Raw genomic sequence first — 144,179 nt, forward strand, 5'->3', positions numbered from 1 at the left:
CTGTCAAACTCTACCGAGCTCATTTCGGCTGTGGTTGTAACACAATGGGGATGCACATTTTAGTTGATGATACATGAATTGGGGGGGGTATGTGGTTGCTGCTATCTGTGCCTGTATTCCCTATCGACTATGTGTGTTATTACCTGAGGGTTGCAGAGATGAAGATAAAGAACACTTACGAAAAATGCAATGATATTCTATGTCAGGTTAATGTACGTTCGTCGATTGGGGTCTTGATTGGTGTCGGTTGATTGGAGTCTTCTTCTTTGTGCTTTTGCTCATAAATCGTGAGTAAAGCATACAACGTCCATGGATTTACAAAAAATGTTGGGCTAGCGTGATTTTAAAGTTCCTAGGGAAACTGGGGTACCCATGGCATTGTCCATCAAAATCTTGTTTATCAGGTCGTCTGCTCTTCTTCTTTCCATCTTTCCGTTGTCGGCCCCTTGGCTCATCAAATCCTTCGTCTACGTGGGTCTTTGTACCTCGGAGGAAAACATAGAAATGGGTGAAAGACGGACCGTATACTCATTACATCATTACGTCATGGTTTCTAGCATTGGGTCATAAATCAAATCCAGGTTAATTACAGTTTCCTCACTCCTCAAGCTCATCACTTTTGTACTTTGTTTGCACCTTATTAAAGCCTGCCCGCATCTAAATATCAATCCAAACGATATAACGACACCCAAAATACATAGGAGAAACTTTCCAACATCCATTATGACTCCTTGAGCCCAGTCTCCTAAACCGGAGAACCAATTTCGCGGGTTCAACCATGACACCCAACCAGTCAGCTCATTACCTACAGCAGCAAGGGTGAGATTGTGTTTTCGACGAAATTCCCACTTTAATTGCAGAATATCGTCCATCTTTTGGTCTATGACCTCTACCGGATCCTCGGTGCTATTTGTGATATACGTGCAACACTTTATGCCGTACTGTGTTGCCAATGTAACACAATATCCGCCTGTTACTGCTGTAAGATAATTAAGAACCATCCTATGCTGAACTAGTTCTGTTTTGTAAGCTTGAAGTTCCCTTCCAGTGTATCTAAACGTGTCATCATACATTTCAGTGATATTATCTAACAAATTGGCGAGTGCGGAAATGTATCTATAATTCATCACACCTCGAGCGGTGCGAGTGAAATCTAACGCTACCAGAACCTGAATCCCGGTGGATTCATGGATAAGATCAGAGGCCGGATGCTCTAACCTTTCTGACAGTTGTCTTTTAACAAGGTGCTCGTAGTGAGTGTGAGTATAAGGAGTTTGGGCACCACGGTGTATGTCCTTCATTTTGTCATGTGTAACAGTCATTACTTCAGGCAATACTTTTCCAATATAACACAATCCTTCAGAGTTTGGGGCAAGCCACTTGTACGCCTTTCTCCCGCATATGAAATATGCATCATCGGGGAGAACATAAGGGACGGAGAAGGACATGACCATGTTACAAACCTTCCAGGTGAAATCTCCTGACCCTAATTCTTCCATCTGTCTAATGCACGTATCAGTTTGTACGATATGTGCACAGTATCCTGGTGATACCTCTCCAACTTTAGTAATCCTATTTCCTAAGGTATATCGATACCGGAATGATTTTCCTCTACTGGCTATGTGGCGTACGAGTTCTGTATCTGTAGGCATTCTATCTGCTCTGTGTGAAAAGGTCATGGTAAGGTTGCTCCATGACACTTCCCAATTTCCCGGTTTTCTGGGATTGGAGATGTTAAAACATATGAGGGACCTATCCACATGGTATTGGTGGAGCTTCAAACTAGGAGGGCTGGAGATGTTAAACCTCCGGTCCACCGGTCTCCCACCACTTAGCTCAAGTACCTCCCCTAACGTTAAAGGAAATGGTACTAGCCCTGATTTACTGTGACCCTGAGGTACTTGAGAGCATACCCAACAATCTGTTTGGTTTAACACGTTACCCACTAAGGAGTGATAGTCACTCAATGGATGCCGGTCCATATGGATATTAAAACTAGATTGGCATTTCTTTATGCATCCATCTTCAACCAGATTATCACAGAGCCTACAGATACAATTTTCCTCAGCTAACAATCCATCACAATTTCTTCTATCGGATCGTTTTCTGATACTCGCCTTTGCTTGTTGGCTTGGTTGATCTTGGAAAACTACGCCTCCATCATCATAATCGGAACCCATTCCAGAACCTCTTTCGACCTCTATGGTACTCTCGCCGGAACAGACTGCTCTGGTCAACATCATGGTTAACATCAAAATCCGGATCACAGTCTCTTGGGGCAAGTCCATCTTTGAGGAGGAAATAGAGAAGAATGAGAAGGGGGAAAAAGAAATTTTAAAGGAGAGGGGATGGGAAGTGGAGAAAACAATAAAAGGGAGAGGGGAGTCGACAGCTGCTTTCGGTCTTCAAGGCTCAGGTGCCGCCTCAGTCCTCCTGGAACAGACACTCTAGTGATACAACCTCTACCGTCTGTTCCTTATCACGGGACTTCTCTGGATCAGCAACCTTCTTGCAGTGGGATGAATGGACCCAAGTCTCTCTCTCAGCAACCTTCAATGCTGTGGTGCTAGTCAATAAGACCTGGTATGGTCCTTCCCATCTATCAATAAGACAACCTGAGCGTAGAAAATTTCGTATCATTACATAATCCCCAGGTTCAATGTCATGACAATTACTATCTGGTAAATCAGGAATCACCAACTTCAGATTATCATTTTGATTCCTCAACTGCTTACTCATATTAATTAAGTACTTTACAGTTACTTCATTGTTACATTTCAAATCATCCTGAGGGTTAATCATGACATGCGGTTGTCGACCAAACAGAATTTCAAAAGGAGACAGATTAAGAGGGGACCTGGGAGTGGTTCTGATACTATACAAAACAATGGGTAAAGCTTCTGGCCACGTCAATCCTGTCTCTGCCATTACTTTACTCAATTTATTTTTAATAGTGCTGTTCACTCTTTCGACCTTCGCGCTCGCCTGTGGACGGTACGGAGTGTGCAGCTTACTATCAATTCCCATCAACTTACACATTCCTTGAAAGACATCACCTGTAAAATGGGTACCCCTATCACTTTCAATGATTCTAGGGATACCATATCTACATACAAATTCCTGCACAATTTTCTTAGCTGTAAACATAGCGGTATTTGTAGCTGTTGGAAAAGCTTCGACCCAATTCGAGAAAACATCTATACAAACAAGTACATATTTCAAATTTCTACATGGGGGTAATTGAATGAAGTCAATTTGTATTACTTGGAAAGGGCCGCCGGCAGGTGGGATATGGGATGGTTCTGTTGGTATTGCTTTTCCAATATTCTTTCTCAGACAGGTAAGGCATGACATTGCTCTTTTACTAGCATGAGAGGAGAATCCTGGGGCGCACCAGTATGCTCTTACCAATTTGCACATCCCCTCCTTGCCTAGATGAGTCAGCCCGTGAGCTGCTTCAGCCAGACACGGAAGGTATGCCCTGGGGGCCACTGGTTTACCATGTCCATCCGTCCAGAGCCCTGAGGACTCCTGGCCATATCCCTTTGCCTTCCAGACTGCCTTCTCCTGAGTGGAACACAAATTCTGCATTTCACACAACTTTTGTGTGTTGATGGTATTAAATACCATCAGTTGTGTGGTGTCTGTCCGTATGGGGGTAGCAGCTGCAAGCTTTGCAGCTTCGTCTGCTCGGCTGTTACCAAGGGATACTGGGTCTTGACTATATGTATGTGCTTTACATTTGATAACAGCCACTCTGTCGGGTTCCTGTATCGCTGTTAGAAGCCTTTTTATGTGAGCTGCATGCGCTATCGGTGTACCAGCTGCCGTCATGAAATTTCTGAGACGCCATAGCGCTCCGAAATCATGGACTACCCCGAACGCGTATCTAGAATCGGTGTAGATATTGGCAGACTTACCCTTAGCCAATTCACATGCTCTGGTTAGGGCGACCAGTTCAGCAACCTGGGCTGAGTGAGGTGGGCCTAGCGGTTCCGCTTCTATGGTGTCTTGGTCATCTACGACTGCGTATCCAGTACACAAGTCTCCCGAGTCTGACTGTCTGTGACAACTACCGTCCGTGTAGAACGTGAGTTCTGCATCTTCTAGTGGATTGTCACTGATGTCAGGCCTTGCGGTAAAATTTTGGGTCAAATATTCCATACAATCATGTGTATCTTCCTTTGCATTAAATCCTCCTTCCCCATCACTCTCACCTCCCACCCTTTGTGCCTGTCCAGGCACACCTGGGAGAAATGTTGCAGGGTTTAATGCGCTGCATCTCCTTATGGTGATGTTTACTGGGGCCATTAATGCCAATTCCCATCTCGTAAACCTTGCTGATGAGACATGTCTGGTTTGGGCAGAATTCAATAAGGCCGATACCGCATGTGGTGTATGGATTGTGAGGTTGTGGCCTAGCACGACATCTTCGCTTTTCGTCACTAGCAATGCTATCGCTGCAACGCTACGCAAGCATGTGGGGAGGGATCGCGCTACCGTGTCTAGCTGAGCGCTGTAGTATGCAATTGGCCTGCTGGCATCACCGTGTTTTTGTGTTAGTACACCTGCTGCGCACCCAGCACTTTCTGTTCCGTATAGTTCAAAGGGTTTCCCATAGTCTGGCATACCTAGTGCTGGTGCCTGCGTTAGGCACTGTTTGAGTCTCTCAAATGCTGTTTCAGATTCGTCTGTATGCGAAATCCGATCAGGTTTGTTTGAAGAGACCATTTCCTGCAAAGGTAGCGCCAATATGGAAAACCCTGGGATCCAATTACGGCAATACCCACACATTCCTAAAAACGTCCTGATCTGTTGCTGGGTTTGTGGCAGTGTCATGTCTCTAATGGCTTGGATTCTATCAGCGGTCAGGTGTCTCAGTCCTTGTGTTAGACAGTGTCCCAAGTATTTTACCTTAGCTTGGCATAATTGCAACTTGTCTTTGGAGACCTTGTGACCTGTGTCTGAAAGATGAAACAGGAGCTGTTTCGTATCCTTCAGGGATGCCTCCAATGAATCAGAACACAGTAGTAGATCATCCACGTACTGTATCAACACTGATCCACTTTCCGGTTGGAAAGACTGTAAACAATCATGCAAAGCCTGAGAAAATATACTTGGACTATCTATGAAACCTTGGGGTAACCGAGTCCACGTGTATTGGACTCCTCTGTATGTGAATGCAAACAAATATTGGCTGTCAGGGTGCAGAGGTACCGAAAAGAAAGCGGAGCAGAGGTCAATAACAGTGAAAAATTTGGCAGTGGGAGGAATTTGCATTAGGATGACAGCTGGATTAGGCACTACGGGGAACTGACTCTCAACTATTTTGTTAATCCCCCTTAGATCCTGCACTAGCCTGTAACCCCTCCCCCCACTCTTTTTAACAGGGAAGATGGGACTATTTGCTGTGCTGGACGTTCTTACTAGAATGCCCTGTTGTAGCAAGCGCTCTATTACCGGGAAAACTCCTAACTCCACCTCTGGCTTCAGAGGATACTGTGGGATTTTTGGAGCTATCCTACCATCTTTTACTTGTACTACTACTGGGGCTACATTTGCCATTAATCCAGTGTCCTGTCCATCTTTTGTCCAAAGCGACTCTGGTATCTGAGATGTCATCTCTTCTACTTGGGATGGATTCCTATTTGTCATAATGGAATGTGACATTAATTTTGATGGGGAGTCTAACATGTCTCGTACTTCCTGAGCGTGATTCTCAGGGATGTCCAAGAATACACCTTCAGGAGTACAATAAATGACGCAACCCATTTTACATAGTAAGTCTCTTCCCAGGAGATTAGTTGGTGCAGATGCAGCCAGCAAAAAGGAATGCTTGGTATGCAAAGGCCCTATTGTAATCTCGGCTGGTTTGCTAACAGGGTAGTGCTGGACTACTCCTGTTACTCCTATGGCTGGAACTGTCCTACCAGTGGTTCTCATGCCCACTGTCGAATTGATCACTGACTTGGCCGCCCCTGTGTCTACAAGAAAGTTTAAAGTTTTACCGGCTACATTGATTGCAATCTCTGGTTCGCTTCCAAGACTGGCAATCAATTTAACTGGTTGCAGATTACAGGTATGGCCACACCCCTATTGGGTATGCTGACCTCCCTGAATCCCGCTGGCAGCAACTACTTGTGAGGGAGTTAGCTGGGAACTACCAGAGGCATGCCAGTCTCTGTTTGGGGGATATCTTTTTGTTTCCCCTGTATGTGGCTCAAAACTCCGCCTCTGTGGACCCTGCTCCCAATGTCGTGTGTGGTGTTGTTGTCTAGGGGGTTGAAAAGATCTTTGTACATTTCTTACTCTACAGTCTCGTGCAAAATGTCCTGGTTTGTTACAAGAAAAACATGTTATTACACTTGCCTTACCCACAGGATTCGGTGGTACATACGCAGGCTGCCTTGTGGTCAGCGCCTGTATACTTACGGACATCAACTTATCACTTTGCGACTCCCTGTGCCTAGTGATATTTCTGTCGTGATCAATAGCAGCCTCTCTCAAGGTGGACACTGACAGACCTCGCCAACATGGCTGCGTGGTCTGTACCCTAGCTTTTAATGTTTCTTTCAAACCATCCATCAGTACAGATACTGCTACTTCTCGATGGTTTGGGTTGGTCTTAATGTCTTCTATACCAGTGTACTTTGCCATTTCTAATAGTGCCCGGTGAAAATATTCTATTGCCGTTTCGGACTCCTTTTGCTTAATGGAAAATATTTTATTCCATTTAACAACGGCTGGGAAATACTCTTTTAGCTGTAAATTTATCCTTTTTACATTATCCTTATTGTACACGTCTGTAAGCGGTACATCTTTATCCAATGCACAATCAGCTAAAAACTGAGTTGCATCAACATTGGAAGGTAAACAAGCTCTTAGCAGTATCTGCCAATCCTTGTTGTTGGGTTCTACCGTGTTACCTAAATCCCTGATGTATTTTTGGCTAGCAACTAAATCCTTCCTGGGGTCAGGAAATTCGGACACTATTGTTCTTAATTCCATTCTGGAAAATGGAGTGTACATGGCAATGTTCCTTATGGGAGTGGCTCCAGACACATCTGTTTTTCCATTGGGAACTGCTATTACCCTTACAGGAGCAATTCTAACAGCCTCTTCCTGTGTAGATTCTACAGCTTGTTGTGGTACAATTGTTTCAGTGTAGTGCATGGTGCCGTACTTACCCGTTGACACGACCTCACCTATCCCTCCGCTAGGGGCTTTCACTAATCTCGTGGGTGTCGCTGTGCCTACTGTGGTCTCTGCTATGGTGGCTGCAAGAGAGAGAGCTGAAATTGTTGCTGAATCGTCTTCTTGATCACACTCCTGAGGAAGGTTCAAAACAGGGTACATCTTGCACGGGTTAATACTTGCATGAGTTATTTGGTTAACATCATTAACATTTACAGTGTTACTAAGAGTTTGTGTTTTACAACCCAGTGCGTTTCTCTCCGCAATCAACTTCTCTCCTGCAATGTATGGTGGAGGAGGAGCTGTGGCAATCAACTTCCTGACTGCCCCAGATCCCGCCGCCAGAGCCAAACCTCTCTGTATCTCACCTTCCTGGTGCCATAACTGTAAATAATCATGATGCTGAATTCGTCTCTTTGCTGATTTTACGAGACATATCCTCCTCCTTAAATTTTGTAACACCTCTGGACTGAAGCTACCTATTCTTGGGAACTTGTCCCTGTCTTGTACAGTCATTCTCTCCCATTCATCACATAAAGATTCGGTGTGAATTCCATATTTTTCACACATTACATATCGTGCCGACCCAACTGGTCGGTTCACAGAATCAACCTGAACCAGGGTTGATCGCCCCCTACCTGAGCAACTGGCCCCCATAGTCTGTAGGTGTTGCTTAGTCCTCCTTGGATTTTCTGTATCAAGGTTTTCAGCAAGCCTTTACAGACAACCAAATTACTCCACAGTAGGCCGGCGGTGGCGGTTTACCGAGTACCCCACTCACTCGCCCACCTCGACCAATACGACCTGTAAACACCGTTATGATGCCAGCGTACTCGATACAGGGCCCCTATGGAACCTTCAGTTTACTGGAACATATGAGGGTTACCCGCAGGACACTTACTCTTTCCAGTAAAGTTGGGGTTGTTAGATAGTTCCTGAGTGACCAGCGAACTTCCCTTCCAAAAATAAAAAATTACACAAATCACGTCAGAATGTACAAATAGCGTTTGTGACCACTTTACTCTAATGGTATTTAGGTCAGATTACTAACTACTGCACACAATTACGTGTGGTCCAATCGTTCGGTACACGAGCACTACTTGTCATGTACTGAAAGATCAATGGAATCGATGTTTCCGGCCGCGATTCCTTCAGCAAGAGCTTATGGCCTATATGGGTTCTGCACCAACACCCCAGGCGTTGTGCCACTGGACTTTTATAGCGGACCTTTTACCTTACGACCTCCTGGTCTTGTTCCTTATGACCTCCTGGTCTTGTTACCTTATGGTCCGCTATACTCTAATGCTCAAATATTATTTAACCAGAGATGCCTCCCTGGCCACCGTATATGTCACTTACACGTATGTTCCTTGACGAGTACCCGACTTTCCTTTTGGTTCCACCTTAAAGTTATATAAACTTTTGTATACAAAACACACTCACTCAACACATGTACACTTTGTTTCTATATCTATTTCTGCGCAGAAATTGTCTTCAGGCCAAAAGTGTTACCAATTAGGAGCAGGATCTGTTAAACTAAATTTCAGATTTTCCAAAAAAATAGATTTGCGTTATTTACCGCGTCGCGTTATCTACCGCTGTGCGTTACTTATCGCTTTTGCGCTAATTATCGCTTTGCGCTAATTATCGCTTTTCGCTAATTATCGCTTTTCGTGACTTGGGCTACGTGGGCGTAACCAGACGCTACGTTGCGTAATGAACGCTGCGTGCGTCTGCCTTTTGGATTGCGTGCGCTAGTCTTTGTTAGCGACACGTGTACGCAATGCAAAGGATCCACCGTAACACAATATATTTATTTATCAATGTAGATGATCCCTGATCATCTACCGCAATCCACACTGACTGCCTTGTATCTCAGACAAACCGTGTGTTTGTTCTATACTTTAACTATTACCTCTACTTTTAAATAACAGCAAATCTCTTTTTTAGCACTTTCTATCAACTATAAAAAAAAAATTGGCAAACAGGAATAGTGATATACGAAATTTGAAAAAGAAATGCAGATAAATGTATGCGTACGCAAGACAAAAGAAAAATAAACAGTTTTAAAAGACACAAGCGTTTTGTTCTTACTTCCGGTTACCGGGTTCCTTCAGCACTCTTTGTCTAAGCGAAGCAGACGCTTATCCCGTCAGCAACTGCGAGACAACCTCCCACCCTTTTGCTGGGGGATAACGTCTGCTGATCTACCTAGTGCAGATGTGAAAAGGACCGGACGAGCCCGCAATTGACAATGCTAAATTCCTTGTCGTATAAACAACCCTTATGAAGCTAAGAACACTGTACGCTGTTTATTTAAGAAATACCGTAATGATACGCTATTTGCGTAACGATCGCTCAGCCGTAGGCGAGACGCTCAAGCGTCACGTTCGCTCACGGCCCAGTGATCACAGGACACGTTATTGGTTATGTCTAGGGGAAAGATTCGCTGTAACGTAGCATACGCTAGAGACCACGAGGAGGTCACCAGCGGTGCAGACGCTCACAACACTATACCTTTATGTTAAACCTTATACCGACGAAACACACAGAATACCTTAATGTGAATACAGGGTGTAAATGCAACCTTGTGTAACCTGACTATCTACAAAAGCTATTTGAGCGTCACCGACGCTCAAGTGAACACTTAACACTATAGTAAATACACAGATACTGGTTTAGGTTTCCAAGGCCTATTAACTGTATTATATCTAGAATACTTGTAAAAGGGGATAACAGTACATATGATACACTACAATATAACAGAGACTTCCTAACCACAGAACTAAACAATAAATACAAAAAGACAATACTACACTGACCTAAATGCAATACGATACAATACTATAATACTATAAGGTATTTAAGAGAAAAAGAGGAGAGAGAGAGAGATAGAGAGAGAGAGATTGGCTCGCAGAAAGACAATGATTATGGAGAGAACTTACGCACAAAGGGTATGATCGCCAGCGCCTCGATATCCAGCTCCCGATTATCAGCAGATAACCGTTGATGAGAGAGTGAGAGCTGGATGTGGTCGGCCTGCCTATTTATGCTCCACACACAATGCAATCTCCTGGTCCTACAATCCCATTGTCCATTGGCCGAAGGAATTCGGCCCTGCATCATAACAAAAGGTCATAGGGTGATTCATACAGGTGGGCTGTGACGATTTCCAACAGCTCAGGTGGGTGGGAAACTGGGTTTCCCGCCGCATACCTGAGTATGTGCAAATCATAGAAATGGACATAAACTTCTTATGTCCATAACTATTCGCACGAGCGATTAATACGCTCCAAACCAACACCGGAATATTGCTAATCAAATACTCTTCCGATGGGTACCAAACACTGCTGTATGATTCCTGTTAAACCCTTCGTACGATGCAAAGAGGGATTCCTCAGCTCTGGGACATTATACTTTAACCAAACTTACAGAAACTATCAAAGGGATCATGATCTATAAACTACATTAATTGTGAACATTTGTAACTAATGAGTCGCACGCTACGATCACATAAACTCTACCGTAAATGCGCATACTGCGCGTGCGAGTGCATGCTATTGCGGGTATGCGCTTCCACGGGAGAGCGTACGCATGCGCAGCACGGACCAGTGTGCGGTGCAAATATGGCAACGTGCATTGAGACATTTTTCTGACTTTGACAGTCCTCTCTCAGGTCTCCAGCTGCCTCTCTGCCATCTCCTCCTGGATGTCTGAGCGCTCTCTGAAGCTCAACATGGACAAAACTGAACTCATTATCTTTCCCCCAGCCAGAGCAACACCCCCTACAAATATCTCTATCACTGTTTCAACACTATCATCTCCCCCATTCCCCAACTCTGCTGCCTGGGAGTCACTCTTGACTCCTCCCTCTCCTTTGCACCCTACATCCAAGCTCTGGCACAATCTTGTCGGTTCCAGCTACGCAACATTGCTCGCATCAGGCCATTTCTCTCCCAGAGTGCAACTAAACTTATCATCCACTCACTGGCCATCTCACGACTTGACTACTGCAATGTTCTCCTCACTGGCCTCACTTGCTCCCACCTCGCTCCCCTCCAATCTGTCCTCAACTCTGCAGCTAGGCTCATCTTCCTCTCCTGCCGCTCCACTTCTGCCACTCCCCTTCACCAAAATCTACACTGGCTCCCATTCCCCTACAGAATCCTCTTCAAACTCCTCACCCTCACATACATGGCCATCTCTAATTCCACTGCTCCCTACATCTCCAACCTCCTCTCCCTTCATACTCCCTCCCGCCCACTACGGTCGGCTGATGACCGGCACCTCTCCTCCTGCTTGCTTGCACCTCATGTCATCTGTCTGTCGCCCCTCCCCACTAGATTGTTAGCTCTTCAGAGCAGGCCCCTCTTTCCTCTTGTTGTCTAAGCCATCTTCTCGACACATTTCACTCAGCGACCATCTTTACCCGCTTTTTCTCCTACTGGTAAAGGCTCATCTCTATCTATGGCCGCCAGCCCCAAGTAGTACAATGATTACTCCCTCACTACTTACATATAAGCTGTATTATGTTTTGAGAATTGTGGTGCTCTTTGTTACCTGCACTCCATTTTTGGTATTTATTTACTGTTATGCTAAGTTTTGTCTCCCTGTACTGTCCGTTGTACGGCGCTGCCAAACACTTGTGGCGCCCTATAAATAAAATGTAATAATAATAGAAATAATAATAATAATAATATTAATAATAATAATAATAATAATAATAATAATAATAATAATATTTTGTTGCATTATATACTGAATATATATATTTTTATAATTTCCTAACGTGGCCACTGGGTGGTGCTGTTACATTGTTCTGCACATAACGGTTGTCCATTTTAGATACACGTAGAAATACTGTAGATGTGTCCTCTTTCAACATGCATATAAGCATATCTGTATATATTACTACAAGTCATTGATTAATAAATAATAACTACAGGGTGAGGCAAAAACACCGCCCAGATTTTAAAGGTTAACAAAAAAAGTCCCGGTACACGCTGCTCAATGTTTCTTGCTGTTGCTCTAGCCGAGATCGTGATGGGTGTGTATCATTGGGTCGACCGGTATTCGGCCGGCAGTCAATAGGTCAACCCCATATGGCCGACATTCAAGTGGTCGACGGGGTCAAATGGTCGACAGGGTCAATAGGTCAATGTGTAGGGATGGCCATCAGTGAGTTACCCCAATTAGTGTACAGCCCTACACTCGCCACGCTTCGGGCGAGGTGCCTCGCTCCGTTACCGCTGCGCACGCACAGCTTACTACTCCCAGTCGTAGTCCACGTGGATGGTAAAGGATGAAAAGGTTGAAAAAAATTATAAAAATAAAAAAAATTTGTGTCAACCCTTGTCATGTGACCATTTTAAGCTGTCAACCTTTTGCTGCGGTTAGGGATAGTCTGGGGATAAGGTAGGATTAGGCTGCAGTTAGGGTTAGGCTGCGGTTAAGGTGAGGCTGTGGTTAGCGTAGGGTTAGGCCACAGTTAGGGATAGGCTGGGGTTAGGGATAGGCCGCAGTTAGGGTTAGGTCACAGTTAGGGATAGGCTGGGGTTAGGGATAGGCCGCAGTTAGGGATAGGCAGCAGCTAGGGATAGGCTGAGGTTAGGCTGCAGTTAGGGATAGGCTGGGGTTAGGGATAGGCCGCTGTGAGGGATAGGCTGGGGTTAGGGATAGGCCGCAGTGAGGGATAGGCTGGGGTTAGAGATAGGCCGCAGTTAGGGATAGGCTTGGGGTTAGGGATAGGCCGCAGTTAGGGATAGGCTTGGGTTAGCGATAGGCCGCAGTTAGGGATAGGCTGGGGTTAGCGATAGGCCACAGTTAGCGATAGGCCGCAGTTAGGGATAGTCTGGGGTTAGCGATAGGCCACAGTTAGGGATAGGCCGCAGTTAGGGTTAGGCCGCAGTTAGGGATAGGCCGCAGTTAGGGATAGGCTGGGGTTAGGGATAGGCCGCAGTTAGGGTTAGGTCGCAGTTAGGGATAGGCTGGGGTTAGAGATAGGCCGCAGTTAGGGCTAGGCCGCAGTTAGGGATAGGCTGGGGTTAGGGATAAGCTGGGGTTAGGGATAGTCTGCAGTTAGGGATAGGCTGGGGTTAGGGATAGGCTGCAGTTAGGGTTAGGCCGAAGTTAGGGATAGGCCGGGGTTAGGCCGCAGTTAGGGATAGGCTGGGGTTAGGGTTAGGCCGCAGTGAGGGATAGGCTGGGGTTAGAGATAGGCCGCAGTTAGGGTTAGGTCACAGTTAGGGATAGGCTGGGGTTAGGGATAGGCCGCAGTGAGGGATAGGCTGGGGTTAGGGATAGGCCGCAGTTAGGGATAGGCTGGGGTTAGAGATAGGCCGCAGTTAGGGTTAGGTCACAGTTAGGGATAGGCTGGGGTTAGGGATAGGCCGCAGTTAGGGATAGGCTGGGGTTAGAGATAGGCCGCAGTTAGGGTTAGGTTACAGTTAGGGATAGGCTGGGGTTAGGGATAGGCCGCAGTTAGGGATAGGCTGGGGTTAGAGATAGGCCGCAATTAGGGTTAGGTCACAGTTAGGGATAGGCTGGGGTTAGAGATAGGCCACAGTTAGGGTTAGGCTGCAGATAGAGATAGGCTGGGGTTAGGGTGAGGCCGCCGTTAGGGATAAGCCGCAGTTGAGGTTAGGCCGCATTTAGGGATAGGCTGAGGTTAGGTAATGGGCCGCAGTTAGGGCTAGGCTGCCGTTAGGGATAGGCTGGGGTTAGGGACAGGCTGCAGTTAGGGATAGGCTGCAGTTAGAGATAGGCCGCAGTTAGGGTTAGGCCGCAGTTAGGGATAGGCTGGGGTTAGGGATAAGCTGGGGTTAGGGATAGTCTGCAGTTAGGGATAGGCTGGGGTTAGGGATAGGCTGCAGTTAGGGTTAGGCCGAAGTTAGGGATAGGCTGGGGTTAGGCCGCAGTTAGGGATAGGCTGGGGTTAGGGATAGGCCGCAGTGAGGGATAGGCTGGGGTTAGAGATAGGTCGCAGTTAGGGTTAGGTCACAGTTAGGGATAGGCTGGGGTTAGGGATAGGCCGCAGTGAGGGATAGGCTGGGGTTAGGGATAGGCCGCAGTTAGGGTTAGGTCGCAGTTAGGGATAGGCTGGGGTTAGAGATAGGCCGCAGTTAGGGCTAGGCCGCAGTTAGGGATAGGCTAGGGTTAGGGATAGGCTGGGGTTAGGGATAGTCTGCAGTTAGGGATAGGCTGGGGTTATGGATAGGCTGCAGTTAGGGTTAGGCCGCAGTTAGGGATAGGCTGGGGTTAGGGATAGGCCGGGGTTAGGGATAGGCCGCAGTTAGGTATAGGCTGGGGTTAGGGATAGGCCGCAGTTAGGGTTAGGCCGTAGATACGGATAGGCTGGGTTAGAGATAGGCTGGGGTTAGGGATAGGCTGCAGTTAGGGTTAGGCCGCAGTTAGGGATAGGCTGGGGTTAGGGATAGGTACTCTAAGGGAGAAAACAGGCCTCTGCTATATATGTGGAAAGCGCAGGGTCACTCTGTAGGGTTACACATTCTTGGTAACAGTCACCACAGCCAGGACATAGAACGGCTCATGCTTCATTTCTGGCCATTTCCCTAATTCCCCGGTGCAACTGTTACTGCCGACCAGCGGTCATCGATGAACGGCGATCTGTTGGGGAATCAGGGAAATTCTTGAAGATAAACTTCCCTGATTTGCCCGTCCGGAACGTTTTCGGTTGGGATCAGGGAATCGAGATTTTTAAATTTATTGATTATTCCCAATTCAAAGGCCCGGACGTTGGGGCTTAGGGAAATTGCGACAACCAATCACAGATGTATGGGGGCCCTTACTGTCCAGTAGGGCTTTCTATATAAACCATTGCCGAGCCCTTTACTCTGTCGCTACTAGGCCGGCCCGGGGCAGGAGGAATAACAGGCGGAATCCTGGGAAACAGTGTCTGGATGTGATCCTGCAGCCGAGGAGACTCATTGCCAATACATATATTCCCGGCAGCATTATAGAAAATCCATATCCCTACCCCCAGGATCACTCTGTTATTATTTCATGTAAAAAATGTATCATTATTAATCAATTTAAACATGACTGGAAACACCAATTAGAGTAATGAGATACTGAAGGAAGCCGCTGAATTCATCTTCATTTACAGCGATCATTCACATGTGTATGATGAATGGCTCGGGAGCATCTGCATTAAATGTTAATGATTTTGCCATTTTGCAATTATGGGTCTGATTTTTTTCTCACGATTTAACGCCTTATGGTTCTGCTTTCCCATTTGTTCCTGAAGGGGCTTATTCCCAGTGGGGATCTCCCTCGCTCCATAACTCAGGGCACCTACTGCTCCCGCTGTCGCTAATGATCATGGGATAGGAATATACATCATCTAAAGGTCATGTTATTCATTTCTAGGACGCAATGTCAGGAATATCAGCACAGGGTCTCAGTTACTTACCTCCGTCCCTGGACACAAGGCGGTCCTTCTCTGGCACGGGTTACTTGGGGGTGGGGGGGGGGGGGATAGGTTTAGGCGCCATCCGGGAGGTAAGGGTTAGGCGGTGCAGGGAAGTCTTTTCGTATAGGCATAATGGGCAGTTGCCCAAGGGCCCCAGGAGTATAAGGGTCCTAGGCGATAGCTGAGGGTACACTTTTCCAGGGGTACCAGATTTTTTTTAAATCGGCCCTGGGGAACCGGAGATATCCGACTTCAAAGCAGTGGTCCCCATCCCAGCCTGTTAATTGCTCTTCCCAGCCAGGTATCTCGGGTTCTATTTGACAAAGGGGTGTATTTATTAAGCCTTAGACGGAGATAAAGTACTAGCCAATCAGCTCCCAATTGTCATGTTTCAAACACAGCCTGTGACATGGCAGTTAGGAGCTGATTGGCTGGTACTTTATCTCCGTCCACTTTATCTCCGCCCAAGGCTTAGTAAATACACCCCTTAGAGATTTTCTAAGGTTATACTGCAAAAGCTGGGAATCTCCCCTTTTGGTGGACACTGGCAGCTTGTCTCTACTATGCCCAGAACCAGAGATATCAGCCTTCCAGAAGCTGCTCCCTGCTCCAGCTCCACACGCCTGGTATGCAGTTTTATATTTTCGTAGGTGGATTGCTCTGGCTCCTGAACTCTGGTCCCCAGGTCCCCAGAACCTCCTGAAAGGTGTCTCCAGTACCTCCTGAAAGGTGTCTCCAGTACCTCCTGACAAGTGGGACTCTATATTTTTTATCCCATTGAATGCTAAGAAATCTATTTCCCGGAACTGGAGATATCTGCAGCCAAGTAAGCTGCCCTCCCACCAGAAAATGATGAATATTGAGCCCACTCCACTATCCACCCCTCCACTACTTATTAAACACCCCTACCACCCTGGAAGTCATGTACCGGGGCCCCTTCATCCAGCCCAATGCCCCCGTCTACAGTTTAGTGTCCTCCCTCCCGCCCCATCTGTGCAGTAAAGGAGTAATTCACAGAAATTGCTGCTCCAGGTCCTACATGCTGAGCAGAAGATAGAACACCCTCTACCGCCCGCAGGACATCAAAGCTGCAGCTGATTGCACCCCCCACCCCTACCGCTGGAGGCAGTGTCGGACTGGGGCATAAAGGGCCCACAGGGCAAATGCAGTGGTAGGGGCCCATACTTAGGGGTGTGGCCATTGATAAATATAGTCCATGCATGATAATGTACCAGATTAATAACAGCTATGCAATGTAAAAAGTGCACCATAGTTCTGTGCATTAACATATGTATAATTGAAGTGCACAATCTAGAACCTGATCCCCAGAGGAGGGGTCGGGCCCTCAGCAATGGGGCCCACCAGGGGTTTCCCCAGAACCCCGGTGGGCCAGTCCAACCCTGGCTGGAGGATGAGTAGGGGCCCCAGTGTATTGCTTTGCCCAGGGGCCTACACTGCTAAGACAGCCCTGAGTGGGGTAGGGGAGGTTGGGCTGCAGAGAGGGGGGGGGGGGGGGGGGGTAGGCACCAACAGGGGGAGGTTATGGTTAGGAACTAAGGGGGAGGGGGGGGGGTTAGGGTTAGGCTGCATGGAGGGAAGGTTAGGGTTAGGCACCACCGGGGAAAGGTTAGGGTTAAACACTAAAGGGGAAAGTTAGAGTTGGGCTGCAGGAAGAAAGGGTTATGCAGCACCAGGGGGAGGTTAGGGTTAGGCACTAAAGGGGTGGTTAGGGTTAGGCTTCGGGAAAGGTAGTTTAGGGTTATGCACCACCAGGGGGAGGTTAGGGTTAGGCACTAAAGGGGTGGTTAGGGTTAGGCTTCGGGGAAGGTAGTTTAGGGTTATGCACCACCAGGGGGAGGTTAGGGTTAGGCACTAAGGGGGAGGTTAGGGTTGGGCTGCAGGAAGGGAGGGTTAGGGTTATGCACCACCGGGGGAGGTTAGGCACTAGGGTGAGGGTTAGGCTGCAGGGAAGGGGGGTTAGGGTTAGGCACCACTGGGGGGGTTGGGATTAGGCACCACTGGGGGGAGGTTAGTGTTAGGCTGCGGGGAGGGGGGTTCGGGGGGAGGGGAAAACATACTTTCCTCGCCCCTGTGGGGATTTAAAAGATCGGGATGCCGGCATCGGTATTGGGACCACCAGCATCCCGTCCGCTGGTCACACACACTGAACCCGCACACACGTCGTTCTGCACACAGGTATATATATATATAGGTATCGGTTAGGTTCGGCACTCAGAAGGGTATAGAAGATTACTTGCTGCGGTGCCTTCTGTGATCTAAAGCAAGATCCAATGTACAGAAGCAGGAATCAGCGGCACTCAGCAGGCTAGGTATTGGTTTAAACAACCTTTAATTCGGTCCTACGCCGTTTCGGGGACGACACCCCGTCTTCAGGGACAAATCATACACAAGTGCAACAACACAAACAAACCATATATACCCTTCCTAATGAACACTCAGTACAGGGATTCAACTCACCTGTCCGGGCGCCGGCGGAGCCGTCACGTGCTGCTGCGAGCTGTCACCGTCGCGGGGTACTGACGTCACTGTAGTGCGTCGGTCAGGAGGCCAATCACGGGCATATGAATCCCGTTGCTAGGTAACCCCTGACAGGCGGTATCGCGGATGACGTTTCCCTTCGCTATGTGCTATACTCACAGTGCACAGACGTCCGTCGGAAGCACCCACAAGGAGCCAATCTCTGTTCAGCATGTCCCGGTTACTAGGCAACCCCTATAAAAAGAAAACAACAACAATAACACTGTCAAAAACTAAAAAAACAATAACCTTATAAAATGCCCAGTGAACTAGACATGACTAACAAACACCAAACAGTAAAAAGTTAAAAAACACAGATTGGGATAACGATAACCAGCAATGATTTCCTACCCTTATGTTAAACATATATTGGCTAAATACCAATTTAATGCATGTCCGTAAACATACCTACTGTCATAAACAACCTTTAAGGGGCAATCTTAATACTAGGTAGTATAGAGCAAATGACTGTTGGGCCTTTTATCAACTTGGTATGGCTAACTAAAGAAAACATTGGAGGCCCAGGGACTCATTCAAGCCCCGTGGGGACAACGTGTTAAGCGTAAAGATCCATCTACTTTCACGTTGTAGAAGGATCTTGTTGCGGTCCCCTCCCCGGTGAGATGAAGGGACGTGATCAATAATTATAGCATGCATACTGGCTACCGAATGTCTTGCCTGTATGCAGTGTCGGGCCACCGGTTGTTCGCTAGACCCCTTCTCCAATGCTAATTTGATGGCACTGCGATGCAGTGCCATCCTCTCTCGGAACTGCCTCTGGGTCTTGCCCACATAGGCGAGTCCACAGGGGCACTTCAGCATGTAGATTACATGGGTGGTGGTACATGTTACTCGATGTTGTATTTTAAATTTCTTCCCTGTCTGCGGGTGACTGAACGTAGTGCCCATCATGAGTGTATTACACGTTGAGCAACCTAAACATCGGTAACAGCCAACTTTAGGGCGTAAGAAGTGCGATTGCACCGATTTGGTTAAAGGAAAAATGTCTAACTTTACCACTCGATCAGCTATGCTTTTCCCCCTTGTATAACTGGGGAGTAACCTGGTACCTGTTAGAGCTGGCAGTGAACGATCTGAGTTGACTATCGGCCACAACTTCTTAGCTCGTTTAGTTATAGTTGCAGTGGCTGTAGTATACTGATTAACCCACGGGATCCTTGGGGTCTGTTGCGTCACATCTAATGTAGATTTGCTGTTCAATAAAGATTCTCTCGAATGGCTCAAGGCCTTGGATTTATTTAATAAGAGATCTGCCCGTGGATAGCCACGTGCTTCAAACTTAGTGACTATCTGATCCATGGTCTCAATGGTCTGTTGTGGGTCTGAGATAATTCTCCTGGCCCGCAGTAATTGGGAATATGGCAAACCCTTTTGTGTGGGAAGTGGATGAAAACTATCATGATGTAATACCGAATTCCTATCCGTGGGTTTAGCATATAAATTTGTCCGTATAGAGCCATCAACAATAGAGATGGCCACATCAAGAAAATGCACCTGTCGTTCGGAGATCTGATACGTAAATTTAACTGGACTTCCCGTGGCGTTATGTTCCTCCAATAAACTAATCAAGGTCTGTACTGGACCTGACCAAAAAATCAAAAGGTCATCTATGTATCTCTGATAGAGACACATAGATGACCCTGTGATGGAACCGAACAATTGTGATTCTATAAGGTACATGTAAGCATTAGCGTACGATGGGGCCACGGGGGACCCCATCGCACATCCCGCTAGCTGCAGGTATATCCGGCCATTAAAGGAAAAATAATTCCGTGTTAATACAAGGGTTAACAGTTGTAAGAATACCTCTATTGTGGGACCTGTGTACAAGGGATTATCTGTAATCAAAGATCGTACCGCCTCCACACCTGCTAAATCTGGTATGCAGGTGTAGAGACTGGTAACGTCAGCACTACATAAAGTCAGCTTACCAGATGGAACAGTTAACTTCTGTAAAAGTAATAGTAATGCTGTAGTATCCTTCAAGTATGAAGAAACTGCTTGAATACAAGGGTTTAGAATTAGATATGCATCTAAAAAAATAGAGACTGGGTGATATAAAGAATTTCTCGCCGACACAATGGGTCGGCCCGGGGGTTTCATTAAAGACTTATGGACTTTAGGCACTGTATAAAATAAAGGTACAGTCGGATAATCCACTGTCATAGCTTGCACCTGATCAGCGGTCAAAGTACCCGCTGTTACACACTGTGACAGTAGAGTGTCTAATTCCCTCTTGTATTGTCCAGTAGGGTCAAATGTCAATGCTACATAGATGACCTTTTGATTTTTTTGGTCAGGTCCAGTACAGACCTTGATTAGTTTATTGGAGGAACATAACGCCACGGGAAGTCCAGTTAAATTTACGTATCAGATCTCCGAACAACAGGTGCATTTTCTTGATGTGGCCATCTCTATTGTTGATGGCTCTATACGGACAAATTTATATGCTAAACCCACGGATAGGAATTCGGTATTACATCATGATAGTTTTCATCCACTTCCCACACAAAAGGGTTTGCCATATTCCCAATTACTGCGGGCCAGGAGAATTATCTCCGACCCACAACAGACCATTGAGACCATGGATCAGATAGTCACTAAGTTTGAAGCACGTGGCTATCCACGGGCAGATCTCTTATTAAATAAATCCAAGGCCTTGAGCCATTCGAGAGAATCTTTATTGAACAGCAAATCTACATTAGATGTGACGCAACAGACCCCAAGGATCCCGTGGGTTAATCAGTATACTACAGCCACTGCAACTATAACTAAACGAGCTAAGAAGTTGTGGCCGATAGTCAACTCAGATCGTTCACTGCCAGCTCTAACAGGTACCAGGTTACTCCCCAGTTATACAAGGGGGAAAAGCATAGCTGATCGAGTGGTAAAGTTAGACATTTTTCCTTTAACCAAATCGGTGCAATCGCACTTCTTACGCCCTAAAGTTGGCTGTTACCGATGTTTAGGTTGCTCAACGTGTAATACACTCATGATGGGCACTACGTTCAGTCACCCGCAGACAGGGAAGAAATTTAAAATACAACATCGAGTAACATGTACCACCACCCATGTAATCTACATGCTGAAGTGCCCCTGTGGACTCGCCTATGTGGGCAAGACCCAGAGGCAGTTCCGAGAGAGGATGGCACTGCATCGCAGTGCCATCAAATTAGCATTGGAGAAGGGGTCTAGCGAACAACCGGTGGCCTGACACTGCATACAGGCAAGACATTCGGTAGCCAGTATGCGTGCTATAATTATTGATCACGTCCCTTCATCTCACCGGGGAGGGGACCGCAACAAGATCCTTCTACAACGTGAAAGTAGATGGATCTTTACGCTTAACACGTTGTCCCCACGGGGCTTGAATGAGTCCCTGGGCCTCCAATGTTTTCTTTAGTTAGCCATACCAAGTTGATAAAAGGCCCAACAGTCATTTGCTCTATACTACCTAGTATTAAGATTGCCCCTTAAAGGTTGTTTATGACAGTAGGTATGTTTACGGACATGCATTAAATTGGTATTTAGCCAATATATGTTTAACATAAGGGTAGGAAATCATTGCTGGTTATCGTTATCCCAATCTGTGTTTTTTAACTTTTTACTGTTTGGTGTTTGTTAGTCATGTCTAGTTCACTGGGCATTTTATAAGGTTATTGTTTTTTTTAGTTTTTGACAGTGTTATTGTTGTTGTTTTCTTTTTATAGGGGTTGCCTAGTAACCGGGACATGCTGAACAGAGATTGGCTCCTTGTAGGTGCTTCCGACGGACGTCAGTGCACTGTGAGTATAGCACATAGCGAAGGGAAACGTAATCCGCGATACCGCCTGTCAGGGGTTACCTAGCAACGGGATTCATATGCCCGTGATTGGCCTCCTGACCGACGCACTACAGTGACGTCAGTACCCCGCGACGGTCACAGCTCGCAGCAGCACGTGACGGCTCCGCCGGCGCCCGGACAGGTGAGTTGAATCCCTGTACTGAGTGTTCATTAGGAAGGGTATATATGGTTTGTTTGTGTTGTTGCACTTGTGTATGATTTGACCCTGAAGACGGGGTGTCGTCCCCGAAACGGCGTAGGACCGAATTAAAGGTTGTTTAAACCAATACCTAGCCTGCTGAGTGCCGCTGATTCCTGCTTCTGTATATATATATATATATATATATATATATATATATATATATATATATATTTGGATAGCAGAAATAGGTTCTGCCATTTGGATCTCCTAGATAAGATGATGTGGATCAGCCATAGGGTCAGATTCAATAAGCTATGAGGTTCCAAAAGGCAGGGAAATGACCAGGTGGTTTATCCGGGCAGGAAAGCCTTGCTTGTTATTGCTTGCGTCCCTTAGAGGTGTGAGCGAAGGACGAGAGAAGCTTTCATACGGTAATTAATTACCCGGTATGTGCGCAGCCCCAGATCGCGTAAGATTGCAATTTCATTGAATCTGCCCAATAGACAAAGGGAACAGTGCCTCTAGTGGCCACATTATGACACCACATTTCACAATTCTTACCTGGTCAGTTAACAAGCTGTAAAAGAATATGGATTTTTAAAATACATAATTTCCAAGTACAATTGATATTTGGCATGTGTCCTGGAGAAGGACGTGCTTACAAAAGGGAATAATAGGCAAATATACTAATGATTGGTTTTGCCTTTAAAAAATCCACTGCTTTAAATCCCGCTGATCAGGTGTGACAATGCAAGGTCCGTGCACTATGGACCTGTGCAATCGCTATTTGGGGAGGTTGAGCCATTGGAGGAGGATGGCTCAGGATCCTCTTTCACATTGTCCATAGAGGGCAAGTAGGGATCAGCCAGTGTAGCTGCTTGCTGTGCTGGGATGAAGGAGTTCATTGATAATAGGAGAGAGAGCAGAGGAGGGACAGACCTTACGAGAAAAGTGATAATGAGCTGAACATCTGTAGAGTGCCAGTTGGAAGTGGCTTGCAGAGGCTGCAAGGGTCGGCCCCACCATCTATCTGTGGTGAATGTAATCATGTCCTAAACTTGTGCACTTTCCAAGACAACATAAAAAGCAATATTTCAATACATTTGCCTTTGTACTTTTAACAACTGCATTGTATTGAATTTAATTTAATTAGTACCTTTCCCTATAAGCATTACAGTAAATTGGAACAACTGAGAGGAAAAGATCTTCAGAGAGTGATGCAGATAATCCCTCCAGCATTTTGATAAACAGAGTATGTCGACAGAGCGTTGACATCCACCTCAGCTTTTCCGAACAGGCAGCCAATGGCGGACGTATTGCTCAGTTAGGTGCCGACACCTAATTACTTCAGTGCCTAATCAAGCACTACAGTGGAGATGGAGGCAGACACTTATTAATGCATGAACCCTATCTGCCGCCTGGGGATTCTCACTAAGAAGTGAGATATTGTGCCAAGCGACATCTGCAATTTTATCAAATAGACGGAAGAGACTGCTGGGCTTTTTCTCCTCACTAATTAAATATTAAGTCAATATGTTGCTTTGCTATTACTACAATACAGGAGCATACGTCAATAGTCTGCTAAAATTAAATTATATTCAGCATTTTTTTTTTCTCGTAATGGAGAAGCGGCAAAATATTGAAGAGACTGTGGTATAATAGCTGAATGTGGCGTGACCGTCCGTTGTTCCCCTTGTCACATGTTATTACCCCGCCCTCCCAACATTGTCACATGACACACATCGGGCCAGATTCATGTTTTTTTGTTACTGCGCACCAAACATCTTATAAACTCGTGTGGCGCATGCGTTCCAGTGCGTACGTATGAAGACGCTGTTGCGACTGACACGCACGGTATCAGTAATGTCTTGGGAAAGTGCAGGCCGTTCCTGGGCGGTGACAGGGAGGTGGATTAGTGAATGCACCAAGATGGTGGGTCACGGATGTTGCACCACCAACAGAGGCAGCCCTGTGAATGCTGTGTAGCTGAGCAACTGTGGCAGATTCACAGTCAGGCGCCTCTCAGCTGTATCACCACTCATGGCGGAGTATGGGTAACTGGGCGGGAGTGGGGCATTCGTGCTTAGGATAGACGTGCCACGGGCATTGCTAGTGATGGCTGGCCTGGTGCATACCTATGCATTACGCTGCAACGGCGAGGAACGGTGGTTCGTTTCTTCCCCATGCAGGACAACACGCTCGCACCATGCCCTCGCTGAACTAAGCCCACATGCCAGTGCCCAGTGGCCACTCAGCTACGCTCCTTCAGGTGCAAGTTAGGCGCATCTGAGCTTACACTGACGCTGAAACTCCCGTACTGGCCTGTGCCCACCTCCTCAGCAGGCACCTTTGCTAAATATCATCAAATCCGTCCACTAAACGGGCTTATGTGCATCTATGAGTCAGCCTCCATGTTAATGCACAGCGGAACCTTAGCGGGGTTTATCGCCGGTAGCAACCTCTCTGATGGATACGATTGAGCAATTCCGTCTAATTAATATTCAAATGCAGCAGGAGGCGTCTGTAGGAGGTGCCTGATAGGGTCCAGTTACCTGAACCCAGACCGAAAGTTAATGTCAGAGCGTCTGGTCACAGTACATAGATTATTTTGGTTCTCGAACAGCCAGATAAAATCTCCCACATTCTCTAATCCAGTTCCCAGCAGCAGCCACAGACATGTCTTGGTGACAATACCCTGCTTATTACGGAGACGGTCTTTGTTGTGTTCAGGTCTCCAGGAAGCAGCACTCCTTCCAGGCCCTGCTGCTGCTGCTGCCACCATTGCTGTGACGACCAGCTTGTTGACACAAGCAGATTGCCCAGGTAGCTGCACCCATCCCTGTTCCTGAACTGATCAAGCTGCTGCACAAAAGGGAGGAGGACTCGCAGCCAGGGAGGTAAATATTGATATATAAATCATTGCTGTGTCTCGTCCAACAGATTAGTGATATTGTACCACGAGAGCGGCTGCTGACTGGGAAGCTGTAATTGGGCCGCATGTCAGCTTTTGGGCTGCAATTACCATCGTTTCCCATTGAAGCCGCGCAGATTGCAGTATTTTCGTTCATTTCGGCTCTATTGCCAATCTCAGGGGTGACGCGAGTTATTATGCCTGTGTATCTCCAGCAATAAGTATATACTGCAGCTATTGGTGTCAGGTATACGGCTCTCAGGAGCCAAATAAGGCCAGTAAGATGGCAAACATAACTGGCTTGTTAAGGAATATTGAGCTTTTTATTTATTTATGTATAAGTCGGTCTCGCCGCATGAAAAAAAGTCACCGGTGTCTTATTAATCTTCCCTTCCTTCTTATCTTTTTCTTAACCCTTTACACCTGATGGAGACTTGGGTGGTCATTCCGAGTTGATCGCTAGCTGCATTTGTTCGCTGTGCTGCGATGAGGCAAAAAAATTGCACTTCTGCGCATGCTTATGCGGCGCAATGCGCACGCGCGACGTACTATTACAACAAACAATGTAGTTTCACACAAGGTCTAGCGAAGCTTTTCAATCGCACTGGTGGCTGCAGAGTGATTGACAGGAAGTGGGCGTTTCTGGGTGTCAACTGACCATTTTCAGGGAGTGTTCGGAAAAACGCAGGCGTGGCTGGGCAAACGCAGGGCGTGTTTGTGACGTCAAAACAGGAACTGAACAGTCTGAAGTCATCACAAGCGCTGAGTAGGTATTGAGCTACTCTGAAACTGCACAAAAAAAACTTTGCCGCCGCTCTGCGATCCTTTCGTTCGCACTTCTGTTAAGCTAAAATACATTCCCAGAGGGCGGTGGCATAGCGTTTGTACGGCTGCTAAAAACTGCTAGCGAGCGAACAACTCGGAATGACCGCCTTAGGGTATCAAAACTTCTAACGTGGACTGTCGTAGCTGTTGCCCATAGCAACCAACCAAATTCGAGTACAGTCTATAAAATGATAGAATCTGATTGTTCTCTTTAGGAGGTTTTATATAAGTCAACTGTGATGTTGCTCATAGCAACCAATCAGATTCTACTTAACATTTCTCTAGCTGCTTCTAGAAAATAATAGATAGAATCTGATTGGTTGCTATAGGCAACATCACCAGTTCTAAAAAAAAAACAACCAACGTTAGTAAATTTACCTCAGAGAGTGTTGGGGGGCCTGGTAGCTTACATGAGTGGCAGACAGGACAGGCTGCTCTGATATGTTTAAAACACAATCAGACTGGCAGGTCCCTCTGCCTCTCGGAAGCAAGACCACGCTGTATAGTGTGCGGTATAAGGAAGCACAGCACTGAGGAGGGAAAGGGGGGAGCACCCTGATTGCCCCCCCACTGGTACCACTACGGCAATAAAGGCGACTGGGAACGGCTATGATATAACCAGGTGTGGAGGCATTGATAGTGTTGATGTATATGGGGTGCACTGCTGAGGAACTAATAGTGTAATCACTTGTGATGGCACTAGTGAATTGATAATCAGGGATGGCGCTACCACTAGACGGTGTTGCTGGTGCGGCTTGACATGGGCGTCACTTATTCAACATTGCAGCGCTACCTGTTCTGTTGCAATACTTGCTCTGTTATGGGTATCTAGGGATGGTGAAAGCAGATGAAAATTACAGAAAAAATGCTTTATTCTGTCAAGAAATATATATTAACATTTTTTGTGGGGGGAGAGGGGTGTAACGTTTTTAATAATTATTGATGTTTTGGAACTAAAACCCCAAATCTGGCCAGTTGCCCCTCACCTCTCTAGGCCAGTATCACCTGCTCTGATAAATTCCATCAATACATTATTTATTTATCGCTGTTAATCTAAGTGGTAAAAGTCATTTTAAAAAAACCCAATCATTGGTATCTCAGCAAATGACGCATAAAAGTCTTTATCCCAGTGAGAGCAAAATCTCCCAGCTCAAAATCAATACAGTGACCCCCCCCCAGCTCAAACTCAATACAGTGCCCCCCAGCTCAAACTCCATACACTGCCCCCAAGCTCAAACACAATACAGTGCCCCCCAGCTCAAACGCAGTACAGTGCCCCCCAGCTCAAACTCCATACACTGCCCCCCAGCTCAAACTCCATACAGTGCTCCCCCAGTTCAAACTCAATACAGTGACCCCCCAGCTCAAACTCAATACAGTGCCCCCCAGCTCAAACTCCATACAATGCCCCCAGCTCAAACTCAATACAATTCCCCCCAGCCCAAACACAATACAGTACCTCCCAGCTCAAATGCAATACAGTGCCCCCCCAGCTCAAACGCAATACAGTGCCCCCCAGCTCAAACTAAATACAGTGCCCCCCAGCTTAACCGCAATACAGTGCCTAATTCTGAAACTCAATACAGTGCCTCCCCAGCTCAAACTCAATACAGTGTCCCCCCAGCTCAAACTCAATACAGTGCCCCCCCAGCTCAAACTCAATACAGAGCCCCAGCTCAAACTCAATACAGTGCCCCCCCCCAGCTTAACCTCAATACAGTGCCCTCCAGCTCAAACTCAAAACAGTGCCCCCCATCTTAATCTCAATACAGTGCCCCCCAACTTAACTTCATTACAGTGCCCCCTAGCTTAAACTCAATACAGTGTCTTCTAGCTCAAACTCAGCACACTGCTCCTCAACTCAACCGTAATACAGTGCCCTCAGCTCAAACTCAATACACTGCCCCCCAGCTCAAATGCAATACGGTGTCCCCCAGCTCAAACTCAGTACAGTGCCCCCCCAGATCAAACTCAGCACAGTGCCCCCCAGATCAAACTCAATACAGTGCCCCCCAGCTCAAACTCAATACAGTATCTTCCAGGTCAAACTCAATACAGTGCCTCCCAGCTAAACCGCAATACAGTGCCCCCAGCTCAAGCTCAATACAGTGCCACCCAGCTCAAACTCAATACAGTGCCCCCCAGCTCAAACTCAATACAGTGCCCCCCAGCTCAAACTCAATACAGTGTCTTCCAGACCAAAGTTAATACAGTGCTCCCCAGCTAAACCGCAAAACAGTGCCCCCGGCTCAAGCTCAATACAGTGCCACCCAGCTCAAACTCAATTCAGTGCCCCCCAGGTCAAACTCAATACAGTGCCCCCCAGCTCAAACTCAATACAGTGTCCCCCAGCTCAAACGCAATATAGTGCCCCCCCAGCTCAAACTCAATACAGTGGCCTCAGCTCAAACTCAATACAGTGTCCCCCAGCTGAAACTCAATACACTGTCTCCCAGCTCAAGCGCAATACAGTGGCCCCCCAGCTCAAATGCAATAGTGTCCCCCAGCTCAAACGCAATACAGTACACCCCAGCTCAAACTCAATACAATGCCTCCCAACTTAAACGCAATGCAGTGGCCCTCAGGTACAACTTGGTACCAGGCTCACAAAGAAACTACGTCTAGTTAATTTGTATTTCTGCCACATTGAAATAAAAATTACATTTGCTTAAATCAAGATTAACTTTTTTTTAATCATAACATTGATTTGTTTGATTCACTCCCACTGTATGAAGTTATGTGAAGTTCTCCATTTTCTCCCGCAGAGGGCAACGGCAGACTCAGGAATGTACTCTCCGCAGGTCAGATACTCAGCAGTTACCAAAGACACGGGAGATTTCCCAGAGGTAAAACACTTTCTATAATTATATCTTACAATATATATTTTTCATTACGAAATGTAAATCAAATTTGTAGCTAATATCTTTTTACATTTTTTTTAAATCGCTGGTGTATTTGAGGATTGTGTGAGGAAACCAGAGAATCATGAGGAAACCCACACAAACATGGGGATAACATAAAAACTCCACACAGAGAGATCCCAGGTTGGAATTGAACCCATGATGCTGTGAGGTAGCACTGCTACCACTGTGCGACCATGCTAGGAATGGCCATCGACCCACAATGGTTTGCAACCACCAATGGTCTATGGCTAATGGCAAGTGGCACCCCATACTGAAGAAACATCAGCGGTCCCAGTACAATGGCCGATGTCTGCGCATACACAGCACTCAGCCATCAATGGCTAGAACATCGGTGGTTTCTACCAATGATTTAAACCCATGGACCATCGATGGTACAGCCTGCAATTGCCATTACTATACCATGCAGTGTCTCCATACAGACAGGGCACTTTTTACCCAAGTTGGGTTTGTTGGTGGCCCTGGTTCCACCACTCAAAAACACATGCAAAGGTCCATTTTTATAGGTGGCGTACTTCCTCTAGAAATCGTTACGCCAATGGCAAGATCTCTCCGTTGACAGCAGTGGAAATAGTTATACGATAAAAAATAAAATAAAATATACAAATCTGCTGGGTTCAGAGTGATGCATCACACAGTAAAAGAAGTATTTTTCATTTAACCAGTGGGAAACGCTCTGCCGCAGGGATGTGTTTATCACAACAGCAATACCACCCCTTTGTAATCAGCCGTATTTCAGGATAATGGCCCCAGAGCCATTAGGCCTCTACTGTGCCGGCAACGCTCATGACCACAATTATCTAAATGCTCCTTGAAACGCAGGTGATGTTACGCTCGTCGCACAAAGCCTCAGCTGCTCCATTTAAGATCATTTTTGTTCTCTAAGGACCGATGATGCGAACAAATGAGAAGTAGGTCGGGTGAGAGGAGGTGGGTGGCAAGTTTCGCAGAAAGTATACAAAAATAGTTCCCAGCGGGATTAACATAGACAAGGTTAAAGCGCAGCGAGTAAACTCATTATGTCCTACTATTCTCACACACATTAAGCTTCTGGAAAGCACATATCATCTTAACGTGTCTCCGAGAACACAGTGTTCTGGTCTATTTCCGTGTCTTGCACAAGCCTCGGGTGAGATGCATTTCAGTGTGACCAGAATTGGCCATTGGCAGTGGTAACAAATGAATCTAGCCATTAGTTCTGCAGGTGAGGCGTCAAGGGCTATTTATCTCCGTCCTAAAACTCTAATTAGGCAAGTCAGTGATAGAAGGCAATCTTACAGCTCACCTACTTTGTGCTGCAGTAACTATCTGTGCTTCACAGCCTGAATTATGGGGAATTACACCTTTCATTTGAAGACCTGATGAAAAGGCTTCAAAACAGGTCTTCAAATTTGCAGCATATTCCCAGTGACCTAAAAAGTCTTAGGACAGGATTCTGTAGTCTATCTGCCATTTTTTTTAAACACGTAACTTACTAACCGCCCCCCAAAAGTCACCTAAACAATTGTAGATTTTTTTAAAACTTACTTTAGTCTAAAACACGTTTTTTTAAAAATATATTTTTAAATATTTTTGTGAAAAAGATGTATCTAGTCCCCCCTTCCACTGGTGACAGTGGTGGTTCTAAGGCAGCAAAGCAGGGCTGTTGCCCAGGGCACAGCCACAGTCACCCTGTTGGCATCATCTAATTAGATGGTGCTCACCACTCTCGCCCACCGCTATCAGCTGCTACTAGTGGGTGCTGCACTGCCACCTAAAGCAGTTACTACAGTGACGTGTCAGGAACTGCTGTGGCCGGTAGTACCCACTTCGTCCACGTGAGAGACAGACAGGAGCCATGGACCCACTGCCTCTATCACACCTGAAGTGTCTGGAGCGCCGCGCAGCCACCGATAGTAAAACAGACATAGTGGAACACCTCCATCACACTAGGGAGGACAGAAGAACAAGTAGGATCAGTTAGGGATAGTTCCATCACTCAGCAATCTGTTTGTTTCAGTGTGCCCCTGGTTCCTGTGCCATCTGTGGGGTAAATTTACTAAGAATCGTATTTTCCCGTTTGAGGTCAAAGTTCAATCACGAATGACATCGAAAGTGTAAATATGCAACTTTTTGAATTGATTACGACTAATTTACTAAGCTGCCGTATTCTGCATTTTCGGGTTTTCCGATGTCGATGTCATTCGTTTTTTTAGGCAGTGTTTTACGTGAGTGACTTGTAAAACACTGCCGACTTTAATACAATGAATCTCGGCCGGATCTGAGAGATCCATGCAGGGCTTCATTGTTCACCTTGTAAAAAAAAAAAAAAAATGTTTAAACTTAAAAAAAAAATTGCGTGGGGTCCCCCCTCCTAAGCCAAACCAGCCTCGGGCTCTTTGAGCCGGTCCTGGTTGCAAAAATATGGGTAAAAAATTGACAGGGGTTCCCCCATATTTAAACAACCAGCACCGGGCTCTGCGCCTTGTCCTGGTTCCAAAAATACGGGGGACAAAAAGCGTAGGGGTCCCCCGTATTTTTGAAACCAGCACCGGGCTCCACTAGCTGGACAGATAATGCCACAGCCGGGGGTCACTTTTATACAGTGCCTTGCGGCCGTGGCATCAAATATCCAACTAGTCACCCCTGGCCGGGGTACCCTGGGGGAGTGGGGACCCCTTCAATCAAGGGGTCCCCCCCCCAGCCACCCAAGGGCCAGGGGTGAAGCCAGAGGCTGTCCCCCCCATCCAATAGGCTGCGGATGGGGGGCTGATAGCCTTTGTTGAAAGCAATGAATAATGTTTTTAGTAGCAGTACTACAAGTCCCAGCAAGCTTCCCCCGCAAGCTGGTACTTGGAGAACCACAAGTACCAGCATGCGGCGGAAAACCGGGCCCGCTGGTACCTGTAGTACTACTACTAAAAAAATACCCCAATAAAGACATTACACACACACCTTGAAAGTATAACTTTAATGCATACATACACACCACCATATACACATACTTACTAGAGATGAGCGGGTTCGGTTTCTCTGAAACCGAACCCGCACGAACTTCATGTTTTTTTCACGGGTCCGAGCAGACTCGGATCCTCCCGCCTTGCTCGGTTAACCCGAGCGCGCCCGAACGTCATCATGACGCTGTCGGATTCTCGCGAGACTCGGATTCTATATAAGGAGCCGCGCGTCGCCGCCATTTTCACACGTGCATTGAGATTGATAGGGAGAGGACGTGGCTGGCGTCCTCTCCATTAGAAATTAGATTAGAAGAGAGAGAGAGATTGTGCAGAGTCAGACAGAGTTTACCACAGTGACCAGTGCAGTTGTTGTTAGTTAACTTTTATTTATTTTAATATATATCCGTTCTCTGCTATATCCGTTCTCTGCCTGAAAAAAAACGATACACAGCAGCAGCCAGTCACACAGTGTGACTCAGTCTGTGTGCACTCAGCTCAGCCCAGTGTGCTGCACATCAATGTATAAAAGGCAAAGCTTATAATAATTGTGGGGGAGACTGGGGAGCACTGCAGGTTGTTATAGCAGGAGCCCCCAGGAGTACATAATATTATATTAATTTAAAATTAAACAGTGCACACTTTTGTTGCAGGAGTGCCACTGCCAGTGTGACTAGTGGTGACCACAGTGCCTGACCACCAGTATAGTAGTATATTCATTGTTGTATGTATTGTATACTATCTCTTTATCAACCAGTCTATATTAGCAGCAGACACAGTACAGTGCGGTAGTTCACGGCTGTGGCTACCTCTGTGTCGGCAGTCGGAACTCGGCAGGCAGTCCGTCCATCCATAATTGTATTACAATATATACCACCTAACCGTGGTATTTTTTTTTCTTTCTTTATACCGTCATAGTGTCATACTAGTTGTTACGAGTATACTACTATCTCTTTATCAACCAGTGTACAGTGCGGTAGTTCACGGCTGTGGCTACCTCTGTGTCGGCAGTCGGCAGGCAGTCCGTCCATCCATAATTGTATTATTATTATAATATATACCACCTAACCGTGGTTTTTTTTCCATTCTTTATACCGTCGTCATAGTGTCATACTAGTTGTTACGAGTATACTACTATCTCTTTATCAACCAGTGTACAGTGCGGTAGTTCACGGCTGTGGCTACCTCTGTGTCGGCAGTCGGCAGGCAGTCCGTCCATCCATAATTGTATTATTATTATAATATATACCACCTAACCGTGGTTTTTTTATACCACCTAACCGTGGCAGTCCGTCCATAATTGTATACTAGTAAACTATCCAATCCATCCATCTCCATTGTTTACCTGAGGTGCCTTTTAGTTCTGCCTATAAAATATGGAGAACAAAAAAGTTGAGGTTCCAAAATTAGGGAAAGATCAAGATCCACTTCCACCTCGTGCTGAAGCTGCTGCCACTAGTCATGGCCGAGACGATGAAATGCCAGCAACGTCGTCTGCCAAGGCCGATGCCCAATGTCATAGTACAGAGCATGTCAAATCCAAAACACCAAATATCAGAAAAAAAAGGACTCCAAAACCTAAAATAAAATTGTCGGAGGAGAAGCGTAAACTTGCCAATATGCCATTTACCACACGGAGTGGCAAGGAACGGCTGAGGCCCTGGCCTATGTTCATGGCTAGTGGTTCAGCTTCACATGAGGATGGAAGCACTCAGCCTCTCGCTAGAAAACTGAAAAGACTCAAGCTGGCAAAAGCACCGCAAAGAACTGTGCGTTCTTTGAAATCCCAAATCCACAAGGAGAGTCCAATTGTGTCGTTTGCGATGCCTGACCTTCCCAACACTGGACGTGAAGAGCATGCGCCTTCCACTATTTGCACGCCCCCTGCAAGTGCTGGAAGGAGCACCCGCAGTCCAGTTCCTGATAGTCAGATTGAAGATGTCAGTGTTGAAGTACACCAGGATGAGGAGGATATGGGTGTTGCTGGCGCTGGGGAGGAAATTGACCAGGAGGATTCTGATGGTGAGGTGGTTTGTTTAAGTCAGGCACCCGGGGAGACACCTGTTGTCCGTGGGAGGAATATGGCCGTTGACATGCCAGGTGAAAATACCAAAAAAATCAGCTCTTCGGTGTGGAGGTATTTCACCAGAAATGCGGACAACAGGTGTCAAGCCGTGTGTTCCCTTTGTCAAGCTGTAATAAGTAGGGGTAAGGACGTTAACCACCTCGGAACATCCTCCCTTATACGTCACCTGCAGCGCATTCATAATAAGTCAGTGACAAGTTCAAAAACTTTGGGTGACAGCGGAAGCAGTCCACTGACCAGTAAATCCCTTCCTCTTGTAACCAAGCTCACGCAAACCACCCCACCAACTCCCTCAGTGTCAATTTCCTCCTTCCCCAGGAATGCCAATAGTCCTGCAGGCCATGTCACTGGCAAGTCTGACGAGTCCTTTCCTGCCTGGGATTCCTCCGATGCATCCTTGCGTGTAACGCCTACTGCTGCTGGCGCTGCTGTTGTTGCCGCTGGGAGTCGATGGTCATCCCAGAGGGGAAGTCGTAAGCCCACTTGTACTACTTCCAGTAAGCAATTGACTGTTCAACAGTCCTTTGCGAGGAAGATGAAATATCACAGCAGTCATCCTACTGCAAAGCGGATAACTGAGTCCTTGACAACTATGTTGGTGTTAGACGTGCGTCCGGTATCCGCCGTTAGTTCACAGGGAACTAGACAATTTATTGAGGCAGTGTGCCCCCGTTACCAAATACCATCTAGGTTCCACTTCTCTAGGCAGGCGATACCGAGAATGTACACGGACGTCAGAAAAAGACTCACCAGTGTCCTAAAAAATGCAGTTGTACCCAATGTCCACTTAACCACGGACATGTGGACAAGTGGAGCAGGGCAGGGTCAGGACTATATGACTGTGACAGCCCACTGGGTAGATGTATGGACTCCCGCCGCAAGAACAGCAGCGGCGGCACCAGTAGCAGCATCTCGCAAACGCCAACTCTTTCCTAGGCAGGCTACGCTTTGTATCACCGCTTTCCAGAATACGCACACAGCTGAAAACCTCTTACGGCAACTGAGGAAGATCATCGCGGAATGGCTTACCCCAATTGGACTCTCCTGTGGATTTGTGGCATCGGACAACGCCAGCAATATTGTGTGTGCATTAAATATGGGCAAATTCCAGCACGTCCCATGTTTTGCACATACCTTGAATTTGGTGGTGCAGAATTTTTTAAAAAACGACAGGGGCGTGCAAGAGATGCTGTCGGTGGCCAGAAAAATTGCGGGACACTTTCGGCGTACAGGCACCACGTACAGAAGACTGGAGCACCACCAAAAACTACTGAACCTGCCCTGCCATCATCTGAAGCAAGAAGTGGTAACGAGGTGGAATTCAACCCTCTATATGCTTCAGAGGTTGGAGGAGCAGCAAAAGGCCATTCAAGCCTATACAATTGAGCACGATATAGGAGATGGAATGCACCTGTCTCAAGTGCAGTGGAGAATGATTTCAACGTTGTGCAAGGTTCTGATGCCCTTTGAACTTGCCACACGTGAAGTCAGTTCAGACACTGCCAGCCTGAGTCAGGTCATTCCCCTCATCAGGCTTTTGCAGAAGAAGCTGGAGGCATTGAAGAAGGAGCTAACACGGAGCGATTCCGCTAGGCATGTGGGACTTGTGGATGCAGCCCTTAATTCGCTTAACAAGGATTCACGGGTGGTCAATCTGTTGAAATCAGAGCACTACATTTTGGCCACCGTGCTCGATCCTAGATTTAAAGCCTACCTTGGATCTCTCTTTCCGGCAGACACAGGTCTGCTGGGGTTGAAAGACCTGCTGGTGACAAAATTGTCAAGTCAAGCGGAACGCGACCTGTCAACATCTCCTCCTTCACATTCTCCCGCAACTGGGGGTGCGAGGAAAAGGCTCAGAATTCCGAGCCCACCCGCTGGCGGTGATGCAGGGCAGTCTGGAGCGACTGCTGATGCTGACATCTGGTCCGGACTGAAGGACCTGACAACGATTACGGACATGTCGTCTACTGTCACTGCATATGATTCTCTCAACATTGATAGAATGGTGGAGGATTATATGAGTGACCGCATCCAAGTAGGCACGTCACACAGTCCGTACTTATACTGGCAGGAAAAAGAGGCAATTTGGAGGCCCTTGCACAAACTGGCTTTATTCTACCTAAGTTGCCCTCCCACAAGTGTGTACTCCGAAAGAGTGTTTAGTGCCGCCGCTCACCTTGTCAGCAATCGGCGTACGAGGTTACATCCAGAAAATGTGGAGAAGATGATGTTCATTAAAATGAATTATAATCAATTCCTCCGCGGAGACATTGACCAGCAGCAATTGCCTCCACAAAGTACACAGGGAGCTGAGATGGTGGATTCCAGTGGGGACGAATTGATAATCTGTGAGGAGGGGGATGTACACGGTGATATATCGGAGGGTGAAGATGAGGTGGACATCTTGCCTCTGTAGAGCCAGTTTGTGCAAGGAGAGATTAATTGCTTCTTTTTTGGGGGGGGGTCCAAACCAACCCGTCATATCAGTCACAGTCGTGTGGCAGACCCTGTCACTGAAATGATGGGTTGGTTAAAGTGTGCATGTCCTGTTTTGTTTATACAACATAAGGGTGGGTGGGAGGGCCCAAGGATAATTCCATCTTGCACCTCTTTTTTCTTTTCTTTTTCTTTGCATCATGTGCTGATTGGGGAGGGTTTTTTGGAAGGGACATCCTGCGTGACACTGCAGTGCCACTCCTAGATGGGCCAGGTGTTTGTGTCGGCCACTAGGGTCGCTAATCTTACTCACACAGCTACCTCATTGCGCCTCTTTTTTTCTTTGCGTCATGTGCTGTTTGGGGAGGGTTTTTTGGAAGGGACATCCTGCGTGACACTGCAGTGCCACTCCTAGATGTGCCCGGTGTTTGTGTCGGCCACTAGGGTCGCTAATCTTACTCACACAGTCAGCTACCTCATTGCGCCTCTTTTTTTCTTTGCGTCATGTGCTGTTTGGGGAGGGTTTTTTGGAAGGGCCATCCTGCGTGACACTGCAGTGCCACTCCTAGATGGGCCCGGTGTTTGTGTCGGCCACTAGGGTCGCTAATCTTACTCACACAGCTACCTCATTGCGCCTCTTTTTTTCTTTGCGTCATGTGCTGTTTGGGGAGGGTTTTTTGGAAGGGCCATCCTGCGTGACACTGCAGTGCCACTCCTAGATGGGCCCGGTGTTTGTGTCGGCCACTAGGGTCGCTAATCTTACTCACACAGCTACCTCATTGCGCCTCTTTTTTTCTTTGCGTCATGTGCTGTTTGGGGAGGGTTTTTTGGAAGGGACATCCTGCGTGACACTGCAGTGCCACTCCTAGATGGGCCCGGTGTTTGTGTCGGCCACTAGGGTCGCTTATCTTACTCACACAGCGACCTCGGTGCAAATTTTAGGACTAAAAATAATATTGTGAGGTGTGATGTGTTCAGAATAGGCTGAAAATGAGTGTAAATTATGTTTTTTGAGGTTAATAATACTTTGGGATCAAAATTACCCCCAAATTCTATGATTTAAGCTGTTTTTTAGGGTTTTTTGAAAAAAACACCCGAATCCAAAACACACCCGAATCCGACAAAAATAATTCGGTGAGGTTTTGCCAAAACGCGTTCGAACCCAAAACACGGCCGCGGAACCGAACCCAAAACCAAAACACAAAACCCGAAAAATTTCAGGCGCTCATCTCTAATACTTACCTTATGTTCACACGAGGGTCGGTCCTCTTCTCCAGTAGAATCCATGGTGTACCTGTTGAAAAAATCCTACTCACCAAATCCAGTGTAGAGGGCTCCTCGGATAATCCATTTGTAATCCACGTACTTGTAAAAATAAAAAAACGGGACACCCGACCACGAACTGAAAGGGGACCCATGTTTTCACATGGGACCCCTTTCCCCGAATGCCAGAAACCCCCTCTGACTGATGTCTAAGTGGGTTTCTTCAGCCAATCAGGGAGTGCCACGTTGTGGCACCCTCCTGATCGGCTGTGTGCTCCTGTACTGTCTGACAGGCGGCACACGGCAGTGTTACAATGTAGCGCCTATGCGCTCCATTGTAACCAATGGTGGGAACTTTGTGGTCAGCGGTGAGGTCACTTTCGGACCCCACGCATTTTTTTTTTAAAAATTATAACATTTCCCACCCCTTCCCACTGAAAAACATGCACGGATCTCATGGATCCGTGCATGCCTATACAAACACGGGATAAAAAAGCAGGTCTGTTTTTTGTTAGCACTTTTTCACGATTTGTATTTTAGCACGGCAGTGTTTGGCTATTGTCGGCAGTGTTTGTGTTTTGCACTTTTTAGTAAATGACCGATTTCTACCAAATTGCAGGCGTATTTGACCGATGGTGTATTGATTCGTGATTTTTTCCTAGGACTTCCAAAATATTACGAATGCCCTCATCACTGCCGTGATTTTTGCTTAGTAAATTACCGAGATGACACTTTGAAGAAAAAACGGCATCTCGGTCAAAATCGGGACCTTAGTAAATATACCCCTGTGTGTGCATAAATGGCTCTACTGTGGTGTAACATATATAAGGGTCTCTACTGTGGCGTAACATGTATAAGGGGCTCTACTGTGGTGTAACATGTATAAGGGGCTCTACTGTGGTGTAACATGTATAAGGGGCTCTACTGTGGCGTAACATATATAAGGGGCTCTACTGTGGTGTAACATGTATAAGGGGCTCTACTGTGGCGTAACATGTATAAGTGGCTCTAATGTGGTGTAATGTGTATAAGGGGCTCTACTGTGGTGTAACATGTATAAGGGGTTCTACTGTGGTGTAATGTGTATAAATGGCTTTACTGTGGTGTAACATATATAAGGGGCTCTACTGTGGTGTAACATGTATAAGGGGCTCTACTGTGGTGTAATATACATAAGGGGCTCTACAGTGATGTAACATGTATAAGGGGCTCTACTGTGGTGTAACATGTATAAGGGGTTCTACTGTGGTGTAATGTGTATAAATGGCTCTACTGTGGTGTAACATATATAAGGGTCTCTACTGTGGCGTAACATGTATAAGCGGCTCTATTGTGGTGTAATGTGTATAAGGGGCTCTACTGTGGTGTAACATGTATAAGGGGTTCTACTGTGGTGTAATGTGTATAAATGGCTTTACTGTGGTGTAACATACATAAGAGGCTCTACTGTGGTGTAACATGTATAAGGGGCTCTACTGTGGTGTAATGTGTGTAAGGGGCTCTACTGTGTTGTAACGTGCATAAGGGGCTCTACCATGGCATAATGTGTAAAAGGGGCTCTTCTGTGGCGTTACATGTATAAAGAGCTCTACTGTGTGACATAACGTGTGTAAAGGGCTCTACTTCAGTGGCGTCACAAGGGGGGTTCAGGGGGGAGGGGGTGCAAATCGCATCCGGGTGTCACCTGCCGAGGGGTGACGCTAAAATGCCAGCTCCTGCTCAGTGACAAGAGCCGGGTACTGCACTGTAACATTATGTGCAGCACCGGGCTCCTGCCACAATGTAGTAGCTGGCAATACAGCCTACCATGTCACTTTGGGCAGCCCGCACCTCCCGGACCCTTGGCATGACAAAAGTGGCGGTTGGGCACCACGCCGCGCCCATTGAGACCGCGCCCCCTTTTTGCCAATGCGCGCCTTTGGCGCAATTACTAGCTCCTGCTGACGGCTGGTGTCATAGAGGCTAGTGATGCCTCAACTGTGTGGCATATCGTGTATAAGGGCTCCTACCTACTGTGTGGTATTATGTGAATAACAGACACTACTGTGTGGTATTATGTGAATAACAGACACTACTGTGTGGTATTATGTGAATAACAGACACTACTGTGTGGTGTTATGTGAATAACAGACACTACTGTGTGGTGTTATGTGAATAACAGACACTACTGTGTGGTGTTATGTGAATAAAAGACACTACTGTGTGGTGTTATGTGAATAAAAGACACTACTGACAATGCTAAATTCCTTTGTCGTATAACCAACCCTTATGAAGCTAAGAACACTGTACGCTGTTTACTTAAGAAGTACCGTAATGGTACGCTATCTGCGTAGCGATCGCTCAGCCGTAGGCGAGACGCTCAAGCGTCACGTTCGCTCGCGGCCCAGTGATCACAGGACACGTTATTGGTTAAGTCTAGGGGAAAGATTCGCTGTTACGTAGTGTACGCTAGAGACCACGAGGAGGTCACCAGCGATGCAGACGCTTACAACACTTTACCTTGATATTAAACCTTATACCAATGAAACACACAGAATACCTTAATGTGAGTACAGGGTGTAAATGCAACCTTGTGTAACCTGACTACCTACAAAGCTGTTTGAGCGTCACCGACGCTCAAATGAACACTTAACACTATAGTAAATACACAAATACTGATTTAGGGTTCCAAAGCCTATTATCTGTATTATATCTAGTATACTTGTAAAAGAGTAACACAGTACAAATGATACACTACAATATAACAAAGACTTCCTAACCAAACACCTAACTAAGGGATAAACTACAATACTATCCTGGTCTAACACAATACAATACAATACTATCAAGTTTAGTCTAGGGGAGATATGAGAGAAAAGAGAAAATAGAGAGAGAGAGAGATAGACACAGAGAGAGAGAGAGGAATTGGCTCACAGAAAGACAATGATTACGGAGAGAACTTACGCACAAAGGGTATGATCGCCAGCGCCTCGATATCCAGCTCCCGATTATCAGCAGATAACCGTTGATGAGAGAGTGAGAGCTGGATGTGGTCGGTCTGCCTATTTATGCCCCACACACAATGCAATCTCCTAGTCCCTACAATCCTACAGTTTATTGGACACAGGAATTCGGCCCTGTACTGTAACCAAAGGTCATAGGTTGATTCATACAGGTGGGCTGTGCTGATTTCCAACAGCTCAGGTGGGTGGGGAACTGGGTTTCCCGCCGCATACCTGAGTATGTGCAAATCATAGAAATGGACATAAACTTCTTATGTCCATAACTATTCGCACGAGCGATTAATACGCTCCAAACCAACACCGGAATATTGCTAATTAAATACTCTTCCGATGGGTATCAAACACTGCTGTATGACTCCTGTTAGACCCTTCGTGCAATACAAAGAGGGATTCCTCCGCTCAGGGACATTCTATCTAAACCAAACTTACAGAAACTATTGAGGGGAACATGATCTATGAAATACATTAATTGTGAATATTTGTAACGAATGAGTCGCACGCTACGATCACATAAACTCTACCGTAAATGCGCATACTGCGCGTGCGAGTGCACGCTATTGCGGGTATGCGCTTCCACGGGAGAGCGTACGCATGCGCAGCACGGACCAGTGTGCGGTGCAAATATGGCAGTGTGCATTAAGACATTTTTCTGACTTCGACAGTCCACCCTTTGGCAGTCAATAATAACTGCCACAAAACATTTAAGGAGAAAAATGTAAGTCAGGGGTTAATTGATTTCCATGGTTGGGTAGGGGAGGAGAGAGGAGAAGGTGTGAAGAGGGTATGACCTAGTGAGAAAGTAGAAGCATGTGTGTATGAGTCCATGTTTGGGGGGGTCATGTATCATCGTGCCGTACGTGTGGTAAATCAAGCTTCGAGGTATTGCGAAGTATACATTTGAATTCCTTCTTATCCCGTACTAAGGGTCTGTGGATGGGCTGTCAAACTCTACCGAGCTCATTTCGGCTGTGGTTGCAACAAAATGGGGATGCACATTTTAGTTGATGATACATGAATGGGGGAGGTATGTGGTTGCTGATATCTGTGCCTGTATTCCCTATCGACTATGTGTGTCATTACCTGAGGGTTGTAGAGATGAAGATAAAGAACACTTATGGAAAATGCAATGATGTTCTATGTCAGGGAAATGTACATTCGTCGATTGAGGTCTTGATTGGTGTCATTTGCTTGGAGTCTTCTTCTTTGTGCTTTTGCTCATAAATCGTGAGTAAAGCAATCAACGTCCATGGATTTACAAAAAAATGTTGGGCTAGCGTGATTTTAAAGTTCCTAGGGAAACTGGGGTACCCATGGCATTGTCCATCAAAATCTTGTATATCAGGTCGTCTGCTCTTCCTCTTTCCATCTTTCCGTTGTCGGCCCCTTGGCTCATCAAATCCTTCGTCTACGTGGGTCTTTGTACCTCGGAGGAAAACATAGAAATGGGTGAAAGACGGACCGTATACTCATTACATCATTACGTCATGGTTTCTAGCATTGGGTCATAAATCAAATCCAGGTTAATTACAGTTTCCTCACTCCTCAAGCTCATCACTTTCGTACTTTGTTTACACTTCGTCAAAGCCTGCCCGCATCTAAATATCAATCCAATCGATATAACGACACCCAAGATACACAGTAGAAACTTTCCAACATCCATTATGACTCCTTGAGCCCACTCTCCCAAACCGGAGAACCAATTTCGCGGGTTCAACCATGACACCCAACCAGTCAGCTCATTACCTACAGCAACAAGGGTGAGATTGTGTTTTCGACGAAATTCCCATTTTAATTGCAGAATATCATCCATCTTTTGGTCTATGACCTCTACCGGATCCTCGGTACTATTTGTGATGTACGTGCAACACTTTATGCCGTACTGTGTTGCCAATGTAACACAATATCCGCCTGTTACTGCTGTAAGGTAATTAAGAACCATCCTATGCTGAACTAGTTCCGTTTTGTAAGCTTGGAGTTCTCTTCCGGTGTATCTAAACGTGTCATCATACATTTCAGTGATATTATCTAACAAATTGGCGAGTGCGGAAATGTATTTATAATTCATCACTCCTCGAGCGGTACGAGTGAAATCTAACGCTACCAGAACCTGAATCCCGGTGGATTCATGGATAAGATCAGAGGCCGGATGCTCTAACCTTTCTGACAGGTGTCTTTTAACTCGGTGTTCGTAGTGAGTGTGAGTATAAGGAGCTTGGGCACCACGGTGTATGTCTTTCATTTTGTCATGTGTTACAGTCATCACTTCAGGCAATACTCTTCCAATATAACACAATCCTTCAGAGTTTGGGGCAAGCCACTTGTACGCCTTTCTCCCGCATATGAAATATGCATCATCGGGGAGAACATAAGGGACGGAGAAGGACATGACCATGTTACAAACCTTCCAGGTGAAATCTCCTGACCCTAATTCTTCCATCTGTCTAATGCACGTATCAGTTTGTACGATATGTGCACAGTATCCTGGTGATACCTCTCCAACTTTAGTAATCCTATTTCCTAAGGTATATCGATACCGAAAAGATTTTCCTCTACTGGCTATGTGGCGTACGAGCTCTGTATCTGTAGGCATTCTATCTGCTCTGTGTGAAAAGGTCATGGTAAGGTTGCTCCATGACACTTCCCAATTTCCCGGTTTTCTAGGATTGGAGATGTTAAAACATATGAGGGACCTATCCACATGGTATTGGTGGAGCTTCAAACTAGGAGGGCTGGAGATGTTAAACCTCCGGTCCACCGGTCTCCCACCACTTAGCTCAAGTACCTCCCCTAACGTTAAAGGAAATGGTACTAGCCCTGATTTGCTGTGACCCTGAGGTACTTGAGAGCATACCCAACAATCGGTCTTGTTTAATACGTTACCCACTAGAGAGTGATAGTCACTCAATGGATGCCGGTCCATATGGATATTAAAACTAGATTGGCATTTCTTTATGCATCCATCTTCAACCAGATTATCACAAAGCCTACAGATACAATTTTCTTCAGCTAACAATCCATCACAATTTCTTCTATCGGATCGTTTTCTGATACTCGCCTTTGCTTGTTGGATTGGTTGATCTTGGAAAACTACACCTCCATCATCATAATCGGAACCCATTCCAGAACCTCTCTCGACCTCTATGGTACTCTCGCCGGAACAGACTGCTCTGGTCAACATCATGGTCAACATCAAAATCCGGATTACAGTCTCTTGGGGCAAGTCCATCTTTGAGGAGGAAATGGAGAAGAATGAGAAAGGGGAAAAAGAAATATCAAGGGAGAAGGGATGGGAAGTGGAGAAAAACAATAAAAGGGAGTGGGGAGTCGACAGCTGCTTTCGATCTTCAAGGCTCAGGTGCCGCCTCAGTCCTCCTGAAACAGACACTCCAGTGATACAACCTCTACCGTCTGTTCCTTATCACGGGACTTCTCTGGGTCAGCAACCTTTTTGCAGTGGGATGAATGGACCCAAGTCTCTCTCTCAGCAACCTTCAATGCTGTGGTGCTAGTCAATAAGACCTGGTATGGTCCTTCCCATCTATCAATAAGACAACCTGAGCGTAGAAAATTTCGTATCATTACATAATCCCCAGGTTCAATGTCATGACAATTACTATCTGGTAAATCAGGAATCACCAACTTCAGATTATCATTTTGACTCCTCAACTGCTTACTCATGTTAATTAAGTACTTTACAGTTACTTCATTGTTACATTTCAAATCATCCTGAGGGTTAATCATGACGTGCGGTTGTCGACCAAACAGAATTTCAAAAGGAGACAGATTAAGAGGGGACCTGGGAGTGGTTCTGATGCTATACAAAACAATGGGTAAAGCTTCTGGCCACGTCAAACCTGTCTCTGCCATTACTTTACTCAATTTATTTTTAATAGTGCTGTTCACTCTTTCGACCTTCGCGCTCGCCTGTGGACGGTACGGAGTGTGCAGCTTACTATCAATACCCATCAACTTACACATTCCTTGGAAGACATCACCTGTAAAATGGGTACCCCTATCACTTTCAATGATTCTAGGGATACCATATCTACATACAAATTCCTGCACAATTTTCTTAGCTGTAAACATAGCAGTGTTTGTAGCTGCTGGAAAAGCTTCGACCCAATTCGAGAAAACATCTATACAAACAAGTACATACTTCAAATTTCTACATGGGGGTAATTGGATGAAGTCAATTTGTATTACTTGGAAAGGGCCGCCGGCAGGTGGGATATGGGAGGGTTCTGTAGGTATTGCCTTTCCAATATTCTTTCTCAGACAGGTAAGGCATGACATTGCTCTTTTACTAGCATGGGAGGAGAATCCTGGGGCACACCAGTATGCTCTTACCAATTTGCACATCCCCTCCTTGCCTAGATGAGTCAGCCCGTGAGCTGCTTCAGCCAGACATGGAAGGTATGCCCTGGGGGCCACTGGTTTACCATGTCCATCCGTCCAGAGCCCTGAGGACTCCTGGCCATATCCCTTTGCCTTCCAGACTGCTCTCTCCTGAGTGGAACACAAATTCTGCATCTCACACAACTTCTGTGTGTTGATGGTATTGAATACCATCAACTGTGTGGCGTCTGTCTGTATGGGGGTAGCAGCTGCAAGCTTTGCGGCTTCGTCTGCTCGGCTGTTACCAAGGGATACTGGGTCTTGGCTATATGTATGTGCTTTACATTTGATAACAGCCACTCTGTCGGGTTCCTGTATCGCTGTTAGAAGCCTTTTTATATACGCTGCATGCGCTATCGGTGTGCCAGCTGCCGTCATGAAATTTCTGAGCCGCCATAGGGCTCCGAAATCATGGACTACTCCGAACGCGTATCTAGAATCGGTGTAGATATTGGCAGACTTTCCCTTAGCCAATTCACATGCTCTGGTTAGGGCGACCAGTTCAGCAACCTGGGCTGAGTGAGGTGGGCCTAGCGGTTCCGCTTCTATGGTGTCTTGGTCATCTACGACTGCGTATCCAGTACACAAGTCTCCCGAGTCTGACTGTCTGTGACAACTACCGTCCGTGTAGAACGTGAGTTCTGCATCTTCTAGTGGATTGTCACTGATGTCAGGCCTTGCGGTAAAATTTTGGGTCAAATATTCCATACAATCATGTGTATCTTCCTTTGCATTAAATCCTCCTTCCCCATCACTCTCACCTCCCACCCTTTGTGCCTGTCCAGGCACACCTGGGAGAAATGTTGCAGGGTTTAATGCACTGCATCTCCTTATGGTGATGTTTACGGGGGCCATTAATGCCAATTCCCATCTCGTAAACCTGGCTGATGAGACGTGTCTGGTTTGGGCAGAATTCAATAAGGCAGATACTGCATGTGGCGTATGGATTGTGAGGTTGTGGCCTAGCACGACATCTTCGCTTTTCGTCACTAGCAATGCTATCGCCGCAACACTACGCAAGCATGTGGGGAGGGATCGCGCTACCGTGTCTAGCTGCGCGCTGTAGTATGCAATTGGCCTGCTGGCATCACCGTGTTTTTTGTGTTAGTACACCTGCTGCGCACCCAGCACTTTCTGTTCCGTATAGTTCAAAGGGTTTCCCATAGTCTGGCATACCTAGTGCTGGTGCCTGCGTTAGGCATTGCTTGAGTCTTTCAAATGCTGTTTCGGATTCGTCTGTATGCGAAATCCGATCAGGTTTGTTTGAAGAGACCATTTCCTGCAAAGGTAACGCCAATATGGAAAACCCTGGGATCCAATTACGGCAATACCCACACATTCCTAAAAACGTCCTTATCTGTTGCTGGGTTTGTGGCAGTGTCATGTCTCTAATGGCTTGGATTCTATCAGCGGTCAGGTGTCTCAGTCCTTGTGTTAGACAGTGTCCCAAATATTTTACCTTAGTCTGGCATAATTGCAACTTGTCTTTGGAAACCTTGTGACCTGTGTCTGAAAGGTGAAACAGGAGCTGTTTCGTATCTTTCAGGGAAGCTTCCAGTGAATCTGAACACAGCAGTAAATCATCCACATACTGTATCAATACTGATCCACTCTCTGGTTGAAAAGACTGTAAACAATCATGCAAAGCCTGAGAAAATATACTTGGACTATCTATGAAACCTTGGGGTAATCGAGTCCACGTGTATTGGACTCCTCTGTATGTGAATGCAAACAAATATTGGCTGTCAGGGTGCAGAGGTACCGAAAAGAAAGCGGAGCAGAGGTCAATAACAGTGAAAAATTTGGCAGTGGGAGGAATTTGCATTAGGATGACAGCTGGATTAGGCACTACGGGGAACTGACTCTCGACTATTTTGTTAATCCCCCTTAGATCCTGCACTAGCCTGTAACCCCTCCCCCCACTCTTTTTAACAGGGAAGATGGGACTATTTGCTGTGCTGGACGTTCTTACTAGAATGCCCTGTTGTAGCAAGCGCTCTATTACGGGAAAAACTCCTAACTCCACCTCTGGCTTCAGAGGATACTGTGGGATTTTTTGGAGCTATCCTACCATCTTTTACTTGTACTACTACTGGAGCTACGTTTGCCATTAATCCAGTGTCCTGTCCATCTTTTGTCCAAAGTGACTCTGGTATCTGAGATGTCATCTCTTCTACCTGGGATGGGTTCCTATTTGTTATAACGGTGTGTGACATTAATTTTGATGGGGAGTCTAACATGTCTCGTACTTCCTGAGCGTGATTCTCAGGGATGTCCAAGAATACACCTTCAGGAGTACAATAGATGACGCAACCCATTTTACATAGTAAGTCTCTTCCCAGGAGATTGGTTGGTGCCGATGCAGCCAGCAAAAAGGAATGCTTGGTGTGCAAAGGCCCTATTGTAATCTCGGCTGGTTTGCTAACAGGGTAGTGCTGGACTACTCCTGTTACTCCCATGGCTGGAATTGTCCTACCAGTGGTTCTCATGCCCACTGTCGAATTTATCACTGACTTGGCCGCCCCTGTGTCTACAAGAAAGTTTAAAGTTTTACCAGCCACATTGATTGCAATCTCTGGTTCACTTCCAAGACTAGCAATCAATTTAACTGGTTGCAGATTACAGGTATGGCCACACCCCTATTGGGTATGCTGACCTCCCTGAATCCCATTGGCAGCAACTATTTGTGAGGGGGTTAGCTGGGAACTACCAGAGGCATGCCAATCTCTGTTCGGGGGATATCTTTTTGTTTCCCCTGTATGTGGCTCAAAACTCCGCCTCTGTGGACCCTGCTCCCAATGTCGTGTGTTGTGTTGTTGTCTAGGGGGTTGAAAAGATCTTTGTACATTTCTTACTCTACAGTCTCGTGCAAAGTGTCCTGGTTTGTTACAAGAAAAACATGTTATTATACTTGCCTTACCCACAGGATTCGGTGGTACATACGCAGGCTGCCTTGTGGTCAGCGCCTGTATACTTACTGACATCAACTTATCACTTTGCGACTCCCTGTGCCTAGTGATGTTTTTGTCATGATCAACAGCAGCCTCTCTCAATGTGGACACTGACAGACCTCGCCAGCATGGCTGCGTGGTCTGAACCCTAGTCTTTAATGTTTCTTTCAAACCATCCATCAGTACAGACACTGCTACTTCCCGATGGTTTGGGTTGGTCTTTATGTCCTCTATACCAGTGTACTTTGCTATTTCTGTTAGTGCCCGGTGGAAATATTCTGCTGCCGTTTCGGACTCTTTTTGCTTAATGGAAAATATTTTATTCCATTTAACAACGGCTGGGAAATACTCCTTTAGTTGTAAATTTATCCTTTTTACATTATCCTTATTGTATACGTCTGTAAGCGGTACATCTTTATCCAATTGACAGTCAGCTAAAAACTGAGTTGCGTCGACATTGGAAGGTAAACAAGCTCTTAGCAGTACCTGCCAATCCTTGTTGTTGGGCTCTACAGTGTTACCTAAATCCCTGATGTATTTTTGGCTAGCAACTAAGTCTTTCCTGGGGTCAGGAAATTCGGACACTATTGCTCTTATTTCCATTCTGGAAAATGGGGCGTACATGGCAATGTTCCTTAGGGGAGTGGCTCCAGACACATCTGTTTTTCCATTGGGAACTGCTATTACCCTTACAGGAGCAATTCTAACAGCATCTTCCTGTGTAGATTCTACAACTTGTGGTACAATGGTTTCAGTGTAGTGCATGGTGCCGTACTTACCCGTTGACACGACCTCACCTATCCCTCCGCTAGGGGCTTTCACTAATCTCGTGGGTGTCGCTGTGCCTACTGTGGTCTCTGATATGGTGGCCGCAAGAGAGAGAGCTGAAATTGTTGCCGAATCGTCTTCTTGTTCACACTCCTGAGGAAGGTTCAAAACAGGGTACAACTTGCACGGGTTAATACTTGCATGAGTTATTCGGTTAACATCATTTACATTTACAGGGTTACTAAGAGTTTGTGTTTTACAACCCAGTGCGTTTCTCTCCGCAATCAACCTCTCTCCTGCAATGTATGGTGGAGGAGGAGCTGTGGCAATCAGCTTCCTGACCGCCCCAGTTCCCGCCGCCAGAGCCAAACCTCTCTGTATCTCACCTTCCTGGTGCCATAACTGCAAGTAATCATGATGCTGAATTCGTCTCTTTGATGATTTTACGAGACATATCCTCCTCCTTAAATTTTGTAACACATCTGGACTGAAGCTACCTATTCTTGGGAACTTGTCCCTGTCTTGTACAGTCATTCTCTCCCATTCATCACATAAAACCTCTGTGTGACTACCGTATTTTTCACACATAATGTATCTTGCCGACCCGACTGGTCGGTTCTCCGAATCAACCTGAACCTGGGTTGATCGCCCCCTACCTGAGCAACTGGCCCCCATCGTCTGTAGGTGTTGCTTAGTCCTCCTTGGATTTTCTGTATCAAGGTTTTCAGCAAGCCTTTACAGACAACCAAATTACTCCACAGTAGGCCGGCGGTGGCGGTTTACCGAGTACCCCACTCACTCGCCCACCTCGACCAATACGACCTGATCACACCGATATGGTGCTGGCGTACTCGATACAGGGCCCCTATGGAACCTTCAGTTTACTGGAACATATGAGGGTTACCCGCAGGACACTTACTCTTTCCAGTAAAGTTGGGGTTGTTAGATAGTTCCTGAGTGACCAGCGAACTTCCCTTCCAAAAATAAAAAATTACACAAATCACGTCAGAATGTACAAGTAGCGTTTGTGACCACTTTTCTCTAATGGTATGAGGTCAGATTACTAACTACTGCACACAATTACGTGCGGTCCAATCGTTCAGTACGCGAGCACTATTTGTCATGTACTGAAAGATTAATGGAATCGATGTTTCCGGCTGCGATTCCTTCAACCAGAGCTTGTATGGCCTATATGGGTTCTGCACCAACACCCCAGGCGTTGTGCCACTGGACTTTTATAGCGGACCTTTTTACCTTATGACCTCCTGGTCTTGTTACCTTATGGTCCGCTATACTCTAATGCTCAAATATTATTTAACCAGGGATGCCTCCCTAGCCACCGTATATGTCACTTACACGTATGTCCCTTTACGAGTACCCGACTTTCCTTTTGGTTCCACCTTTAAAATTGTATAAACTTTTGTATACAAAACACACTCACTCAACACATGTACACTTTTGTTTCTATATCTATTTCTGCGCAGAAATTGTCTTCAGGCCAAGTGTGTTACCAATTAGGAGCAGGATCTTGTTAAACTAAATTTCAGATTTTCCAAAAATAGATTTGCGTTATTTACCGCTTCGCGTTATTTATCGCTGTGCGTTAATTATCGCTTTGCGCTAAAATCCAACTTTATCACAACTTGAGCTACGTGGGCGTAACCAGACGCTACGTTGCGTAATGTACGCTGCGTGCGTCTGCCTTTTGGATTGCGTACGCTAGTCTTTGTTAGCGACACGTGTACGCAATGCAAAGGATCCACCGTAACACAATATATATTTTATCAATGTAGATGATCCCTGATCATCTACCGCAATCCACACTGCACACTGGCTGCCTCGTCTCTCGGACAAGCCGTGTGTTGTTCTATACTTTAACTATTACCTCTATTATTAAATAACAGCAAATCTCCTTTTAGCCCTTTCTATCAACTATAAAAATGTGGCAAACAGGAATAGTGATATACGAAAAATGAAATACACAAGTGAAAAGAAATGCAGGTATATATGCGTGCGTATGCAAGACAAAAGAAAAAAATAAACAGTTTTAAAAAGACACAAGCGTTTTGTTCTTACTTCCGGTTACCGGGTTCCTTCAGCACTCTTTACCTAAGCGAAGCAGACGCTTATCCCGTCAGCAACTGCGAGACAACCTCCCACCCTTTTGCTGGGGGATAAAGTCTGCTGATCTACCTAGTGCAGATGTGAAAAGGACCGGGCGAGCCCGCAATTGACAATGCTAAATTCCTTTGTCGTATAACCAACCCTTATGAAGCTAAGAACACTGTACGCTGTTTACTTAAGAAGTACCGTAATGGTACGCTATCTGCGTAGCGATCGCTCAGCCGTAGGCGAGACGCTCAAGCGTCACGTTCGCTCGCGGCCCAGTGATCACAGGACACGTTATTGGTTAAGTCTAGGGGAAAGATTCGCTGTTACGTAGTGTACGCTAGAGACCACGAGGAGGTCACCAGCGATGCAGACGCTTACAACACTTTACCTTGATATTAAACCTTATACCAATGAAACACACAGAATACCTTAATGTGAGTACAGGGTGTAAATGCAACCTTGTGTAACCTGACTACCTACAAAGCTGTTTGAGCGTCACCGACGCTCAAATGAACACTTAACACTATAGTAAATACACAAATACTGATTTAGGGTTCCAAAGCCTATTATCTGTATTATATCTAGTATACTTGTAAAAGAGTAACACAGTACAAATGATACACTACAATATAACAAAGACTTCCTAACCAAACACCTAACTAAGGGATAAACTACAATACTATCCTGGTCTAACACAATACAATACAATACTATCAAGTTTAGTCTAGGGGAGATATGAGAGAAAAGAGAAAATAGAGAGAGAGAGAGATAGACACAGAGAGAGAGAGAGGAATTGGCTCACAGAAAGACAATGATTACGGAGAGAACTTACGCACAAAGGGTATGATCGCCAGCGCCTCGATATCCAGCTCCCGATTATCAGCAGATAACCGTTGATGAGAGAGTGAGAGCTGGATGTGGTCGGTCTGCCTATTTATGCCCCACACACAATGCAATCTCCTAGTCCCTACAATCCTACAGTTTATTGGACACAGGAATTCGGCCCTGTACTGTAACCAAAGGTCATAGGTTGATTCATACAGGTGGGCTGTGCTGATTTCCAACAGCTCAGGTGGGTGGGGAACTGGGTTTCCCGCCGCATACCTGAGTATGTGCAAATCATAGAAATGGACATAAACTTCTTATGTCCATAACTATTCGCACGAGCGATTAATACGCTCCAAACCAACACCGGAATATTGCTAATTAAATACTCTTCCGATGGGTATCAAACACTGCTGTATGACTCCTGTTAGACCCTTCGTGCAATACAAAGAGGGATTCCTCCGCTCAGGGACATTCTATCTAAACCAAACTTACAGAAACTATTGAGGGGAACATGATCTATGAAATACATTAATTGTGAATATTTGTAACGAATGAGTCGCACGCTACGATCACATAAACTCTACCGTAAATGCGCATACTGCGCGTGCGAGTGCACGCTATTGCGGGTATGCGCTTCCACGGGAGAGCGTACGCATGCGCAGCACGGACCAGTGTGCGGTGCAAATATGGCAGTGTGCATTAAGACATTTTTCTGACTTCGACACTACTGTGTGGTATTATGTGAATAACAGACACTACTGTGTGGTATTATGTGAATAACAGACACTACTGTGTGGTATTATGTGAATAACAGACACTACTGTGTGGTATTATGTGAATAACAGACACTACTGTGTGGTATTATGTGAATAACAGACACTACTGTGTGGTATTATGTGAATAACAGACACTACTGTGTGGTATTATGTGAATAACAGACACTACTGTGTGGTGTTATGTGAATAACAGACACTACTGTGTGGTGTAGTGTGACTAACAGACACTATTGTGCTGTGTAGTGTGAATTGGTATTATTCTGTGACCGTGTCCCTTCCCAATGAAGCCATTTCTATATTTTTTTGGCATGAGCCTTTGGCGTGCACTGTCCCTATTTTTAATACTGGGAGGGGGGTGGGGTATGTATGGTGACGGGGCGCCAAAAGAAACTTTTGACCTGAGCTTCACAAGGTCTAGAACCGTCCCTGACTGGTATCCACAGGTCCTCATTGCAATATTACACCCAGCCCGCCACTGGCAATATATGACAATAAATGCCACAGTGGCGTTGCTTCTCACCCAAGTGTTAAATACATCCCCAATAATATTACTCTCAACTCAGGGCCATCTTACCAGCATAGTAGGCCCTGGCCAAGCAATGCACTAAGGCCCCTACACACCCATTCACGGGAACCAATAGAAAACAATTATTTTATCTGCTATGGTACCCCCTAATGCATCCAGGTGATGCTTAATATTTGTGGGTAGCCCCTGAAAATGGCTGTTACCTGGGTCATCCCGCAAATATTTTATGCCCTTTAATACGTTAAGCATCTCTTGATGACATGCTGGGATTTGTAGTCCAACAATGACGGGAAAAGCACAAGTTGCTTAGTTTTTTCAAGGAGATCCTTAATTGGACCTTTTTTTGGAAATATCCTGTGTAATCTCCTGTACAGGTCTCTGTCCCTGTGCGGCTGAATTCCTCTGTACAGTACGATGCGGTTGCAGGGTGTTGTGTCCGCGCTGGCGAGTGCTGAGTACATTGATAAATATGATGCTATGACTCTTCTGGTGTTACATGTTGCTGTGATTTCAGAGACACCACGCAGGACACTTTGAACATGTCGCTCATATGAAAGTGTTTGACAACAAGTCCCCGACATTCCGGATTCCAGCCAAGATCTGCATTGTGAAACCGGTCGCTGAAGACGCAGATTCCTCAGGTAATGAAACACCTCTCCGCAACGTTCTGTGCTGGTCAGGGAGTGCGGGAGTCCAGTACATCCAAAATGGCTTCGTTTTGTGACAAGTGGCCTTAACAGCTCTTTGCTGCTTCACATTATGGCCTAATGTTACTTTCCCATATTCTCCTAAGATACCACTACAAACACTACTGGGATTCCTATAGATCAGCCGAGGACAGCACCACACTGTCATCACATTGGCGGTCAGAATTTCACAGAAAATAAGTGACTAAAATTGTGGGAGCCTAGGATTGTGCGAAGGTTTGACAAACTGTTTAGCTTTGACATTTCACCCCATGCATACACTAGGTGTATAAGGAGCATACATACACTAGGGGGTAAATTTACTAAGACGGGAGTTCTATTTAAGAATTTGATGTTGCCCATAGCAACCAATCAGAATCTACTTCTCATTTATCTAGCACCTTCTAGAAGATAATACCTGGAATCTGATTGGTTGCTATGGGCAACATCCCATCTTAAATAGAACTCCCATCTTAGTAAATTTACCCCATGGTGTATAAGGAGTCAGGACATATCTATAGATTCATCAGTTCACACTATGCCACATTGTAATGCCCCAGTTCATATTATGCCAAATTGCAATATCCCCAGTTCACATAATTCTACATTACATTGCCCCTTGTTACATTATGCCATACTTTACATTATGCCACAATGTAGTGCCCTCAGTTCACATTATGCCACATTGCAGTGCCCCCAGTTCACAGTATGCTATATTACAGTGCACCCAGTTCACATTATGCCACATTGCAGTTCATATGATGTCACACAGTTCCCAAAGTTCATATTGTGCTACCTTGTAGTGCCCCCAGTTTACATTATGCCATAGTGCCCTCCTAAGCTTCCAGGCCTCATGGCAAAAGCACCCACTGCACCCACCATAGTTACGACCATGCTTGACTGTTTACCTTCCTGTCAGGTAGGTCTTCCATACCACCCCTTCCTACTCCTTAGAGTAATACCCCTTTCCACCAAGAACCCAGGTCTGAACTGGGTAACTGAGCATGGTTTCAATTTATGTCACAGCGGCTTGAAACCCCAGTCACACTGCAGGCTGGATCCGGGTTATTGCCCAGTCTTCCCTCTGCTGGCACGTGGAGATGACATCATCTCCATAGCCCAGGTCACACCGTTCACATGGCAGGCTACTAGGGTCAGTGTCTGGTTCAACCATAGAAGCTACCAGGGTCGTATCCCTGGGTTACGCTACCTGGGTAATTTTGATCTGGCCCTTTCCCACCAAAACTCGACCCGGGTTATAAGTTTGGTGGAAAAGGGGTGTTAATCAACTACTGGATAGTGAACAGTTTTATAAGTGATGGGGCCCAGCTACACCCAGATACGAGTGAATACAGAGGCATATTCATCTTGAACAGCAATAAAATAGTCGACAGGACGGTATCCGGTCTTTAGGTCAACACTCATTAGGTCGACCACTATTGGTCGACATGCATTAGGACAACATAGTCACTGGGTCGACGTGGTCACTAGGTCAACATGGCGAAGGCCGACACATGAAAAGGTTGACATGAGTTTTTCACTTTTTTTGAACTTTTTGAACTTTTTCATACTTTACGTTCCACGTTGGCTACGATTGGGAACGGTAACCTGTGCTGAGAGCAGCAGCATGAGGCACCTTGCCCGAAGCATGCGAGGGGACACGGTGCACTAATTGGGGTTCCTGGTCACTTTACGAAGAAAACGACACCAAAAAAAGTTAAAAAACTCATGTAGACCTATTTCAGGCGTCGACCTAGTCACTGTCGACCAACAGTGGTCGACCTAGTTACTGTCGACACAATGATCCACACCCGAACGGACAGCCAGTCTGAGCTTTTAGTTCCATCTGCTGTGCAGTAGGTGACTAACCGAAACTGTGTCCGAGGAGAGATGGAAAATCTGGGGAAGTGCAGTGTAAATAATAAGATTTTACTCACCGGTAAATCTATTTCTCGTAGTCCGTAGTGGATGCTGGGAACTCCGTAAGGACCATAGGGAATAGCGGCTCCGCAGGAGACTGGGCACAGCTAAGAAAGATTTAGGACTACCTGGTGTGCACTGGCTCCTCCCACTATGACCCTCCTCCAGACCTCAGTTAGGATACTGTGCCCGGAAGAGCTGACACAATAAGGAAGGATTTTGAATCCCGGGTAAGACTCATACCAGCCACACCAATCACACCGTATAACTCGTGATATGATACCCAGTTAACAGTATGAACATAACAGAGCCTCTCAACAGATGGCTCATACAATAACCCTTTAGTTAAGCAATAACTATATACAAGTATTGCAGACAGTCCGCACTTGGGACGGGCGCCCAGCATCCAGTACGGACTACGAGAAATAGATTTACCGGTGAGTAAAATCTTATTTTCACTGACGTCCTAGTGGATGCTGGGGACTCCGTAAGGACCATGGGGATTATACCAAAGCTCCCAAACGGGCGGGAGAGTGTGGATGACTCTGCAGCACCGAATGAGAGAACTCAAGGTCCTCCTCAGCCAGGGTATCAAATTTGTAGAATTTTGCAAACGTGTTTGCCCCTGACCAAGTAGCAGCTCGGCAAAGTTGTAAAGCCGAGACCCCTCGGGCAGCCGCCCAAGAAGAGCCCACTTTCCTTGTGGAATGGGCTTTTACAGATTTAGGGTGCGGCAGTCCAGCCGCAGAATGTGCAAGTTGAATCGTGCTACAGATCCAGCGAGCAATAGTCTGCTTAGAAGCAGGAGCACCCAGCTTGTTGGGTGCATACAGGATAAATAGCGAGTCAGTCTTCCTGACTCCAGCTGTCCTGGAAACATATACTTTTCAGGGCCCTGACTACGTCCAGTAACTTGGAATTCTCCAAGTCCCAAGTAGCCGCAGGCACCACAATAGGTTGGTTCACATGAAAAACTGATACCACCTTAGGAAGGAATTGGGAACGAGTCCTCAATTTCGCCTTTCCCATATAAAATACAGATAAGGGCTTTTGTCAATTCTGATACACGCCTGGCCGACGCCAAGGCCCACAGAATGACCACTTTCCACGTGAGGTATTATAGCTCTACGGATTTAAGTGGCTCAACCCAATGCGACTTCAGGAAATCCAACACCACGTTGAGATCCCAGGGTGCCACTGGAGGCACAAACGGGGGCTGACTATGCAGCCCCCCCTTAACAAAAGTCTGAACTTCAGGCAGTGAAGCCAGTTCCATTTTGGAAGAAAATCGATAGAGCCGAAATCTGGACCTTAATGGAACCCAATTGTAGGCCCATAGTCACCTCTGACTGTAGGAAGTGCAGAAATCGACCTAGCTGAAATTTCTCCTTTGGGGCCTTCCTGGCCTCACAGTACGCAACATATTTCCGCCATATGCGGTGATAAGGGTTAGCGTTCACTTCTTTCCTAGCTTTAAATAGCGTAGGGATAACTTCCCCCGGAATTCCCTTTTCCTTCAGGATCCGGCGTTCAACCGCCATGCCGTCCAACGCAGCCGCGATACGTCTTGGAACAGACAGGCCCCCTGCTGCAGCAGGTCCTGTCTGAGCGGCAGAGGCCATGGGTCCTCTGATATAATTTCTTGGAGTTCTGGTTACCAAGCTCTTCTTGGCCCACCCGGAACAATGAGTATAGGCCCTCATTCCGAGTTGTTCGCTCGGTATTTTTCATCGCATCGCAGTGAAAATCCGCTTAGTACGCATGCGCAATGTTCGCACTGCGACTGCACCAAGTAACTTTACTATGAAGAAAGTAATTTTACTCACGGCTTTTTCTTCGCTCCGGCGATCGTAATGTGATTGACAGGAAATGGGTGTTACTGGGCGGAAACACGGCGTTTCAGGGGCGTGTGGCTGAAAACGCTACCGTTTCCGGAAAAAACGCAGGAGTGGCCGGAGAAACGGTGGGAGTGCCTGGGCGAACGCTGGGTGTGTTTGTGACGTCAACCAGGAACGACAAGCACTGAACTGATCGCACAGGCAGAGTAAGTCTGAAGCTACTCTGAAACTGCTAAGTAGTTAGTAATCGCAATATTGCGAATACATCGGTCGCAATTTTAAGAAGCTAAGATACACTCCCAGTAGGCGGCGGCTTAGCGTGTGTAACTCTGCTAAATTCGCCTTGCGACCGATCAACTCGGAATGAGGGCCATAGTTCTTACTCCTCTCCTTCTTATTATTCTCATTACCCTGGGTAAGAGAGGCAGAGAAGGGAACACATACACCGACTGGTACACCCACGGTGTTACCAGAGCGTCCACAGCTATCGCCTGAGGGTCCTTGACCTGGCGCAATATCTTTGTAACTTTTAGTTGAGGCGGGACGCCATCATGTCCACCTGTGGCCTTTCCCAACGGTGTACAATCATTTGGAAGACTTCTGGCTGAAGTCCCCACTCTCCCGGGTGGAGGTCGTGTCTTCTGAGAAAGTCTGCTTCTCAGTTGTCCACTCTGGGAATGAACACTGCTGACAGTGCTAACACATGATTTTCCGCCCATCGGAGAATCCTTGTGGCTTCTGCCATCGCCATCCTGCTTCTTGTGCCGCCCTGTCGTTTACATGAGCGACCGCCGTGATGTTGTCTGACTGGATCAGCACCGGCCGGTGTTGAAGCAGGGGTCTAGCCTGACTTAGGGCATTGTAAATGGCCCTTAGTTCCAGAATATTTATGTGTAGGGAAGTCTCCTGACTTTTCCATAGCCTTGGAAGTTTCTTCCCTGTGTGACTGCCCCCCAGCCTCGAAGGCTGGCATCCGTGGTCACCAGGACCCAGTCCTGTATGCCGAATCTGCGGCCCCCTAGAAGATGAGCACTCTGCAGCAACCACAACAGCGACACCCTGGCCCTTGGAGACAGGGTTATCCGCCGATGCATCTGAAGATGCGACCCGGACCACATGTCCAACAGATCCCACTGGAAAATCCTTGTATGGGACCTGGCGAATGGAATTTCTTCGCAAGAAGCTACCATCCTTCCCAGGGCTCGCGTGCATTGATGCACCGACACCTGTATACGTATTAGGAGGTCTCTGTCTAGAGACGACAACTCCTTGGACTTCTCCTCCGGGAGAAACCCTTTTTATCCTGTTCTGTGTCCAGAACCATACTCAGGAACAGTAGACGCGTTGTAGGAACCAGCTGCGACTTTGGAATATTCAGAATCCAGCCGTGCTGTTGTAGCACTTCCCGAGATAGTGCTACTCCGCCGAACAACTGCTCCCTGGACCTCGCCTTTATAAGGAGATCGTCCAAGTACGGGATAATTATTTCGGCCATTACCTTGGTAAATACCTCGGTGCCGGGGACAGACCAACGGCAACGTCTGGAATTGGTAATGACAATCCTGTACCACAATTTTGAGGTACCCCTGGTGAAGAGGGTAAATAGGGACATGCAGGTAAGCATCCTTGATGTCCAGTGATACCATGAAATTCTCCAGGCTTGCAATAATCGCCCTGAGCGGTTCCATTTCGAACTTGAACCTTCATATATAAGTGTTCAAGGCTTTCAATTTTAGAATGGGTCTCACCGAACCGTCTGGTTTCGGTACCACAACATTTTGGAATAGTAACCCCTTTTTTCTTCCCAGCTGTTGCTGTGGATACGAGGTCCCAGAGACCATCCCCAAACAATTCCTCACCCTTATAAGGCAGAATCTCCATGTGCCTTTTATAGGCAGCATCATCTGTCCACTGCCGGGTTTCTAATACCCTCCTGGCAGAATGGACATTGCATTAATTCTGGATGCCAGCCGGCAAATATCCCTCTGTGCATCCTTTATATATAAGACGACGTCTTTAATATGCTCTATGTTAGCAAACTATTATCCCTGTCTTAGAGTATTAATATTATCTGACAGGGTATCAGACCACGCTGCAGCAGCACTATTTATGCTGAGGCAATTGCAGGTCTCAGTATATAACCTGAGTGTGTATATACAGACTTCAGGATAGCCTCCTGCTTTTTATCAGCAGGCTCCTTCAAGGTGGCCGTATCCTAAGACGGCAGTGCCACCTTTTTTGACAAACGTGTGAGCGCCTTATCCACCCTAAGGGATATCTCCCAACGTGACCTATCCTCTGGCGGGAAAGGGTACGCCATCAGTAACTTTTTAGAAATTACCAGTTTCTTATTGGGGGAACCGACGCTACTTTACACACTTCATTCATTCATCTGATGGGGGAACAAAACACTGGCTGCTTTTTCTCCCCAAAAATAAAACCCCTTTTATGTGGTACTTGGGTTTATGTCAGAAATGCGTAACACATTTTTCATTGCCGAGATCATGTAACGGATGTTCCTAGTGGATTGTGTATATGTCTCAACCTCGTCGACACTGGAGTCAGACTCCGTGTCGACATCTGTGTCTGCCATCTGAGGTAACGGGCGCTTTTTTGAGCCCCTGATGGCCTTTGAGACGCCTGGGCAGGCGCGAGCTGAGAAGCCGGCTGTCCCACAGCTGTTTTACGTCATCCAGCCTTGTAAGGAGTTGACATTGTCGGTTAATACATTCCACCTATCCATCCACTCTGGTGTCGGCCCCACAGGGGACGACATCCCATTTATCGGCCTCTGCTCCACCTCCACGTAACCTTCCTCATCCCACATGTCGACACAGCCGTACCGACACCCAGCACACACACAGGGAATGCTCTGACTGAGGACAAGACCCCACAAAGTCCTTTGGGGAGACAGAGAGAGAGTATGCCAGCACACACCAGAGCGCTATATAATGCAGGGATTAACACTATAACCATACTTGCCGATATTCTGGCTGCTCTCTGCGGGCCACTCCCCCGTTTCTCCAGACACTCCCGTGTTTTATGATGGCACGCCTGCGTTTTTCCGCACACTCCCAGAAAACGGCCAGTTTCCGCCCAGAAACACCCACTTCCTGTCAATCACACTCCGATCACTTCAACGATGAATAATCTTTGTTCGGACGTGAGTAAATCTACCATGCGCATGCGCATTTTTGCCTTAATCGCTCCATTGCGAAAATCGTCAACGAGCGAACAATTCGGAATGACCCCCTTAATGCGGACCAAGAGAAGGCCTCACGCCAAGCGACAGATCACTTGTGGCCAAATACGCACTGATGGTAAGGGTTTCTGACTGGCTGAGCTAAAATGTTATTAGTTGCTATAGGCAATACAGTACCTACACAATGCAAGTGAAAGTCCTCGTTCCTCAGTGACATCGCCTTAGCAGGGTGGCAATGTGCAATGTGCTGGCCCCGCCCACCATGCATGAGGGGGCTACAGGCTCTGGGATGTAGATCACTGCCTGCCCACCCCCCACCACGGGACATTGCGACCCGCGGGTGGGGCAGCGGAACAGTCCCAGAAAAACAGGACTGTCCTGACAAAATCGGGACAGTTGGGAGGTATGGGGTGCCGCGACATGCCCCCTATAAGCCACATACAAGTCTCAGGGAACAGTGAATGGGAGGGCCCTGCGTGATGGCCCCGCCCTCACTTCCCTAGTTATGGCCCTGCTCAGTGATATCACTAATTCTTGGTGCGTTGTTAGGCTGCGTTCTAATAAATATCGACTCAACCCACAAACTGGCCACCTCCAGTCATCTAAATTATGGGTGAACGTTAGACTGTCCCTCCCTCCTCTACACCGTCTGACAGGAATAGTAGAGGTGGCGGCCTGTTCCTGCTTTAAATGTAGGGACGTATTGTATACAGTCACTACGGGAGAGGGGGGGTCGCTCTGTTCCTCTTCTTAGCAAGTGTCAGTACACACACGTGACTGGAATAGCAAAGCAGGAACGGCGACATTGATCTGCGAGCGCAGCTTTGTGTAAACGTAGAACAATACGAAATAAAGAATGTTTTATTGTCAACAGACGATTAGAGGGAAAAAAAATAAAAACAGAATAATGTGTCTGTGTGCCGCTGCCGGAGACGAGACGAGCGGGATGGATCGCAGTCGTTTATCACAGCCGCTCTCACGTGGGAGTGGGGTTAATCACTCAAGATCAGAGGACTTGTTGCAGACACACAATTAAACAGGGCGTAAACGCGGCTCTTATTCTAGCTGGGGTGTTATATAGATATTACAGTACATCGCATCAAAATTCCACTTCTGTTTGTCCACAGGATTTATGATTGGCTGGTTTTGCCTATCAATTGATCATAAATAATTCTTACAGGACCACCAACCCGTGGCACCCCTGCAAGTGCCCTGAGGCACCCCGGGGTGCCACGGCCTCCAGTTGGGTAAGAAGTGACCTACACAAAAGTCATTAGAAGTTAACGGATTGGGACCTCTGTGACATGATTATTGAGGCCTGACGTCACTATGTCACGGAGTGGGTGTGGCCATGCGCTCTTGGGCGTGTACAGCATTGAAAAGTGGCGGGTGCGTGCTGATATGCAACAGTGAATGGGTATAGCCCCAAATGCCTTGCAATGGGGACAATTCAATTCCCATTATGATAGCAGGATAGAGCCCTAAAATAGGGACTGTGGCATTGCATAGTTGGTGTAAGCAGTTAGTATTATTGCCTTACGGCGCTGAGGTCTTGGGTTCGATTCCAACCAAGGACCTCTTTGCATGGAGTTTGTATGTTCTCTCTGTGTTTTCAAAAAATTGTGTCTGAGCATGTGGAAGGAAATATAGGGGGTCATTCCGAGTTGATCGCTAGCTGCCGTTGTTCGCAGCACAGCAATCAGGCTAAAAATCGGCACTTCTCCGCATGCGTATGTGGCTCAATGCGCACGCGCGACGTACTTTCACAAAAGCCGATGCAGTTTCACACAAGGTCTAGCGACGCTTTTCAGTCGCACTGCTGGCCACAGAGTGATTGACAGGAAGTGGGTGTTTCTGGGCGGAAACTGACCGTTTTCGGGGAGTGTGTGTAAAAACGCAGGCGTTTCAGATACAAACGCAGGAGTGGCTGGGGAAACATAGGCGTGGCTGGACGAACGCAGGGCGTGTTTGTGACGTCAAAACAGGAACTAAACAGTCTGAAGTGATCGCTAGCTAGGAGTAAGTCTCGAGCTGCTCAGAAACTGCACAATCTTTGTTTGTAGCCGCTCTGCGATCCTTTCGTTCGCACTTCTGCTAAGCTAAGATACACTCCCAGAGGGCGGCGGCTTAGCGTTTGCACTGCTGCTAAAAGCAGCTAGCGAGCGAACAACTCGGAATGAGGGCCATAGAGTGTAAGCTTCACTGGGGCAGAGACTGATGTGCATGACTAAATATTCTCAGCAATCCGCCACAGAATAGGTGTGTGCTATAGAAATAACTGTTAATTAATAGGGACATTTTGGAGTACACATTAAATCATCCCTCTAAGTGTCATGACTGGGGGGCACATTCCATATTTAAGGGGTCTTCCTTTCCCCCAATCAATAACTTTAGGGTCTGGAAGCCGGGAGGGGGTGGTCTGGGGTGTTTACTGGACATACTGTGTGTATGGGGTATTTTAAGGGTATTTGGGGGGATGGGGTGGCCTAGAGCTTTGGGGTTGCTAGTCTTTCCTAAATGTTGGCAAATCTAGGTGATGTGTGGTGTATTTGTTTTGATTTTCATTAGGGCCATTGGTGCATTATAAGACATGCTGCACCCTCTGGTGTAAGTACTGATACTATGTCACCCCAGAATTCCGTAACCTATATAAATGAACATGGTCTGCAACTTTGTGACATCTAAAATCCTAATGACTTTGCAAGAAACATACATAATTAGTAACACACAATGCATCACTATATATAAATGATGAAATATAATAAGGATATTGGGGAGATTTGGCAAACCTTAAATATTGGCGAGAGTTATCAAACCTTTTAGAAGAGGATTAGTGGAGATGTTGCCAATAGCAACCAATCAAACTCTAGCAATCATTTCTCTGGTAGTGGTACTTTCTATAAAATGATAACTAGAATCTGGTTGCTAGGAGCAACGCCACTGGTCCTCTTTGGAAGGTTTGATAAATCTCGTTTACCGTCCTATCGGCTTTGTCGGGCATTGGTGCCACTTGCGCATTTTGTTCCTTTAGTTTCATCTTTGCGGCAAAGTTGAGTTGTTGTCAGACTCGGATGACTTTGACGTTTCGGCGTCCCCCCTATAATGCATTATTGCTTTACTTTCCCTAGTTGAAACCCTTACTTCCAACACCACCCTGGCATAGCTGATTAACTCAAGCAATTAGGAACAAGATTTAACAAATGATCTTGGCCTCAAATAATTGTCACCGCACGGCGGCATTGACTCACTACGCTATAAGGAGCGGGGTTAATTGGGAGACAGTAATTAAATAATAGTTGGAATTTTTTTGTGAACAAAAAATAATTAGGAAACAACATGATATTTTATTCTTGTGTTCCAAATCCACCATCTTCGAGTCTTCCACAGCGGGGAGATTTGCCGCGACTTAAGATGCTATTATTGGTCTATCTGACCTGCCCGTATTTTCTGTGGAACATAATTAACAGTTTTTGTCTCTGGAAGACAGAGGTGACGCTGCGTACCCGCTGTATGCAGGAGCCAAATTATTCCTGTGTCGGTTATTAGAGGAAATAATTAGGTATGAGGGAAGCACCGGGGCACAGGAAAGGGCTCTGTACAGTCTCTGTACTGTCATTTGTTTGCCAATAGTAACTTATTAAATGAAACATCTGCTTTTTAAAATAAATGATTTCATTAAATCCGATATTCCCCAAGATACATATTTGTCCAAACCATGTAGCGGCTTTGTGACTTTATTCAGAAAGGATGCAGTTTGTTTGCCGGCAGTCGGAATCCCGCCAATCAGGATACGGACGCTGGAATCCCGACTGCTGACAATACTGACAGCCGGAATGCTGGCTCACAGGGGCTATTCCCACTCGTGGGTGTCCACGAGCCCGCAAGGGTACTCTTTAAGCTCGCTACGCTGCCGGCATACTGACGGCCGGGTTGCCGTTGTCTGTATACTGACGGCCGACATCCCAACCGTCGGCAAATGATACTGAACCCATTCAGAAGGTACTGAGTTGACTGGCCGCTGGGGACGTAATCTTGCTTAGTGTGCGCTGGGTAACAGATATCTCTTTTGTAGCCTTGGACCTGACTTTTCCTGCCCCATAATTCATTCTATTACCTTTTCTGCAGTTGTAGCTGTTTATGGGTCCAGGGGTTTCCCGAGCAGAGGCGGCTCCAGGGGAGCCACGCCAACTGCTACCCCAAACGCAGCCTGCTGGGACTCACCGGCAGTTGGAGCGTTTACCCAAATTTTAATTTTGGACTACGCCGCAGCCCCACCTCTAGAGCCGCCGCTGGACAGTTTCTGCCTGTGCTATGCCCCCACTTCCTATACACTTTAGCTGGCACCATCTGTCCAGTGTCAGAAAGATGGCTCTGCACAGAAGCAGCAAAGACTCTATGGGGCAGATGTATTAACCTGGAGACGGCATAAGGAAGGGATACAGCAGTGATAAGTGTAAGGTGATAAACGCATCTGTCAGTTTGCATATTGGAGTTGATTTGCGTTATCACCTTGCACTTATCACTGGTTTATCCCTTCCTTATGCCTTCTCCAGGTTAATACATCTGCCAATGAGTTCTATGTTTCTGAATGACATCACCAGAACAGATATATAGGGGGCCACTGCATGATGATGTGTGGGGGATGGGGGTGGTGGTGGTGGGGGGGGGGGGGCATTGCACATGGTACCCCCAACCCCTAAAATGCCCCTGCACTGCGACACAATATTCATCACACCGCAGACTCTCAATTCATCTAGAACTCAGGTAACGATTAAATGCAGAAAAAAGGAAATTGCAGGTGTACGCTCTAAGTGCTAAGAATACAGATAATCTAAACAATTATGATAGACTCTACAATTATCATGGAATTCTTAGCATGTTTGGCCAAAAATGCATGCCCACCTCCCACGTCACGGTGTCCTCATCAGGTGGGTCCCAAACATCCCTAATACTGACACATTATGTAAGTAAACTGTAAAATACAGCCAACGGCCATTATGACTCTTAGGGGTCAATTTATCAATCCATTCTCAGCAACAGCCTGATGCAGCAGATGTCGCAGAAATCTCCTGCAAAAGGCTAAGGGGGAGATGTATGAAGCAGCGAAGAGAGTGGAGAAGTAGCAACAAATCAGCTTTGAGGAAGTATTTGTCAAGTACATTCTGTAAAGTAATAGGTAGGTGCTGATCGGTTGCTATGGGCAACTACTCCACTGGGAGTTATCGGTTATCGCTACCACTGTCCCTGTGAGTTATGCTTAGTACATAGCGGCGGTAATCATGGAAAAAATTATTATTCCCGCTGCAATGCGCACTGAGATTGCAGCACTATCTCCATTTTTAATACATATGCTTTACCAGGCATGTCCAAACTGCGGCCCTCCAGCTGTTGTGAAACAACATATCCCAGCATGCCCTGACACAGTTTTGCTGTCAGAGAATGCTAAAGCTGTGTCAGGGCATGCTGGGATGTGTAGTTTCTCAACAGCTGGAGGGCCGCAGTTTGGACATGCCAGCTTTATACAGATTGTGTGTCACATTCAGCAATCTGGCGCAATAGACACAGAGCTGTAGTGAGGCGAGTCTAGCAGACATCCTTGTCCAGAAGAGAATGTAGCCGCTGTTCCGTTATAAGACGTCACCACCGGGACGGGGAACAGAACGTACAACTTCTAGTCTTGTAACGATGAGAGCATCTGTGTAACTCACATACACAATGGCCCTCATTCCGAGTCGTTCGCTCGGTAATTTTCATCGCATCGCAGTGAAATTCCGCTTAGTACGCATGCGCAATAATCGCACTGCGACTGCGCCAAGTAATTTTACCATGAAGATAGTATTTTTACTCACGGCTTTTTCTTCGCTCCGGCGAACGTAGTGTGATTGACAGGAAATGGGTGTTACTGGGCGGAAACACTGCGTTTTAGGGGCGTGTGGATAAAAACGCTACCGTTTCCGGAAAAAACGCAGGAGTGGCCGGAGAAACGGGGGAGTGTCTGGGCGAACGCTGGGTGTGTTTATGACGTCAAATCAGGAACGACAAGCACTGAACTGATCGCAGATACCGAGTAAGTCTGAAGCTACTCTGAAACTGCTAAGTAGTTTGTAATCGCAATATTGCGAATACATCGGTCGCAAATTTAAGAAGCTAAGATACACTCCCAGTAGGCGTAGGCTTAGCGTGAGCAACCCTGCTAAATTCGCCTTGCGAGCGATCAACTCGGAATGACGGCCAATTATGGGTGAAATTGCATGTAAAAATATCCTTAATTCAAGGCTACAATAGAAGATCATTAACTTAGCAACTAGGTCGTGACTTAAAAGCCTCTCGCTGCGCATTTCTGCCCAATCTCGCCAGCCCGTTTACTATGTAACCTTCCAAGCAGGATGTGATTCATTAATGTGAATGTTCTTTTTTTTCTGCGTTTGGCCTCATCTGTAATTATCGCCTCCCCTGCAGTTAATTTCTTCATCTTTGATTCAGGGCTCGGAGGTAGGAAAATCAACGCGTCGGACCCAGCGTCAGAGGTGAGTAATCCTCATAATGTGACTTAATATCTCAGGAACAATGCAGATTAATTGTACCCTGTGCAGGGTTCCGTGCGTTAAAATTTAACTGCTGATGAGGAAAGAAAGCAAACTAGAACCAGCAGGAAATACGTTAATATTTCAAGAGTAAAAACTTAAAGAACTCTCCTCTGATCCTAATTAATAAAGTAACTGCCAGCGCCGCCCGCACACCTAAATAACTGGTTAGGCTCCTAGGCCGTATCCCAGATGCTTTTTCTCACTGGCGCCTCCCTAGTGGTCAGTCCTACTGCTTGAGGCGGATGCAGAACTTAGAATTTTAGGCCTAATTCTGAGTTGATTGCAGCAGCAAATTTGTTAGCAGTTGGGCAAAACCATGTGCACTGCAGGGGGGGGCAGATGTAACATGTGCAGAGAGAGTTAGATTTGGGTGGGGTGTGTTCAAACTGAAATCTAAATTGCAGTGTAAAAATTAAGCAGCCAGTATTTACCCTGCACAGAAACACTATAACCCCCCAAATCTAACTCTCTCTGCACATGTTACATCTGCCCCACCTACAGTGCACATGGTTTTGCCCAATTGCTAACAAACTTGCTGCTGCGATCAACTCAGAATTACCCCCCACATCCCTCTGAGAGAACATTGGGCCAGTGCTTCTCAGCTCCAGTCCTCAGGGACCCTAACATGACATGTTTTCCATACTCCGTGCTTCAGTACTGGTGTGCTCTTTACTGGCAGCCAGACACATTATAAAAGATCCAGAGATAGGACTACGTTGCTTCACTTGTGATTCTGAGTGGAGATACAGAAAACATGCGCTGTCCGAGTGTCCCGAGGACCAGCTGTGAACCTAAATAAATGGGGTTTCAGACTCCAGACCTCCCGCAGGTTTTGTAATTGGGAAGAAAGCGTTCTACTATATAACTTAGGGTCACTCAGTCAGGATGGAGTTCTTACTTAAGAAAGTGTGTTCAGAATAAAACGTATCTTATGTCAATTAAATGCAGCAGGTTCTGTCAAAGGTGGTTTTAAATTTGTCTATGTGTCATACAGCATACCAGCCGGTCATGTATGGATAGCGGCAGTACGCAGGATAATGTAGGGTCACCCCGGAGGTGTGTACTACACGTCCGTGGCAAGATGGCGTCGTACCTGAGCAGAACACATGCCGGCGGCCATCTTGGTAAAATACTGTTGCTTCAGTAAGGGAGCGTCATGGAGGAAAAGCAAGAGCGCACTCGCTATAACAGTTATAGGCATCTGGACGCACTGGGACCCCTGATTGTGACGGATGTTTTGCATCCAGTATAAGTGCGGGTGCTAGTCCTTGTACTAATGGTGGCAGCTGTGGAGGGTGTCACTCAGACGTGGCATGACTTAGACGTGGCATTCTGACGCACACATACTCGCATACACAGGCATTAGCATATCCTAGTGACCAGGCTGCCTGAAAAATCAGGTACATTATGTGTATGGTGAGGTGACTGAGCAAACGTTACACTACCAGGGATGCCAGCCGATGTGGCACCAGCTCTGTAGTTTGCTTTGTGAGAGTCAGAATGACGTTGCTGTATACGTGGTATATGTGGTGCAGCGTCATGGAGTGTGGTGCAGCGTCATGGAGTGTGGTGCAGCGTCGTGGAGTGTGGTGCAGGGTCATGGAGTGTGGAGTGTGGTGCAGGGTCATGGAGTGTGGAGTGTGGTGCAGCGTCATGGAGTGTGGAGTGTGGTGCAGCGTCATGGAGTGTGGTGCAGCGTCATGGAGTGTGGAGTGTGGTGCAACGTCATGGAGTGTGGTGCAGTGTCATGGAGTGTGGAGTGTGGTGCAGCGTCATGGAATGTGGAGTGTGGTGCAGCGTCATGGAGTGTGGTGCAGTGTCATGGAGTGTGGTGCAGCGTCATGGAGTGTGGAGTGTGGTGCAGTGTCATGGAGTGTGGAGCAGTATCATGGAGTGTGGAGTGTGGTGCAGGGTCATGGAGTGTGGAGTGTGGTGCAGTGTCATGGAGTGTGGAGCGTGGTGCAGCGTCATGGAGTGTGGTGCAGTGTCATGGAGTGTGGTGCAGTGTCATGGAGTATGGAGTGTGGCGCAGCGTCATGGAATGTGGAGTGTGGTGCAGCGTCATGGAGTGTGGTGCAGTGTCATGGAGTGTGGTGCAGTGTCATGGAGTGTGGAGTGTGGTGCAGCGTCATGGAGTGTGGAGTGTGGTGCAGTGTCATGGAGTGTGGAGCAGTATCATGGAGTGTGGAGTGTGGTGCAGGGTCATGGAGTGTGGAGAGTGGTGCAGTGTCATGGAGTGTGGAGCGTGGTGCGGTGTCATGGAGTGTGGTGCAGTGTCATGGAGTGTGGTGCAGCATCATGGAATGTGGAGTGTGGTGCAGCGTCATGGAGTGTGGAGTGTGGTGCAGTGTCATGGAGTGTGGTGCAGTGTCATGGAGTGTGGTGCAGCGTCATGGAATGTGGAGTGTGGTGCAGCGTCATGGAGTGTGGTGCAATGTCATGGAGTGTGGTGCAGTGTCATGGAGTGTGGAGTGTGGTGCAGCGTCATGGAATGTGGAGTGTGGTGCAGCGTCATGGAATGTGGAGTGTGGTGCAGCGTCATGGAGTGTGGAGTGTGGTGCAGTGTCATGGAGTGTGGTGCAGTGTCATGGAGTGTGGTGCAGCGTCATGGAATGTGGAGTGTGGTGCAGCGTCATGGAGTGTGGTGCAGTGTCATGGAGTGTGGTGCAGTGTCATGGAGTGTGGAGTGTGGTGCAGCGTCATGGAATGTGGAGTGTGGTGCAGCGTCATGGAGTGTGGAGCATGGTGCAGTGTCATGGAGTGTGGTGCAGTGTCATGGAGTGTGGAGTGTGGTGCAGCGTCATGGAATGTGGAGTGTGGTGCAGCGTCATGGAGTGTGGTGCAGCGTCATGGAGTGTGGTGCAGTATCATGGAGTGTGGTGCAGTATCATGGAGTGTGGAGTGTGGTGCAGCGTCATGGAGTGTGGAGTGTGGTGCAGCGTCATGGAGTGTGGTGCAGTGTCATGGAGTGTGGAGTGTGGTGCAGCGTCATGGAGTGTGGAGTGTGGTGCAGCGTCGTGGAGTGTTGTGCAGTGTCATGGAGTGTGGAGCAGTATCATGGAGTGTGCAGTGTGATGCAGCGTCATGGAGTGTGGAGTGTGGTGCAGCGTCATGGAGTGTGGAGTGTGGTGCAGCGTCATGGAATGTGGAGTGTGGTGCAGCGTCATGGAGTGTGGAGCATGGTGCAGTGTCATGGAGTGTGGTGCAGTGTCATGGAGTGTGGAGTGTGGTGCAGCGTCATGGAATGTGGAGTGTGGTGCAGCGTCATGGAGTGTGGTGCAGCGTCATGGAGTGTGGTGCAGTATCATGGAGTGTGGTGCAGTATCATTGAGTGTGGTGCAGTATCATGGAGTGTGGTGCAGCGTCATGGAGTGTGGAGTGTGGTGCAGCGTCATGGAGTGTGGTGCAGTGTCATGGAGTGTGGAGTGTGGTGCAGCGTCATGGAGTGTGGAGTAGCGTCGTGGAGTGTGGTGCAGTGTCATGGAGTGTGGAGCAGTATCATGGAGTGTGCAGTGTGATGCAGCGTCATGGAGTGTGGAGTGTGGTGCAGCGTCATAGAGTGTGGAGTGTGGTGCAGTGTCATGGAGTGTGGAGTGTGGTGCAGCGTCATGGAGTGTGGTGCAGTGTCATGGAGTGTGGTGCAGCGTCATGGAGTGTGGAGTGTGGTGCAGCGTCATGGAGTGTGGAGTGTGGTGCAGTGTCATGGAGTGTGGAGCAGTATCATGGAGTGTGCAGTGTGATGCAGCGTCATGGAGTGTGGAGTATGGTGCAGTGTCATGTAGTGTGGAGTGTGGTGCAGCGTCATGGAGTGTGGAGTGTGGTGCAGTGTCATGGAGTGTGGAGCAGTATCATGGAGTGTGCAGTGTGATGCAGCGTCATGGAGTGTGGAGTGTGGTGCAGCGTCATGGAATGTGGAGTGTGGTGCAGCGTCATGGAGTGTGGAGTGTGGTGCAGTGTCATGGAGTGTGGTGCAGTGTCATGGAGTGTGGTGCAGCGTCATGGAATGTGGAGTGTGGTGCAGCGTCATGGAGTGTGGTGCAGCGTCATGGAGTGTGGTGCAGTGTCATGGAGTGTGGAGTGTGGTGCAGCGTCATGGAATGTGGAGTGTGGTGCAGCGTCATGGAATGTGGAGTGTGGTGCAGCGTCATGGAGTGTGGAGCATGGTGCAGTGTCATGTAGTGTGGTGCAGTGTCATGGAGTGTGGAGTGTGGTGCAGCGTCATGGAATGTGGAGTGTGGTGCAGCGTCATGGAGTGTGGTGCAGCGTCATGGAGTGTGGTGCAGTATCATGGAGTGTGGTGCAGTATCATGGAGTGTGGTGCAGTATCATGGAGTGTGGAGTGTGGTGCAGCATCATGGAGTGTGGAGTGTGGTGCAGCGTCATGGAGTGTGGTGCAGTGTCATGGAGTGTGGAGTGTGGTGCAGCGTCATGGAGTGTGGAGTGTGGTGCAGCGTCGTGGAGTGTGGTGCAGTGTCATGGAGTGTGGAGCAGTATCATGGAGTGTGCAGTGTGATGCAGCGTCATGGAGTGTGGAGTGTGGTGCAGCGTCATAGAGTGTGGAGTGTGGTACAGTGTCTTGGAGTGTGTAGTGTGGTGCAGCGTCATGGAGTGTGGAGTGTGGTGCAGTGTCATGGAGTGTGGAGTGTGGTGCAGCGTCATGGAGTGTGGAGTGTGGTGCAGTGTCATGGAGTGTGGAGCAGTATCATGGAGTGTGCAGTGTGATGCAGCGTCATGGAGTGTGGAGTGTGGTGCAGTGTCATGTAGTGTGGAGTGTGGTGCAGCGTCATGGAGTGTGGAGTGTGGTGCAGTGTCATGGAGTGTGGAGCAGTATCATGGAGTGTGCAATGTGATGCAGCATCGTGGAGTGTGGTGCAGCGTCATGGAATGTGGAGTGTGGTGCAGCGTCATGGAATGTGGAGTGTGGTGCAGCGTCATGGAGTGTGGAGCAGTGTCATGGAGTGTGGTGCAGTGTCATGGAGTGTGGAGTGTGGTGCAGCGTCATGGAATGTGGAGTGTGGTGCAGCGTCATGGAGTGTGGTGCAGTGTCATGGAGTGTGGTGCAGTGTCATGGAGTGTGGAGTGTGGTGCAGCGTCATGGAATGTGGAGTGTGGTGCAGTGTCATGGAATGTGGAGTGTGGTGCAGCGTCATGGAGTGTGGAGCATGGTGCAGTGTCATGGAGTGTGGTGCAGTGTCATGGAGTGTGGAGTGTGGTGCAGCGTCATGGAATGTGGAGTGTGGTGCAGCGTCATGGAGTGTGGTGCAGCGTCATGGAGTGTGGTACAGTATCATGGAGTGTGGTGCAGTATCATGGAGTGTGGAGTGTGGTGCAGCGTCATGGAGTGTGGAGTGTGGTGCAGCGTCATGGAGTGTGGTGCAGTGTCATGGAGTGTGGTGCAGCGTCATGGAGTGTGGAGTGTGGTGCAGCGTCGTGGAGTGTGGTGCAGTGTCATGGAGTGTGGAGCAGTATCATGGAGTGTGCAGTGTGATGCAGCGTCATGGAGTGTGGAGTGTGGTGCAGCATCATAGAGTGTGGAGTGTGGTGCAGTGTCATGGAGTGTGGAGTGTGGTGCAGCGTCATGGAGTGTGGAGTGTGGTGCAGTGTCATGGAGTGTGGAGTGTGGTGCAGCGTCATGGAGTGTGGAGTGTGGTGCAGTGTCATGGAGTGTGGAGCAGTATCATGGAGTGTGCAGTGTGATGCAGCGTCATGGAGTGTGGAGTGTGGTGCAGTGTCATGTAGTGTGGAGTGTGGTGCAGCGTCATGGAGTGTGGAGTGTGGTGCAGTGTCATGGAGTGTGGAGCAGTATCATGGAGTGTGCAGTGTGATGCAGCGTCATGGAGTGTGGAGTGTGGTGCAGTGTCATGTAGTGTGGTGCAGTATCATGGAATGTGGAGTTTGGTGCAGTGTCGTCATGGAGTGTGGTGCAGCGTTGTGGAGTGTGGTGCAGTGTCATGGAGTGTGGTGCAGTGTCATGGAGTGTGGTGCAGCGTTGTGGAGTGTGGTGCAGTGTCATGGAGTGTGGTGCAGCGTCATGGAGTGTGGTGCAGTGTCATGGAGTGTGGTGCAGTGTCATGGAGTGTGGTGCAGTGACATGGGCCAGCACTACTCAGACAGCCCTAAAGCAGGTTTTATTTTCAGCACTTACTTAAACATCATATACATACAGTATACAGAGGTTGAATTACAGAGAATTGCATGTACTATAGAGAACAAGGGAAGTGGCACTGTGCAGTCTATGCTACATGCATAAAAGGAATAGGTACTTAGAATTACTTCCACTGTACAGAAAATGGGAAGTAGTTCTGTGCAGTTGATAATACATGCAGAAAAAGAATACATACTGAGAATTACCCCCACTATATAGAACAAGGGAAGTGTTACTGTGCAGTTGATAATATATATTTATTTATTAACAGTTTCTTATATAGCGCAGCAAATTCCGTTGCGCTTTACAGTTGGAAATAACAGTGATATAACAAAACTGGGTAATAACAAACAGTCATAGAGGTAGGAGGGCCCTGCTCGCAAGCTTACAATATACAGAAAAATAATAAATACTGAGAATTACTCTCACTATACAGAGCAAGGGAAGTGTTACTGTGCAGTTGGTAGTATATACAGAAAAAGAATAGATACTGAGAATTACTCTCACTATACAGAAGGGAAGTGCTACTATGTAGTTGATGCTACATGCAGAAAAAGAATATATACCGAGAATTATATACACTATACAGAAAATGCGAAGTTGTACTGTGCAGTTGATGCTACATGCAGAAAAAGCCTTCAGTACCTGAGACTATCCCTGTAAACCAGAGACTGTTGGAGACTATCTGTGTTAGTGATACCAGAGACTTCCGGGGACTGTGTGTGTTAGTGATAATAGAGACTGTTGGAGACCATGGCCCTCATTCCGAGTTGTTCGCTCGCTAGCTGCTTTTAGCAGCTTTGCACATGCTAAGCCGCCGCCTACTGGGAGTGAATCTTAGCTTAGCAGAATTGCGAACGAAAGATTCGCAGAATTGCGAAAAGAAACTTCTTTGCAGTTTCTGAGTAGCTCGAGACTTACTCTGCCACTGCGATCAGTTCAGTCAGTTTCGTTCCTGGTTTGACGTCACAAACACACCCAGCGTTTGGCCAGACACTCCCCCGTTTCTCCAGCCACTCCCGCGTTTTTCCCAGAAACGGCAGCGTTTTTTCGCACACACCCATAAAACGGTCAGTTTCCGCCCAGAAACACCCACTTCCTGTCAATCTCACTTCGATCACCAGAACGAAGAAATTTCTTCGTTAAGCCGTGAGTAAAGTACCAAACTTTTTTGCAAATTTACTTGGCGCAGACGCACTGCGAACATTGCGCATGCGCAGTTTGCGACTAATCGCTCCGTTGCAAAGAAAACTAACGAGCGAACAACTCGGAATGAGGGCCTATGTGTGTTAGTGATACCAGAGACTTCCGGGGACTGTGTGTGTTAGTGATACCAGAGACTGTTGGAGACTGTGTGTGTTAGTGATACCAGAGACTGTTGGAGACTATCTGTGTTAGTGATACCAGAGACTGTTGGAGACTATCTGTGTTAGTGATACCAGAGACTTCCGGGGACTGTGTGTGTTAGTGATACCAGAGGCTGTTGGAGACTGTGTGTGTTAGTGATACCAGAGACTGTTGGAGACTGTGTGTGTTAGTGATACCAGAGACTGTTGGAGACTGTGTGTTAGTGATACCAGAGACTGTTGGAGACTATCTGTGTTAGTGATACCAGAGACTTCCGGGGACTGTGTGTGTTAGTGATACCAGAGACTGTTGGGGACTATCTGTGTTAGTGATACCAGAGACTGTTGGGGACTGTGTGTGTTAGTGATACCAGAGACTGTTGGGGACTGTGTGTGTTGATGATACCAGAGACTTCCGGGGACTGTGTGTGTTAGTGATACCAGAGACTGTTGGAGACTGTGTGTGTTAGTGATACCAGAGACTGTTGGAGACTGTGTGTGTTAGTGATACCAGAGACTGTTGGGGACTGTGTGTGTTAGTGATACCAGAGACTGTTGGGGACTGTGTGTGTTAGTGATACCAGAGACTGTTGGAGACTATCTGTGTTAGTGATACCAGAGACTGTTGGAGACTGTGTGTGTTAGTGATACCAGAGACTGTTGGGGACTGTGTGTGTTAGTGATACCAGAGACTTCCGGGGACTGTGTGTGTTAGTGATACCAGAGACTGTTGGGGACTGTGTGTGTTAGTGATACCAGAGACTGTTGGGGACTGTGTATGTTAGTGATACCAGAGACTGTTGGGGACTGTGTGTGTTAGTGATACCAGAGACTTCCGGGGACTGTGTGTGTTAGTGATACCAGAGACTGTTGGGGACTGTGTGTGTTAGTGATACCAGAGACTGTTGGGGACTGTGTATGTTAGTGATACCAGAGACTGTTGGAGACTGTGTGTGTTAGTGATACCAGAGACTGTTGGGGACTGTCTGTGTTAGTGATACCAGAGACTGTTGGGGACTGTGTGTTAGTGATACCAGATACTTCCGGGGACTGTGTGTGTTAGTGATACCAGAGACTGTTGGGGACTGTCTGTGTTAGTGATACCAGAGACTGTTGGGGACTGTGTGTGTTAGTGATACCAGAGACTTCCGGGGACTGTGTGTTAGTGATACCAGAGACTGTTGGGGACTGTCTGTGTTAGTGATACCAGAGACTGTTGGGGACTGTGTGTGTTAGTGATACCAGAGACTGTTGGGGACTGTGTATGTTAGTGATACCAGAGACTGTTGGAGACTGTGTGTGTTAGTGATACCAGAGACTGTTGGGGACTGTCTGTGTTAGTGATACCAGAGACTGTTGGGGACTGTGTGTTAGTGATACCAGATACTTCCGGGGACTGTGTGTGTTAGTGATACCAGAGACTGTTGGGGACTGTCTGTGTTAGTGATACCAGAGACTGTTGGGGACTGTGTGTGTTAGTGATACCAGAGACTTCCGGGGACTGTGTGTTAGTGATACCAGAGACTGTTGGGGACTGTCTGTGTTAGTGATACCAGAGACTGTTGGGGACTGTGTGTGTTAGTGATACCAGAGACTTCCGAGGACTGTGTGTTAGTGATACCAGAGACTGTTGGGGACTGTGTGTGTTAGTGATACCAGAGACTCCCGGGGACTGTGTGTGTTAGTGATACCAGAGACTGTTGGGGACTGTGTGTGTTAGTGATACCAGAGACTTCCGGGGACTGTGTGTGTTAGTGATACCAGAGACTGTTGGGGACTGTGTGTTAGTGATACCAGAGACTGTTGGGGACTGTGTGTGTTAGTGATACCAGAGACTCCCGGGGACTGTGTGTTAGTGATACCAGAGACTGTTGGAGACTATCTGTGTTAGTGATACCAGAGACTTCCGGGGACTGTGTGTGATAGTGATACCAGAGACTGTTGGGGACTATCTGTGTTAGTGACACTGGGGTCACAGGCATCTGTCAACATCCTCTGTGCGGGTATTTAGAGATGTTTTCTGATTGCTCCTCCCCAGAAGGAAGACAATTGCTCCAAGCTACTGAAACAAGTGAAAGTAGATTTGCACCTGAGCGACAGTGAGGATGACAGTGGACGTGAGTCGTCTCCAGGTTCCAGGTACGTTAGCTGTCTGTCAGCCACTGCAGCACTATTCCCTGTATACAGCTCAGCTCAGACAAACCTGCAGCCTCCAGATGGAACATGTTATTACTGAGGAGCTTTTATCCCCCCGTAGAAGGTTATCTGTTGCTGCAGTCGCATCTGTGACTTGCTGCCGCTACAAAACCAGTCCCTGGTACATCCGTGCGCCCGAAAGTACAAGGATTGAGATGCTGCGTGTCTTATCGGCTGCACCATCCAAACTTACACCTGTCCTAAGGCAAGTGCAGGTTCTCCCTCTGAGTATCACCTCCTGTGCGAGTGGGTCAGCGCCTTTGTACGCAGCTGCTTTCAGCGACACGTCTGTGACTCTCCCATAAGACGCAACACCCCCGTCACCTCCCAGTCACCGCCCAGGAACGCCCCCTTACATTTCTGCCTCCACACGTCCAGCTCTCTTCTGTACATGGAAATCGGGAGGCAGACCCGCTGCGACTCAGGCGCATACGAAACACCGGCATAGCATGTGACTCAGAATCAGACCGTAAGACGCAGATATTGTCCTACTAAAATGAGTGAGTGTCGTAATGAATGCTCCCCCTCCCCCCCCCCCATTACTTTCCAAATGGAGAGTTTTCTTTTTAAATCACTAGAATGACTGCTGAGTCTGTCTCCCCCCGTATAATGTCACTGACATAGTTAAGGGGCCTCCAGCAAAGGAGTGAACGGAGACTAACGTAAATGTAATGATGTATATACCTAGCACTCTGCACGATATACATGGCATGTCTTGCGTGAAGTCGGTCTGTACATGTCCAGAACAGTGGGTGTCATTCCGACCCGATCGCTCGCCGCAGTTTGTCGCAGTGCAGCGATCGGGTCGGAAATGCGCATGTGATGGCGCCGCAGTGCACCGGCGCATGGCAGCTTTAGTTACCTCTGAGACAGAGGCAGTTGCTAGGCGGGAAGGGGCAGAACGGCGGCGTTAAGCCGCCGTTTAGGAGGAGCGGTTCGGCCAACGCAGGCGTGGCCGGACCGTTGGGGGGCGGTCCACGGTGGCTGCATGACGTCTCACGCAGCCGCTGCGGCCAGCAAGAGCGACGAGCAACTCCCGGCCAGCCGCAGAAGCTGCGCTGGCCGGGAGTTACTCCTCAAATACAAAGGCATCGCCCCTGCGCAATGCTTTTGTATTTGTGCGGGGGGGCCGGCACTGACATGCAGGGCGGACTAGCCCTGTGCTGGGCGTCCCCCCGCATATCTGAGTTAACGATCATAGCTGTGCTAAATTTAGCACAGCTACGATCAACTCGGAATGACCCCCAGTGCACAAACACACAGGGCCCCCCCAACGCTAGTCTGTAGCTGCTCACAAGCATCCAGGGGTGCGGCCGGGTACAAGCCACGTGTCCTCAGAGCATTTGGCAGGCAAGGACATTTACTGCACGGCCAGGTTACGGTCTCAGACTCGGCCAGGCCTGTATACACCACCAACAGTGTTAACCACAAAAGCCGCAGTCTGTTAGGGGACAGATAAGACCGTCCGGCTGCAGCCGCCTTATTAACCGTCTCCTTGTATATTCATCACATTCATTATAACCCGAGCCATCCGTCCCCCCCATCTCGTCCTGTTACTATAATAGACATTTATCTCTGTACTAGTAAAAATGACTTTTAAACATATTTATGATAACTTGGTTAATACAAATTATTCTTGCGCAATTCTTTAACAAGAGAACATATGAATGCAGATAAGGGCGTGCAAGGATCACGTAGATCCAGCTGCGGCAGAATTCTCGTTTCACCTTGGGGTCAAATATTAGATTGTTTCTGACAACGCCATAATTATATTCTAATCAGCCTGTGATACGATGTGTCCCTGCGTGGCGCCCGGCTGTATACAGTGGCTGATCTGCCTATAACCTCTCGCCTCACTGTCCCCGATATCTGATTACTTTCTAGCGTTAAGAAGAGAATGAAGAGCAGGGGGAAGAAAGAGGAAAAGCGGAAGGAGGTGCAGCCTCGGACGCGTCCCGAGAGAGGGGAGGACGCCGAATGGGTTAAGGCCAAAGGAAAAGTACGTTGCAGATCATTTCTAATGAGCTTTATTACCATAAAAGTAATAAAGACTACTTTAGGGATTTGCAGTTCTGCCGCATGTTATTATAGAGTGTTATTCGCGTGGGGCTTGTAACATATAAATTGTTATCATTATTTTGGTCATGCATACATACATACATACATACATACATACATACATACATGGCTGAGAGATAATTGACCAGCAGCTCCATACTATTATTGAAATTAAGGATCCCCTAATAGGTCGTTAATGTCTGTTAGGTCTCCTTAATACTAAAAGGTTATTCTCTAGGAGAAGTAATGGTCCCGGGCGCCTCGTTAGGTAGCGTTGCAACATTGCCTGGAACTGGAGAGACCCAGCAGATGGAGAGGCACAAAGGAGATGATAAGTGATAACACATTAGTCGCTGTTCTCTAGACTCCGCTACACCCAGCGCGAGGTCAGAAGCGCCTGAACCTGAGGCTTGTCAGTAACGCGTTCGGTTTCATCAGATCAGCTCACTGCATCCTCTGCTGAACCTATTTCTCTAATATATTATATGCAGGTATATGCAAGTATATAAAGGGCTGATTGTGGCTCGTGCGCAATTTTATACACGGCCGCATCCAGTTATTTATGTATACGAGGCTTGCGCTGCGGGCTGCTTATGCATCATTGCAATTGTATGCTCAATTGGAGGTGTTCACTGCGGAAAGGGGGTGTTAGGGTTAGGGGGCCATTGGGCACATGGGGGGTAAGTCAGACCTGATCGTAGCAGCAGTTTTGTTAGCAGTTGGGCAAAACCGTGTGCACTGCAGGTGGGGCAGATATAACATGTGCAGAGAGAGTTAGATTTGGGTGGGTTATTTTGTTTCTGTGCAGGGTAATTAGTTACTGGCTGCTTTATTTTTACACTGCAATTTAGATTTCAGTTTGAACACACCACACCCAAATCTCTCTCTCTCTGCACATGTTACATCTGCCCCCCCCCCTCACTGCACATTGGGGGTGATTCCGAGTTGTTCGCTCGTTGCCGATTTTCGCTATACTGCGATTATCCGCTAACTGCGCATGCGCTTAGTTATTTTACACAAAAGTTAGGTATTTTACTCACGGCATTACGAAGCCTTTTCATTGCTGTGGTGATCGTAGTGTGATTGACAGGAAGTGGGTGTTTCTGGGCGGAAACTGGACGTTTTATGGGAGTGTGCGGAAAAACGCAGGCGTTCGAGTTCCAAAACGCTGGAGTGGCTGGAGAAACGGGGGAGTGGCTGGGCGAACGCTGGGTGTGTTTGTGACGTCAAACCAGGAACGAAAAGGACTGAGCTGGTCGCACTGGATGAGTAAGTCTGGAGCTACTCAGAAACTGCGGGGTAATTGTTACGAGAAAATGAGCGAAGCTTTCGTTCGCAATTCTGCTATGCTAAGATACACTCCCAGTAGGTGGCGGCTTAGCGTGTGCAATGCTGCTAAAAGCAGCTAGCGCTCGTTATTTTTCTTCACATCGTTGCGATTAGTCGCAAACTGCGCATGCGCAATGTTCGCAGTGCGCCTGCGCCAAGTAAATTTGCTAAAAAGTTTGGTATTTATTTTACTCATGGCTTAACGCAGAAATTTCTTCGTTCTGGTGATCGTAGTGTGATTGACAGGAAGTGGGTGTTTCTGGGCGGAACCTGGCCGTTTTATGGGAGTGTGCGAAAAAACGCAGCCGTTTCTGGGAAAAACGCGGGAGTGGCTGGAGAAACGGGGGAGTGGCTGGGCGAACGCTGGGTGTGTTTGTGACGTCAAACCAGGAACGACAAGCACTGAACTGATCGCAGTAGCAGAGTAAGTCTGGAGCTACTCAGAAACTGCAAAGAAATTTCTATTCGCAATTCTGCTAATCTTTCGTTCGCAGTTCTGCTAAGCTAAGATACACTCCCAGTAGGCGGCGGCTTAGCGTGTGCAATGCTGCTAAAAGCAGCTAGCGAGCGAACAACTCGGAATGAGGGCCATGGTTTTGCCCAACTGCTAACAAATTTGCTGCTACTATCAAGTCTGAATTACCCCCATTGTTGTGCACACACAAATTTGCATTACCCGTATGTACCTAATAAAGTGGTCACTGTATGTTTGACACACACACACACACACACACACACACACACACACACACACACACACACACACACACACACATTACAAAAAAATTGATACATACAAGTATGTTGTTTGCAGGCATATGTATAAGTGTTTTATTTAAAAACAACACTCTACACAATGAATGTTGGCTTTTAGTCTAGTTTCCCCTCTCCTGATCTTCATCATCACCCTCTTCCACCCCATCACCATCCTCCTTCATCATTATCCTCATATCTCATCAGCCGCATTCTCTTATCCTCATATCTCATCAGCCGCATTCCGCTCTTATCCTCATCTCTCATCAGCCGCATTCCGCTATTTAACCCCTTCATCACCCGCTATCCTTATCCACTCACCATTTCATTATTTCCAATTTCATCATTATCCCTCACGTCTCTGTATTATCCTGCTTTACAATGTTCTTCCCCCTTCCCTCCCACCACCCCATATAGACTAATCATTCAGGTAACACCAGAGTTCTAATTATAGAATGCGCTCTGTGAATGGGTAGAGCGAGCTGTATAATGACTGCGCTCGATCACCTAACACCTTAGCAGGCATTATTGAAGGTTTCAGTAAGAAATTACTTAGGGTAGATGCTCCGAATAGATAACAGCTACTTAAGATTCTTTAACATCTTGTCGTTAAGTAAGCTGTCTCTAAAGACAGGGATTGCTTGTTAATGGGAAGAAAGCATTTGCAATGCACATAATAGTACACTAGGTGGCAGTGTTTTATAGACGCATAGGGGTATATTTACTAAGGTCCCGATTTTGACCGAGATGCCGTTTTTTCTTCAAAGTGTCATCTCGGGAATTTACTAAACTCAAATCTCGGCAGTGATAAGGGCATTCGTATTTTTTTTGAAGATCAACAAAAAAAATACGAATGAATACACCATCGGTCAAAACGCGGCTGTTTAAGTATGAATTTTGGGCATTTACTAAGAAGTGCAAAGCAAAAAAAAAAAAAACACTGCCGTGAAAAAATACAACTCGTAAAAAAGTGCTAAAAAAAAACAGACCTGCTTTTTTGAGCCGTGATTGGATAGGCATGCACGGATCCATGAGATCCGTGCATGTATATCAGTGGGAAGGGGTGGGAAAGTGTTAATTTTTTGTAAAAAAATTGCGTGGGGTCCCCCCTCCTAAGCATAACCAGCCTCGGGCTCTTTGAGCCGATCCTGGTTGCAGAAATATGGGAAAAAAAATGACAGGGGTTCCCCCATATTTAAGCAACCAGCATCGGGCTCTGCGCCTGGTCCTGGTTCCAAAAATACGGGGGACAAAAAGCGTAGGGGTCCCCCGTATTTTTAAAACCAGCACCGGGCTCCACTAGCTGGACAGATAATGCCACAGCCGGGGGTCACTTTTATACAGTGCCCTGCGGCCGTGGCATCAAATATCCAACTAGTCACCCCTGGCCGGGGTACCCTGGGGGAGTGGGGACCCCTTCAATCAAGGGGTCCCCCCCCCAGCCACCCAAGGGCCAGGGGTGAAGCCCGAGGCTGTCCCCCCCATCCAATGGGCTGCGGATGGGGGGCTGATAGCCTTTTTGTAAAAGTGTAAGATATTGTTTTTAGTAGCAGTACTACAAGGCCCAGCAAGCCTCCCCCGCATGCTGGTACTTGGAGAACCACAAGTACCAGCATGCGGCGGAAAAACGGGCCCGCTGGTACCTGTAGTACTACTACTAAAAAAAATACCCAAAAAAAGACAATACACACACACCTTGAAAGTAAAGTTTTATTACATGCATCCACACAAACATACATACATACTTACCTTATGTTCACACGCAGGTCGGTCCTCTTGTCCAGTAGAATCCATGGGGTACCTGTTGAATAAATTATACTCACCAGATCCAGGGTACCAGGCTCCTCGGATAATCCTTTTGTAATCCACGTACTTGATTAAAAAAATAAAACGGAGACCCGAGCCACGCACTGAAAGGGGACCCATGTTTTCACATGGGTCCCCTTTCCCCGAATGCCAGAAACCCACTCTGACTGATGTCTAAGTGGGTTTCTTCAGCCAATCAGGGAGCGCCACGTTGTGGCACCCTCCTGATCGGCTGTGTGCTCCTGTACTGACTGACAGGCGGCACACGGCAGTGTTACAATGTAGCGCCTATGCGCTCCATTGTAACCAATGGTGGGAACTTTAAGGTCAGCGGTGAGGTCACTTTCGGTCAACCGCTGACCTGAAAGTTCCCACCATTGGTTACAATGGAGCGCATAGGCGCTACATTGTAACACTGCCGTGTGTCGCCTGTCAGACAGTACAGGAGCACACAGCCGATCAGGAGGGTGCCACAACGTGGCGCTCCCTGATTGGCTGAGGAAACCCACTTAGACATCAGTCAGAGTGGGTTTCTGGCATTCGGGGAAAGGGGGCCCATGTGAAAACATGGGTCCCCTTTCAGTTCGTGGTCGGGTATCCGTTTTTTTATTTTTTCAAGTACGTGGATTACAAAAGGAGTTCCCGAGGAGCCGAAAACACTGGATTATGTGAGTATAATTTTTTCTACAGGTACACCATGGATTCTACTGGAGAAGAGGACCGACCCTCGTGTGAACATAAGGTAAGTATGTGTATATGGAGGTGTGGATGGATGTATTAAAGTTATACTTTCAAGGTGTGTGTGTGTTGTCTTTATTGGGGTATTTTTTTAGTAGTAGTACTGCAGGTACCAGCGGGCCCGTTTTTCCGCCGCATGCTGGTACTTGTGGTTCTCCAAGTACCAGCTTGCGGGGGAGGCTTGCTGGGCCTTGTAGTACTGCTACTAAAAACAATATCAATCACTTTTCACAAAGGCTATCAGCCCCCCATCCGCAGCCTATTGGATGGGGGGGACAGCCTCGGGCTTCACCCCTGGCCCTTGGGTGGCTGGGGGGGGGGACGACTCCTTGATTGAAGGGGTCCCCACTCCCCCAGGGTACCCCGGCCAGGGGTGACTAGTTGGATATTTGATGCCACGGCCGCAAGGCACTGTATAAAAGTGACCCCCGGCTGTGGCATTATCTGTCCAGCTAGTGGAGCCCGGTGCTGGTTTCAAAAATACGGGGGACCCCTACTCTTTTTGTCCCCCGTATTTTTGGAACCAGGACCAGGCGCAGAGCCCGATGCTGGTTGCTTAAATATGGGGGAACCCCTGTCCATTTTTCCCCCATATTTCTGCAACCAGGATCGGCTCAAAGAGCCCGAAACTGGTTTGCCTTAGGAGGGGGGACCCCACGCAATTTTTTTTTTACATTTAAACTTTATTTTTTTGTTTAACAAAGTGCACAATGAAGCCCAGCACGGATCTCTCAGATCCAGCCGAGATTCATTGTATTAAAGTCGGCAGTGTTTTACAAGTCACTCACGTAAAACACTGCCTAAAAAAACGAATGACATCGACATCGGAAAACCCGAAAATGCAGAATACGGCAGCTTAGTAAATTAGTCGTAATAAATTCAAAAAGTTGCAGTTTTACACTTTCGATGTCATTCGTGATTATTCTCCCACCAAATCGGGAGAATTACGAATGTTAGTAAATATACCCCATAGGGAGGATATACCTGGGATAAGCAGTAAACCAGCTGCGCTGATAATACAGGTTGCATCTTTGTATCTGAACATCTAACATGCGAAGGCTGTCAGTGCGCTGTAATGTCATCAGTTCAGACCGCTGAGCAGGGATTTACATGTATAGCTAAACTTTGAAGGATAGCAGATTTTTTTGTTGGAAAATGGAATGTCAGTGTCAGTTTTGCAAACGAAGGGTTAAGTCTAACGTTATGCATGCTAAAGTGTTGACTGCTTAAAGACAAAGGGGTCTATTTACTAAGCCTTGGATTGAGATAAAGTGAACGGAGATAAAGTACCAGCCAATCAGCTCACAACTGTCATTTTTCAAACACAGCCTGTGACACGGCAGTTAGGAACTGGTTGGCTGGTACATTAGGGCAGATGTATTAAGCCTGGAGAAGTGATAAAGCAGTGATAAGTGGTAGGTGATAACGCACCAGCCAATAATTACAGGTTTGAAAACTGACAGTTAGGAGCTGATTGGCTGGTGCGTTATCACCTTCCACTTGTCAATTCTTTATCACTTCTCCAGGCTTAATACATCTGCCCATTTATAGCCGCCAAACTTTATCTCCATCCAAGGCATAGTAAATAGACCCCAAATATAGCACACAATATCACCCGTTAGGACACTACCTTGTAGTATTTTATATTGAGGGGTCAAGTACTTAAATGGTGTGGAAAAGGTTAATTTCCGTCTACTCTTTACAAACAAGAAAGATATTTCCCCTCCTAGGGAAGAAATCGAAAGTAGTGGCGAAACGCGTTAATCTCTCCTACAGTTTTGTTGATTATATTTTTATGTTCTGCAGGTTGAACAGTTCTTGGACTTCCCAGGAGCCATGGCCTTTCGGTAAGAAACACTACGCAGTGCCAAAAAGTTACACCAGCTGCAAAAAGTTTCAGAACAAAGAGTGTTCCGCCGTATTACTGTGCGCGAGGCACCTTTGCGGTCCCTCCGTAGTTATTGTACTTGTGGGTGTATAAAGAGGGCGACATTTCAATTTGATTTATACCATACCCCATTAAGACACTAATCTGGGTTGGAAAAGCTGCAAGTAAAACCCATGGAACAAATGAATCAATTGCTTTAGTTAAATTACATTTTTTTCTAGCTAATTAAAATATTTATGTGATGCAGCATTCAGTATTTATCATTATTATTACTTAGCATTCACTTATATAGCACTTCTCAATACCGTAGTAATAGAACAACATGCAATCAGATATTTGAGGTTAGAAGATCTATTTTGATATTTTGTCAATTTTATTTTGAGCAATTTGTGAAAATCCGCATTGTTTCCTACACCGTGGCAGATATTCCACAAACGTTTTGCAATACAGCCGCTACTGGAAAATAATGTATCTTCTGATGTATCTATTATCATCGGCAAGAGAACGTGACTATTGGAAGATCTAACAGGGGGTGTGGTTCATCAAATCGATAGTGTCTAGGTCGACAATGTTTAGGTCGACCACTATAGTTCGACAGTCACTAGGTCGACATGGATGGAAGGTCGACAGGGTTTCTAGGTCGACATGTGCTAGGTCGACAGGTCTAAAGGTCAACATGAGGATTTTTTTTTTTTGGTGTCGTTTTCTTCGTAGAGTGACCGGGATCCCAAATTAGTGCACCGCGTCCCCTCGCATGGCTCGCTTCGCTCGCCATGCTTCGGGCATGGTGCCTTCGCTCCGCTACCGCTTCGCTCGGCACACTTTACCGTTCCAATCGTAGTCCACGTGGATCGTTAAGTATGAAAAAATCCCCCCCCCAAAAAAATATGTGAAAAACTCATGTCGACCTTTAGACCTGTCGACCTAGCACATGTCGACCTAGAAACCCTGTCGACCTTCCATCCATGTCAACCTAGTGACTGTCGTCCTATAGTGGTCGACCTAAACATTGTCGACCTAGACACTGTCGATCTTCAGACCGGATCCCCTATTAGGACGAGCACTACAGGTCACAGCAGCCAGTCACAGCCTCTGGTTCTTGCTATTTCAGGAATCACATAGAAGGCAACAGACCTTCCCAGATCCCCCCAGGCGGTAGTAATGGCCAGGAGCTCTGCTATATCCCTGTGAGTATGACTGAAGTGTCCCTGTTGTGTCATAGTTAGTAATACAATGTAACCTGACATTCACATATTGTACATACTGGGGCACCAAGAGGGGGGAGGGTGGTTCTAATTTCCCGGGCTCAGGCTTGTCCAGGGGGCCTTAGCTAGCCTTGGAGGTGGAGCAACACCCCCTTTGTCAGGGGGCCCATTTATCAAGGGGCACTTTTCCATACCAGTGGCTCATTTAATGAATGTGGTTGAATTCAGCAATTTTGTAGCAAACTGCGCTTGCATGGCAGCCTAGGGGGGCAACGGGTCCTGTAGAAGAAGCGTTGGGCTCCGGGTAGGCAGTTGCGGACTGGTCACAGGTGAGTGTTCCAGTGCGATTTTAGTTGCATGCCCTGCACGAAAACTGGGGTTGATGGAAATGCAGGTAATTGCAGTGATGGCGGCTCGGGCGAGAAGATAGTTGGGATGCCCTGCACTTGGATTGTGGTGATAAAGAAGATTACAGGCATGTCTGCATGGATTTCCGATAGCTGGAAGCAGCCGGAAATGCCAACGGTGTACGTGCGACTGGGAATAAGGCCCAGTGTGTTTTGTTATGGTGTTTTGCATCTATTGAGACATTGTTTCCCCCAGCACCCTGAATGATAACAGTAAGCAGATATAAATCCCACATAATATTAGAATTCAGAGATCTTGGTTACACATATTTGCGCAAATTCACTGGTATGCTTCCCTGGGCTTTCTGGCTTATGCTGGTGTTTTGGGGTGCCACACCCTGCACCTAGATATAGCCCTAGGGACCCCAAATATACAGAGATGCCTTGATGCGGCTTTGGGGCTTATTCACACATTTGCGCAAATATGTGTAACCAAGATCTCTGAATTCTAATATTATGTGGGATTTATATCTGGTTACTGTTATCATTCAGGGTGCTGGGGGAAACAATGTCTCTCCTTTTTTTCTTGCTTAGATATACCCCTCCCTTTCGTGCACCTGAATGATATTATTAAGCTGATTGAGCATCTACCATTATGTATGTGAGTTTTGCATCTATTACCACCTCTGATGGGAGCAGGTGCTGTTTTATCTTTTGCGCTACTTTTACAGTTGAGCGCTGGAGTGGCCCAGTCACGCATTAGGTTATATATATTCCTGCTGCCAGGTTATTACCATCTTTAGCTTCTGCATCAGGTTTCTCTGATTTTCTCTCCACAGTTATAAATAAAAAGATTAAAAACAAATGATATGAGAGTTTATGAGAGCGACTCTCAACCTCATCTGCACGCCTTAAGGTGGATCAGTTTCTCCAACTAGATGCTAAATATTATCGGGACTTTTGTCAGAACTAGTGATGTGCACCGGAAATTTTTCGGGTTTTGTGTTTTGGTTTTGGATTTGGTTCCGAGGCCGTGTTTTGGATTCAGACGCATTTTGGTAAAACCTCCCTGAAAATCTTTTGGCGGATTCGGGTGTGTTTTGGATTCGGGTGTTTTTTTAAAAAAAACCCTCAAAAACAGCTTAAATCATAGAATTTGGGGGTCATTTTGATCCCATAGTATTATTAACCTCAATAACCATAATTTCCACTCATTTTCAGTCTATTCTGAACACCTCACACCTCACAATATTATTTTTAGTCCTAAAATTTGCACCGAGGTCACTGGATGACTAAGCTAAGCGACCCAAGTGGCCGACACAAACACCTGGCCCATCTAGGAGTGGCACTGCAGTGTCAGACAGGATGGCACTTCAAAAAAATAGTCCCCAAACAGCACATGATGCAAAGAAAAAAAGAGCAATGAGGTAGCTGTGTGACTAAGCTAAGCGACACAAGTGGCCGACACAAACACCTGGCCAATCTAGGAGTGGCACTGCAGTGTCAGACAGGATGGCACTTCAAAAAAATAGTCCCCAAACAGCACATGATGCAAAGAAAAAAAGAGGTGCACCAAGGTCGCTGGATGGCTAAGCTAAGCGACCCAAGCGGCCGACACAAACACCTGGCCCATCTAGGAGTGGCACTGCAGTGTCAGACAGGATGGCAGATTAAAAAAATAGTCCCCAAACAGCACATGATGCAAAGAAAAAAAGAGGTGAACCAAGGTCGCTGGATGGCTAAGCTAAGCGACCCAAGTGGCCGACACAAACACCTGGCCCATCTAGGAGTGGCACTGCAGTGTCAGACAGGATGGCACTTCAAAAAAATAGTCCCCAAACAGCACATGATGCAAAGAAAAAAAGAGGCGCAATGAGGTAGCTGTGTGACTAAGCTAAGCGACCCAAGTGGCCGACACAAACACCTGGCCCATCTAGGAGTGGCACTGCAGTGTCAGATAGGATGACACTTCAAAAAATAGTCCCCAAACAGCACATGATGCAAAGAAAAAAAGAGGCGCAATGAGGTAGCTGTGTGACTAAGCTAAGCGACCCAAGTGGCCGACACAAACACCTGGCCCATCTAGGAGTGGCACTGCAGTGTCAGACAGGATGGCACTTCAAAAAAATAGTCCCCAAACAGCACATGATGCAAAGAAAAAAAGAGGTGCACCAAGGTCGCTGGATGGCTAAGCTAAGCGACCCAAGTGGCCGACACAAACTCCTGGCCCATCTAGGAGTGGCACTGCAGTGTCAGACAGGATGGCACTTCAAAAAAATAGTCCCCAAACAGCACATGATGCAAAGAAAAAAAGAGGCGCAATGAGGTAGCTGTGTGACTAAGCTAAGCGACCCAAGTGGCCGACACAAACACCTGTCCCATCTAGGAGTGGCACTGCAGTGTCAGACAGGATGGCACTTCAAAAAAATAGTCCCCAAACAGCACATGATGCAAAGAAAAAAAGGCGCAATGAGGTAGCTGTGTGACTAAGCTAAGCGACCCAAGTGGCCGACACAAACACCTGGCCCATCTAGGAGTGGCACTGCAGTGTCAGACAGGATGGCACTTCAAAAAATAGTCCCCAAACAGCACATGATGCAAAGAAAAAAAGGGGCGCAATGAGGTAGCTGTGTGACTAAGCTAAGCAACACAAGTGGCCGACACAAACACCTGGCCCATCTAGGAGTGGCACTGCAGTGTCAGACAGGATGGCACTTCAAAAAAATAGTCCCCAAACAGCACATGATGCAAAGAAAAATAGAGGCGCAATGAGGTAGCTGTGTGACTAAGCTAAGCGACCCAAGTGGCCGACACAAACACCTGGCCCATCTAGGAGTGGCACTGCAGTGTCAGACAGGATGGCAGATTAAAAAAATAGTCCCCAAACAGCACATGATGCAAAGAAAAAAAGAGGTGCACCAAGGTCGCTGGATGGCTAAGCTAAGCGACCCAAGTGGCCGACACAAACACCTGGCCCATCTAGGAGTGGCACTGCAGTGTCAGACAGGATGGCACTTCAAAAAAATAGTCCCCAAACAGCACATGATGCAAAGAAAAAAAGAGGCGCAATGAGGTAGCTGTGTGACTAAGCTAAGCGACCCAAGTGGCCGACACAAACACCTGGCCCATCTAGGAGTGGCACTGCAGTGTCAGACAGGATGGCACTTCAAAAAATAGTCCCCAAACAGCACATGATGCAAAAAAAAAAAAGAGGCGCAATGAGGTAGCTGTGTGACTAAGCTAAGCGACACAAGTGGCCGACACAAACACCTGGCCCATCTAGGAGTGGCACTGCAGTGTCAGACAGGATGGCACTTCAAAAAAATAGTCCCCAAACAGCACATGATGCAAAGAAAAAAAGAGGTACAATGAGGTAGCTGTGTGACTAAGCTAAGCGACCCAAGTGGCCGACACAAACACCTGGCCCATCTAGGAGTGGCACTGCAGTGTCAGACAGGATGGCAGATTAAAAAAATAGTCCCCAAACAGCACATGATGCAAAGAAAAAAAGAGGTGCACCAAGGTCGCTGGATGGCTAAGCTAAGCGACCCAAGTGGCCGACACAAACACCTGCCCCATCTAGGAGTGGCACTGCAGTGTCAGACAGGATGGCACTTCAAAAAAATAGTCCCCAAACAGCACATGATGCAAAGAAAAAAAGAGGCGCAATGAGGTAGCTGTGTGACTAAGCTAAGCGACCCAAGTGGCCGACACAAACACCTGGCCCATCTAGGAGTGGCACTGCAGTGTCAGACAGGATGGCAGATTAAAAAAATAGTCCCCAAACAGCACATGATGCAAAGGAAAAAAGAGGTGCACCAAGGTCGCTGGATGGCTAATGGCTAAGCTAAGCGACCCAAGTGGCCGACACAAACACCTGGCCCATCTAGGAGTGGCACTGCAGTGTCAGACAGGATGGCACTTCAAAAAAATAGTCCCCAAACAGCACATGATGCAAAGAAAAAAAGAGGCGCAATGAGGTAGCTGTGTGACTAAGCTAAGCGACCCAAGTGGCCGACACAAACACCTGGCCCATCTAGGAGTGGCACTGCAGTGTCAGACAGGATGGCACTTCCAAAAATAGTCCCCAAACAGCACATGATGCAAAGAAAAAAAGAGGCGCAATGAGGTAGCTGTGTGACTAAGCTAAGCGACACAAGTGGCCGACACAAACACCTGGCCCATCTAGGAGTGGCACTGCAGTGTCAGACAGGATGGCACTTCAAAAAAATAGTCCCCAAACAGCACATGATGCAAAGAAAAAAAGAGGCACAATGAGGTAGCTGTGTGACTAAGCTAAGCGACCCAAGTGGCCGACACAAACACCTGGCCCATCTAGGAGTGGCACTGCAGTGTCAGACAGGATGGCAGATTAAAAAAATAGTCCCCAAACAGCACATGATGCAAAGAAAAAAAGAGGTGCACCAAGGTCGCTGGATGGCTAAGCTAAGCGACCCTAGTGGCCGACACAAACACCTGGCCCATCTAGGAGTGGCACTGCAGTGTCAGACAGGATGGCACTTCAAAAAAATAGTCCCCAAACAGCACATGATGCAAAGAAAAAAAGAGGCGCAATGAGGTAGCTGTGTGACTAAGCTAAGCAACCCAAGTGGCCGACACAAACACCTGGCCCATCTAGGAGTGGCACTGCAGTGTCAGACAGGATGGCAGATTAAAAAAATAGTCCCCAAACAGCACATGATGCAAAGGAAAAAAGAGGTGCACCAAGGTCGCTGGATGGCTAATGGCTAAGCTAAGCGACCCAAGTGGCCGACACAAACACCTGGCCCATCTAGGAGTGGCACTGCAGTGTCAGACGGGATGGCACTTCAAAAAAATAGTCCCCAAACAGCACATGATGCAAAGAAAAAAAGAGGCGCAATGAGGTAGCTGTGTGACTAAGCTAAGCGACCCAAGTGGCCGACACAAACACCTGTCCCATCTAGGAGTGGCACTGCAGTGTCAGACAGGATGGCACTTCAAAAAAATAGTCCCCAAACAGCACATGATGCAAAGAAAAAAAGGGGCGCAATGAGGTAGCTGTGTGACTAAGCTAAGCAACACAAGTGGCCGACACAAACACCTGGCCCATCTAGGAGTGGCACTGCAGTGTCAGACAGGATGGCACTTCAAAAAAATAGTCCCCAAACAGCACATGATGCAAAGAAAAATAGAGGCGCAATGAGGTAGCTGTGTGACTAAGCTAAGCGACCCAAGTGGCCGACACAAACACCTGGCCCATCTAGGAGTGGCACTGCAGTGTCAGACAGGATGGCAGATTAAAAAAATAGTCCCCAAACAGCACATGATGCAAAGAAAAAAAGAGGTGCACCAAGGTCGCTGGATGGCTAAGCTAAGCGACCCAAGTGGCCGACACAAACACCTGGCCCATCTAGGAGTGGCACTGCAGTGTCAGACAGGATGGCACTTCAAAAAAATAGTCCCCAAACAGCACATGATGCAAAGAAAAAAAGAGGCGCAATGAGGTAGCTGTGTGACTAAGCTAAGCGACCCAAGTGGCCGACACAAACACCTGGCCCATCTAGGAGTGGCACTGCAGTGTCAGACAGGATGGCACTTCAAAAAATAGTCCCCAAACAGCACATGATGCAAAAAAAAAAAAAGAGGCGCAATGAGGTAGCTGTGTGACTAAGCTAAGCGACACAAGTGGCCGACACAAACACCTGGCCCATCTAGGAGTGGCACTGCAGTGTCAGACAGGATGGCACTTCAAAAAAATAGTCCCCAAACAGCACATGATGCAAAGAAAAAAAGAGGTACAATGAGGTAGCTGTGTGACTAAGCTAAGCGACCCAAGTGGCCGACACAAACACCTGGCCCATCTAGGAGTGGCACTGCAGTGTCAGACAGGATGGCAGATTAAAAAAATAGTCCCCAAACAGCACATGATGCAAAGAAAAAAAGAGGTGCACCAAGGTCGCTGGATGGCTAAGCTAAGCGACCCAAGTGGCCGACACAAACACCTGCCCCATCTAGGAGTGGCACTGCAGTGTCAGACAGGATGGCACTTCAAAAAAATAGTCCCCAAACAGCACATGATGCAAAGAAAAAAAGAGGCGCAATGAGGTAGCTGTGTGACTAAGCTAAGCGACCCAAGTGGCCGACACAAACACCTGGCCCATCTAGGAGTGGCACTGCAGTGTCAGACAGGATGGCAGATTAAAAAAATAGTCCCCAAACAGCACATGATGCAAAGGAAAAAAGAGGTGCACCAAGGTCGCTGGATGGCTAATGGCTAAGCTAAGCGACCCAAGTGGCCGACACAAACACCTGGCCCATCTAGGAGTGGCACTGCAGTGTCAGACAGGATGGCACTTCAAAAAAATAGTCCCCAAACAGCACATGATGCAAAGAAAAAAAGAGGCGCAATGAGGTAGCTGTGTGACTAAGCTAAGCGACCCAAGTGGCCGACACAAACACCTGGCCCATCTAGGAGTGGCACTGCAGTGTCAGACAGGATGGCACTTCCAAAAATAGTCCCCAAACAGCACATGATGCAAAGAAAAAAAGAGGCGCAATGAGGTAGCTGTGTGACTAAGCTAAGCGACACAAGTGGCCGACACAAACACCTGGCCCATCTAGGAGTGGCACTGCAGTGTCAGACAGGATGGCACTTCAAAAAAATAGTCCCCAAACAGCACATGATGCAAAGAAAAAAAGAGGCACAATGAGGTAGCTGTGTGACTAAGCTAAGCGACCCAAGTGGCCGACACAAACACCTGGCCCATCTAGGAGTGGCACTGCAGTGTCAGACAGGATGGCAGATTAAAAAAATAGTCCCCAAACAGCACATGATGCAAAGAAAAAAAGAGGTGCACCAAGGTCGCTGGATGGCTAAGCTAAGCGACCCTAGTGGCCGACACAAACACCTGGCCCATCTAGGAGTGGCACTGCAGTGTCAGACAGGATGGCACTTCAAAAAAATAGTCCCCAAACAGCACATGATGCAAAGAAAAAAAGAGGCGCAATGAGGTAGCTGTGTGACTAAGCTAAGCAAACCAAGTGGCCGACACAAACACCTGGCCCATCTAGGAGTGGCACTGCAGTGTCAGACAGGATGGCAGATTAAAAAAATAGTCCCCAAACAGCACATGATGCAAAGGAAAAAAGAGGTGCACCAAGGTCGCTGGATGGCTAATGGCTAAGCTAAGCGACCCAAGTGGCCGACACAAACACCTGGCCCATCTAGGAGTGGCACTGCAGTGTCAGACAGGATGGCACTTCAAAAAAATAGTCCCCAAACAGCACATGATGCAAAGAAAAAAAGAGGCACAATGAGGTAGCTGTGTGACTAAGCTAAGCGACCCAAGTGGCCGACACAAACACCTGGCCCATCTAGGAGTGGCACTGCAGTGTCAGACAGGATGGCAGATTAAAAAAATAGTCCCCAAACAGCACATGATGCAAAGAAAAAAAGAGGTGCACCAAGGTCGCTGGATGGCTAAGCTAAGCGACCCAAGTGGCCGACACAAACACCTGGCCCATCTAGGAGTGGCACTGCAGTGTCAGACAGGATGGCACTTCAAAAAAATAGTCCCCAAACAGCACATGATGCAAAGAAAAAAAGAGGTGCACCAAGGTCGCTGGATGGCTAAGCTAAGCGACCCAAGTGGCCGACACAAACACCTGGCCCATCTAGGAGTGGCACTGCAGTGTCAGACAGGATGGCACTTCAAAAAAATAGTCCCCAAACAGCACATGATGCAAAGAAAAAAAGAGGCGCAATGAGGTAGCTGTGTGACTAAGCTAAGCGACCCAAGTGGCCGACACAAACACCTGTCCCATCTAGGAGTGGCACTGCAGTGTCAGACAGGATGGCACTTCAAAAAAATAGTCCCCAAACAGCACATGATGCAAAGAAAAAAAGGCGCAATGAGGTAGCTGTGTGACTAAGCTAAGCGACCCAAGTGGCCGACACAAACACCTGGCCCATCTAGGAGTGGCACTGCAGTGTCAGACAGGATGGCACTTCAAAAAATAGTCCCCAAACAGCACATGATGCAAAGAAAAAAAGGGGCGCAATGAGGTAGCTGTGTGACTAAGCTAAGCAACACAAGTGGCCGACACAAACACCTGGCCCATCTAGGAGTGGCACTGCAGTGTCAGACAGGATGGCACTTCAAAAAAATAGTCCCCAAACAGCACATGATGCAAAGAAAAATAGAGGCGCAATGAGGTAGCTGTGTGACTAAGCTAAGCGACCCAAGTGGCCGACACAAACACCTGGCCCATCTAGGAGTGGCACTGCAGTGTCAGACAGGATGGCAGATTAAAAAAATAGTCCCCAAACAGCACATGATGCAAAGAAAAAAAGAGGTGCACCAAGGTCGCTGGATGGCTAAGCTAAGCGACCCAAGTGGCCGACACAAACACCTGGCCCATCTAGGAGTGGCACTGCAGTGTCAGACAGGATGGCACTTCAAAAAAATAGTCCCCAAACAGCACATGATGCAAAGAAAAAAAGAGGCGCAATGAGGTAGCTGTGTGACTAAGCTAAGCGACCCAAGTGGCCGACACAAACACCTGGCCCATCTAGGAGTGGCACTGCAGTGTCAGACAGGATGGCACTTCAAAAAATAGTCCCCAAACAGCACATGATGCAAAAAAAAAAAAAGAGGCGCAATGAGGTAGCTGTGTGACTAAGCTAAGCGACACAAGTGGCCGACACAAACACCTGGCCCATCTAGGAGTGGCACTGCAGTGTCAGACAGGATGGCACTTCAAAAAAATAGTCCCCAAACAGCACATGATGCAAAGAAAAAAAGAGGTACAATGAGGTAGCTGTGTGACTAAGCTAAGCGACCCAAGTGGCCGACACAAACACCTGGCCCATCTAGGAGTGGCACTGCAGTGTCAGACAGGATGGCAGATTAAAAAAATAGTCCCCAAACAGCACATGATGCAAAGAAAAAAAGAGGTGCACCAAGGTCGCTGGATGGCTAAGCTAAGCGACCCAAGTGGCCGACACAAACACCTGCCCCATCTAGGAGTGGCACTGCAGTGTCAGACAGGATGGCACTTCAAAAAAATAGTCCCCAAACAGCACATGATGCAAAGAAAAAAAGAGGCGCAATGAGGTAGCTGTGTGACTAAGCTAAGCGACCCAAGTGGCCGACACAAACACCTGGCCCATCTAGGAGTGGCACTGCAGTGTCAGACAGGATGGCAGATTAAAAAAATAGTCCCCAAACAGCACATGATGCAAAGGAAAAAAGAGGTGCACCAAGGTCGCTGGATGGCTAATGGCTAAGCTAAGCGACCCAAGTGGCCGACACAAACACCTGGCCCATCTAGGAGTGGCACTGCAGTGTCAGACAGGATGGCACTTCAAAAAAATAGTCCCCAAACAGCACATGATGCAAAGAAAAAAAGAGGCGCAATGAGGTAGCTGTGTGACTAAGCTAAGCGACCCAAGTGGCCGACACAAACACCTGGCCCATCTAGGAGTGGCACTGCAGTGTCAGACAGGATGGCACTTCCAAAAATAGTCCCCAAACAGCACATGATGCAAAGAAAAAAAGAGGCGCAATGAGGTAGCTGTGTGACTAAGCTAAGCGACACAAGTGGCCGACACAAACACCTGGCCCATCTAGGAGTGGCACTGCAGTGTCAGACAGGATGGCACTTCAAAAAAATAGTCCCCAAACAGCACATGATGCAAAGAAAAAAAGAGGCACAATGAGGTAGCTGTGTGACTAAGCTAAGCGACCCAAGTGGCCGACACAAACACCTGGCCCATCTAGGAGTGGCACTGCAGTGTCAGACAGGATGGCAGATTAAAAAAATAGTCCCCAAACAGCACATGATGCAAAGAAAAAAAGAGGTGCACCAAGGTCGCTGGATGGCTAAGCTAAGCGACCCTAGTGGCCGACACAAACACCTGGCCCATCTAGGAGTGGCACTGCAGTGTCAGACAGGATGGCACTTCAAAAAAATAGTCCCCAAACAGCACATGATGCAAAGAAAAAAAGAGGCGCAATGAGGTAGCTGTGTGACTAAGCTAAGCAACCCAAGTGGCCGACACAAACACCTGGCCCATCTAGGAGTGGCACTGCAGTGTCAGACAGGATGGCAGATTAAAAAAATAGTCCCCAAACAGCACATGATGCAAAGGAAAAAAGAGGTGCACCAAGGTCGCTGGATGGCTAATGGCTAAGCTAAGCGACCCAAGTGGCCGACACAAACACCTGGCCCATCTAGGAGTGGCACTGCAGTGTCAGACAGGATGGCACTTCAAAAAAATAGTCCCCAAACAGCACATGATGCAAAGAAAAAAAGAGGCACAATGAGGTAGCTGTGTGACTAAGCTAAGCGACCCAAGTGGCCGACACAAACACCTGGCCCATCTAGGAGTGGCACTGCAGTGTCAGACAGGATGGCAGATTAAAAAAATAGTCCCCAAACAGCACATGATGCAAAGAAAAAAAGAGGTGCACCAAGGTCGCTGGATGGCTAAGCTAAGCGACCCAAGTGGCCGACACAAACACCTGGCCCATCTAGGAGTGGCACTGCAGTGTCAGACAGGATGGCACTTCAAAAAAATAGTCCCCAAACAGCACATGATGCAAAGAAAAAAAGAGGCGCAATGAGGTAGCTGTGTGACTAAGCTAAGCAACCCAAGTGGCCGACACAAACACCTGGCCCATCTAGGAGTGGCACTGCAGTGTCAGACAGGATGGCAGATTAAAAAAATAGTCCCCAAACAGCACATGATGCAAAGGAAAAAAGAGGTGCACCAAGGTCGCTGGATGGCTAATGGCTAAGCTAAGCGACGCAAGTGGCCGACACAAACACCTGGCCCATCTAGGAGTGGCACTGCAGTGTCAGACAGGATGGCACTTCAAAAAAATAGTCCCCAAACAGCACATGATGCAAAGAAAAAAAGAGGCGCAATGAGGTAGCTGTGTGACTAAGCTAAGCGACCCAAGTGGCCGACACAAACACCTGGCCCATCTAGGAGTGGCACTGCAGTGTCAGACAGGATGGCACTTCCAAAAATAGTCCCCAAACAGCACATGATACAAAGAAAAATGAAAGAAAAAAGAGGTGCAGGCATCGTAACCGACACAATTGGACTCTCCTTGGGGATTTGTGATTTAGAAGAACGCACAGTTCTTTGCTGTGCTTTTGCCATCTTAACTCTTTTAAGTTTTCTAGCAGGAGGATGAGTGCTTCCATCCTCATGTGAAGCTGAACCACTAGCCATGAACGCAGGCCAGGGCCTCAGCCGTTCCTTGCCACTCCGTGTCGTAAATGGCACATTGGCAAGTTTACGCTTCTCCTCAGACGATTTTGATTTAGATTTTTGGGTCATTTTACTGAGCTTTATTTTTTTGGATTTTACATGCTCTCTACTATGACATTGGGCATCGGCCTTGGCAGACGACGTTGATGGCATTTCATCGTCTCGGCCATGACTAGTGGCAGCAGCTTCAACACGAGGTGGAAGTGGATCTTGATCTTTCAGGTATGGATGGATAGTATACTTGATGACACAGAGGTAGGTAGAGCAGTGGCCTACTGTACCGTACTGCTATATATTATATACTGGTGGTCAGCAAACTGTGCAAAACTGAAATGCACCACAGGTATGGATGGATAGTATACTTGACGACACAGAGGTAGGTAGAGCAGTGGACTACTGTACCGTACTGCTATATATATAGTTATACTGGTGGTCAGCAAACTGTGCAAAACTGAAATGCACCACAGGTATGGATGGATAGTATACCTGACGACACAGAGGTAGGTGGATCAGTGGCCTACTGTACCGTACTGCTATATATTATATACTGGTGGTCAGCAAACTGTGCAAAACTGAAATGCACCACAGGTATGGATGGATAGTATACTTGACGACACAGAGGTAGGTAGAGCAGAGGACTACTGTACCGTACTGCTATATATATAGTTATACTGGTGGTCAGCAAAACTCTGCACTGTCCTCCTACTATATACTACAATGCAGCACAGATATGGAGCGTTTTTCAGGCAGAGAACGTATAATACTGGTGGTCACTGGTCACTGGTCAGCAAAACTCTGCACTGTCCTCCTACTATATAATACTGCTGGTCCCCAGTCCCCACAATAAAGCAATTAGCACACTGAGCACAGATATTTGCAGCACACTAAGCACAGTCAGATATGGAGCGTTTCTCAGGCAGAGAACGTAGATATTTGCACTTGCAGCACACTGAGCACAGATATTTGCAGCACACTGAGCACAGATATTTGCAGCACAATTTGCAGCCCACTGAACATAGAAACTGAGAGGACGCCAGCCACGTCCTCTCACGATCATCTCCAATGCACGAGTGAAAAATGGCGGCGACGCGCGGCTCCTTATATAGAATACGAATCTCGCGAGAATCCGACCGCGGGATGATGACGTTCGGGCACTCGGGTTAACCGAGCAAGGCGGGGGGATCCGAGTCTGCCTCGGACCCGTGTAAAATGGGTGAAGTTCGGGGGGGTTCTGATCCCGAGGATCCGAACCCGCTCATCACTAATCAGAACCCCTCCACACCGACCCGCGAGTCCTGCCTAATACAAGGATTACATGCAATATTGTGTTATGCTGCAATAACTTGTGGCATCGCAAGGTTATGTCAGGTTGTGGCAGCTTTGTGCCCACTTTACACCCTCGCTCAATGCACTGAGAACAGTTGGAGCCAGTGACTGTACTACCAATGGGTGCAGCCAGGGGGAGTGTTAGTACTGTGGGGTTTTTATTGATAGCAAGACGTCAGAGCTAACACTAACCACTAATCAGAGTTCGATTTACAGGAACCAGTCATGAGTCTGGTTACCCCGACATTCCACCACAGCCCTAATAAATAATAATTACTGCCTCTCCAACCCCAACAGACAGCAGCATCGACCACACCTGGAGGGCACTGTCTCGTACACGTCAATATGCTAGAGAGGCTGCAGTCAGCTGAGCTGCTGTGACATCACTGGTCTGCCACGTGCATATTACTCAGCCAATCCACACAGAGCATTTCGGCCAAGAAAGTCTCCAAGTCTGTCACTCAAACCCGGACTGTTTAGTTAGATAGAGACGTCCCTCCCTCCTAACATGACATCTGCTGCAGAGGAAGGACAGGGCGCATGTTGGACTTATTTAGTGATGTCTAAACACTCCAGCTCCCTCAGGACATGCCGGTGATACACAGACGTTCACACTTATCAATTTCAAAATCTGGCTTTATTTGCTGATTAAATATATCACATGCAGAACCCAAATTTTTCTTGGCAAGTTTGGCTCCTTAGACACAGAATCATTATACATATGGAACCAGGGCCGGATCTAGGGGGGGGGGGGGGGGGGGGGCGCGAAGGGGGCGACTGCCCCCCCCTAGCACAGTCATAGCCACGCCCACTTCTGAGCAGAAGAGAGCTCTACTGGGAGAGCCTGAGGCAGAACGATGTGCTGCAGCTTATACCACAGCAGCACAGAGGAGCCAGGAGAGCAAGCGTTACAGAGCATTTGCCCCTCACTTGCTGGTGTGTGGGTACTAGGGCTTTTAAATACAATTACCCCATAGCACAGTCACATGTACATAGAACAATCACAAAGCTCTATCTCAGTCTCACTCAAAAAGTTCTGTCAGAATTGAGAGAGGAGGAGTTAGGATTGCAGATGGGAGGAGTTGGGACTGTAGAGGGAGGAGTCAAGATTAAACAGTAAACCGCCTCCCCCTAAAGAAAAGTCTAGATCCGTCCCTGTATGGAACTCCGCCTAGTGATGGGCAATAGGCGGCCCTGCGAGCTGTCACGTGCGGCCCGGCTCCTTCCTCCCTTGTAGTCAGATGTGCATGTTATAGCGTGTAATAAAAGCAGTCCTATGACTACAGAACAGAGGAAACACAACTCTAGCACTCGCCAGCACATAGAAGCTTGCAATCTGACTTGTGTATGTTGTTATTGTGCCCTGCTGCAGCACTGAGGACGTGAGGGAGGGAATGTCATTAATTTGTGCGTTTTATTAGCAGTCGTACTTAATCTCTGCTGTCGCTGGTCAGGGGCTTCCAAGCGGTGAGGTCCTGTGGCCTGGTCCCAATCCGGAAGGATACGCATGAAATAATATGAGCAGCAGCCTGCGATACAGACATCATGCATAATTCCAGCGTGTTTAATTACACCATTTGTTTCAGTTATTATCTTACATTATGCTAACACCTGCATTTATTTACGCAGGGCCTCATATGGCTCCTGAGGGAGACGCAGGAACACGGCTATTTCAGTCATAGGTAATGGCTATGTAAGGGACCGGTGACTCATTGTCACATATTCCATCCTTCATATCAATTTCTGCTGTAATATTGACGTATATAAGACATTTTATTTTTAATGCATTACGGGGCCTTTATATTGCAGAAGAGCCTGTCAGTCACATCAGGATTTAAGATACGAGTCGAATGATGATTTTTTTTCTTTTTTAATGCAAATGGACGAACATTTTGGAATCAGAAATACATTTCATGGTTATAATTGTGGCCAAACAGAAATCTTTTTTTTTTAAGAGAAATTTGGGAAAGAGAGGCAGGAGGGCATCACAGCAATTTATTTTGGGGAATAATGTGCCCATTTTTTTCAATTCTCGTCCTGTGATCCTGTTTTCTATCAGCTGCCCTGATTGCAGGAGAAGGGATAAGCGCCGTAGACGTAGGAGAGAGCCAGTGGTGCAAGTAGAATTTTTTTCTTAGTGGTACTGATAGTAAAAATGGGCGTGGTCACGTGTCATGAGCCGGCGTGGTTACACAGAACTAGGGGAGTGGCTACATGACAATAGGGGCATGGCGACATTATGCCACACCGTAATGCCCCTTACACATTATGCCAAACACCGTAGTGTCCATTACACATTATGCCACACACCGTAATGCTCATTACACATTATGCCACACACCGTAATACTCATTACACATTATGCCACACACCGTAATGCTTATTACACATTATGCCACACACCGTAATGCTTATTACACATTATGCCACACACCGTTATGCTTATTACCCATTATGCCACACACTGTAATGCTTATTATTACACATTATGCCACACACCGTAATACTCATTACACATTATGCCACACACCATAATGCTTATTACACATTATGCCACACACCGTTATGCTCATTACACATTATTCCACACACCGTAATACTCATTACACATTATGCCACACACCGTAATGCTTATTACACATTATGCCACACACCGTAATGCTTATTACACATTATGCCACACACCGTTATGCTTATTACCCATTATGCCACACACCGTAATGCTCATTACACATTATGCCACACACTGTAATGCTCATTACACATTATGCCACACACCGTAATACTCATTACACATTATGCCACACCCCGTAATGCTTATTACACATTATGCCACACACCGTAATGCTTATTACACATTATGCCACACACCGTAATGCTTATTACACATTATGCCACACACCGTAATGCTTATTACACATTATGCCACACACCATAATGCTCATTACACATTATGCCACACACCGTAATGCTCATTACACATTATGCCACACACCGTAATGCTCAATACACATTATGCCACACACCGTAATACTCATTACACATTATGCCACACACCGTAATGCTTATTACACATTATGCCACACACCGTAATGCTTATTACACATTATGCCACACACCGTTATGCTTATTACCCATTATGCCACACACCGTAATGCTTATTACACATTATGCCACACACCGTAATGCTTATTACACATTATGCCACACACCATAATGCTTATTACACATTATGCCACACACCATAATGCTTATTACACATTATGCCACACACTGTAATGCTTATTACACATTATGCCACACACCGTAATGCTTATTACACATTATGCCACACACCGTTATGCTTATTACCCATTATGCCACACACTGCAATGCTTATTATTACACATTATGCCACACACCGTAATACTCATTACACATTATGCCACACACCATAATGCTTATACACATTATGCCACACACCGTTATGCTTATTACCCATTATGCCACACACCGTAATGCTTATTATTACACATTATGCCACACACCGTAATACTCATTACACATTATGCCACACACCGTAATGCTTATTACACATTATGCCACACACCGTAATGCTTATTACACATTATGCAACACACCGTAATGCTCATTACACATTATGCCACACACCGTAATGCTCATTACACATTATGCCACACACCGTAATGCTCAATACACATTATGCCACACACAGTAATACTCATTACACATTATGCCACACACCGTAATGCTTATTACACATTATGCCACACACTGTAATGCTTATTACACATTATGCCACACACCGTTATGCTTATTACCCATTATGCCACACACCGTAATGCTTATTACACATTATGCCACACACCGTAATGCTTATTACACATTATGCCACACACCATAATGCTTATTACACATTATGCCACACACCATAATGCTTATTACACATTATGCCACACACTGTAATGCTTATTACACATTATGCCACACACCGTAATGCTTATTACACATTATGCCACACACCGTTATGCTTATTACACATTATGCCACACACCGTTATGCTTATTACCCATTATGCCACACACTGTAATGCTTATTATTACACATTATGCCACACACCGTAATACTCATTACACATTATGCCACACACCATAATGCTTATACACATTATGCCACACACCGTTATGCTTATTACCCATTATGCCACACACCGTAATGCTTATTATTACACATTATGCCACACACCGTAATACTCATTACACATTATGCCACACACCGTAATGCTTATTACACATTGTGCCACACACAGTAATGCTTATTACACATTATGCCACACACTGTAATGCCTATTACACATTATGCCACACACAGTTGTGCAACTGACACCATTTTATGTCCCACACACAAAAATGCCCCTTACATATTATGCCTCACAGTAAGGCTTCTATTTACTTACTGCCAGGAGTTTCATGCCAAAAGATGCAGCTTTCTGCATCTTCTCTTGGCAGCGCCAGCGTTTCCGGCACTTCTGGGTAATTCTAATCATGCAGTGGCATAATGCCCCCCTGTAGTGCTGCTTACACACGCAATGCCCCCCTGTAGTGCTGCTTACACGCATAATGCCCCACTAGTGGCGCTTATACACATAATAGCCCCTGCAGTGCCTTAAACACATAATGCGTCTAGTAGGACTTACCGCCCTACATACTCGTTGCCAGGGGTTTCTTACTCGTTGCCAGGTGTTACATGCTGGTTGTCAGGGGTTTCTTGCTCATTGCCAGGGGTTTCATGCTCATTGTGGACAGAGACTTTGCGCCCTGCGGCGCCAGCGGTAGGCTGGTGGTACGACGTACCACCACCATATTTCTTAATGGTACGCCGTACCACCCCGTACCACCCTACTTTCAGCACTGGAAAGAGTAGATGCTGAAGATGCACAGGCAGTGCACAGTACCACTGCGCAGAGAGGGGTAGAAATAACAGAAAGCATCCAGAACCCAGTTACTGGTACTGTGCCTCCCTCCTCACATAAGAATAATACAGATACTGAGGGGTACTACAGTAGATCTGACAAACAAGGTCTGTATATTATTCTCACATATACAGAAGGAGGAGAGTATATAAGGGACGAGAGAAGTGAGCGTTTGCCCTTATATAGAGAGCAGGTACTGAGAGTTACATACAATAAAGGACGTTCAATGACCCAGAAACAGCTGCATTCTGCAGGATGTGTAATCTGTGCTGTGAGATCATTAAGGTTTGTCCGTTATTACGGCGGCAGCCGTGATGTGCCTAATTCTCCAATTAGGAGGTTTCCAGCAGATCTCATTCCTGGGGCTCTGTCTGTGGAACCAGCTCCGTGACACTATGGACACTTGGCTGTTAATACTGGGTACACTGGCACCTGGGCACCGCGTCTTCTGGTATTCAGTTTGCAAAGTCATTTAGCAAATTAAACAGCCATGTTTAAATGTGTGCTATTCACCCGCTGCACAGAGGGGCCCCTCTGGACGTGAAGAAATACGCAGTGGTGACAGCAGCTGTTTAGCCGCGCTTAGGCCGGGATCAGCTGCTCAGGTGACAGCGCAGTAAAGCGTCTCCAAATACCAGTCCCAGGAGATGTAATGTTTTGCTGATCACAGAGGTGGCTCTTCCAGGAGGTGCAGAATAAATACAAATAATAATAATGAATTCTCTATATATTGCTTTTCCCCCTATTAGGACGCAAAGCACCATACATTATGGCGGAGGGTGCAGCCATCTTGGGCGCGCTCCTTTGCCGTCCTATGTACAGTTGAGCTTACAGTCTAAATTCCCTACCCCCAGCGAATCTACCAGTATGTCTTTATACTTTAGGAGGAAAACAGAGCACCTGGGGGAGCGTTATACTGAAACAGGGAGAACATATAAACCCCACACTGATAGGACACTGGTTGCAATCGAACTCCTCACCCCAGCAATGTGAGACTACACTGCTAATTCCTACAAATGTAAATTAGCTCCTTAGAGTGTAAACTCCAATGGTACAGATTAATAATCTCACATTGTGCAGCACAGCAGCGTTCGTCGGCAATAAATAAAATAATAGCCGTCTGGCATGTAGCCGCCATTCCTGCGCCGGCACATAATAATAATAATAATAATCAGTGTACAGTATTGTTTGTGCAGAGCTGTAATTTGCACCTTGCCCGTGTATGCTCTCTCTGCCCATTGAGACCAATTATTTAATTGTTATGTACTTTCCAGGCTGCTGTTCCCAACACCAGGCACAACGCTGTCTTCTTGAGGGGCAATGAGACGGCCGTGCAGGAGTTACAGCTGAAGCTCAGGTATCAGGAGGGCAAGGGTCTCCGAACAGTGGACTCAGCGCATCAGCAAAACATTGAGACGGGGACTGCGGACGGTGACCCCCAAACACAGGACACGTCTATCAGCTTGCCTGGCAACTCTGTCCCAGGCCTGGGGAAAGGAACGCAGCCAGTGCAGTGATTGTAGGGTTACAGTACAATATGTATAAGCATATGATGTAAGTGTACTCAGCACAATACAGGTATAGGACACTTTACTGAACATAGCGGTGGATGCATTACGCCCGGAGAAGTGATAAAGTGGAAGGCGATAATGCACCAGCCAATCAGCTCCTAACTGTCAAGTTACAGGTTGGGTTAGAAAAATGACAGTTAGGAGCTGATTGGCTGGTGCGTTATCACCTTCCACTTTATCACTTCTCCAGGCTTAATACATCTGCCTCATTGTTTTCTAAGGATAACGTTTTCATTGATACGGTAAAATGACGTATTGCCTGGATGTATAAAGTGAGCGCATTCCCATGTCTGGCAGATGATTTGCCGCAATTCTCCTCCTCCTTCTTATGAAGCCATCTTTGCTGATCGTCATGTATTTTGTATGCAGCAGTTACATTATATGTCGCCCTCCAACGAGCTACAACAACCACCGGAGCACTTCAAGAGGCTGCTACAGGACACAGCGTTGTGGGGGCTCGGCGATTCTGGTCTATCCGCTCCTGTGTCACCCCCCCCCCATTACTTTACTATGGGGCTTGGTGAGTGTTACGCCCCTGACACCACCTTGATATAACACCACCTGTCCTTTGTTTTGTGTTTCTGTTCATGGCCATTTAAAACATTTGTGACTACTACAGGGGCAAACTCAGTATTTAATATATATATATATATATATACTGCTCAAAAAAATAAAGGGAACGCTAAAATAACACATCCTAGATCTGAATGAATGAAATATTCTTATTAAATACTTTGTTCTTTACATAGTTGAATGTGCTGACAACAAAATCACACAAAAATTATCAATGGAAATCAAATTTATTAACCCATGGAGGTCTGGATTTGGAGTCACCCTTAAAACTAAAGTGGAAAAACACACTACAGGCTGATCCAACTTTGATGTAATGTCCTTAAAACAAGTCAAAATGAGGCTCAGTAGTGTTTGTGGCCTCCACGTGCCTGTATGACCTCCCTACAACGCCTGGGCATGCTCCTGATGAGGTGGCGGATGGTCTCCTGAGGGATCTCCTCCCAGACCTGGACTAAAGCATCCGCCAACTCTTGGACAGTCTGTGATGCAACGTGGCGTTGGTGGATGGAGTGAGACATGATGTCCCAGATGTGCTCAACTGGATTCAGGTCTGGGGAACGGGCGGGCCAGTCCATAGCATCAATACCTTCGTCTTGCAGGAACTGCTGACACACTCCAGCCACATGAGGTCTAGCATTGTCTTGCATTAGGAGGAACCCAGGGCCAACCGCACCAGCATATGGTCTCACTAGGGGTCTGAGGATCTCATCTCGGTACCTAATGGCAGTCAGGCTACCTCTGGTGAGCACATGGAGGGCTGTGCGGACCCCCAAAGAAATGCCACCCCACACCATTACTGACCCACTGCCAAACCGGTCATGCTGGAGGATGTTGCAGGAAGCAGAACGTTCTCCTTGGCGTCTCCAGACTCTGTCACGTCTGTCACATGTGCTCAGTGAGAACCTGCTTTCATCTGTGAAGAGCACAGGGCACCAGAGGCGAATTTGCCAATCTTGGTGTTCTCTGGCAAATGCCAAACGCCCTGCACGGTGTTGGGCTGTAAGCACAACTCCCACGTGTGGATGTTGGGCCCTCATACCACCCTCATGGAGTCTGTTTCTGATCATTTTAGTAGACACATGCACATTTGTGGCTTGCTGGAGGTCATTTTGCAGGGCTCTGGCAGTGCTCCTGTGAGAGGTGCGGTTGGACTGCGGTGCGTGTGGTGGTGCCTGCTGCCGTGCAGGTGTAGACTCGGTACTCACCAGGCGCCGCTCGCTCTCACCTTCAGGTACCGGAACCCTCAACGGACCTGGAAATCTTCACTCGGATCCGGACACGGCGATTCCCTCTCGGAGCTGACCGACGACCGAGCTGAGGAGAGAATGGTCTACATTAAAGGGGGTATCGACCCTGCTTCCGGTGGAACAGGGGATACCCCAGGGGTGGCTGCGACCTTCACCGGCTGGGTGAATGGTCATCACCGGCACAAAGCCTCAGCTACCCAGCTTTCACACACTCGCGCTTTCGCACGTAGTGTGATGAAAGGGATTCTCACGTCCGTGAGCAATCCTAACTCCGGCGCTCGGGGACAAACAAGGGACAGACGTACACGGATGCTACTCACCGTCACAAGTCTTGCACTCCGATCTTCTCCACTTACAGGTCCCTGTAAGGAGGCAAAGAGAAACAGCCGTGCAGGGCCAAGAACTACCCTAGTGTGCGTCCGCTACACTAGCTACATAAACAGAGCCCTCAAACTAGCTCGTGTGGGTGGTGCGACACAACTATGCACAACTTACACAACACATACACTTTGCCCTGCACGGTAACAACATATATCACACTATCGGAGTTACCACATAAAACGGTGCTGTTCCTTTATCTACCCGACTCAGAACACCCAGTAGTGGGGACCGCACAGCTCACCCACCTACCGTACTCTCAGGGTGGCCTGAGCCTAACGCCCAGTGCCACCTTTACTCACCTCGGGGAAAACACTGCTTCGATGGGCCTAGCGCCCCCTAACTGCACACAGGCCGGAGGCCTGACTTCGCCCACGGGCCTAGCGCCCGCCTAACTTGCTGCCCGTTGGGTGACCTGGGCCTTGTGCCCAGGGTCACCTTATCTGTACCTACTGGCCAAAATACGCTAGGGCCTAATGCCCTCTATCGCCCACAGGCCTATTGCCTGATTTGTCCCCCGGGCCTAGTGCCCGCCTAACTGGTGCCGCAGGGGTGGGGTGGCTTGGGCCTAATGCCCAAACCACCTAATCAGACAAATGACCCCCAATCTCCTAACTGCGCCACAGGCCTAGTGCCTGACTTGTGCCCTCGGGCCTAATGCCCGTCCCTGGTGGTCGAGGGAGGAAGAGGGGAGGATAGCCTCACTGAGGCCTTACCTAACCCGAGGGCCTCCGACACCGTCTTCTGCCGCTGACCCGTCCTGGCCAGCGGCGTCGCCTCCGCTGCGCCGCGTCCAGCCGCCGCTGGACATCTCCTTCCTGGGGCCCGACGTCTTCCGGCCTCTTCAGCGGCCACCGGAGCTCTTCTCCCCGCGGCCGTCGTCGTCTCCTTTCTGCGGCGGCGTCTTCCTCCTTCTTCGCGCTCTTCTGCGCGCGCAACCTCTTCGGCTCCCGCCCGTGTCTTCTATCTTCGCCGCTCTTCGGCGCGGCCTCCTTCGCTCCGTCCCGCCCGGCGTCTGACGTCAGACGCCGGGGGCGGGGCCTATGACGCGGCGAGCGCCGATTGGCTCGCCGCGTCTCTCTCCTATTGGCTGCCGCTCCGGGAGCCGCGATTGGCTCCCGGAGGGCGCCAACATTCAAATGCCCCCGCAGTCTCTGGTCCGGTGCAGGGAAAAGGGTAATCCCTGCACCGGACACCCGCCGCCGCCACACACTGACAGGCGCTGGGGACAGACAAGCTGTCCCCGCGCTGTCAGAGACATTGTCCCGCAGGGGACACAGGCGCTCTGGCTGCTGCAGCTGGAATGTGTCCTGTAAAACAGGACACATTCCCACACTCCTCCTGTTCCTCTTAGCACAAAGGCGGAGGTAGCGGTCCTGCTGCTGGGTTGTTGCCCTCCTACGGCCTCTTCCACGTCTCCTGATGTACTGGCCTGTCTCCTGGTAGCGCCTCCATGCTCTGGACACTTCGCTGACAGACACAGCAAACCTTCTTGCCACAGCTCGCATTGATGTGCCATCCTGGATGAGCTGCACTACCTGAGCCACTTGTGTGGGTTGTAGGGAGGTCATACAGGCACGTGGAGGCCACACACACTACTGAGCCTCATTTTGACTTGTTTTAAGGACATTACATCAAAGTTGGTTCAGCCTGTAGTGTGTTTTTCCACTTTAATTTTGAGGGTGACTCCAAATCCAGACCTCCATGGGTTAATAAATTTGATTTCCATTGATAATTTTTGTGTGATTTTGTTGTCAACACATTCAACTATGCAAAGAACAAAGTATTTAATAAGAATATTTCATTCATTCAGATCTAGGATGTGTTATTTTAGTGTTACCTTTATTTTTTTGAGCAGTGTATATATACTGACGCGGAAACGCTGACAGCTGGACAGGCAGGCAGTGGTCGACTGTGTTGATCGCGGGTGTCCCGTGGGTGTTGCAGAGATGGAGACAAGGGTGTCATCATCTATGATAAAAAAAATTGTTGTCAGGGGAGGGGGGGGGGGGGGGGGGTTGTTTCTGTGTGCTCGGAAACCCCCCCTGCATGCGCCATGATATGGGTGTCCAATTTTTCCACCTGTACTCAGAATAAGGCGCATCTACGCAAATGCACCGCCCCCATCCATCCAAAAGTTAAAGGGGCCGTCGTCAACATCAAGAAGCATTTACACCAGAGCTATCCGTGGTGCTGAAGATCATCCTGAAGTAAGATGGATCACTGTATATGCTCATCTCTAAATAGCTCGCAATGCCGTACGCATGTGCTTATCCTCTGTGCGAGTCTGAACCGCCTGTGATTGGTCTAAAACTGCAGTTTGCTAAAGGACGTCTTCAGTCATTTTCCATTGCTCTGGCCACTAGGGGCAGTGTCTGATTGCAGTCAACATAAGAATTTTATCTCACCCCACGAGCACATAGAGAAGACAATAGGAGTCTGTGATTTGCCAAATGCAGAAAAAGAAATAAAAATAACTATTTTAGTAAATTGGATGAATTTTTCGTTTAACAAATCTACGTTGATTCTCGTCTCCCTGTGTAATAATTATCATGTCAAACACCTGTGAAACTGTTGCATAAAGGAACCGCATTTGCATACAGGAAGCGTGATAGAGCCAGGGGCATGCGCTAACGACATTTACAGATAATCAGACTCTGTAACAGGCAGATAAGGTGGGCTCACTGGTTTTACTCCGCCATAAAGTTTTATGTTACTAGCCTGTAGTTTGTGCTGATTGCTATAGAAGTAGTGATGAGCGGGTTCGGATCCTCGGAATCCGACCCGCCCGAACTTCACCTTTTTTTTTACACGGGTCCGAGTGACTCGGATCCTCCCGCCTTGCTCGGTTAACCCGAGCGCGCCCGAACGTCATCATCCCGCTGTCGGATTCTCGCGAGACTCGGATTTTATATAAGGAGCCCCGCGTCGCCGCCATTTTCACACGTGCATTGAGATTGATAGGGAGAGGACGTGGCTGGCGTCCTCTCCGAGTCCATTGTATTATATTAGAACTTAGTTAGTTATAATTGTGGGGAGGATTGGGGACGGGGAGCAGCTGTTAGGGAGTACAGTGCAGGGTTTTGAGTTTAATCCGTTGTTTCTCTGCCTGAAAAAAAACGCTCCACCATATCTGTGCTCACTCAGTGTGCTGCACTGCTGCATGATATATCTGTGCTGAGTGCACTGCTCACACTGCCTAATTGTGGGGACTGGGGAGCAGTTATAGCAGGAGTACAGTGCACAGTTTTGCTGACAGTGACCACCAGTCCAGTATACGTTTGTCTGCCTGAAAAACACTGTGGTGTTTTTTCTTTTCTTTCTTCATGCTGGTTTGTTTAGCAGTCTGCTGACACTGCAGTGTCCACCAGGTCCGTTATACAGTATATTATATATATAATTAAGCACTAAGCAGCAGTACGGTAGGCCACGGCTGTACCTACCTCTGTGTCGACTCGTCACTCGTCGTCCATAAGTATAAGTAATACTATCCATCCATCTACATTGTATACCTGTGGTGTTTTTTTTCTTTCTTTCTTCATACTAATTTAGCAGTCTGCTGCTGACACTGTCCACCAGGTCCGTTATACAGTATATTATATTTATATATAAGCACTAAGCAGCAGTATGGTAGGCCACGGCTGTACCTACCTCTGTGTCGTCACTCGTCGTCCATAAGTATAAGTAATACTATACTATCCATCCATCTACATTGTATACCTGTGGTGTTTTTTTTTTCTTTCTTCATACTAGTTTAGCAGTCTGCTGCTGACACTGTCCACCAGGTCCGTTATACAGTATATTATATTTATATATAAGCACTAAGCAGCAGTACGGTAGGCCACGGCTGTACCTACCTCTGTGTCGTCACTCGTCGTCCATAAGTATAAGTAATACTATACTATCCATCCATCTACATTGTATACCTGTGGTGTTTTTTTTTTTTCTTTCTTCATACTAGTTTAGCAGTCTGCTGCTGACACTGTCCACCAGGTCCGTTATACAGTATATTATATTTATATATAAGCACTAAGCAGTAGTACGGTAGGCCACGGCTGTACCTACCTCTGTGTCGTCACTCGTCATCCATAAGTATAAGTAATACTATACTATCCATCCATCTACATTGTGGTGTTTTTTTTCCCCTTTCTTCATACTAGTTTAGCAGTCTGCTGCTGACACTGTCCACCAGGTCCGTTATACAGTATATTATATTTATATATAAGCACTAAGCAGCAGTACGGTAGGCCACGGCTGTACCTACCTCTGTGTCGTCACTCGTCGTCCATAAGTATAAGTAATACTATACTATCCATCCATCTACATTGTATACCTGTGGTGTTTTTTTTTTCTTTCTTCATACTAGTTTAGCAGTCTGCTGCTGACACTGTCCACCAGGTCCGTTATACAGTATATTATATTTATATATAAGCACTAAGCAGCAGTACGGTAGGCCACGGCTGTACCTACCTCTGTGTCGTCACTCGTCGTCCATAAGTATAAGTAATACTATACTATCCATCCATCTACATTGTATACCTGTGGTGTTTTTTTTTTCTTTCTTCATACTAGTTTAGCAGTCTGCTGCTGACACTGTCCACCAGGTCCGTTATACAGTATATTATATTTATATATAAGCACTAAGCAGCAGTACGGTAGGCCACGGCTGTACCTACCTCTGTGTCGTCACTCGTCGTCCATAAGTATAAGTAATACTATACTATCCATCCATCTACATTGTATACCTGTGGTGGCTTTTAGTTGTGCGCAAAATATGGAGAACAAAAATGTGGAGGTTAAAAAAATACGGAAAGATCAAGATCCACTTCCACCTCGTGCTGAAGCTGCTGCCACTAGTCATGGCCGAGACGATGAAATGCCATCAACGTCGTCTGCCAAGGCCGATGCCCAATGTCATAGTACAGAGCATGTAAAATCCAAAACACAAAAGATCAGTAAAAAAATGACCCAAAAATCAAAATTAAAAGCGTCTGAGGAGAAGCGTAAACTTGCCAATATGCCATTTACGACACGGAGTGGCAAGGAACGGCTGAGGCCCTGGCCTATGTTCATGGCTAGTGGTTCAGCTTCACATGAGGATGGAAGCACTCATCCTCTCGCTAGAAAAAATAAAAGACTTGCGGCAAAAGCACAGCAAAGAACTGTGCGTTCTTCGAAATCCCAAATCCCAAAGGAGAGTCCAATTGTGTCGGTTGCGATGCCTGACCTTCCCAACACTGGACGGGAAGAGCTTGCGCCTTCCACCATTTGCACGCCCCCTGCAAGTGTTGAAAGGAGCACCCGCAGTCCAGTTCCTGATAGTGAAATTGAAGATGTCAGTGTTGAAGTACACCAGGATGAGGATATGGGTGTTGCTGGCGCTGGGGAGGAAATTGACAAGGAGGATTCTGATGGTGAGGTGGTTTGTTTAAGTCAGGCACCCGGGGAGACACCTGTTGTCCGTGGGAGGAATATGGCCATTGACATGCCTGGTGAAAATACAAAAAAAATCAGCTCTTCAGTGTGGAAGTATTTCAACAGAAATGCGGACAACAGGTGTCAAGCCGTGTGTTGCCTTTGTCAAGCTGTAATAAGTAGGGGTAAGGACGTTAACCACCTCGGAACATCCTCCCTTATACGTCACCTGCAGCGCATTCATAATAAGTCAGTGACAAGTTCAAAAACTTTGGGCGACAGCGGAAGCAGTCCACTGACCAGTAAATCCCTTCCTCTTGTAACCAAGCTCGCGCAAACCACACCACCAACTCCCTCAGTGTCAATTTCCTCCTTACCCAGGAAAGCCAATAGTCCTGCAGGCCATGTCACTGGCAAGTCTGACGAGTCCTCTCCTGCCTGGGATTCCTCCGATGCATCCTTGAGTGTAACGCCTACTGCTGCTGGCGCTGCTGTTGTTGCTGCTGGGAGTCGATCGTCATCCCAGAGGGGAAGTCGGAAGACCACTTGTACTACTTCCAGTAAGCAATTGACTGTCCAACAGTCCTTTGCGAGGAAGATGAAATATCACAGCAGTCATCCTGCTGCAAAGCGGATAACTGAGGCCTTGACAACTATGTTGGTGTTAGACGTGCGTCCGGTATCCGCCGTTAGTTCACAGGGAACTAGACAATTTATTGAGGCAGTGTGCCCCCGTTACCAAATACCATCTAGGTTCCACTTCTCTAGGCAGGCGATACCGAGAATGTACACGGACGTCAGAAAAAGACTCACCAGTGTCCTAAAAAATGCAGTTGTACCCAATGTCCACTTAACCACGGACATGTGGACAAGTGGAGCAGGGCAGACTCAGGACTACATGACTGTGGCAGCCCACTGGGTAGATGTATTGCCTCCCGCTGCAAGAACAGCAGCGGCGGCACCAGTAGCAGCATCTCGCAAACGCCAACTCGTTCCTAGGCAGGCTACGCTTTGTATCACCGCTTTCCAGAATAGGCACACAGCTGAAAACCTCTTACGGCAACTGAGGAAGATCATCGCAGAATGGCTTACCCCAATTGGACTCTCCTGGGGATTTGTGACATCGGACAATGCCAGCAATATTGTGAGTGCATTACATCTGGGCAAATTCCAGCACGTCCCATGTTTTGCACATACCTTGAATTTGGTGGTGCAGAATTATTTAAAAAACGACAGGGGCGTGCAAGAGATGCTGTCGGTGGCCAGAAGAATTGCGGGCCACTTTCGGCGTACAGGCACCGCGTACAGAAGACTGGAGCACCACCAAAAACACCTGAACCTGCCCTGCCATCATCTGAAGCAAGAGGTGGTAACGAGGTGGAATTCAACCCTCTATATGCTTCAGAGGATGGAGGAGCAGCAAAAGGCCATTCAAGCCTATACATCTGGCCATGATATAGGCAAAGGAGGTGGAATGCACCTGTCTCAAGCGCAGTGGAGAATGATTTCAACGTTGTGCAAGGTTCTGCTGCCTTTTGAACTTGCCACACGTGAAGTCAGTTCAGACACTGCCAGCCTGAGTCAGGTCATTCCCCTCATCAGGCTTTTGCAGAAGAAGCTGGAGGCATTGAAGGAGGAGCTAAAACAGAGCGATTCCGCTAGGCATGTGGGACTTGTGGATGGAGCCCTTCATTCGCTTAACCAGGATTCACGTGTGGTCAATCTGTTGAAATCAGAGCACTACATTTTGGCCACCGTGCTCGATCCTAGATTTAAAACCTACCTTGGATCTCTCTTTACGGCAGACACAAGTCTGCAGAGGTTCAAAGACCTGCTGGTGACAAAATTGTCAAGTCAAGCGGAACGCGACCCGTCAACATCTCCTCCTTCACATTCTCCCGCAACTGGGGATGCGAGGAAAAGGCTACGAATTCCGAGCCCACCCGCTGGCGGTGATGCAGGGCAGTCTGGAGCGACTGCTGATGCTGACATCTGGTCCGGACTGAAGGACCTGCCAACGATTACTGACAAGTCGTCTACTGTCACTGCATATGATTCTCTCACCATTGAAAGAATGGTGGAGGATTATATGAGTGACCGCATCCAAGTAGGCACGTCAGACAGTCCGTACGTATACTGGCAGGAAAAAGAGGCAATTTGGAGGCCCTTGCACAAACTGGCTTTATTCTACCTAAGTTGCCCTCCCTCCAGTGTGTACTCCGAAAGAGTGTTTAGTGCCGCCGCTCACCTTGTCAGCAATCGGCGTACGAGGTTACTTCCAGAAAATGTGGAGAAGATGATGTTCATTAAAATGAATTATAATCAATTCCTCCATGGAGACATTCACCAGCAGCAATTGCCTCCAGAAAGTACACGAGGACCTGAGATGGTGGATTCCAGTGGGGACGAATTAATAATCTGTGAGGAGGGGGATGTACACAGTGAAAGGGGTGATGAATCGGACGATGATGATGAGGTGGACATCTTGCCTCTGTAGAGCCAGTTTGTGCAAGGAGAGATTGATTGCTTCTTTTTTGGTGGGGGCCCAAACCAACCAGTCATTTCAGTCACAGTCGTGTGGCAGACCCTGTCGCTGAAATGATGGGTTCGTTAAAGTGTGCATGTCCTGTTTTTACAACATAAGGGTGGGTGGGAGGGCCCAAGGACAATTCCATCTTGCACCTCTTTTTTCTTTCATTTTTCTTTGCGTCATGTGCTGTTTGTGGAGTATTTTTTTGAAGGGCCATCCTGCGTGACACTGCAGTGCCACTCCTAGATGGGCCAGGTGTTTGTGTCGGCCACTAGGGTCGCTTAGCTTAGTCACACAGCTACCTCATTGCGCCTCTTTTTTTCTTTGCATCATGTGCTGTTTGGGGAGTATTTTTTTGAAGGGTCATCCTGCGTGACACTGCAGTGCCACTCCTAGATGGGCCATGGCCATGACCTGGGAACTTAGCGGCTAGCGGTGAGGTCACCCGCCGGTCAGCGGCTGACCGCGGGTAACCCCACCGCTAGCCGCTAAGTTCCCACCATTGAAACTAATGGAGCGGCTTTGCGATGCGCTGTCACAGCTCAGACAGCGCACAGCCAATCAGGTGAGCGCCACGGAAGTAGCGCTTCCTGATTGGCTGAAGGGACTTCAGTGACAGGAGTCACGTCATGTCCCGGCATTCGGGAGAAAGGGGTCTGATGTGAAAGCATGGGACCCCTTTTAGTCCGGTATGGAGCGGGTGTTCGGTTTGTTTTTTTAACAAGTACGTGGATTTATATCTGCACGTGGATGTACCTCTGGACGCTGGAAGGTGAGTATAATTTTTTCACAGGTACCCTCGGATCGTCGGAGACCGTGGCAGTCGGCGTGTCAACATAGGTAAGTATGTGTGTGTCGGTAGTGTGTAATAAAGTTTTACTATCAAGGTGTCTGTGTACTGTTTTTATTTGGGTATTTTTTTTCCAGTAGTACTACAGGTACCAGCGGGCCCGTTTTTCTCCCGCATGCTGGTACTTGTGGTTCTCCAAGTACCAGCTTGCGGGGGAGGCTTGCTGGGACTTGTAGTACTGCTGGAAAAAACAATATTCTTTTCATAATCACAAAAGGCTATCAGCCCCCCCATCCGCAGCCCATTGGATGGGGGGGGACAGCCTCGGGCTTCACCCCTGGCCCTTGGGTGGCTGGGGGGGGGTGGACCCCTTGATTGTAGGGGTCCCCACTCCCCCAGGGTACCCCGACCAGGGGTGACTAGTTGGATATTTAATGCCACGGCCGCAGGGCACGGCATAAAAGTGACCCCCGGCTGTGGCATTATCTGTCCAGCTAGTGGAGCCCGATGCTGGTGTTAAAAATACGGGGGACCCCTACTCTTTTTGTCCCCCGTATTTTTGGCACCAGCACCAGGCGCAGAGCCCGGTGCTGGTTTTAAAAATACGGGGGATCCATGCCCAATTTTTCCCTGCATTTTTAGAACCAGGACCAGCTCGAAGAGCCCGAGGCTGGTTATGCTTTGGAGGGGGGACCCCACGCCATTTTTTTTCCGGGTTTTTCCCGTTTTTTCCCGTTTTTTAAAATCGCGGCAAAATCCGCCAAATCGGTCGATTTTCCCCCGCGGTTCTGGCGAATCCGTTTTTCATTGAATATGGTGAATTCCGGCAGCCACCTGCCAGAATTCACCTGGCGAATTGAGTCGGAAAAAAAAACGGTGAAAAATTGCCGCGATTCGCCGTGAATTGCATATACCCCACAGTATATAACAGCGCTCCTCACTGCTGTTTTTCAAAAGCCGTAGATGAGCAGGCCCGTCACTGTTGCGCTCGATTTGCTGCCTATTTTCAGTCTCTGTGATGCACTTTGCTTATTCTTTCCTGACGAGTTCCAAACATGAGACTGTAAGGGGCATATTCAATTGGGTGCAAGATTTTTTGCAGCAGAAATGAACGCGACTATTGCACCCTATTTCTGATTTCCTCGGATACGCATGCTCCCGATTCTCGCTCTATCGAATTGAGAAATAAAAAAAAACTGGGCGCGGTAACTTTTACGGCAAAAACCCACTGGAAATGTAAAAGCAAATGGGGAAAACAGCCTGTGCCCTAAAATAAAAAAAAATAAAAATGAATACTGGTCATCTGTTCCTGTACTAAAGAAAAATGATTGGAGCTCTTAATTGCTGATTTTTTTTAAAAACTGTTAAAAGAACAAATCAAATCACGTAATTAATTATTAGCTTAATTCAACTAATTAAAAACTTCCCAAAACTGTCTAATTAATCATAAACCTCCTAATGATAATGTGTGGACCTCCATTCTAAAAGTAAAACATTCTATACCCTTAATACCAAGAAATAATGACACGGAGACTTGAATTTGGCAGAAAATTGTTAGTTATTTATTGTACCCTAACCACCAGAAAAAATCTGTAAAGTAAATATTATGTTAACATGTCGAATCAACCGAAATATGGTGGCAGACAGAGGCGTAACTAGGGTTTTTGGAGCCACGCTACTGGCGCACTCTGAAAAAAAATGGCCATGGCCACACGCTAGAAGGGGGTGTGGACACTGAAAGTAGGATGTGCCAACATGACACGCCAGGTGTTTCATGTCATACTGGGAACATTCTTTATAATTCCACATGCACCTACCCATCATCATCTCCTACACAAATAGGTGTCACCGTATATAAAGATGTCAGGGTGTTTATGTATAGATGTAGGTGCAGTGGTCGAAGTGGAAGTTTTGAAGTGAGGGTATGGAAAAGTGAAGGGTGTAATTATGCGCGCGCCGAAGGCGTGCGCGCTCTGGAAAAGGGGGCGTGGCCACTCAAAAGGGGGTGTGTCCTTCAGTGTAGTAGGAGCCCTTATACTATCTAGTACTGGTTATACTAGTACTAGACCTTATACCAGGGGCGGCCTGACTTTTGGAGTCGGTGATCTACTGTGAAAGCTAAAAAGCTTTTGTGATCTACCTAGGAGGAATAATAGCGCGTGCAAAAAAGGGGGCGTGGCATAACAAGAAGTGGGCGTGGTATAACAAAAAGTGGGCGTGGTATAACTAAAAAAAGGGACATAGCCTTGCTGCGCAGAGTGTAATGACTGCATCACACGAAATAACACATTGGCCCCCACAGGTAAAAACCTCAAACACATGCCCCCACAGTGCCAGATACACATGCCCCCACAGTGCCATGTGCCCACAGTGCCAGATATGCCCCCACAGTGCCAGGTACAGATATGCCCCCACAGTGCCATGTGCCCACAGTGCCAGATATGCCCCCACAGTGCCAGATACATATGCCCCCACAGTGCCATGTGCCCACAGTGCCAGATATGCCCCCACAGTGCCAGATACAGATATGCCCCCACAGTGCCAGATATGCCCCCACAGTGCCAGATTACAGATATGCCCCCACAGTGCCAGATATGCCCCCACAGTGCCAGATATGCCCCCACAGTGCCATGTGCCCGCAGAGCCAGATATGCCCCCAGTGCCACATATGACCCCACAGTGCCAGATATGCCCCCACAGTGCCAGATTACAGATATGCCCCGACAGCGCCAGATTACAGATATGCCCCCACAGTGCCATGTGCCCGCAGTGCCACATATGACCCCACAGTGCCAGATATGCCCCCACAGTGCTAGATATGCCCCCACAGTGCCAGATACAGATATGCCCCACAGCGCCAGATTACAGATATGCCCCCACAGTGCCAGATATGCCCCCACAGTGCCATGTGCCCGCAGAGCCAGATATGCCCCCACAGTGCCACATATGACCCCACAGTGCCAGATATGCCCCCACAGTGCCAGATTACAGATATGCCCCCACAGCGCCAGATTACAGATATGCCCCCACAGTGCCATGTGCCCGCAGTGCCACATATGACCCCACAGTGCCAGATATGCCCCCACAGTGCCAGATATGCCCCCACAGTGCCAGATACAGATATGCCCCCACAGCGCCAGATTACAGATATGCCCCCACAGTGCCAGATATGCCCCCACAGTGCCATGTGCCCGCAGAGCCAGATATGCCCCCACAGTGCCACATATGACCCCACAGTGCCAGATATGCCCCCACAGTGCCAGATTACAGATATGCCCCCACAGCGCCAGATTACAGATATGCCCCCACAGTGCCATGTGCCCGCAGAGCCAGATATGCCCCCAGTGCCACATATGACCCCACAGTGCCAGATATGCCCCCACAGTGCCATGTGCCCAGTGCCAGATATGCCCTCAGTGCCATGTGCCCACAGTGCCAGATATGCCCCCACAGTGCCAGATATGCCCCCACAGTGCCATGTGCCCGCAGAGCCAGATATGCCCCCAGTGCCACATATGACCCCACAGTGCCAGATATGCCCCCACAGTGCCAGATATGCCCCCACAGTGCCATGTGCCCAGTGCCAGATATGCCCTCACAGTGCCATGTGCCCACAGTGCCAGATATGCCCCCACAGTGCCAGATATGCCCCCACAGTGACATGTGCCCGCAGAGCCAGATATGCCCCCAGTGCCACATATGACCCCACAGTGCCAGATATGCCCCCACAGTGCCAGATATGCCCCCACAGTGCCAGATACAGATATGCCCCCACAGCGCCAGATTACAGATATGCCCCCACAGTGCCAGATATGCCCCCACAGGGCCATGTGCCCGCAGAGCCAGATATGCCCCCACAGTGCCACATATGACCCCACAGTGCCAGATATGCCCCCACAGTGCCAGATTACAGATATTCCCCCACAGCGCCAGATTACAGATATGCCCCCACAGTGCCATGTGCCCGCAGTGCCACATATGACCCCACAGTGCCAGATATGCCCCCACAGTGCCAGATATGCCCCCACAGTGCCAGATACAGATATGCCCCCACAGCGCCAGATTACAGATATGCCCCCACAGTGCCAGATATGCCCCCACAGTGCCATGTGCCCGCAGAGCCAGATATGCCCCCACAGTGCCACATATGACCCCACAGTGCCAGATATGCCCCCACAGTGCCAGATTACAGATATGCCCCCACAGCGCCAGATTACAGATATGCCCCCACAGTGCCATGTGCCCGCAGAGCCAGATATGCCCCCAGTGCCACATATGACCCCACAGTGCCAGATATGCCCCCACAGTGCCAGATATGCCCCCACAGTGCCATGTGCCCAGTGCCAGATATGCCCTCAGTGCCATGTGCCCACAGTGCCAGATATGCCCCCACAGTGCCAGATATGCCCCCACAGTGCCATGTGCCCGCAGAGCCAGATATGCCCCCAGTGCCACATATGACCCCACAGTGCCAGATATGCCCCCACAGTGCCAGATATGCCCCCACAGTGCCATGTGCCCAGTGCCAGATATGCCCTCACAGTGCCATGTGCCCACAGTGCCAGATATGCCCCCACAGTGCCAGATATGCCCCCACAGTGACATGTGCCCGCAGAGCCAGATATGCCCCCAGTGCCACATATGACCCCACAGTGCCAGAAATGCCCCCACTGAGCTATGTGCCCCCACAGTGCCAGATGTGCCCCCATAGAAGAGCTCACCGTGCTGTGTGTGGAGAGCGCAGCGCGCGCTTCTCCTGTCTGCCGCTCTGCCTCCTCAGTCTGATCTCCGGTGGTGACGGCAGCGTGTATGGCTCAAATCAGGTGCAGGTCCGCGAGCTCTCATTGGCTAACGAACCGGCACCTGATTTGAGCTATACACTCGGCCGTCACTGCCGCAGACCAGACTGAGGAGGCAGAGCGGCAGGCAGGAGAGGCGCGGCTTCGGGTGGCTGGGCGGCGGATCGCGATCGACTGGTCGCATGTCCGCGATCGACCAGTCGATCGCGATCGACTGTTTGGCCACCCCTGCCTTATACTATCCTTATACTACCCCTTATACTATTTAGTACTAGACCTTTCACATTTTAGCACATGGTATGAGCCAAAATTCACATTATAGCACACAGACTAAGCCGAAATTCACATTATAGCACACAGACTGAGCCGGAATTCACATTATAGCACACAGACTGAGCCGAAATTCACATTATAGCACACTGAATGAGCCAAAATTCACATTGTAGCACACTGAATGAGCCAAAATTCACATTATAGCACAAAGAATGAGCCGAAATTCACATTATAGCACACAGAATGAGCTGAAATTCACATTATAGCACACGGTATGTGCCGAAATTCACATTATAGCACACAGACTGAGCCGAAATTCACATTATAGCACACAGAATGAGCCGAAATTCACATTATAGCACACAGAATGAGCCGAAATTCACATTGTAGCACACTGAATGAGCCGAAATTCACATTGTAGCACACAGAATGAGCCGAAATTCACATTATAGCACACTGAATGAGCCGAAATTCACATTATAGCACACAGAATGAGCTGAAATTCACATTATAGCACACTGAATGAGCCGAAATTCACATTATTGCACACTGAATGAGCCGAAATTCACATTATTGCACACTGAATGAGCTGAAATTCACATTATAGCACACGGTACGAGCCGAAATTCACATTGTAGCACACTGAATGAGCCAAAATTCACATTGTAGCACACTGAATGAGCCAAAATTCACATTGTAGCACACTGAATGAGCCGAAATTCACATTATAGCACACGGTATGTGCCGAAATTCCCATTATAGCACAGTGTCATGACAGTAACAGTTATCAGTTACAACAGTGTCATGCAGTGACAGATACAGAACAGTGTATGCATATGACAGTGTAACTACATGCAGTTATAGATACAGAATAGGGCATGCATATAGCTCTGTGACATGCAGGGATAGATACAATGACACTCTGCGGTTACAGCACCTGTGCAATTACAACAGACCCAATATAACATGGGCAGCAGATTGCACAGAGCAGCATGCCATGGAGGTGTGAGTGGTAATGACAGCATCATTGGTACAAATGGTACAGAATGATAATTCTCAGTAATAATGACCCATTATCACTTTTCACCTGTAACTGGTGCAGCCGGGCCAGCCCTCCCCTGCAGGAGATGTCAGCCAGTAAGCAGAGGGTCCCGGGACATCTATCAGTTTTGCCGTCGTCGTCCTCCTCCCCCCCCCCCCCACGCCCCGCTTCCCCTTCTTCCACCACCTCACCTCTCAGCGACGGTGAGGGCTGGCGGCAGGCAGAAGCTCAGGGAGCGTAACCGCGATGCCAGCGTCACGTTCCCTAAGCTTCTGTCTGCCTGCCGCCAGGCAGGAGGGACAGGAGGCTAGGAGCTGATGAAGTAACGCCGCCGAGCACCACAGCAGGACTTGCTCGGCGGCACCGGTGAAATGTGCAGGCAGTGGTGGCGGCTGCGGGCGATCAGGCGGCTGTGGGTGCGTGGGCAGGAGCGATGTCCTGGACGGCGGCGCGGGCGCCCCCCCTTGGCTGTGCCCGCCACGGCGCCCAAGGCACGTGCCCTGCTCGCCCTACTCAAGTTACGCCTCTGGTGGCAGAAAAAAGAACGGCTACAACCCACTGTAGATAACCTCAGAAACATTAAAAACCCAAACAATCCTAATCTACCACAAACCATACATAGGTAATAGGTGCCCGACTCAGACCTCCACGCTGACTACCCACCCTGATGGGTGATGACGCTGCCCCCTGTTGGGTGATCTAGCGGCCTTAAAAGTCAATGGAGGTGAGCTCACCTAAACCATACCAACACTGTAAAAACTGTGACTAACAAGTCAAACTACAACCTGACGTTCTTTTCCACCAACAAATAGCCAACGAGAAACCACAACTAACAACCCAAAGCCAAGACACTCTGCGCCAAACCATCTACCAATTGGGGTGGGAGGGCGGGAAGGCAAACTAAAAGAGAGAGACCCCTAGATGACCTATACATCCCTATATATGCTGATCCCTCCCCTATCTACCATTGGCTGTACTTTTCATAACAATTTGGTCCACACCCATCATAGGAGGTTTAACTCTCTCCATTCCTATGCCTGTCATTTCGTTCTCCTTAGGGGGTGTCCCAGGGGTTCTGACAGGAAGTGGGCATTTGGGGGTGGTAACTGGCCATTTTCTGGGACTGTCAGGAACAACGCAGGCGTTCCCAAGCGTTTTCAGGGCGGGTGTGTGACGTCAGCTCCGGCCCCCGATCAGCCTGTGTGAATCGCACTGGAGGAGTAGGTCCTGGGCTACGCACACACTGGAAAAATCATGGATTTGCCGATGTCCGCTGCCTGCCAAAGTTTTCGCACGGCGTACACATGCATTCGCACACTTGCACAGGGCGGGTTTTCACTCTCCCAGGGCGGCGACTGTCTGATCGCAAATTTGCAGCACAGGGATCAGGTCTGAATTAGGCCCTAGACCCAGTATGTCTCTGGGTGGGAAAATACTGTAACTTTCCTTTTGAACCTTATGGTGCCCACACACGTCGCTACAGTATCTATGTGTCCTCTGCGATTTGCACTTTAGTGGTATGCTACTTGAACTACATGCGATTTGCACTTTAGTGGTATGCTACTTGAACTACATGCGATTTGCACTTTAGTGGTATGCTACTTGAACTACATGCGATTTGCACTTTAGTGGTATGCTACTTGAACTACATGCGATTTGCACTTTAGTGGTATGCTACTTGAACTACATGCGATTTGAACTACACCTGAATTTGACTACACTACAATATGTAATGTATGCGATGCAGTTCAGAAATACCTGCCTGCACATACTATTTTGCTTTGCTATATTGACTACACACGGGAGCGCGCATCGCATCGCAAGTGACAATACACACCGTGCGATTTGAACTAGACGCAATGCTATTTGAACTAAAAAGATCAAATAGCATGCGAGAATCGCACCGTGTGTGGCCACCATCTCCCCACCCATATCTGCTTAGCACATATAGGGGGTCATTCCGAGTTGATTGCTAGCTGAGGCAAAAAAACGTCACTTCTGCGCATGCGTATGCGGCGAACGATGTAGTTTTACACAGGGTCTAGCGATGCTTTTCAATCGCACAGGCAGAGTGATTGACATGACGTGGGCATTTGTGGGTGTCAACTGACTGTTTTCAGGGACTGTTCAGAAAAACGCAGGCGTGCCAGGAAAAAGGCAGGCGTGGCTGGGCGCACGCAGGGCGTGTTTGCGATGTCGAAACAGGAACTGAACAGTCGGAAGTGATTGCAAGCTAGTCGTAGGTTTTGAGCTACTGAGAAACTGCACAAAAAAAATTTGCCGTGGCTCTGCGATCCTTTCGTTCACACTTCTGCTAAGCTAGGCGGCATAGCATTTGCACGGCTGCTAAAAACTGCTAGCGAGCGATCAACTCGGAATGCCCACCATAGAACATATATAGGCTTACCATACTATCCCTTTAAACCAGAGCTCTAATGAATTATACAGGTTCTTTGGCTGGCTCACTTCAAGCCACAGAACCTGTGTAACATGAGTGTCGTACGGTAAGTCTACACTCGTATATACGTCGTTTTATAGGTTGGTTGATCTTAATCCTGTTCTCTCTTCCGCTGATGTAGAGACGCCTCATCAAATCCTCTGTGTTCAGCTTTACCCTGTGTTAAATATGGCAGTCACTAATAATACTGTTTCGGAAGTAGTGATTGTATTGATTAAATTCCTGATTATAATGCGGCCGCACGGACAGAATGTTCCAGGTTTGTTGCTTTCGTACATTCACAAATCACTTCTCTATTCTTGTAAACGACCCTGAGTATGTCACTTGTGTCAGGCAGTTTATTATGCTATAAACATACAGCTGTTATTCTCATTAACCGGTTAAGGGTTTAGCGATAATCCAGTTTATAGCGAGACAAAAACTTCATTTAATCTACTGACACAACGCGATTTATCTGAAATTCTAGTACAGGCAGCGCCGATGTGCTGTAATGTATAGCAATCAAACTGGTCTTATCTGTGCACCATCTAGGGATAGCCATCTGTGTGGTTACCATCGATGGTTACCATCGATGATAATATGACAAGTAGCCATCGATGGCTGCTAACTATACAGCGGATGACCATCGATGGTTTCCACAACCAATGGTCATCTCTGTTCTTTCACTGTCCGGCACGTGGGCCAATCATAAGATGGGGTGGGGCTTCGTGGGTATCAGGGGGTGTGGCTATGCGCAGTGTCCTGGCATCGCGTTAAGAAAAACAAAAATTGGTTAAGCCGTGCCATCAATGGAGGGAAACCGTCCGGGTCACCCCCATCGATGGCAAAAGTATTCTACATCAGCCATAAACGATACCATGAATCATCGATGGTCGATGGCCATCGCTAGTGCTGTCTTGCGCAATTCTATTGGTCGTAGCTCGTATTTGGTTAGTAACTTTTTTGCTGCCTTCCAGTGGAAACATAAGCATAATAGTGAAGCTGTTTCTAACCTATCTACTTGTGAGCTAGAGATTTCAGCTGACACATGTATGGATGCCATACAGATTCAATAGGTACCTTAAGTTGTTAGAAATAACATTGTATTTATTGACAAAGCAAAACACACAGATGGCAAACACACAAGACTCCATTCAGGCAGTGTTTCGGCAGGGCCCCTGGGCCCTCACGCTGCCTGATTTTAAAATGACAAAATGCACCTGGAGGCGCCCCGCTGAAACAGCCTGCCCTCTGCCGTCCCCACCGCAGTGTCCCGTTAAAGGGAAAAGTTGGGGTTTAGCGCCCATCGCATCTATTTATAGTGCGGGGAGAGATTGGGGGGCAAACCAGCGTTTCCAAAAGTGCTGGTTATGCCCCCAAGAGTGACAAACGGGAAGTGGCAAGCAGGGGGGGGGGGTGTCACAAGGCCACACCCACCCACCCCCAATAAAAAATACCATGCATGCGCTACAAAGGGGAACATTGTCTTTCTCAACAGCACTGCAAAAGGGTGACACTACTCCTCATCAACTGACCCGTGCCCGTACCAGGACCCTCCAACAAGCCTGGGCAGGGGGCACAGGGATTGCCCCTCCTCTTGGGGCCCCTTATGGGCGTGTCTAGTGCTAGGATGCCACTCCTCTCCCTTGCAATCACATTTTCCCTCCGGCATACACCAGTGCTAGATGCTTGTTGAACCCATGCAGAAAAGCGTTGAATGGGTCGTACATACCTCCCAACTGCTAGGAGGTATCTCCCATTCATTGCATTCCCGCTCATGGTGGCAGGACAGAGCCCTTATATCAGGGCTGTCCTGCTGAAATCAATGTGCCTTTAGGTATGTGCAGTGCATCTAGCCCAAAACCACCTACTGTACTACGCGCTCTGGGCATGTGCGGAGCGCCATATTCTATACATGCAGTGCTGCCTTGCATGCATACTTGCCTGTAAATGCGATGAGGCCATGTGCAGTCTCAGCGATTGCACTGTACCCATCCATTCTACTGGGTTATATAATGATATGCCGCTATTCCCAGAACGTCCAGCAAAATACTGGTGGCCACTTACAGGCCTTCGCATTTCACCCACTTTGCAGGGAATTATGCAATTGTGGCCTCACCCGCTGCTACCCAATGGCACATATTGCACTAGGCAGTGGGGCCAGGGTTGCAGTGATGCAATTACCTGCGCAGTGCCCTCACATAACACATCAGAGCAGCCCCTCCATGGTGACGCCAGCAGAGCAGCCCCTCCCATTGCACCAGCAGTATAAATGTCACGTGCACATTTCCGTTTGCTTGTTTTGTGTTTCTTTGCTAGAAGCATTTGCAGCCCAAACACAAAGGAAATAATCCAACATTCCGCGGACCGCTAATTGTTCTGTGTAATTAATATGAAGTAGAAATTTGCAAAACAGTAAATGGTAAGATAATTACAGATGCTTGTTCTTACTACCTGGGAATTAAACATCGATTTAAAAAAATAAATTGTCACTCAAGTGTACACATATTCATTAGAGGAGAACAATTAAGCACCGAATTTCTAAACACAAAAATGTAATTATTTCTGAAAGCCATTCTACAATTATACTTATATGTATAACAAACATGTTTATTGTCACCAGGGAGAATGTGGTCAGAGTGTCGGCAGGTGAAATATCGACATTGTCAGCATATTGACTAGCTGCCGGGGAAGGTTAGGGTTAGGTTGCGGGGTTAGGGTGCTGGGTGAGGTTAGGGTTAGGTTGCGGGGGGAGGTTAGGATTAGGCTGCGGGGGAGGTTAGGGTTAAGCTGCGGGGGAGGTTAGGGTTAGGCTGCGGGGGGAGGTTAGGCTGCTGGTGAGGTAAGGGTGCGGGGCAAGGTTAGGATTAGGCTGCAGGGGAAGGTTAGAGTGCAGGGTTAGGTTGCGGGGGGAGGTTAGGGTTAGGCTGCAAGGGAGGTTAGGGTTAGCCTGCGGGGGGAGGTTAGGGTTAAACTGCGGGGGAGGTTAGGGTTAGGCTGCAGGGGGAGGTTGGGGTTAGGCTGCGAGGGTAGGTTAGGGTTAGGCTGCTGGTGAGGTTAGGGTGCGGGGTAAGGTTAGGGTTAGGCTGTAGGGGGAGGTTAGGGTTAGGCTGCGGGGGGAGGTTAGGGTTAGGCTGCGGTGGAGGTTAGATTTAGGCTGCAGGGGGAGGTTAGGGTTAGGTTGCGGGGGAGGTTAAGGTTAGACTGTAGGGGGAGGTTAGGGTTAGGCTGCAAGGAAGGTTAGGGTTAAGCTGCAGGGGGAGGGGTCAGGGTTAGGGATAGCAGAGAAATACCGGAACACTGGAGGATTCGATGTCTGAGCCAAAAGTGATGGACACACGACTCCTGGGACACAGAAAATGCTACTACAGCTGCCAGGAGAACATCAGTCACCGCAGGGCAACAGGACAAAATGTTGCCATTTTAACATGTCGACATTTCATCACTGTCTACATGTAGACATGATGAATCTAAACATTACTATTGTCGACTTTTCATACCCAGCCCCACCGTGGTCAGTTATATTGTGTGGTGGAAGATATCAATGTATCAATGGCCGCACAGTGATAACACCCTCTGCTATATACATATGGGCAGGCCCATGTTGGTGGTACTGTAGGTGCAGATCATAACATGATCATGCTTTAATTTTGCCCAGTAAGAACTGTGATTATGTTTTTGATTTTAGAGGTTAACAAAAAAATACCGGAGGGAGCCCTGTGATAATAACGCTATCTTGAGATAGCGTTATCTGGGCTTCCTCCTGTTTCTCCAACTCCTGCACAGTCTTCTCTGCCTACTGGCAGTGAGGCTTACCTGCACCCAGGGACTGGTAATCGGTGAGCTACGGTTATCTGTTCCCGTGCGGCTGTTGTGACCCCGTCATCTGATCAGCAAAGTACATGTGCGTTTAGACTCTCAGGGTAATATTCGTGAAAAATACCCTGAGCAGGTCGGCCACAGGATTCGCGGGGATACAGCTCTCTCGCAAGCTCTGCTCCTGCATGTGATAACTCATACACTCCTGCAATGAGTTCAATTATCGCATAGCGGAAATGGGCGAATTTATCACATCCCACCCAGATCTGTCAATCACTTTGCGAATCAATCATCACTGTGAGCTACATCGCTAGAGATCCTTGGCGCATGCGCAGTTTACCGAAAATTGTTCAACTCCGTAAATATCCGCATTGCGCACAACTGTGAATCAAGCCCATAGTTATTACCCAGGCACAAGTAATTCTGCAACTTTCCTGCTGCCTCATTATCCTCACTGATAGGCCCAGTCCTGCCCCTGGCACACGCCGGAATGAGGAGGCCCGAGAGAAGCTGAACATGTGAAGTGAAATAGTCCCTGGAGCAGGGATTTGGGGAGCTTCAGCGCTAAACGACACATACAGCATCTGTCCTGGGTTAATGCAGCTTCATTGTGCAACACAGTCTGGTTGCTAGTAACAACCAGTTAAATATCACCCGCATTGTTCCGTCGTGAGCGAAAGCTTTAATTACCTTTTCCATTTAATAGCATCCCCTTAGAAAGTGCTATAGTAATCCAGGATATTTTTCATGGAATTTCATGGCATTCGGTAATCTACCGAGGTAATCTGTCATGTTTGGTTATCTGCCATCTGCTCCTCTGAGGGTTTCTGGTGGTCATTCCGAGTTGATCGCTAGCTGCATTCGTTCGCTGTTCAGCGATGAGGCAAAAAAACGGCACTTCTGTGCATGTGTATGCGGCGCAATGCGCACGCACGTCGTACTAGTATTACAGCGAACGATGTATTTTCACACAGGGTCTAGCGAAGCATTTCAGTCGCACTGGTGGCCGCAGAGTGATTGACATGAAGTGGGCGTTTTTGGGTGTTAACTGACCGTTTTCAGGGAGTGTTCTGAAAAACGCAGGCGTGTCAGGAAAAACGCAGGCGTGGCTGGGCGAACGCAGGACGTGTTTGTGACGTCAAAACAGGAACTGAATAGTCTGAAGTGATCGCAAGCGCTGAGTAGGTTTTGAGCTGCTCAGAAACTGCACAAAAACTTTGTAGCCGCTCTGCGATCCTTTCGTTCGCACTTCTGCTAAGCTACAATACACTCCCAGTGGGAGGCGGCATAGCGTTTGCACGGCTGCTAAAAACTGCTAGCGAGCGAACAACTCGGAATGACCACCTCTGTACACAGGCGCCAGTAAGAATCTGCGCTGTACCGCACTTTGCGTGCTATTGATGCGCTGCCCAGTCAGAGGCGAATGTACCGTTGGGCATACGTCTATTTTATTAATGCGCAAATTGCTCTTTTTTTAATGCTATGTGTGAGCAACTTCCTCTGCGTTTATCTGTATGTAGATTTGGTCTCATACTGATCATATGACTCGGAACCCTGGTGCAAAATCCGCACGGATGATGAATATCGGCACTGGCTTCTGATTGGCTGAGTTGGTCTTGATCCCTCCCACTGTTACTATTTTAGTGCAGCTACTGCGATTTTTTCGCAATATTAATTTGCTGCACAGCCGCAAGCCTAGGAGGCCATAGGGCCTAATTCTGAGTTGATCGCAGCATCAAATGTGTTAGCAGTTGGGCAATACCATGTGCACTGCAGGAGGGGCAGATATAACATGTGCAGAAAGAGTTAGATTTGGGTGGGGTGTGTTCAGTCTGCAATCTAATTTGCAGTGTAAAAATAAAGCAGCCAGTATTTACCCTGCACAGAAATAAAATAATAACCCACCCAAATCTACCTCTTTCTGCACATGTTATATCTGCCTCCCCTGCAGTGCACATGGTTTTGCCCAATTGCTATCAAAAATCCTGCTGCGATCAACTTGGAATTAGGCCCATAGTCAGATGGAAAACCCACACTTGCCATAGGGTGCAATCGGTATTACAGCGTGCACGGGCACTGAAAGTGGCATCTCGTTCCTTGCATGCACGGTCACACAGATATACACCAGGTTGAGGGGCTTGTAGACCACTTGCATAAACTTGCAGACAGGCGACTGCCAATTGGCGCTGTTGCGTACATAGTTGCATATAACGCAGAATCGGGTCCTAACTGAAATTAATTAGTAAATGTGGTGCTTCCTAATAAAATGCGCTGGAGTACACAAGCCCTGAGACACCCCTTTCGGCGCCCGTGCACAGAGTAACTCCACCGGTGGCTCCGGACATGCCACCACTGCGTGCACCATTGACACTGGCACCTTTCCCTGTGGCAAGTGCAGCATCTCCACCTGAACATGGCCTCTCTATGCATCTGAGGACACAGCCAAGACACACCCGCGACCCGCTGCATACACTACGGGCACTAGGACCCATTCTACAGGGAGTTGCAACCTCCAACCTGATGTGCTACTGCACATGTGCAGACTACATATATCTTTACTGTGTAAGTGTCACCGTCCTGAGACGAGACACCCAGATACCTGCTATTACCCAATGCTTGATACCCCTGCATTACCACTGTGTGCCTGCATTAACCCTGTACCTGCTGTTTACCAGTAAACCCATTATTATGGCTAGGACTCTCTGTGTGGCCTAACAGTCACTCTCACATCCGCTGTGGCCCTATTGTGACCACTATCCCAATAGAAAGCACCCTCAAAGAGACGTTCCTTCAAAGAGACGATTCATTAGCGGCGGCCAGGTTTCATTTCCGGAAGTTATGATTGCTATACAGTAAAACTCCACCTTGAAACTGGAGCTCCCCCCCTTGGTGTCCCATACTGAGCTGCAAAACACGACCCGTCACCGCGTTGAGGTTGCTTTTTTCTTCATTTAGCATACTGTATATCATAGCAGCTCCCAAAGCGCCATGCACGTCGTTATGTTATAACTTAGTAGCGACAACCCAGTCATTAATATGAGATGGTGGCTGTAAACGGAATAATGAAGGTGTTTGTTGGTTGATTTGTTATTCTCAGGACGCCGCACAGCGCTGGATCCCGTCTTCTGTGACTTTGCCGTGCGATTCGTGAGGTAACTGTTTAACCTGTGAGACACGGTTTTATAATGAGCACGACACTGGACCTTTGCAGATGCGCTGTCTGCAAATAGCATGGCGGAAATATCACTAGATGTTGTTCTTGCACCCGGGGTCACTTCGTAGATTTGTCTGATTATGTTTTGTGACTTTGTCTTGTCCTCTCGCAGGAAATACAATAATAGCTCATTAGACTAACATTCGTTAAGAAACATTTACATACAAGGAAAAAAGTCTGATATTCAGCTATAAATAGGCCAACTTTACCCGCCATCACGCCATGGAATCAAGTTCATTTTCCATCCTATATATAAACATCCTGCTCGCTCGTTAGTAGAATTATTTATATATATTAAATAAATTAGGGCTGATTCGGATTGACGCGCAAAGGGGCAGCATCTGCGTTCTTGACAATAGCTGTGGATTTCCGAGTCACCTGGATCTACGTGGCTGCGCCTCCCCTATCAGTCTGTTTGCGAGAGCAGCCGCCAGCACTATCTTCGGCGCGCATTTGCAAAAGCCGTATGCTGGGTGCAAGAGATCCGTCTGAAAACGACAGAGCTTTGCGTACGCTTACCTCTAAATATGCCGCAATTCCGTCTATGCGCCCATGACACGCCTACGGCAGACATATGCTTAGTGGGAACGCCCCACTGCCATGCAATTACACCCATATAGCCGTAAGTGGAGATCCGGCTGACTGCCGCACTACTCTTAATAGTTCCACGGATCTGCGATCGCTGCACATGCGCAGTCTGCCAATAATTGCACGGTTGTGTGAACATTGGCATAGCGTACATGACTTTGACCCTCTGTACGTACACTATCTGGATGCATGCGCAGTGCGACTCATACCCCTTTTCCACTGCTGCAGTAACCAGGGATACTGCCGGGTCTACCTGGGTCGCGGCTTGGTGGAAAAGGCTCGAAAAATAACAGTGACCCGCAGGGCCGGACTGGCCGTCTGGCACTTCTGGCACTCTGGTTGAGCCACCTCCACCGGTCTCCATGGAAATGGGGCGTGTTGCGCGTCCACGCCCCCGGACTCGCGGTGTGCCCCCAGCAAGCGTCGTCATGGTAATGGGGGCATGCCACAAGTCAACACCCCCATGACTCATGGCACGCCCCCGTATTAAGTGACGGCACGCCCGCCGAAGGCCACGAGTGCCCGGGCTGAAATGGAGGCCCAGTCCGTTGCTGGTGACCCGGTAATCCAACCCAGGTAGCTACCAGTGTTGGACCCAGGAAGGACCAGAGTAGGCTGAGATGTACACGGCACAACCCGGGTGAGACTATAAGTATAGAGAGAGCCGGATCACCGACGCTTGGACAGAAACCTTGCACACAGGTACAGTCTGAAAGGGTCTACCAGCCAATATCCCGGGTCCGGCCTGTGGTGTGAACGGGGTCTGACCCGGCTCTACCATAGGTTGGACCTGTGTATGCTCCACTGCGTCTGACACCGCCGCTACGTCTGACTCAGATCAGGCCAACTGTGTATAGCATACTTGCCGACTCTCTGGCTGCTCTCTCTGGTCGGCTCACAAGGGGGCTCGGGAAAAGGGGGCACCCAGGCAGTGTGGAACGTGAATACATTATCGTAGTTCCGCCCCCCTCCCCCCCCCCCCCGATACGCAATGTCCATATTACCGGCATTGCAAAGCGGGGGGGGGGGGGGGGGGGCTACTATGCTGCAATTTGGCGCTAAGTGCATCATAGCCACGCCTGCTTTTCCAGACGCTGCGGTCGGGTGCAGGTGACTGCGGATGTGCCACTAATGTGCGGGAGACTTGCCCCCTTTTCCGTGTGGCCGGAGGTGCCACCCGTTTTTCAGGAGCCTCCCGGCCATTCCGGGAGAGTAGACAAGTATGGTGTATGTATAGTATTATTAATAGTGGGGTCATGTTGACATGTCTCCAAATATAATAACCCTGAAATATTGTCAGTTTTGTACCAGCTGTATAGACGGCGAAACGGTCACCTATAAATATTATAATACAGTAATACAGTTGTCTGCGTAACAAAAAGTCTTGTTAAGTCCAATATAAAAGAGTTTTATCTTGTTTGTGTCTGTGAAAAGAAGAGGTCAATGGTTTAATTTATGTCTGCCATCTAAGCCTGGATTTCGGGAAGAAGTTTATGCGGGTGAATTATGCGCCAGCCTCTGTGGCTTTTACAATCAATATACTGTAACTGTTTATCTTGTCTCCTGACTTGTTCTGAAGACTTTAATGTCTGATCAGCCATAAATCTCAAAACAGAATATAAACCAGCGTCATAAATAATATTCTGCATTGGGAAAGTCACTTTGTCGGCTTCTCGCAGCTTCGCCGCCATAAAATGCTGCACGCAATCCTCATAAATCTCATTTGTTTTCACCTATAGGCCCTCATTCCGAGTTGTTCGCTCGTTATTTTTCTTCGCATCGCAGCGATTTTCCGCAAACTGCGCATGCGGAATGTTCGCACCGCGCCTGCGCCAAGTAAATTTGCTAAGAAGTTTGGTATTTTACTCACGGCTTAACGAAGAAATTTCTTCGTTCTGGTTATCGGAGTGTGATTGACAGGAAGTGGGTGTTTCTGGGCGGAAACTGTCCGTTTTATGGGAGTGTGTGAAAAAACGCTGCCGTTTCTGGGAAAAACGCGGGAGTGGCTGGAGAAACGGGGGAGTGTCTGGGCGAACGCTGGGTGTGTTTGTGACGTCAAACCAGGAACGAAAAGGACTGAACTGATCGCAGTGGCAGAGTAAGTATCGAGCTACTCGGAAACTGCAAAGAAATTTCTGATCGCTATTCTATTCGCTATTTTGCGAATCTTTCGTTCGCTAATCTGCAAAGCTAAGATTCACTCCCAGTAGGCGGCGGCTTAGCGTGTGCAAAGCTGCTAAAAGCAGCTAGCGAGCGAACAACTCGGAATGAGGGTCTTTGTCCGTTACCGAAATGTTTTTCATTGTATTCATAAAGGGCGTGGCGTTTGTGCCGCTTTCTCTTAAGAGTGTGATCCGTGTTTGACATTTCGCCGACACATGACTGCCGGAGGGAGCCAATCAGCAAGAAGCGAAAAATTATTCCGGAATACCGCAGCAAAACGGGTCAAGGCCGATATTGCTGCAGAATTCCAAAGTGGAGGACGGAATACGGCGAACAATCTGGGTAACAGCTCTGAAATGTCACCTCTCTCTAATTGTACGCTTTACACAGATTGGATGGGGATGAGCCGACGCAGACCGTATTTATCTGTGCCGCAGCCTTATCTCACCCCGAACAAAGCGTTTTGCTTGCTAGATTTCAGCCTGGCACAGCTGTGCTCCAAACATATTTAATTCATGACTATATTATCACTGCCCGAGCCATGCACCAGACAATGTTCCTGCAACAGGAGATCTGTGCAGTACGCGTGTCTCTTCCGTGCCCCAGCTGACTATGACACAGGGCTATTCCTGACCAGGTACTCCTTGTCTTCCAGTGTATGTAACAGCTGGCAGATAGCACAGAGCCCCTCTCCCCTGCTGCGTCCCCTCGCCTTTTGTTCTGACAATTACACTGGAATAATTTGTTCCATTTGGATTTGCAAACGCCCCATAAACGGCTCTTTATCTAAACACCGTTACGAAACAAGATGACAAAACTTTTACAGGAACAGGACAACTGAAATGCACATTAATCCAATATGGACAATGGACCTAATTCAGACCTGGGGGTATATTTACAAAGATTCGTGTTTTGGCCGTTTTGAAGGGTGTTTGAACTCGAATGGTATCGGGTGCATTTTACTGCAACTTTTTGAATCCTGATACGATCATTCACTAAGCTGACGAGTTTTACACAATCGTTTTTTCCGATGTCGATGTGATTCGTAATATCAGGCAGTGTTTTACGGGAGTGATGAGTAAAACACTGCCTGACAAAACACAAGGAATCCCGGCCGGATCTGTGAGATCCGTGCAGGGCTTCATTGTGTACCTTAAAAAGTTGATTAATGTCTTTAAAATTCTGAAAAAAATTGCGTGGGGTCCCCCCTCCTAAGCACAACCAGCCTCTGGCTCTTTGAGCCGGTCCTGGTTGTAAAAATATGGGGGGGGAAATGACAGGGGTTCCCCCATATTTAATCAACCAGCACCGGGCTCTGCGCCTGGTCCTGGTTCCAAAAATACGGGGGACAAAAAGCGTAGGGGTCCCCCGTATTTTTTAAACCAGCACCGGGCTCCACTAGCCAGGTACATAATGCCACAGCCGGGGGACACTTTTATACTGGTCCCTGCGGCCCTGGCATTACATACCCAACTAGTCACCCCTGGCCGGGGTACCCTGGAGGAGTGGGAACCCCTTAAATCAAGGGGTCCCCCCCCCTCCAGCCACCCAAGGGCCAGGGGTGAATCCCGAGGCTGTCCCCCCCATCCAAGGGCGGCGGTTGGGGGGCTGATAGCCTTTTGAAAAAATGTGAATATTATTTTTAGTAGCAGTACTACAAGTCCTCTTCTCCATGTAGAATCCTTGGGGTACCTGTGAAAAAAATTATACTCACATAATCCAGTGTAGAATCAGACCTTTGAATAATCCACGTACTTGGCAAAATAATAAAACGGAAACCCGACCACGCACTGAAAGGGGTCCCATGTTTACACATGGGACCCCTTTCCCCGACTGCCAGGACCCCCCCTGACTCCTGTCAAAGAGGGTCCCTTCAGCCAATCAGGGAGCGCCACGTCGTGGCACTCTCCTGATTGGCTGTGTGCTCCTGTAGTGTCTGTCAGGCAGCACACGGCACAGATACAATGTAGCGCATATGCGCTCCATTGTAGCCAATGGTGGGAACTTTGCGGTCAGCGGTGAGGTTACTTTCAGTCAACCGCTGACCGCAAAGTTCCCACCATTGGCTACAATGGAGCGCATATGCGCTACATTGTATCTGTGCCGTGTGCTGCCTGACAGACACTACAGGAGCACACAGCCAATCAGGAGAGTGCCACGACGTGGCGCTCCCTGATTGGCTGAAGGGACCCTCTTTGACAGGAGTCAGGGGGGGTCCTGGCAGTCGGGGAAAGGGGTCCCATGTGTAAACATGGGACCCCTTTCAGTGCGTGGTCGGGTTTCCGTTTTATTATTTTGCCAAGTACGTGGATTATTCAAAGGTCTGATTCTACACTGGATTATGTGAGTATAATTTTTTTCACAGGTACCCCAAGGATTCTACATGGAGAAGAGGACCGAGCCTCGTGGGAACATAGGTAAGTATGTGTGTATGGAGGTGTGCATGTATGTAAAAAACTTATACTTTCACGGTGTGTGTGTCCTGTTTTTTTGAGGGTATTTTTTTAGTAGTAGTTCTACAGGTACCAGCGGGCCCGGTTTTCCACCGCATGCTGGTACTTGTGGTTCTCCAAGTACCAGCTTGCGGGGGAGGCTTGCTGGGACTTGTAGTACTGCTACTAAAAACAATATTCACATTTTTTCAAAAGGCTATCAGCCCCCCATCCGCCGCCCTTGGATGGGGGGGGGGACAGCCTCGGGCTTCACCCCTGGCCCTTGGGTGGCTGGAGGGGGGGGGGGGCGCCTTGATTTAAGGGGTTCCCACTCCTCCGGGGTACCCCAGCCAGGGGTGACTAGTTGGGTATGTAATGCCAGGGCCGCAGGGACCAGTTTAAAAGTGTTCCCCGGCTGTGGCATTATGTACCTGGCTAGTGGAGCCCGGTGCTGGTTTAAAAAATACGGGGGACCTCTACGCTTTTTGTCCCCCGTATTTTTGGAACCAGGACCAGTCGCAGAGCCCGGTGCTGGTTGATTAAATATGGGGGAACCCCTGTCATTTCCCCCCCATATTTTTACAACCAGGACCGGCTCAAAGAGCCCGAGGCTGGTTGTGCTTAGGAGGGGGGATCCCACGCAATTTTTTTCAGAATTTTAAAGACTTTAATCAACTTTTTAAGGTACACAATGAAGCCCTGCACGGATCTCACAGATCCGGCCGGGATTCCTTGTGTTTTGTCAGGCAGTGTTTTACTCATCACTCCCGTAAAACACTGCCAGATATTACGAATCACATCGACATCGGAAAAAACGATTGTGTAAAACTAGAGATGAGCGGATTCGGTTTTACTCGGTTTTACTCGGTTTTACTCGGTTCTAAAAACCGAATCTTATTGGCTATCCAAAACACGTGACATCCGTGAGCCAATAAGATTCGGTTTTGAGAACCGAGTAAAACCGAGTAAAACCGAATCCGCTCATCTCTATGTAAAACTCGTCAGCTTAGTGAATGATCGTATCAGGATTCAAAAAGTTGCAGTAAAATGCACCCGATACCATTCGAGTTCAAACACCCTTCAAAACGGCCAAAACACGGATCTTTGTAAATATACCCCCAGGTCTGAATTAGGTCCATTGTCCATATTGGATTAATGTGCATTTCAGTTGTCCTGTTCCTGTAAAAGTTTTGTCATCTTGTTTCGCAACGGTGTTTAGATAAAGAGCCGTTTATGGGGCGGATGCAAATCCAAATGGAACAAATTATTCCAGTGTAATTGTCAGAACAAAGGGCGAGGGGACGCAGCAGGGGAGAGGGGCTCTGTGCAATCTGCCAGCTGTTACATACACTGGAAGACAAGGAGTACCTGGCCAGGAATAGCCCTGTGTCATAGTCAGCTGGGGCACGGAAGAGACACGCGTACTGCACGGATCTCCTGTTGCAGGAACATTGGGGGTAATTCCAAGTTGATCGCAGCAGGAATTCTGTTAGCAATTGGGCAAAACCATGTGCACTGCAGGGGAGGCAGATATAACATGTGCAGAGAGAGTTAGATTTGGATGGGGTGTGTTCAATGTGCAATCTAATTTGCAGTGTAAAAATAAAGCAGCCAGTATTTACCCTGCACAGAAATAAAATAACCCACCCAAATCTAACTCTCTCTGCAAATGTTATATCTGCCTCCCCTGCAGTGCACATGGTGTTGCCCAACTGCTAAAAAATTTCCTGCTGCGATCAACTTGGAATTACCCCCATTGTCTGGTGCATGGCTCGGGCAGTGATAATATAGTCATGAATTAAATATGTTTGGAGCACAGCTGTGCCAGGCTGAAATCTAGCAAGCAAAACGCTTTGTTCGGGGTGAGATAAGGCTGCGGCACAGATAAATACGGTCTGCGTCGGCTCATCCCCATCCAATCTGTGTAAAGCGTACAATTAGAGAGAGGCGACATTTCAGAGCTGTTACCCAGATTGTTCGCCGTATCCCGTCCTCCACTTTGGAATTCTGCAGCAATATCGGCCTTGACCCGTTTTGCTGCGGTATTCCGGAATAATTTTTCGCTTCTTGCTGATTGGCTCCCTCCGGCCGAGGCTGGTTATGCTTAGGAGGGGGGACCCCACGCAATTTTTTTTTCAGATTTTACACTAAATAGACCCTTTCCCATAGATAACCATGCACAGATCTCACTGATCCGTGCATGGTTATCCAAACCCGACTGGAAAAAGCAGGTCTATTTTTTTGCTGCTTTTTTTAACGAATCTGAAAAAAACAGACCCGCACTTGAGCACTCAGAGACTAACACCCAAATACGAATGAATAGTGAATGCCCGTATTCTATGAAATAACAGCCGTGTTTGACCGATGGTCTATTCATTCGTATTTCTGAACGTTGTCATTCAAACCATTACGAATAGTCCAAACACTGCCGAGATTGGTGCTTAGTGAATTCCCGGATTGGGACTTAGAAAAAAACCCACAAATCGGACAAACTCGGATTTTTAATAAATACTGGCCTCGATCGTAGATGTGCTAAATTTAGCACATCTACGATCAGGCACACTGACATGCGGGGGGACGCCCAGCACAGGGCTAGTCTGCCCCCCGCACGGTGCGGGCACGCCTGCGTTGCCCGGACCGCACCCCCTAAATGGCGGCCAAACGATGCTGGCCTGCTCCCTCCCACCCAGCGACCGCCTTTGCCTGTCAGTCAGGCAGAGGCGATTGCAGGGCTGAGACAGCCGTCGACTGCCTGGCATGCACCGGCGCACTGCGGCGTCGGCGCATGCGCTGTTCAGACGTGATCGGCTGCTGTGCGAGAACACACAGCACCGATCAGGTCTGAATTAGGCCCAACCAATGGCACTGAGCAACAATACAAAATGGTTTATGTCATATAGGAACAAACAGCCAGACAATGATACAATCACAGACCAGCCTGGGGGTTTGACGGTAGGACCATTGTGTGAGGTCTGGGCAGCCTAGTAATCCCATCCCAGGCGCCTCTCCGAGACACACTTCGGTGCCACAACTTCATCTTAACCCCCAACTCAGTGCAGCCCCCCCCCCCCATAAGCCTCTTAACTAGTATGGAGTGGGGCGGCGTCATTTTCAACGTATCTGCAGATATATCTATAGCCGGATCGGGCAGTGTCTTGCGTATACACACTGCCCGATCCGTCGTGACTGGCGTCACATTTACATGCCCCCGCCCAGGTCAGCCATCAATCACCGCCAGCTGCTGCAGCATGTGTACGGGCGGTCGGTAGACACAGTATATTGGTCATCGTGTGTGCTGCAGGGCTGACGCGATATGTCTGTGGCCGACGGGCCAGCGATATATATTGCCTGTTCAATAGAACGGCCGATATATATTGGCCAGTGTACACCCAGCGTAACACCTACAAGCGCGGACGTGCGCTGCTACACCTGAGAGGCGTGTCATAAAAATGACTTGCATCCAAATGTAAATGAGCCCCAAAGCAGTTAGTAAACAGTAGTGGCTCTTGCCACGGGCAAGCAGGACTATTGCCCGGGGCGCCGCTGTCACGGGGTCGCCGCCGCTGTGGCAAGAGCCGCTACTAACTAGGATGGCGGTGGCGGTGGTTATGAAAAGGTCCTCTCCACGAAGGGAATCTAGACGCGCAGTGAGGTAGCATCTAGTTTCCCTTCGCGGACAGGACCTTTCTGTGCAGCGCTATGGGAGAGACGTCATGACGTCTCTCCCATAGATCAGAGGGGCGGCGCCGGTCACAAGAAACCTTAGTTGAAAACGTATGTAGTCATAGGGATCACTGTGCCTTATAACCAATGCAGGGAAATGGCGCTGATGTGACTGTAGTGTATATATCTTCTGTTTCCCAAGTATATAACAGCTACGGGGTGGTTTGGTGTAGTTGGTCCGATACCAAGCATGCGCAGTAGGGGGCGTAATGGAGCCGGGTCTAGTAATACTAGTAATAATAATGATAATAAAACAAAGAAAAAATATTTCCTCACTGTTAAATTATTATCTAAAATATTCTCTTTCTAACGAGCTGCTAACGTCTTTCTTACATAATGTAATAATAAGCCAACTACCGTTTCAGGTTCCGTGTACCTCTTATCACAATGCTGTGTGGAGATATAATTAATGGACCCGATACACGCCAGCAATGGAGTAAATTAATTGTGTGATTTACGTCTCATCCAACATAAACATGGCGAGGAAAGTATGTAAATGTTCTGCCCTTCCCGCCTCTAGGTCACTGTACTCATTTTAATTAGTAGATTGTTGGTGTAAGATATTATACCATGTACAGTAAGTACCTCATCAGTAGGTGACTCTAATGCGTCTTCTTAGCCGGAGCGTGCAGGGGGAATATCTATGAATTAATAATCATTTTGGTAGGAGATTTATACTTGCTTAAAATAACGACCTTCATTATAAAACAAAGTATTGTAATTATAAGATATGTGGAAATCTTTGCAAAACAAACCATTTAGAGTTGCACTAAATAATTTACGCGCCGCTTACTCACTGAAAGCCTATTGGAGTGGTTTTGTTCTCAATAAATATAGACAAATGTCCGGCTTTATTTCCCAAGGTTTTGTCGCTCAGCTATCCGGTTGTTATGGGTATGTGCAGTTTTATTCCGTCTTTTTTTTAACGAATGGAGAATTATTAGCAGAACAAAGCTTTCTGTGGCGTATGGCAATAATTGTGTCAGGTTTTTTTTCCTTAAGGGTGCAGCGGGCGGCTCCCCAGGGTGCAGGGTGCTGCCCCCTATGCGGTGGCTGCAGCGCAATCCAAAGTTCAAATAGGGGAGACACACCAACTGGCAGTGAGTCAGTTTGGGATGACAGTTGGCGGCAGTGGGTGCGGGCAACTATATGGGCAACTTCTCCACTGGCTCACTTCTCCACACTTATCACTGCCTCATACATTTACCCCTGAGTGCTCCACCCAACATTCCGCGCTCCCGTATCATACTGCGGGGTGTTGGTTAGACAGCAGGCCAGTGCCCCAAAATACTGGACTGTCCCAATGATATTGGGATGATGGGGAATATGCTTACAGTACGGTGCTTAGTTTTCAAGCAGATCCAGTCGATTGACAGGCAGAGGTGGTCGCAGGGTGGGAGGGGGCTGGACGGCGGCGTTAAGCCGCTGTTTAGGGGGGCGCGGTCCGGCCAACGCAGGCATGGCCGGACCATTGGGGGGGGCGGGCCGCAGCGGCTGCTTGACGTCTCACGCAGCCGCTGCGGCCAGTGGCAGCGAGGAGGTTCTCCCGGCCAGCTGCAGGAGCTGCGCTGGCCGGGAGTTACTTGTTTATTTGTGCGGGGGGGGGCGGACTGACATGCGGGGCGGACTAGCCCTGTGCTGGGCATCCCCCCGCGTGTCAGGGAAGATGATCGGAGCTGTGCTAAATAGCTACGATCAACTCGGAATGACCCCCTAAACCCGTTGCTTCTGGGATCGTCAACAGTAACAATAGCAGAGACTTCAATTTCCCAAGGCAGAGAGTCCAACCCTTCCCAAAATCTGGACATAAAACCGCTGCCCCGAGACTTCTGCTGTGTTTGCAGTTTTTCTCGAGAATGGGCCCTTTACGTTGGAGAATGATAAATTGATGACAATTGAAACGGGGTGAGGACAATGAAATGATGTTATGAACGGTTGCAGTCATGTGTATAACGCGGGCGTCTGACCGCTTACTGTACATCAACTTACATTTCGATTTAAAAAAACTCTATATAAATATTTGCACGGCATTTTATTATTCCAGGCTCAGAACACAACTGGTAAAATAAAAAAATACTAATAATGAAAGAAAACAGATCAACTTGATTCCACCTCTAAGCAAATTATTTCTGACAGCAACACAAAAAATAAAGGAGCCGCCGGAGCTGAACAATTACTACCGGCCGCTTGCAGATTTATCTAACTTTTTTTCTTGCCTCTTATCGCCAGTCAGGATTGCTTTGACATTTCAGTCCAATAAACTCTGCAGCTTCCAGCTTGATTGCCATGGCCTGTTCCAGCTATTAGTATTGATGGGGAATCAAGTCTTTTCCATGCGGCAGAGGGAACGCCTGTATGTTAGATAAACAGCGACATTTCTGTGATGTTAAATCCAGAAATACAAAACAGCTGGCGGATTTTATAGGTTTCATCTAGATTTTTTACTTTAGTTTCCCCCAGTTAAAAATGTTGCTGGTTTATAGTTCATTGATAGTAATTATCTGCCGTTATATGTAGTGATGTGCACCGGAAATTTTTCGGGTTTTGTGTTTTGGTTTTGGTTTTGGATTCGGTTCCGCGGCCGTGTTTTGGATTCGGACGCGTTTTGGCAAAACCTCCCTGAAATTTTTTTTGTCGGATTCGGGTGTGTTTTGGATTCGGGTGTTTTTTTACAAAAAACCCTCAAAAACAG

At 47.7% G+C, this 144,179-nt stretch overlaps 1 protein-coding gene across 1 annotated transcript; it reads left to right on the plus strand.

The window, feature by feature from the left end:
* Positions 1-24,811: 24,811 nt before the first annotated feature.
* Positions 24,812-106,119, plus strand: LOC134935781 (uncharacterized). The gene is made up of 9 exons (XM_063930615.1): positions 24,812-25,046; positions 28,651-28,731; positions 53,400-53,526; positions 67,015-67,058; positions 76,648-76,748; positions 78,690-78,804; positions 85,296-85,336; positions 86,489-86,564; positions 105,768-106,119. The coding sequence occupies exons 2-9, from the start codon at positions 28,672-28,674 to the stop codon at positions 106,008-106,010; spliced, it is 807 nt and encodes a 268-aa protein (XP_063786685.1). The 5' UTR covers positions 24,812-25,046; positions 28,651-28,671; the 3' UTR covers positions 106,011-106,119.
* Positions 106,120-144,179: the final 38,060 nt, after the last annotated feature.

The sequence above is a fragment of the Pseudophryne corroboree genome, chromosome 6 (genome assembly GCF_028390025.1).
Source record: "Pseudophryne corroboree isolate aPseCor3 chromosome 6, aPseCor3.hap2, whole genome shotgun sequence".
In the NCBI taxonomy this organism is placed as follows: Eukaryota; Metazoa; Chordata; class Amphibia; order Anura; family Myobatrachidae; genus Pseudophryne; species Pseudophryne corroboree.

Coding starts and splice junctions, on each gene's coding strand:
- LOC134935781 (XM_063930615.1), top strand. CDS start 28,672: ATGTACTCTCCGCAGGTCAGATACTCAGCAGTTACCAAAGACACGGGA. Junction 53,527..67,014: donor TGAAGACGCAGATTCCTCAG/GTAATGAAACAC, acceptor TCTTTGATTCAG/GGCTCGGAGGTAGGAAAATC. Junction 78,805..85,295: donor GGGTTAAGGCCAAAGGAAAA/GTACGTTGCAGA, acceptor TATGTTCTGCAG/GTTGAACAGTTCTTGGACTT.